The sequence below is a fragment of the Triturus cristatus genome, chromosome 7 (assembly GCF_964204655.1).
Source record: "Triturus cristatus chromosome 7, aTriCri1.1, whole genome shotgun sequence".
NCBI lineage: Eukaryota > Metazoa > Chordata > Amphibia > Caudata > Salamandridae > Triturus > Triturus cristatus.
Genome location: NC_140590.1, coordinates 499,763,707 through 499,907,885, shown reverse-complemented (window position 1 = coordinate 499,907,885; position 144,179 = coordinate 499,763,707).

Here is a 144,179-nt window from a genome sequence, read left to right as displayed (position 1 = left end):
CCCCTGCTGGGGTACGGGTGATATTAAACGATAATCACCCAATGCCAGATCGGATGTGTGTGGTTGCGGAGGATACTGTATTAGCTTCCCTCCCTCATTCTTTGTGGGCTACTTCAGATACTGATGTGGGACAGATGGTGATTCCGACTGTCCATATTAGTGTCCAGGAGGGTGCGGTGTTACCGCGCCTCCCTCAGTATCGCATTTCCCAGGAGGGGGAGGAGGCACTCATACAGATTGTGCAGGATTTGATTAAGGTGGGGGTAGTGGAAGAAGTTCCCTATAATGTTTGCAGCAGTTCTATCTTACCCATTTTGAAGAAAGATACGGATACCAGGGTTTATCGGTTTATCATTGATTTAAGGGAAGTGAACAAGATTGTGATACCCCAGTATCCAGTGGTTTCTGATATCACGACGTTACTTACTTTGGTCCCGCCAACGGCGACCATGTTTTCAGTTATTGATTTGAAAAATGCCTCTTTTCGATCCCTATCCACCCTGATAGCCGATACCTTTTCGGTTTTACTCTGAATAATAGGTCTTATAGATTTTGTAGAGCCCCTCAGGGCTACACAGAAAGCCCTAGCATTTACAGTCAAGCATTGAAAAGACAATTGGATTCCTTTGTTCTGCCCGAGGGTGTCGCCCTTATACAATATGTCGATGACATCTTGTTGGCGGCCGACACCCCGGAGTTGTGTGAAAAGTGTACGTTATCCTTGCTTTCCTTTTTGGCATCTCACAATCACAAAGTGTCGAGGAAGAAATTGCAATTCTGTAGACCAAAGGTGACTTATTTGGGTCACCTTTTGTCTAAGGAGGGGCGTGCACTCACACCAGATCGTATTCAAGCAATTTTGGACACGCCAGTACCTTCCACACAGAAGGACGTGCGTGCATTTTTGGGTCTTGCTTCTTTTTGTAGGCAATGGATATTGGGGTTTTCACACATAGCTAAACCATTGTTAGCCCTTTTGACAAAAGACACACCAATCCCTCTTCCCTGGTCAAATGAGTGTGAAATTGCTTTTCAGCAATTACGGCAAGCCCTTTGTTCAGCACCAGTGTTAGGTACCCCTGATTATACGAAGCCCTTTTCACTGTATGTACATGAGAAAGATGGATGTGCATTATCAGTTTTAGTGCAGATGCACGGCGACAAGCAGCGCCCTTGTGCATATTTTTCGGCTGTACTTGATCCTGTTGCCCGAGCATTGCCTGGTTGTTTTCGCTCGGTTGCGGCGACAGCTGTGTCAATACGCCAAAGCGAGGGAATTGTGTTATCTCACAAACTGTTGGTATTAGTTCCCCATGCTGTTGATGCCCTGCTTAATCAGACAAAGACGCAACATTTGACCAGTGCCCGTTTAACGGGATATGAGTTGACGCTTTTGGCTCCTCATATTACGTTAAAGAGATGTGCAACGTTAAATCCGGCCACATTGTTGCCGTTCCCGGAAACTCAGTCTGAAGCACGAAAAGCACATGATTGTATTCTTGTGACTGAGGAACAGACAAAGGGTCGTATTGATCTCCAGGATACGCCCTTTACGGATGTAGATGGAGAACTGTGGGTGGACGGATCATGCCTGAAGCTACCAGATGGTACGACTTCAGCAGCATATGCAATTACCACATTACAAACAATAGCGGAGACAGCGCGCATACCGCAGAAATCAGCTCAAGCAGCGGAACTGATAGCATTAACACGAGCATGTGAGCTCAGTGCAGGATTGTGTGTGAATGTTTATACAGATAGCCGCTATGCCTTCGAAGTAGCGCACGATTTTGGCCTACTCTGGAAGGAGAGAGGGTTTTTAACGTCACATGGAGCACAGATAATGTACGGGGAGTAAGTTCACAACCTTTTGACTGCATTAACATATCCAAAGAAGATTGCTATAATTAAATGTAGTGCCCATAAGAAAGTGGTTGATAAAGTTGGAGAAGGAAATGCTTTAGCAGACCGGGTGGCACGAGAGACTGCGATGCAGCCTGGTGCTACTGCAATGTATGTTGTGAAGTCACAGGCAGAAAGATGGCACGATGCTAGGAGAGAAGTGCTGGAAATACAGAGGACCGCTTCCGATAAGGATGGGAGCAATGGTCCAATGATGGAGAGTTGGATGATGAAGGGTGTTGGAGAAGTAAGCAGATGGATAAATGGAAGTTACCCACAGCGTTTGTACAACCTATGGTTCAGATGGCACATGGACTAGCGCATGTCGGAGCTTCCGCAATTGTTAAATTACTCACACGAGTTTGGGAGCATCCGGAGATTGCTAGTACGGCAAAGAGGGTAGTGCAGACTTGCATGATTTGCCTGAGGTATAACCCAGGAAAGGGTACACGAACTCCAGCAGGAGGATTTGCGACACCTACTGCACCCTTTGAGGTTTTGCAGATGGATTACATTCAGCTTGAGCGCTGTAACAATCTGAAGTATGTTCTAGTAGTGGTTTGTGCCTTCAGCAAATGGGTTGAGGCATACCCTACGAAAGACAATACTGCAATGACTACAGCCAGGATGCTATTGAAGGAGTTCTTCCCTCGATATGGTGTTTGCAGATTGTTGTGGAGTGATAACGGACCTCATTTTATAGCTGACGTTATCAAGTATGTCCTGAAAGGCCTAGGCATTACCCAGAAGTTTCATGCAGTATTTCACCCTCAGTCTGCGGGATTGGTTGAGAAATATAATGGTACTTTGAAGCTTAAGATCGCTAAAATCCAAGCTTCGACTTCTTTGACTTGGCCAGACGCTTTACCGTTGGCATTATTGTCAATTAGATCGATACCGCATTCTCGGACCGGTCTCACACCCTACGAGATTGTATTCGGACGCCCAATGAATATTTGGGGTCTACCAAAACCGAAGTCACTGTATGATGTACCTTGTGTAATGATGAATGATTATCTGGCACAGTTAACGGATAATTTGGTTTCTATTCATCAACAGGTTCGAGAAGCGCTCCCTGATCGGTCCACAGGTGAAGGTCATAATCTCCGACCTGGAGATCAGGTTATGCTCAAGGTCTTCGAAAGGACGAATTGTCTGGAGCCGAGATGGGTTGGTCCTGAGCAAGTCTTGCTCGCGACGAGGACAGCTGTGCAGGTTTCTAATCGGAAGAACTGGATCCACTCCTTGCACTGTCGCAAAGTGCCGCCTGGATTGGTGGAGCCTGCTGTGTTGACTGACCATCGAGAAATCCTGACTGCGGAGAAAGGCCGTGCTGTGGAACCGAACGACACTGAGGAGCTCTTCCCGGACCAAGCGATTCCTGAAGGAAGAAGATATCACCTCAGACCAAGGAAGTGATTGCTGTATCCACAGTTGTCAGAACGGCCCTTAGGTTAGTGAAACGGAGAGCCAATGTGGCAATGGGGGGGGATCAGCCCTGCATTAGTGTAGTGACACCCGTCTTGGCCCGCTGGTGAAGAAATCAATGGCTGCCTAAGGGGAAGAGTTCTGACAACCTTTTAGTTTCAGGAAGATATTGACTCTTTTATTATAAGATGGAAAAGAAGAAGATTCTTTGTGTGACAAGCTTTATTATCATTGTAGCTATTGTTGGTATAACCACATGGTTTGTTGAAGACGTGACTCCTGCCCGTGAGTTGCTTGTTTTGACCACTCCAGTGCCTGAGGAGCACTACTTTTATACTCTTCCGTATCAAGAATTGAAGCATCGTCAGTCTTATTTGAATAACACTTTCATCCAGATGTTGCATCATACCCATGTTGCTACAAATGCTACGAACTGTTGGATATGTGGCATGATGCCAGCTCATCAGAAGAAAGGAGGAACGCCGTTCATACCTCTTCCTTTTTCTCATAATGGCTCTTGTAGAGCATGGTACACTTTGCTTTTTGCCACACGGAAACCTACAGTGGGACGATTACTTTTCAGACTTAATAGGGAATGTCATCAAGATAAAGATGGTTATCCACAAGCGAATGGGATGATATGGGAATGGGAAGAGTATCGACCAGACAATGAATCGATCCCCTACATTTTCACGAACACTAGAGACACTGTAGGGAAAGAACAATTCGTGATTCAAGTGGCACAAGCTCAAGCGGACCTGTGTGTCCAGAGTGTGGGTTATATTCCTGTTGGTGTTAGTGACTGTATCATCGTCCTGAATATTGATGGGTTGAATAACAGTACTTTCTTAGCTTCCCATAACATATACTTTGTATGTGGGAATAAGGGTTATTATCGTTTGCCAGCCGGCTGGTCCGGAGTATGTTATGTAGCATTCCTATTACCTCCTGTATTCTTGGCACCTGCATCTTATCATAAAGATTTGAAGTTGTTGAATAATGTGACTGTAAATAGGTATAAACGTACTCTATCTATTGATGATGTTGATCAAACTGATACTAGCTTACAGCAGTATATTGATTTTAACTTAGGATTGTTTTTCTTTGTTGGAGCTGCCCTAAATAGTAGGAAGGTTCGAAGATTGACAAGAGTTGTAGAGGCTGTGACAAATCAAACCGCTGCTGCTCTTGGGAATCTTACGGAAGAATTACAAATTACTAGAATTGTTGCATTACAGAATCGTATGGTATTAGATGTTATGTTAGCTGACCGAGGTGGAGCATGTAAAATTATCGGAAGTAGTTGTTGTGTGTTTATTCCTGACCACACGCCATCAGTTTATAATGCTATCAATAAATTGCATAAAATCGCAGCTGAAATCCATACAGAAAATGGCACTTGGACATTTTCTGGATGGTTTTGGGCATTGATCACTACATGGGGGTGGAAGGTTTTGACTGGTCTCTGCATTATTGTAGCAATTCTGTTTTCTTGTTGCATTTGTGTCCAATGTGGTCCTTTACTCTGTTCTCTATGTGTGTCATTTTGTATTCCTGATAAGAAAGCTATTTCCAATATCACCTATCAGAAACATTTAACTAAAGAGGTGGAAGAGATGATGAAAATTGACATATATGATGACTATCCTAATAAGCCGGATGTCTTCAGTAAATGCTGAAAGGGTCGTCTGTTGAAAATTGAAACAGCGATATGATTAAGCATTCACTAAAGACATGAATTCCCCTTCCTTGGACCAAGTTTCTCTTTCTCATGTTGACTAATGTCTGGACTCCATTTTGTATTGTCGTGTCTCCACGTGCTCAGCACGAGAAGAGTCCTATCTTCGTGTCAGTTGCTCTCATAATCTGCCTAGTAACAGTCTATAAATAGCTCCTTTGTCCGTCTGGCGCATGCCCAGACTTGACCACATCTGTTATCAGTTAGTCCTTGCTTCACCATGTTTTCGCGGGCTTAGGAGTGCGCTAACTCCGCCCACATATTGATTCTGTATCGAAAATGTCCATAAAAGGTAATACTCTTCGCTTCATGTTGTATCCACCCACTTATGAGCCCCTCTGTTGTGTATAAAAGGGGACTGTGTACGCAAGTTCTTTGTGCTACTCTATGCAATACTGAAGAGTGTTGTATAGGTTGTAGGACCACCCTTAAGGGTTAATAAACTTTGTCTTTGTATTGTGCAGTTTCCGTGCCAACTTCCTTCTAGCTTTTGTTACAGGAGAGCGAACCCTTGTATTCTGCGGGCCTAGCTGGGGCCTGTATTCATCACGAAGGCAAGTGTGGCATCACATATTCACAGGGTGGTGTTACAGTGCATATGGGCTAGAGAGTGTCATAGCATACGCACTAGCTGGTGGAATACAACACAGAGGTGTGTGGCACTCGGCGGGCACTGGTGGGTTTAACACAGCATTGGGCTCAGCCAGGAGCATGCTGTGACTCTCAAGTGAGGTTTGTCTCCTTTCCAGAGAGTAAAATAAAAAGTATTACACATCCGGCGGTGGATGTGTGTTTTATTAACCGTGAGGGGAGTTTCTTGCATAGTTTGGTCGAATTTTTGTCGAATCCCCTTTGAATGGCTTGCTGTGCATGTGTATTAAATGTGCCCATCAATAGCTACCCATGTTTGCATAAATTAACGACAAGGGTGTCTACTTGGAGAGTACCCACCGGCGGGGGCGCCAGGATTAGGCACGATAGGGCGTCAGACACGTCAGAGCTTCACTAGCGGTGTAAATACGTTCCACATGGATTCATTGTATGCATAGTCGCCTTTTTATGAATATCACGCAAATCGTCATGGTGATAGGTACATACGGTTTGTCCAGCATGTCCTAGGTGTTTCTATAAATATATATTTTTTTAAAATAATAAAAAACAAAGGCCAGCCCCGGGGGATGGGGTCCCTGGGGCCATAAGTGGCCTGAGGAGGGGGGCATTGCAGCCCCCCTCCTAAAGAATGAAAAAAAAAAAGGCCATGACCCGGGGGTTGGGGTCCCCGGGGCCGATTATTAAGGCCTTGGGAGAGGGGCCATGCGGCCCCCTTCCAAATTAATTTTTTTCAACAAAAAAAATGAGGGTGCAGGCCCTGGGGGATGGAGTCCCTAGGGCCAATAAATTAGAAAAAGAAGGGGGGCCACACAGCCCTCCTTCTTAAAAAAATAAAATAAATAAAAGACCGGCATCGCACCGGAGGCCACGCCCCCTCCTTGCAGCACTCTGCAAATGCGCCCCCTGGAATTGGGGAATTAATTCCCCTTCAATACTGAGGGTACCTGAGGGCCAACTAGTCCAACAGGTATCTCCAGTATGTGCCAGGGAGCTGCGTTGCAGACAGGTGTCCTGAGGCCACGCCCCTTTTTACACCTCGATGCAGCGCATCTCTGTGGCGCTTACTGGAGGTACCTAGTGGGCTAGTTTGACCATAGGGACCCTTAGGATTCAAGGGGACTTAATCTCTCAACTTAGAACGGCCACAGGGTGCGTTTACACAGTGGTGAAGGGAGGGGACGGGGCCTGAGGTGACGTGTGCAAACACGCCCTGTGGCGCGTTTTAAGTTGGGGAGATAATTCCCTTTCAATCCTGAGGGACCCTGGGGGCCAACTAGCCCACCTGGTGCTTCCAGTAAGCGCCACTGCTCTGCGTTGCAGAGAGGTGGTGCAGGCCCTGCCCCTTTTTACACCTCTCTGCAATGGCGCTTACTGGATGTACCTAGTGGACTATTTTGCCCCTAGGGACCCTCAGGATTCAAGGGGACTTATTCTCCCAACTTAAAATGGCCACAGGGCGTGTTTACACAGTGGGGAAGGGAGGGTACGGGGCCTGAGGTGACGTGTGCAAACACGCCCTATGGCGCATTTTAAGTTGGGGAAATAATTCCCCTTCAGTCCTGAGGGCCCCTGGGGCCTCACTAGCCCACCAGGTGCTTTCAGTAAGCGCCACTGAGCTGCGTTGCAGAGAGGTGTTCCAGGCCGTGCCACTTTTACACCTCCTGCAACGCAGCTCTGTGGCGCTTACTGGAGGTACCAAGTAGACTAGTTGGACCCTAGCGACCCTCAGGATTCAAATGAACTTAATCTCCCAACTAAAAACGGCCACACGGCGTGTTTATACAGTGGTGAAGGGAGGGGACGGGGCCTGAGTTAACGTGTGCAAACACGCCCTGTGGCGTGTTTTAAGTTGGGGAAATAATTCCCCTTCAATCCTGAGGGACCCTGGGGGCCAACTAGCCCACCAGGTGCTTCCAGTAAGCGCCACTGCGCTGCGTTGCAGAGAGGTGGTCTAGGCCGTGCCCCTTTTTACATCTCTCTGCAACGCAGCTCTGTGGCGCTTACTGGAGGTACCTAGTGGTCTAGTTGGACCCTAGGGACCCTCAGGATTCAAGGGGACTCCCAACTTAAAACAGCCACAGGGCGTGTTTACACAGTGGGGAAGGAAGGGGGCGGGGCCTAAGGTAACGTGTGCAAACACGCCCTGTGGTGCTTTTTAAGAGGTAGTTTTTTTATCCCTTGCCCTATTATATACAAGGGGCTTACAGAGGAGGTCATGCTAATCACAGGGGGACCCCAACGCTAAGTGTTCCCTAGTGTATGTAGGTGTTTTCACTGTATTCTAAGTGTCTTTTAACATAGCACTGGCTCTAGGACTGGTTAGTCAGACTCAGTTACCACCAGTATCCGTCTTAAAAAGTTGAGGGTACAGGATGATTTTGCAACAAGGCTTCTTTCTGCTCTTCTGTTTGTTCTTTCAGCACGTTATCCTTCTTCTTGCACTTTTCTTCGTCTTTGAGGACTTCTGTTGCTTCTTTCTGCATTTCTTTTTTTTCTTTCTGTGCGTTTTTTCTTCTTTCTTCACATGTCCTATCTATATAGGCATAGTTAGAAATTAGCATTTAAAAAACCTTACAAATTCACTGAAAAAAACATAGATTTCAGGGGCGTTATAGTTAGCTGGACTTTTCACTCGTACAAAACCATTGAAATTCCCCCGTTATAGTTAGTTCAGCTAACTATAACTCGCGCGCCCGCAATGCACTGCTGATGACGTCACATATTACATCGCTCATGACATGTGTGTGTGACATCACTCATGACATCACTGATGACATCTCAAATGACATCACTGATGACATCACTGATGACATCATCCTTGTGATAGAGTGGCAGACCTCCTCTCCCCCTAATATAACCTTTGATACACACATTCAAAAATAGAAACTAAAATTTTCAAAACAATGGACATACCAATACCAGTTACAACAACCTATTCAGTAATTCTAAGATCCACATACACATCCACTCATTCATCAACAGTCCTATACAGTCACTCATACATGTACTCACTCATCATATGTACTCATACACCTATACATCCTGTTACACAACGCCACTCATCCATAGAGTTACTCACACACATAGTCACTCATGCTAATAAAGAATCAAACATCCATTTATTTGCATATACAGTTATACACACACCACCACACTTACTTTTACAGAAACTTACACATACTTTGTCTTTTAAACAATCACTTATAGAAACACATACTTATTCATACAGGAACTCTTCCAATCTCTCACTCTCACATATACTCACTTATATACACCAATAGCCAGATATACTAGTTTAAAACATATGTAGTTACTCATAAAGACACTATTGAGACAGTCATTCACTCACTAACACACCCATGCACACACTCATCCACCCATAAAGTCCTGCACACATGCTGTCTTCAACACATACAAACAGTGAGTCACTCATTCATGCACCTATGCACTACGTAATACCCCCCACCGAACCATACAGACACTCAGACACTCATACTGATACTCAAAAAAACAACTAATAACCTATATAGACACTCATGTAGCTACTCACCAACCCATGCAGCCACTTATACACAAAGTGAGAGACTGATACAGATATTTACATATTTAAACATTACTCACTAAGCCATGTATTCACTAAGATACACTTAATCAGTCAGTTATACAATCAATTTTTCAAAAACAAATCATCCATTTAGACACTATATACCCATTTATTCTTCCATCGACCTTGAGATATACATATATCAAACATATGTAATTTTCAGAAAAGCACACATTCACTGGATGATGTCATCAGTGATATCATTTGAGATGTCATCAGTGATGTCATGAATGATGTCACTGACCATGTCACGAGTGAGGTCATGCTAATTGTTAGAAAAGGTAGACGGACCGGGAGGGTCGGCCGGGGTCAGGAGGAGAGGTCTCCGGGGAGAGCCGTCTCCAGCGATCGTACAGACAAGTAACTTCCCCCCCACAGACAGATATCACACACGGATAAGGTTCAGTGATCTTTATCGACACTTATTTAAGGTACGGTAAAATGGTACAAGGAGGTCTGGACTCAGGGGTCCCCTCGATTAGAGTCTCGTAAGGTAGGGAAGGGGGTAGCGGGACAGTCTATTTACCAATCAGGTAATTCGGATGAGATGGTGATGAGCTCACAATCCTCGAGCTTGGTGGTTAGGTGGTATGGGCCGCGGCAGCGCCAGCAGGTCCCGGTGCGGATGGTCGATACAACGGGCCGCGGCAGCGCCAGCAGGTCCCAGGAAGATGAAGGTTGCAGAGGGCCGCGGCAGCGCCAGCAGGTCCCGGTGAGGATGGTCGGTACAACGGGCCGCGGCAGCGCCAGCAGGTCCCAGGAAGATGAAGGTTGCAGAGGGCCGCGGCAGCGCCAGCAGGTCCCGGTGAGGATGGTCGGTACAACGGGCCGCGGCAGCGCCAGCAGGTCCCAGGAAGATGAAGGTTGCAGAAGGCCGCGGCAGCGCCAGCAGGCAGGACGATGGTTCGCAAGAGCGGGCTACGGCAGCGCCAGTAGACCGTCAGGGTTGAGTTCACTCGGTGTCTCTCGACTCCAGGATACAACTGCCTTCCTGCTCCGGAGCTGTCTTAGTTATAGGGCTGGTGCCCTTTGATGTCCGGACCCTCGCACTTGGAGGTCGGAGGGTCCGGGATGAAGGTGTCCAGACACCCAGCAGGGGGTGGAGCCAGCGCCTGGGGGCTGCTGGAGGCGATCGGCACCTGGCGGGGGAAGAGCTCTTGACGCTTCGTTCTCCCATTGACCTGCCAAGTGGTCCGCTCACCTCCTGGGTGGATGGTGGTGCCGGGATGTCGGGGCCGGCCAGGCCCGGGGTTAGGGTCGAGGGGAGGCCACGCGGCCGCGTGGTGCAGGGCCCAAGATGGCGGCTTGACCTGGCCGGGGAAGCCGGTGGGGCTGGACCCCGTGATGAGTAGGGGTCCGAGGGCAGAGGGTCCGTCGGGAGACGGAGTACAGGGGCTTGTCACGGGGGTATGCTGGGCGGGCCGGAGCTCGGGCCCTGTCGTGCGGGGGGGGAGCCAGCCCTCTGTGTGGCCTGTCCAACATGCGTCCCCCCCAGCTGAAGGCGGGGAGAGTCACCCATCTCCTTGGGGACTCTCTTCGTCGAGGCGGAAAAAGCGGGACAGGCCGTCCGCGTTGGCGTGGTCTTGGCCTGGCCGGTGCTCCACAGTGAAGTCCATTCCCTGCAGGGAAATGGACCAGCGCAAGAGTTTTGGGTTCTCCCCCCGCATCTGCATCAGCCATTGCAGGGGTCGATGGTCGGTTTGTACCCGGAAGTGGGTACCGAAGAGATAGGGCCGGAGCTTTTTGAGGGCCCACACTACTGCAAATGCCTCCCTCTCGATTGTGCTCCAACGCTGTTCTCGGGCCAGGAGACGTCGACTGATGAAGGCCACCGGCTGGTCATGACCTTCGGGGTTCAGCTGAGAGAGGACGGCCCCGATGCCGTGGTCGGAGGCGTCGGTCTGTACTACAAATTCCCGACTGTAATCGGGGGCCTGGAGCACCGGGGCGGTGCACAGGGCGGCCTTCAGCTCTTCGAAGGCCGCTTGACAATCAGGAGTCCAGTGGACCCGCTTCGGTTGATTCTTGGATGTGAGTCCCGTGAGGGGCCCCACGATGCTGCCGTAGTCCTTCACGAACCGCCGGTAGTAGCCGGTGAGCCCTAAGAAGGCTCGGACCTCGGTCTGGGTGACGGGGGGCTGCCAGGACTGGATGGCAGCAATCTTAAGTTGTAGTGGGGCCACCAGCCCGCTTCCCACTTGGTGCCCCAGGTAGGTCACAGACCCTTGGCCAATTTGGCACTTGCCGGCTTTAATGGTGAGGCCGGCCCGCTGGAGGGCTTGGAGGACCTCTTGGAGGTGACGGAGGTGGTCGGACCAGTGGCGGCTGTATACAGCGATATCGTCCAGGTAGGCAGCGCTGAATTCTTCGAGCCCTGCCAAGACCTGGTTCACAAGACGTTGGAATGTGGCGGGGGCATTCTTCATGCCAAAGGGCATGACCTTAAATTGATAGTGGCCATCGGGGGTGGAGAAGGCTGACCGTTCCTGAGCCCTGGGTGTGAGGCCGATCTGCCAGTAGCCCGCCGTCAGGTCGAAGATACTAAGGTAGCGGGCGGCCCCCAGCCGGTCGATCAGCTCGTCTGCTCGGGGGATGGGATGAGCGTCGGTCCGGGTGACAGCGTTCAAGCCCCGGTAGTCGACGCAGAATCTCAGTTCAGGGGCGGTGCCGGGGGCAGCGGCCTTGGGAACTAATACAACTGGACTGGCCCAGGGACTGTCCGAGGGCTCGATGACCCCGATCGTGAGCATCTTGGCCACTTCCTCCTGTATGCAGGTCCGTACCCGATCTGGTACGCGGTAGGCCCGGTGCCGGACAGGGGGACTGTCCCCGGTGTCTACGTCGTGCAAACACCAAGGGGTGACCCCGGGGGTGAGTGAGAACAGGGCAGCGAACTGCAGCAGGAGGTCCCGGCAGTCCTGGCGTTGCTCCGAAGTGAGGGCGTCGGAGAGCCGGACCCCATCCACGGAGCCGTCCTTCTCCTGAGTCTTTAAGAGATCCGGGAGGGGCTCGGAGTCTTCTTCTGTACCACTGTCGGTCGCCATCAGGAGGCTTAGTTCGGAGCGCACAAAGTGTGGTTTGAGCCGGTTGGTGTGGAGGACCCGCAGGGGGTTCCGGGTGGACCCCATGTCGACGAGGTAAGTGACGGGGCTTTTACGCTCGACCACTTTGAAGGGCCCCGTCCACTTGTCTTGCAGGGCACATGGTTCGGTGGGGGACATCACCCATACTTGCTGCCCAGGCTCGAACTCAACGGAGGAGGCATTGTGATCATACCACCTTTTCATGTCCTCCTGACTGGCCTCGAGGTTCGCCTTGGCCATCTCCCTGAAGCGCCGGGTCTGGTTTCGTAGGGCCAGGAGGTATTTGAAGACGTCTGGAGGGGTCGTTAGGGGGGCCAACTCCCAGCCCTCCTTCACGAGGCTGAGGGGCCCTCGCACAGGGTGTCCGTATAGGAGTTCAAAGGGGCTAAAGCCGAGGGACTTCTGGGGTACTTCTCGGTAGGCGAAGAGGAGGCACGGGAGTAGTACATCCCACTGGCGACGGAGAGGCTCTTCCAATCCCCCAATCATCCCTTTGAGAGTGCGGTTGAACCGCTCCACTAGTCCGTTTCCTTGGGGGTGATAGGGGGTCGTGAATCTGTATGTGACCCCGCATTGTTGCCAGAGGGACTTCATGTACTTCGATATGAAGTTCGTACCTCGGTCGCTGACGACTTCTCGGGGGAAGCCTACCCGGGAGAAGATCCCCATCAGGGCCCGGCCAACCACTGGAGCGGTCACGGTCCGTAGGGGCACCGCCTCGGGATAGCGGGTGGCATGGTCCACTAGTACCAAGATGAACCTGTGTCCTTGTGCCGTGCGAGGGTCCAGCGGCCCCACAATGTCTATCCCCACCCTCTCGAACGGGGTGGTGACCACCGGGAAGGGTTGTAGAGGAGCCTTAAGCTTCCGGCCACTCTTCCCGCTTGCTTGGCATGTGGGGCACGATCGGCAGTGGTTCAGGACGTCATTCCTCATTTTTGGCCAGAAAAAGTGGGTCACCAGTCGACTGTACGTTTTATCTTGGCCCAGGTGCCCAGCCAGGGGGACATCGTGGGCTAGGTTGAGTAGAAAGTCTCGGAAGCGGAGCGGTACCACCAGAACTCGACTGGCCCCCAGCTCGGCGATTCTTTGCTCGCTGTAGAGCAGGTCGTTATCCCAGTAGACCCAGTGGGTTCCGGTGGTGTCCCCGGCGGCTTGGGTGCTGGCTTGTTGGCGAAGCCCCTCGAGGGAGGGACAGGTCTTTTGCTCCTGGCGGAACTGTTCTTGGGTGGGCCCCCCTTCTTGCCGCCACTGAGCCAGATCCGGAAGGTCCTGGGGTTGCGCGTTTTCTTCGGGGGCCGGGTCTGGGAGGTCGGCCTCGCCGTTGTCCTCTACAGGGGCAACCGGGGGCGGAGGTGCCGGCCATTCGGTTTCTTCTGATCGGGGGGCGGCCCGGCCGGCCATGGATCGGGTGGTTATGCAGGCCCAGTCCGGGAGGCCCAGCATCCCCAAGTGCTCTCTTCTCTCGACGGTGGCCCACGGGGAACTCTCGAGGTCATTCCCCAGGAGGCAGTCCACGGGGGCATCGTCCCGGACCGTCACTTTCAGTAGGCCGGAGACCCCTCCCCATTCAAACGGGACGCAGGCCATCTTGCACATGCTTTCAGAGTTATCTGCCGAGCGGACGGGGCAGAGAATGTTCGGCAAGATCTGCTCGGGCTTCACCAGGTGACAGCGGACGGCCGTCACGCTGGCGCCGGTGTCGCGCAAGGCCTCAGCTCTCTGTCCATTAATGGTCACCCACTGACCGTATTTCCTGGTGTTGGCGGGTAGGGGAGCCCGCGGAACCATGTCTCTTCCCCCTAAGCATGCCAGGACCATGGCGGCCGGTTCCCACCCTTGCTGGTCCGGCTCACACTCCTCGGGACCCTCCAACGACTGCTCCTCCCCCAGGGCAGCGGCAGCTACCTGGCGGGGTTTGGGCGTTTGGTTCAGCGGGCAGTTCGGATCGTTGGCGTAGTGGCCTAGTCGCTGGCATCTGTGGCACGTGACGTTGGCTCGGTACCCAGGCCGCAATGGGGGGTTGCCCCGGCCGGTCGGCGGCGGGGTGCTGGCCACGGTTGTTGCTGGCAAGGCGTCTCTCCCCCGCCCCTGGCCTCCTCCTCCTCCCCGAGGACGGTGCTGGCCTTGGTTGCTTCTGTTCTGGTCGTGTGGCCCTTTCCGGCCCACTCGGGTGCTCTCCCACCGGTCAGCTTCGGCGGCGAGCTGCCGGGGGTCAGTCAGCTTACTGTCGAGTAGATGCTGCCGGAGCTCGACGAAGCAGTTGTTTGACAGGTGTTCCCATACCATGAGGTTGAAGAGCTGTTCGTAGGTGGTGACCTGACTTCCCTTGATCCAACCCTCGAAGGCCCGGCTGAAATAGTTCACGTATTCCACCCAAGTGGTACCTGGGATCCGGGTGCAATCCCTGAACCTCTGGCGGTACATCTCGGGCGTGAGGCCGTAGCGGGTGAGGAGGGCAGCCTTCATGTGGTCGTAGGACGACATTTGGTGATCGGGGAGCTGCAGCAGGGCATCGCGACCCTCGTTGATAAATCTCCCCCAAAGTCCGGCTCCCCAATCACTCCGGTCGATCCGGTGGGAGGTCATTGCGAACTCATAGGCCTTAAACCATTGTTGTATGTCGTCTTCTCGGACATACTCGCGGACCACATCCTTGGGGATGTGAACTTTTTTCTCCGTTGGTCCCGGGGTGTGGGGTCTTTCAGGCACCCCCAAGTCCTTATGTTGTTTGCGCAGTTCTATCTCTGCCAATTGGCGCTCGTGCTCGAGCGTTATCTTTTTCTCTTCCAGCTCTCTCTGTCTCTGTTTTTCTTCTCGCTCCTCTCGAATCCGCATCTGCTCGAGGTTGAGTTTCTGTTCAGCTAACTTGAGCTCCCCATCCATCTTGAGTCGTGCCATCTCTAATTCGTGCAGTCTGACTCTGTCTCTTTCTCGTATCTCCTCCGGTGATAGGCCCGTTCCCCGTTCCTCGGGAGTCGTGGCGTTCCCCTCTGGTGTGACGCTGTTTTGGTCGGAGGGTCTTGCGACCCCCGTTTCTGTCCACGACTCAAGGGCGTGCTTTAGGTCATCCTTGGTACTCAGGCCAGTGGTAGCAATGCCAAGTTCTATGCAAAATTGTCTCAGTTCGCGGTGGTTGTACTCCTCTAGTTTCTCCATTTGGAACTTCTCGGTGGAGCTGCTATCTTTGGTCGACATCGTGCTTTGTCGTGGGGTGAGCTACTCTCTGTACGATTACGCGTTGATTCGGATCGCGCCGCTGGCCACCAATGTTAGAAAAGGTAGACGGACCGGGAGGGTCGGCCGGGGTCAGGAGGAGAGGTCTCCGGGGAGAGCCGTCTCCAGCGATCGTACAGACAAGTAACTTCCCCCCCACAGACAGATATCACACACGGATAAGGTTCAGTGATCTTTATCGACACTTATTTAAGGTACGGTAAAATGGTACAAGGAGGTCTGGACTCAGGGGTCCCCTCGATTAGAGTCTCGTAAGGTAGGGAAGGGGGTAGCGGGACAGTCTATTTACCAATCAGGTAATTCGGATGAGATGGTGATGAGCTCACAATCCTCGAGCTTGGTGGTTAGGTGGTATGGGCCGCGGCAGCGCCAGCAGGTCCCGGTGCGGATGGTCGATACAACGGGCCGCGGCAGCGCCAGCAGGTCCCAGGAAGATGAAGGTTGCAGAGGGCCGCGGCAGCGCCAGCAGGTCCCGGTGAGGATGGTCGGTACAACGGGCCGCGGCAGCGCCAGCAGGTCCCAGGAAGATGAAGGTTGCAGAGGGCCGCGGCAGCGCCAGCAGGTCCCGGTGAGGATGGTCGGTACAACGGGCCGCGGCAGCGCCAGCAGGTCCCAGGAAGATGAAGGTTGCAGAAGGCCGCGGCAGCGCCAGCAGGCAGGACGATGGTTCGCAAGAGCGGGCTACGGCAGCGCCAGTAGACCGTCAGGGTTGAGTTCACTCGGTGTCTCTCGACTCCAGGATACAACTGCCTTCCTGCTCCGGAGCTGTCTTAGTTATAGGGCTGGTGCCCTTTGATGTCCGGACCCTCGCACTTGGAGGTCGGAGGGTCCGGGATGAAGGTGTCCAGACACCCAGCAGGGGGTGGAGCCAGCGCCTGGGGGCTGCTGGAGGCGATCGGCACCTGGCGGGGGAAGAGCTCTTGACGCTTCGTTCTCCCATTGACCTGCCAAGTGGTCCGCTCACCTCCTGGGTGGATGGTGGTGCCGGGATGTCGGGGCCGGCCAGGCCCGGGGTTAGGGTCGAGGGGAGGCCACGCGGCCGCGTGGTGCAGGGCCCAAGATGGCGGCTTGACCTGGCCGGGGAAGCCGGTGGGGCTGGACCCCGTGATGAGTAGGGGTCCGAGGGCAGAGGGTCCGTCGGGAGACGGAGTACAGGGGCTTGTCACGGGGGTATGCTGGGCGGGCCGGAGCTCGGGCCCTGTCGTGCGGGGGGGGAGCCAGCCCTCTGTGTGGCCTGTCCAACACTAATCACAGGGGGACCCCAACGCATAGTGTTCCCTAGTATATGTAGGTGTTTTCACTGTATTCTAAGTGTCTTTTAACATAGCACTGGCTCTAGGACTGGTTAGTCAGACTCAGTTACCACCAATATCCGTCTGAAAAAGTTGAGGGTACAGGATGATTTTGCAACAAGGCTTCTTTCTGCTCTTCTGTTTGTTCGTTCTGACCGTTATCCTTCTTCCTGCACTTTTCTTCGTCTTTGAGGACTTCTGTTGCTTCATTCTGCATTTCTTATTTTTCTCTCTGTGCGTTTTTTCTTCTTTCTTCACATGTCCTATCTCTATAGGCATAGTTAGAAATTAGCATTTAAAAAACCTTAAAAATTCACTGAAAAAAACATAGATTTCAGGGGCGTTATAGTTAGCTGGACTTTTCACTCGTACAAAACCATTGAAAATCCCCCGTTATAGTTAGTTCAGCTAACTATAACTCACTCGCCCGCAATGCACTGCTGATGACGTCACATATTACATCACTCATGACATGGTCAGTGACATCACTCATGACATCACTGATGACATCTCAAATGACATCACTGATGACATCACTGATGACATCATCCTTGTGATAGAGTGGCAGACCTCCTCTCCCCCTAATATAACCTTTGATACACACATTCAAAAATAGAAACTAAAATTTTCAAAACAATGGACATACCAATACCAGTTTCAACAACCTATTCAGTAATTCTAAGATCCACATACACATCCACTCATTCACCAACAGTCCTATACAGTCACTCATACATGTACTCACTCATCATATGTACTCATACACCTATACATCCTGTTACACAACGCCACTCATCCATAGAGTTACTCACACACATAGTCACTCATGCTAATAAAGAATCAAACATCCATTTATTTGCATATACAGTTATACACACACCACCACACCTACTTTTACAGAAACTTACACATACTTTGTCTTTTAAACAATCACTTATAGAAACACATACTTATTCATACAGGAACTCTTCCAATCTCTCACTCTCACATATACTCACTTATATACACCAATAGTCAGATATACTAGTTTAAAACATATGTAGTTACTCATAAAGACACTATTGAGACAGTCATTCACTCACTAACACACCCATTCACACACTCATCCACCCATAAAGTCCTGCACACATGCTGTCTTCAACACATACAAACAGTGAGTCACTCATTCATGCACCTATGCACTACGTAATACCCCCCACCGAACCATACAGACACTCAGACACTCATACTGATACTCAAAAAAACAACTAATAACCTATATAGACACTCATGTAGCTACTCACCAACCCATGCAGCCACTTATACACAAAGTGAGAGACTGATACAGATATTTACATATTTAAACATTACTCACTAAGCCATGTATTCACTAAGATACACTTAATCAGTCAGTTATACAATCAATTTTTCAAAAACAAATCATCCATTTAGACACTATATACCCATTTATTCTTCCATCGACCTTGAGATATACATATATCAAACATATGTAATTTTCAGAAAAGCACACATTCACTGGATGATGTCATCAGTGATATCATTTGAGATGTCATCAGTGATGTCATGAATGATGTCACTGACCATGTCACGAGTGAGGTCATGCTAATCACAGGGGGACCCCAACGCATAGTGTTCCCTAGTATATGTAGGTGTTTTCACTGTATTCTAAGTGTCTTTTAACATAGCACTGGCTCTAGGACTGGTTAGTCAGACTCAGTTACCACCAATATCCGTCTGAAAAAGTTGAGGGTACAGGATGATTTTGCAACAAGGCTTCTTTCTGCTCTTCTGTTTGTTCGTTCTGACCGTTATCCTTCTTCCTGCACTTTTCTTCATCTTTGAGGACTTCTGTTGCTTCTTTCTGCATTTCTTATTTTTCTTTCTGTGCGTTTTTTCTTCTTTCTTCACATGTCCTATCTCTATAGGCATAGTTAGAAATTAGCATTTAAAAAACCTTAAAAATTCACTGAAAAAAACATAGATTTCAGGGGCGTTATAGTTAGCTGGACTTTTCACTCGTACAAAACCATTGAAAATCCCCCGTTATAGTTAGTTCAGCTAACTATAACTCACTCGCCCGCAATGCACTGCTGATGACGTCACATATTACATCACTCATGACATGGTCAGTGACATCACTCATGACATCACTGATGACATCTCAAATGACATCACTGATGACATCACTGATGACATCATCCTTGTGATAGAGTGGCAGACCTCCTCTCCCCCTAATATAACCTTTGATACACACATTCAAAAATAGAAACTAAAATTTTCAAAACAATGGACATACCAATACCAGTTTCAACAACCTATTCAGTAATTCTAAGATCCACATACACATCCACTCATTCAACAACAGTCCTATACAGTCACTCATACATGTACTCACTCATCATATGTACTCATACACCTATACATCCTGTTACACAACGCCACTCATCCATAGAGTTACTCACACACATAGTCACTCATGCTAATAAAGAATCAAACATCCATTTATTTGCATATACAGTTATACACACACCACCACACTTACTTTTACAGAAACTTACACATACTTTGTCTTTTAAACAATCACTTATAGAAACACATACTTATTCATACAGTAACTCTTCCAATCTCTCACTCTCACATATACTCACTTATATACACCAATAGCCAGATATACTAGTTTAAAACATATGTAGTTACTCATAAAGACACTATTGAGACAGTCATTCACTCACTAACACACCCATGCACACACTCATCCACCCATAAAGTCCTGCACACATGCTGTCTTCAACACATACAAACAGTGAGTCACTCATTCATGCACCTATGCACTACGTAATACCCCCCACCGAACCATACAGACACTCAGACACTCATACTGATACTCAAAAAAACAACTAATAACCTATATAGACACTCATGTAGCTACTCACCAACCCATGCAGCCACTTATACACAAAGTGAGAGACTGATACAGATATTTACATATTTAAACATTACTCACTAAGCCATGTATTCACTAAGATACACTTAATCAGTCAGTTATACAATCAATTTTTCAAAAACAAATCATCCATTTAGACACTATATACCCATTTATTCTTCCATCGACCTTGAGATATACATATATCAAACATATGTAATTTTCAGAAAAGCACACATTCACTGGATGATGTCATCAGTGATATCATTTGAGATGTCATCAGTGATGTCATGAATGATGTCACTGACCATGTCACGAGTGAGGTCATGCTAATCACAGGGGGACCCCAACGCATAGTGTTCCCTAGTATATGTAGGTGTTTTCACTGTATTCTAAGTGTCTTTTAACATAGCACTGGCTCTAGGACTGGTTAGTCAGACTCAGTTACCACCAATATCCGTCTGAAAAAGTTGAGGGTACAGGATGATTTTGCAACAAGGCTTCTTTCTGCTCTTCTGTTTGTTCGTTCTGACCGTTATCCTTCTTCCTGCACTTTTCTTCGTCTTTGAGGACTTCTGTTGCTTCATTCTGCATTTCTTATTTTTCTCTCTATGTGTTTTTTCTTCTTTCTTCACATGTCCTATCTCTATAGGCATAGTTAGAAATTAGCTTTTAGAAAACTTAAAAATTCACTGAAAAAAACATAGATTTCAGGGGCGTTATAGTTAGCTGGACTTTTCACTCGTACAAAACCATTGAAAATCCCCCGTTATAGTTAGTTCAGCTAACTATAACTCACTCGCCCGCAATGCACTGCTGATGACGTCACATATTACATCACTCATGACATGGTCAGTGACATCACTCATGACATCACTGATGACATCTCAAATGACATCACTGATGACATCACTGATGACATCATCCTTGTGATAGAGTGGCAGACCTCCTCTCCCCCTAATATAACCTTTGATACACACATTCAAAAATAGAAACTAAAATTTTCAAAACAATGGACATACCAATACCAGTTTCAACAACCTATTCAGTAATTCTAAGATCCACATACACATCCACTCATTCACCAACAGTCCTATACAGTCACTCATACATGTACTCACTCATCATATGTACTCATACACCTATACATCCTGTTACACAACGCCACTCATCCATAGAGTTACTCACACACATAGTCACTCATGCTAATAAAGAATCAAACATCCATTTATTTGCATATACAGTTATACACACACCACCACACTTACTTTTACAGAAACTTACACATACTTTGTCTTTTAAACAATCACTTATAGAAACACATACTTATTCATACAGGAACTCTTCCAATCTCTCACTCTCACATATACTCACTTATATACACCAATAGTCAGATATACTAGTTTAAAACATATGTAGTTACTCATAAAGACACTATTGAGACAGTCATTCACTCACTAACACACCCATTCACACACTCATCCACCCATAAAGTCCTGCACACATGCTGTCTTCAACACATACAAACAGTGAGTCACTCATTCATGCACCTATGCACTACGTAATACCCCCCACCGAACCATACAGACACTCAGACACTCATACTGATACTCAAAAAAACAACTAATAACCTATATAGACACTCATGTAGCTACTCACCAACCCATGCAGCCACTTATACACAAAGTGAGAGACTGATACAGATATTTACATATTTAAACATTACTCACTAAGCCATGTATTCACTAAGATACACTTAATCAGTCAGTTATACAATCAATTTTTCAAAAACAAATCATCCATTTAGACACTATATACCCATTTATTCTTCCATCGACCTTGAGATATACATATATCAAACATATGTAATTTTCAGAAAAGCACACATTCACTGGATGATGTCATCAGTGATATCATTTGAGATGTCATCAGTGATGTCATGAATGATGTCACTGACCATGTCACGAGTGAGGTCATGCTAATCACAGGGGGACCCCAACGCATAGTGTTCCCTAGTATATGTAGGTGTTTTCACTGTATTCTAAGTGTCTTTTAACATAGCACTGGCTCTAGGACTGGTTAGTCAGACTCAGTTACCACCAATATCCGTCTGAAAAAGTTGAGGGTACAGGATGATTTTGCAACAAGGCTTCTTTCTGCTCTTCTGTTTGTTCGTTCTGACCGTTATCCTTCTTCCTGCACTTTTCTTCATCTTTGAGGACTTCTGTTGCTTCTTTCTGCATTTCTTATTTTTCTTTCTGTGCGTTTTTTCTTCTTTCTTCACATGTCCTATCTCTATAGGCATAGTTAGAAATTAGCATTTAAAAAACCTTAAAAATTCACTGAAAAAAACATAGATTTCAGGGGCGTTATAGTTAGCTGGACTTTTCACTCGTACAAAACCATTGAAAATCCCCCGTTATAGTTAGTTCAGCTAACTATAACTCACGCGCCCGCAATGCACTGCTGATGACGTCACATATTACATCACTCATGACATGGTCAGTGACATCACTCATGACATCACTGATGACATCTCAAATGACATCACTGATGACATCACTGATGACATCATCCTTGTGATAGAGTGGCAGACCTCCTCTCCCCCTAATATAACCTTTGATACACACATTCAAAAATAGAAACTAAAATTTTCAAAACAATGGACATACCAATACCAGTTTCAACAACCTATTCAGTAATTCTAAGATCCACATACACATCCACTCATTCAACAACAGTCCTATACAGTCACTCATACATGTACTCACTCATCATATGTACTCATACACCTATACATCCTGTTACACAACGCCACTCATCCATAGAGTTACTCACACACATAGTCACTCATGCTAATAAAGAATCAAACATCCATTTATTTGCATATACAGTTATACACACACCACCACACTTACTTCTACAGAAACTTACACATACTTAGTCTATTAAACAATCACTTATAGAAACACATACTTATTCATACAGGAACTCTTCCAATCTCTCACTCTCACATATACTCACTTACATACACCAATAGTAAGATATACTAGTTTAAAACATATGTAGTTACTCATAAAGACACTATTGAGACAGTCATTCACTCACTAACACACTCATGCACACACTCATCCACCCATACAGTCCTGCACACATGCTGTCTTCAACACATACAAACAGTGAGTCACTCATTCATGCACCTATGCATTACGTAATTCCCCCAGAGAACCATACAGACACTCAGACACTCATACTGATACTCAAAAAAACAACTAATAACCTATATAGACACTCATGTAGCTACTCACCAACCCATGCAGCCACTTATACACAAAGTGAGAGACTGATACAGATATTTACATATTTAAACATTACTCACTAAGCCATGTATTCACTAAGATACACTTAATCAGTCAGTTATACAATCAATTTTTCAAAAACAAATCATCCATTTAGACACTATATACCCATGTATTCTTCCATCGACCTTGAGATATACATATATAAAACATATGTAATTTTCAGAAAAGCACACATTCACTGGATGATGTCATCAGTGATGTCATTTGAGATGTCATCAGTGATGTCATGAATGATGTCACTGACCATGTCACGAGTGATGTAATATGTAACGTCATCAGCAGTGCATTGCGGGTGCGCGAGTTATAGTTAGCAGAACTAACTATAACGGGGGAATTTCAATGGTTTTGTACGAGTGAAAAGTCCAGCTAACTATAACGCCCCTGTAACCTATGGTTCTTTCAGTGAATTTTTAAGGATTTTTAAATGCTAATTCCTAACTATAACGTGCCTGAAACCTATCGTTTTTTCAGTGAATATATATATAAATAGAATGTTGCGGATTTCCTATGGAAAATAGGTCCTAACTATAACTACCTACTGGAGACCGCCAGTAGGTAATACGTGTATATATATATATATATATATATATATATATATACATATATATATACATATATTATCTACTGGCGGTCGCCAGTAGATAGTTATAGTTAGGACCGAGTTTCCATAGGAAATCTCAAAATTCTATTTTGAATAACTTTGGCGCCGATTGACGAATCCTCGCGAAATTTTCAAAACTAATGGGGCGCTCCGCTCCTACCCTGAAAGTCTCGGGGTGATTCGTCAAGCGGGGGCCGAGAAAAAGGGGGGTCCCAAAACGCGTTTTCACCATGGATTTTTCCATAGGGACTTTAGTCGCAGCTACAGCCCGAACGGCTGAACAGAATTACGTGAAATTTGGCAGAGAGGTAGCCATAAGGTCCATGAAGTGCCTTTTGCAGGTTTGGTGTAAATCTGCTCAGTATTTCCAGAGAAAATAGCATTTAAATCAATATATATATCTGTACGCGCGCAGCGTGCGCGCTGGGTGCGCGCACCTTGCCGTGCGCGAGCGCAATTCTGATTGGTTGTTAGATCTTAGTAAACATTCGAATCGGTCGAAACCAGGAAGTGTCGGCCGCCATTTTGTCTCTCGCACTCTGAGGGGGTGAAAAACAAATGTGGAGAACGTGAAATGGGGGCAGGGTGGACAGTTCCTGACCCCCTAGCCGTGGTCAGGGGGTCCGAGAAGGACCCCCAAGGGCAAACATTTTTTTTATTTTTTTTTCGAAAAATTGCCGAGTGCGCGCACCATGCGCGCACCACCCAAACCGAAAAAATTCTGCGAAGTTCGCGCAGCGTGCGCGCACTCCATGATTTTTCAAAAAAAAAAAAAATGTATTTGGCCCTTGAGGGCGAAGCGCTCCGTGCCCACTGCGCGAGCACGGCACTAACTGCGAAAAGTGGGCGCGAGGTGCGCAAAGGGCACCGCAAGCCCACCGTGTGCGCACGGCATGAACTGCGTAAAGTGGGCGCACGGTGCGCGAAGCGCACCGAGCGCACGCCGAGAAAAAGTTTTGTTTAAAAAAATATATTAATAAATACATAACTTACCATTTAAAAAACCGTACAAATTCACTGAAAAAACCATAGGTTTCACACATGTTATAGTTAGGAATTAGCATTTAAAAAACCTTGCAAATTCACTTAAAAAACCATAGGTTTCACACATGTTATAGTTAGCTGGGCATTTCCCTCGTAAAAAACCAATGAAATTCCCCGTTATATTTAGTGCAGGCAACTATAACTCACGCGACCGCAATCCGCTGCTGATGACATCAGATATTACATCACTGATGACATATGTGTCTTTCTGAAAAAAAAAAAATGAAATCTATGTATAGCTAAAGATGAATGGAAGAAGACATGGGTAAATAAGTGTCTAAATACAGTGATGTAATATCTGACGTCATCAGCAGCGGATTGCGGTTGCGTGAGTTATAGTTGCCTGCACTAACTATAACGGGGAATTTCATTGGTTTTTTACGAGGGAAATGCCCAGCTAACTATAACATGTGTGAAACCTATGGTTTTTTAAGTGAATATATATATATATATATATACATACATATATAAATATATATATATACATATATATATATAGATAGATAGATATATAGATATATAGATATATATATGCATATATTACCTACTGGCTGTCGACAGTAGGTAGCTATAGTTAGAATGTATTTTCCATAGGAAAAGCGTTTTTTCATTTGCCAATATCTTTGGCACCGTTTGACAAATCTTCACGAAATGTTCAAAGCTAATGGGGCGCTCCGGTCAGCTCCTGTCTCGTAAGTTTCGGGGTGATTCGTCAAAAGGGGGTCCCAAAACACATTTTCTCATTGTTAATTTCCATAGGAACTTTAGACACGGCTACAGCCCGAACTGCTGAACGGAATTACCCCAATTGTTTTAAATGGTATAAATCCGTTCAATAGTTGCTGAGAAATTAACAAAATAAAAATATCGATATCTGAGCATCGTGGAGGGTTCGGGAACCCTCTCGAGCACGAGCTCAATTCTTATCGACTGCCAACACTCCAAACCAAGCAGTGTTGGTAGCCATCTTGTGACTCGGTAACCGAGTCAGAAGAAAACAGTGCAAAAAAAGGTGAAAAACAAGAGAAGGGGGTAGGGTAGAAACACCCTGGCCCCCTGAAGTTACTGACCAAGTCATGAGTGATGTAATATGTGAAGTCATCAGCAGTGCATTGCAGGGGGTGCTAGTTATAGTTAGCTCAACTAACTGGTTTTGTACGAATGAAATGCCCAACTAACTATAACGTCCCTGAAACCTGTGTTTTTTTCAGTGAATTTCAAAGGTTTTTCATATGCTAATTATTAACTGTAACGTCTCTAAAACCTATGGTTTTTTCAGTGAATTTCTAAGGTTTTTTAAATGTTAATTTCTAACTATAATGTAGTAGTCGTGTTTGCAGAGTGGTGCAAAAAGTAGGCTGGGCCACAGAGCAGCACTCAGGAATTCCACTGCGTAGGACTTACAGGAGATACAAGGAGGGCTTCTTGTCCCCCAAAGTCCCTCAAGAGTAAAGTTGACTTCATCCCCCAACCTGCAGTGTGCCAGGAGGCGCATTTGCAGAGTGGTGGAGAAAGGGAAGCATGGCCTCCAAAGACCCCTTAGCAATACCACTGTGTGGGACTTACTGGAAGTAACAGGAGGGGTAGATGGCCCCTAAGGACGTCCTTGGGGGCCAACTACCCCTCCTATTATCTCCAGTAAGTTCCACACAGCAGCATTGGTAAGTTCACATAGCAGGCCATGCCCCCTTTGCACACCACTCTGCAAATGCACTCCCTGGCATGCTCTTGGATGGGGATTGAAGTCCCCTTCGCTGCTAGGGGTCCTTACAGGCCAACTAGCCTACCTGTTACCTTCAGTAAGCTCCAGATAGTGGGAGTGCTGAGATGTGGACACAGGCCACGCGCCCTTTTTCCACCACTCGGCAAGCGGGCCTCCTGGTGCACTGCTGCTCAGGGGATGAAGTCCACTTTAGTCCTCAGGACACAAGAGACCTCATCACCCCACCAGAGCAGTGTAAAAAGGGGCGTGGCCTCAGACAACCTCTCAGCAATCCCAATGTGTGGGGCTTACTGGAGGTACCTGGTGGACTAGTTGGCCCCCAGGGACCCTCAGGATTCAAGGGGGCCTAATCCTCCAACTTAGAACACACCAGAGGCACGTTTGCTGATTGGTGCAGGGAGTGGGCAAGGCCTCTGGCGAAATGCCGGCTTTTCTTTTTTTTTTAGAAGGGGGCTGTGTGACCCCCCTTCTCTTAATATATATATCTATATATATATCTCTATCTATCTATCTATCTATCTATCTATCTATCTATCTATCTATCTATCTATCTATCTATCTATCTATCTATCTATCTATCTATCTATCTATCTATCTATCTATCTATCTATCTATCTATCTATCTATCTATCTATCTATCTATCTATCTATCTATCTATCTATCTATCTATATATATATATATATATATATATATATATATATATATATATCGTTATAGTTAGGACCAAGTTTCCATAGGAAGAGCATTTTTTTGTTTTGCTTATAACTTTGGCGTCGTTTGATGAATCTTCCTGAAATCTTCCAAACTAACTCTTTAATCATATCAGCTCCTATGTTGAAAGTTTGGGGGTGATTTGTCAAGGGGGGGCTGAGAATAAAGGGGGGTCTCAAACCATGTTTTCTCCATGTTAATTTCCATAGAAAACTTTAGACAAGGCTACAGGTCGAACGGGTGAACGGAATTACCCCAAATTTGGCAGATAGAAGGGTCTTGGTCTAGAAAGCACACTTTTGTTTATTTGGTGTAAATCCATTCAGTAGTTTTTGAGAAATATCGAAATTTACAGATATCGATATTTGGGAATTCTGCCATCTGATTGGCTGAGGCGTTACGAGCACGAGCTTGCTGCTTATTGGTTGGGAGCGCTACGAGCGGTTGCAACTAGGAAGTGTTGGCCGCCATTTTGTGATTCTGTTGAAGCGAGTAAGGAGAAAAAGGGCGAAAAAAGTAGGAAAGAGGAGGGTAGGAGCACTGTAACCTCTGTGGGGTGTTTAGGGTGTGCTATAGAGGGGGTGCGAAGCAAACTACTCATACCTACCGGTCTGAAAGTGCTGGGTACAGAAATTAAGTGAGGTATTGGGTAGAGTCTGATGCTGCTAAGGTGAGCTGCTGCGGGAGTCGGGATGGAAGCGTGAGCCTAAACTTTGTCTCTTATGGTTTGAAGTCATGTGCCCTGGCCGCTGCAACACACCAGTGGAAGTAGTGTCAGCATGTGTTTATACCTACTAGGACGAACTACTGACGCCTACTGGTTGAAAGTCCTGGGGTACGGAAAATATGTGAGGTATTGTCTAGAGTCTCATGGTGCTAAGCTGAGGTGCTGCCGGAGTCGGGGATGAAAGCGTGAGCCCAAACTGTGTGTCATATGCTGTGAAGTCATGTGCTCTGGCTGCTGTGCCACATCTGTCAAGTAGTGTCAGCATGTAGTTATATCTACTCAGAGGAACTTTTGTTTCGAACATTGTAACTTGTGCATGGTGCTTAGGGGGTGTTATACAGGGAGTGCAAATGTAAATTTGCGTGTATCAAATCAATACGGTATTTGTAAAGCGCAAACTACTCACCCCTATGGGTCTGAAGGCCCTCGAGGCCAGCGTGGAAATTAAGTGAGCTAATAAGTGAGCTATTGCCTAGAGTCACATGGTGCTGAGCTGAGGTGTCCAAAGGTGTCCTTCATAAGCATTTCCAAACCTACCCCAGTCAATGTGCCTAGGTCATTTCCACCACAATGCACAATCATGAGGTCAGGGTGTGTAAGATGCAAAGATGTTTTAACCAAAGGTAGCAATTGGTGCCACTTCAATCTTCAATGTGCAAACCATTTAATGTCCACATTTTGTAAACTTAGGTCTAAGTCAATACGTCTATTTTCTGCATACCTCTTGCACCAGAAAATATAGCTAAGTCCTACGATCCACACTAGCATTTTGAAGGTATGGCTGGAAGGTATGGAAAGATGTCTGAAGCTCATGCAGTTCCTTGGTAGAATAAGAGATATGTTTAAAGATGGGGAACTACTTTTTTTGCCATACAAAACGATACGTGATTGGGAGATGAAAAGCATTCTTTTTTAAAAGTAGGGTGCACATTCGTTTTGTGGAAAAGCATCTTTGTGATTGGTTAAGAAAAAGCAGTTTCAATTTGGAGTACATATCATAGGATAAAATTTGCTCAACTCAACCACACCTGCTACTTGCATTTGGAAGGCACAGTTCGAACTTAAAACAATCGTGAACTTTTAACCTGCACGTGCCCTTAAATGTTCGAGAAAATGTTGCAAAAAAATATTCTTAAGTTTAAAAAAAATGATGAACTTTTAACCTGTACGTGTTGTAGAATGTTCTAGAAAGTGTGTTGATAGAATACATTGCACTTCTGACTTCTATGTGTTGTTGAATATTTAAAAAACGGTTTATATGGAAAATTAAAACGAAACCAATAGAGAGAAGATTTGAAACCTAAAAGTATCAAGGAACTATTCTAATTTGTTCTTTACATGTATTTATGTGTGGAGCAACAAAATGATAGACACAACAGCACCAGGAAGAGGAAGAAGCAGGGAGTGGGGGACGGGGGGAGGTGGGCAGAATGGCACACATGCACAATTAAGTACAGCACAAGTATAGACAAACAATGGCCAAAATGAAACACACCAACAAGGAGCACAAGTCACACAACCCGCCAACATCACACCACTGAACGAGCATAGAAGTGAAAACCATGCTGCATTCATACAGGATGTGTACAAAGGCCGTTGTTGGGGTTGTGGGATGTCTGCGACCGTGGTCATCATGGATGAGATGCCCAGCACGTGGCACATGGGCGAGTTCAATGTGTGTTACGTTGCCAAATAGCTGCTCCTCCCTCCCACGAGCCCGCACACTTTTGTACGGTGCGCCGTTGTATCTCGTGCACTCATATGGCACACCATTCTAATGCCTATTCGTGCATGTCCTGCTACATTCCAACTACACCATCACAGTGCCGTTTGGAGGTGGTGCATGCCACTTTACAACATCGACTGCTGCGGCCCTTGTGGCAGGGCACACCAGAGCACAGAGACACACTTCCTGCACTTCCTGTACAGGGACAACATGTCTGAGACACCCCGTTCCCCTTGCCGGATAGGCACACCCCTGCGCTGACCTGTGTACCCCAGACCAGCACATGCCAGTTGTGCATGCAGGAGGATGCGTGTGTAGCTACTTGTCCAGGCTCACTGCCAACGCTGCGGTGACAGCACACTGTGATGTTGTAGGGCTCGTGCCTATCATGCTAAGACAATTACCACAGGGACACACTTGCTCAGATGTGGGTTTGGGGTGCGTTGGTGGTCCTGGAGTTGTTGCGATGACTCTTGTGGCCCTCATGGGTTTCCCTGTAAAATGCTCATTGACTCTATGGCACCTGTGTGTGTTCTGGTATAATTCTTGGCTATGTTCCCTTTCATGGTGCCGGTAGTCGTCCTGCTTAACACCAGCAGAAAGCAGGTGTAAAATCCCCGGTGCTAACGTTGCTTATCGCTGGAATTTGTTTCGCATTGCAGTTGGTCTGAAAGTTGTGATGTGATTTTTTTCGTGTGCAGAACAATATACAAACTGAGCAGTGTATCCCGTCAAGATCCAGCACCTGACGCACTATTCCCAATCAATATAAATACAATGAATAAATTGTATATAAATTAATTGATTTTGTGTGTACACTGTTAGTGCAGCCACTACCTCAGTGCAATGCAATACAGGTTTTTAGTATTTAGAATAAATCACAAAGGTGCACCTCATGTCTTTTTGCACGGGAACGGCTAGTCGGCATTTCAGTATCAGCACTTTAATGGAAGTAAAGTTGAGATAAATCTAACACACTATTCAGAAGTTGGTGCCAACTGCAGACATCACCAGTATTCCCGCGATAAGGGCCCCAAAATTTAACACCATGGTGGACTCCATCAAATAACAGTAATAAGAACAAGAAAGAGTCACACAGCAGTTAAGGGAACAACCAAAAACGTTATTAGTTTTTTTTTCAAACTTTACTTTTTTATAAACATATATATGTAAACAATAAACTATTTTCAAACTTTCTTTTTTTATTAACATATATATATATGAACGATACACTAATAAACAAAATTTATCAAAAATATTACAAAACAACAAGGCGGAACACTTCTGTGGGGAACATGGATGTCGACGACAGAGCCTGGAAAATAAAGCACAAAATAAGGATGTGTGTAATGGGCATATCAAAGGAGAGAGACACAGAGAAACAGAGAAGGAAAAAAAAGCCAGAGAGAAAAAGAGAGGGAAGGAAAGAAAGGGAGTGAGAAAGGGAGAAGGAAGAGAGAGAGTTAGAGAGATAGAAGGAAAAGAAGGAAGAGAGAGAGAGAGAGAAAGAGAGACACTGCCGCCCCTGTACATCCATGAGCAAATAATTACCTGGTGCCACCGGAGTGTGCAGCAGTGGACATTCCACGTGCCCGTCAAAACTCTGCACATCCCAGATATGTCGCTGAGTGCTGTGTCATGAATGGCAGAGAACACATCAGATTCTCAGCGGATCTCACAGATGTTGCTGAGTCCCGAGTCATGAATGGTGGAGACGACATCATCTTCTCCACAGCCCGGCAGATCTCACACGTCGCTGAGTCCTGAGTCATCAATGGCAGAGACCACATCAGCTTTTCCGCAGCCTGGCAGATCTCACACATGTCGCTGAGTCCTGAGTCATCAATGGCAGAGATCACATCAGCTTTTGGGGCCGCTAAGCCTGTGGAACTCAAGTGCGTGCCACATGGTGGTAGGCCCCTGATGGCCATATGAGCTTCGGGTGGCACTAACCCTGTGCATCTGAAGTTTGCGCCAAGGGGGTAGTAGGTCCCTGATGGCTATACAAATCAGGGTGCAACTAACCTTCTGCGCAACTTTTCAAAGACTCTTTATGGTTGAGACACGTGGAGCGTCCTCCATCTAGTCAGCACTGGCAATAAAGGATGTGACGTTGTCGATCTATTATATTTGCGTTGTAACATGGCTTGTGACGCATGTGCCGGATGGGTGTGGTGTGTGTGCAAACCTGTGCTCAGGGAGCGGCCGTGAGATGTTGAGAACTAGACCACTGACCTGCACACCAACAGCGAGTATGCCTGCGACAGGTAGCTATGTGGGGCCAACGTCGGAACGAAATCGGAGTGGCGTGGTGTACGACGGAACAGGGCAGGGATAGCTACAATGACGTGGACTGCTCATAGTACTGCGTCTGTGAATCGAGCGGATGGGGCACAGCTGTCCCTCTGCAAGCCTGGGTGCGAACTGTTCATAACTCATACTACATAAGCATTGAAAAAACATTTTGTCATTCAGTCCATCAGCTGGCATTTGTCCGAGGCATTTGTGAAAACATATCGGAGTTCTTTCTGTGATAGATACCCCTTTGATGCTCTACCCACATCAGCAGGTATCGCACCCTCTTCCCACATGACCATCATACCCCCAACAACCTTCTTGGGCCTGGAAGTGTCCCTGTGCGGTTGGACAAAGAAGAATCTTAGTCATGTATAGATTTACATATAAAAAAAATATTTAAAGAAAAGAACAACAAATAAGACTGAAGGGAGTCTGATGCTGTGGTCGCTGCCACAAAGTTGGGGTCACTGCCATTTAGGACTCAGTACACAGTTTCACATGTGGAATTGGCTTGTTTTAAAGAGGGTTAGTGGGACTACTTGTCACCGGCCTTGCATATCGAAATATGCCTCACTGATCGAACGGAGTGTGGTGCTGTGGTCGGTGCCACGGTCTTGGGGTCACTGCCATTCAGGACTCAGGACACAGTTACACATGTGGGATCGGCTTGTGTTAAAGAGGGTTAGTGGCACCAGAAGCATTGAGGCTGTATGGGTCTGTGATGATTCTTGGTGTGGACGAGCCACACTGGGAGCAATGTGTCTTGGCTACTGGACTGCGTCATGTGGAATCAGGACTCTATCTGAATTGTGAGGCCTGCTGACCGTAGTGTAGGCCAGAGGTAGCGGTGAGCAAGGGCCCACAGCCACGTGCATACGTTGGTGGCCCCACCGGCCTGCGTAGTGCAGGTTCAGTGGGACCACGTGTCGCCGGCCTTCCATATGCAAATACCCCTCTCTAATCGAAGGGAGTGTGGTGCTGTGGTCGCTGTCACGAAGTTTGAGTCACTGACCTTCAGGACTCAGGACACAGTTACACATGTGGGATCGGCTTGTGTTGAACAGGATTAGTGGCACCACGTGCTGTTGGCCTTGCATATGGAAATATGCCTCACTGATCAGAAGGATTTTGGTGCTGTGGTCGCTGCCATGGACTTGGGGTGACTGCCATTCAGGACTCAGGACAGAGTTACACATGTGGGATCGGCTTGTGTTAAAGGGGTTAGTGGGACTACGTGTCGCCGGCATTGCATATGGAAAAATGCCTCACTGATCAGAGGGAGTCTGGTGCTGTGGTCGCTGCCATGGACTTGAGGTGACTGCTATTCAGGACTCAGGACACAGTTACACATGTGGGATCGGCTAGTGTTAAAGGGGTTAGTGGCACTACGTGTCGCCAGCCTTGCATATGGAAATATGTCTAACTGATCAAAGAGAATATGCTGCTGTGGTCGCTGCCACGGACCTGGGGTCACTGACATTCAGGACTCAGGACACAGTTACACATGTGGGATCGGCTTGTGTTAAAGAGGGTTAGTGGGACTACGTGTCGCCGGCCTTGCATATCAAAATATGCCTCACTGATCGAAGGGAGTCTGGTGCTGTGGTTGCTGCCATGGACTTGGGGTCACTGCCATTCAGGACTCAGGAGACAGTTACACATGTGGGATCGGCTTGTGTTGGACAGTGTTAGTTGGCACCACGTGTCCAAAATTCAAATTCCGAGGGCTGCTGCCCGCAGTGTAGACTGCTGAGTTTTTATTTGTACTTGAAAATGAATTTGGTGATTGTACTAAAGCTATAACTGATACAAAACATGTTCAAGAAGAAAGGTTACTAAAAGGATATTATGTAGATTTGAGGCCTGTAATAGTTACTTGCCTAGTGGACTCTGTAGTTAATGAATGAAGAAATAATTTTCATTGTGAGCCCTACCTAGTGCAGTGTAGGCGTATGGTGAAAAGATGAAATAAGTATAGAATACACTGACGAAGTGTTGTATTTTCTGAGTACAATCTTGTTGTTAGAAATTAGCATTTAGTACAATGACCAAATTAATCTTCAAATGCAAACTAACATGGAATAGCAGTCTACACTGCAGGCAGTACAGCTCGCAATTCAATTTTTAAATGGTAATTTCTAACAAGATTGTACTCAGAAAATACAACACTTCGTCAGTGTATTCTACACTTATTTCATCTTAGTGTAGAGTGCTATTCCATGTTAGTTTGCATTTGAAGATTAATTTGGTCATTGTAGTACAGCTATAACTGATATAAAAAAAAAGTTCTTGAAGCAAGGATACTAAAAGTATAATATGTAGGAGTGTGATAGTTTCTTGCCTACTGGAGTCTGTAGTTGCATATGGAAATACCCCTCACTGATCAAAGGGAGTGTGGTGCTGTGGTCACTGCCACGGACTTGGGGTGACTGCTATTCAGGACTCAGGACACAGTTACACATGTGGGATCGGCTTGTGTTGAACAGAGTTATTGGCACCACGTGTTGCCGGCGTTGCATATGGAAATATGCCTAACTAATCAGAGGGAGTATGCTGCTGTGGTCGCTGCCATGGACTTGGGGTCACTGCCATTCAGGACTCAGGACACAGTTCCACATGTGGGATTGTTCAGCTTGTGTTGAACAGAGTTATTGGCACCATGTGTCCCCGCCGTTGCATATGGAAATATTCCTCACTGATCGAAGGGACTCTGGTGCTGTGGTTGTCTCACGGAGTTGGGGTCACTGCCATTCAGGACTCAGGACACAGTTCCACATGTGGGATTGTTCGGCTTGTGTTGAACAGAGTTATTGGCACCACCTGTCGCCACCATTGCATATGGAAATATGCCTCACTGATCGAAGGGACTCTGGTGCTGTGGTTGTCTCACGGAGTTGGGGTCACTGCCATTCAGGACTCAGGACACAGTTCCACATGTGGGATTGTTCGGCTTGTGTTGAACAGAGTTATTGGCACCACCTGTCGCCACCATTGCATATGGAAATATGCCTCACTGATCGAAGGGAGTCTGGTGCTGTGGTTGTCTCACGGAGTTGGGGTCACTGCCATTCAGGACTCAGGACACAGTTCAACACATGGGATTGTTCGGCTTGTGTTGAACAGGGTTAGTGGCACCACGTGTCGCCGCCATTGCATATGGAAATATGCCTCACTGATCGAAGGGAGTCTGGTGCTGTGGTTGTCTCACGGAGTTGGGGTCACTGCCATTCAGAACTCAGGACACAGTTCCCCATGTGGGATCAGCTTGTGTTAAAGACGATTAGTGCCACCATTTGTCGCTGGTCTTCCATAGTGTAGGCCAGAGGTAGCGGTGAGCAAAGGCCCACAGGCAGGTGACGTTGACTTGAGCTGCACAGATTGGGAGCATTTGGTCTTCTTAACCCATTATAGTCTCTTACACAATTTGCTTCATTACTAATCTTGAATTTTGAACCGTGTAACCCCAGTGTAGGGCAAAGGTAGTGGTCAGGATGGGCGCACAGCTATGTGGCATTGAGTTGAGCTGCACAGTTAGTGGCACCTGGAGTACTCAGCTTGTGTGCACTCTGCAAAGATACGTGGTCCCGGCGGGCCGTACTGGGAGCAATGGATTTTGTTTAATGAATTCTGCCTTGATGAGGCCACGTGGCGATGACTTATGGTGCAGTGAGCTAATAGCACCTGAAGCACACAGCGTGTACGCACCCTGCGATGATGCGTGGTCTGGGTGGGCCGCACTGGGAGCAATGTGTCTTGCAAACGGGACTGCGACATCTGCAATTGCGCCCCCGCAATGCACTGCTGATGACGTCACATATTACATCATTCATGACATGGTCAGTGGCATCACTGATGACATCACTGATGACATCTCAAATGACATCACTGATGACATCATCCACATCAAAATCTGATGCACCTCATCAAACCCTAATATAACACTTGATACACCTTCTCCAAAATACAGACTATAATTTTCGAAACCATGAACACACTAACACCAGTTAGTACATATCCACTCACTAATTTGTAGGTCTACACACACATCCATTCATTCACCCATACACTCACTCATACATACAGTCAGCCATCAATACAGCATTATAATATCCAGTCACATATCTATACAGACACTCACACACCGCTTCTCATTCATAGAATTATTCACACACCTAGTCAGTAATGGAAATAATCAATCACACTTTCATTTACTCACCTGTACAGTTGTGCACATACCATGTCACGTATTTAAACATATACTAACACATGCTTACACTCTAATACAATAACTAATACAAGCACACACTGATCCATACAGGCACTCTCACAATCACTCACTCTCACATATAGTCATTTATACAGTCCAACACTCATACATACTGCCTTTCACATATGGAGTTACTCACACATGTACCACTGAGACATCCATTCACTCACCAAGACACTCATACACACACTCACCCAGCCATATAGACCTTCACAGATACAGACTTGAACACATATACCCAGTGACTTATCCACTCACACATCTATGCACACAGTCATACCCCCACACAGACACTCAGGCACCCATACAGGTACTCAGACAAGTAATCAATAGCTCATATAGGGCCATATGTAGGAAGCCAAATTGCAATCGCAAATGCTGAAATTCGCCGAATTTCGCTGTTTGCGATCGCAATTTGGGCAGTGTGCTATGTAGTACACAAAAACCCACACGCAAAATAAGGAATCGCAAAATTTGTGATTCCTTATTTTGCTAATGCATTTTAGGAATCCCAAATTGCGATTCCTTAAATGCAATGTAGGAAGCACCCAAGTTGTGCAATTTTGGCTTAAGGAATCGCATATTACCACCAACCTCAGGTTGGTGGTAATTTGCGATTTCTTTGAAAAATGCACTTTTTTGCATTTTTCAAAGTGCCATGTGGCGCACATACATGCCCTTAGCGCATGTATGTGTGCTACATGTGCACACATGTTTATTTCAGGGGTGCAAAAGGGTGTCCTATTGACACCGGTGCAACCTTGAAATTGCATTCTCAATTTGCGATTCTCTAATTGAGAATCGCAAATTGAGAATGTCTTCCTATTCATTCCTATGGGCCTTCTAGCCCATAGGAATTAATGGCAAGGTATTCCTTATTTGCGAATCTCAATTTGGGATTCGCAAATAAGGAATTTGGACGTTTTTTTAAATGCTAATTTATTTATGTATTATTATTTTTTTCTTTGGGTTTTTCACCGTGCGCGCACGGTGCGTGCACCCCCGCGATTTAAAACACAAAAAAAAAAAAAAATGTCAGCCTTCGGGGTCCTTCAGGGACCCCCTAACAAAGGCTAGGGGGTCAGGAACTCTCTACCCTGCCCCCTTTTCACGTTCGCCACCTTCCTTTTTCACTCTCGCACTGAAAACAAACAAAATGGCGGCCGACACTTCCTGATTTCGACCGATTCGAACGTTGACTAACATGTAACAACCAATCAGAATTACGCTCGCGCACGTTAGGGTGCTCGCACGGTGCGCGCACAGTGCGAGCACCCTGCACGCGTATAGATATTGATATGCTTTTAAATGCTATTTTCTCAGGAAATACTGAACAGATTTACACCAGACCTGCAAAAGGGACTTCCTTGACCTTATGGCTACCTCTCTGCCAAATTTCAAGTAATTCTGTTCAGCCGTTCGGGCTGTAGCTGCGTCTAAAGGTCCTATGGAAAAATGCATGGGGAAAACGTGTTTTGGGACCCCCCTTTTTTCTCGGCCCCCGCTTGACGAATCACCCCGAGACTTTCAGGGTAGGAGCTGAACGGAGCGCCCCATTAGTTTTGAAAATTTCGCGAGGATTCGTCAACCGGCGCCAAAGTTATTCAAAATAGAATTTTGAGATTTCCTATGGAAACACGGTCCTAACTATAACTATCTAATATATATATATATATATATATTATATATATATATATATATATATATATATATATATATATATATATATATATATTTATATATATATATATATATATATATAGTGAACAGGGGAAGAAATATGCATCCCTACTCAAAAAATTGAACAATGATCATCAGATTATTGTCACAACATCAGACAAGGGCGGCAATATTGTTATTTGGCCACAGAAACAATATATTGCTGAAGCTCAGAAACAACTGAGCGTTCCTCAGTGCTATGCCAAATCTAGTTTAAAACACAACAATATTGCCAAAGATCAACTCAGAAAAATCCTTTTTAAATGGAAAAGAGAAGGGATGATTTCAACGCAAGAATACCAATTTCTTCATGTAGAAAATCCAGTCCTACCAAAACTATATTTAATACCAAAGGTGCACAAAGAAATATTTCCAGTTCCAGGACATCCCATTATTTCAGCCATACAAAGTGTTGCGGAACATATCACTGAATATATTGATTATTTCTTACAGGACCTAGTAACAAGTTTGCCAACCTATATTAAAGACACTGGTGACTTTTTAAGAAAGATCAGAAATATTCCCCAGGCTGAAGATTTGATATTTATCACTCTTGATATCGAATCATTGTACACTAGTATAGAACATCATACTGGGTTAAAAGCATTAGAATATTTCTTAGGAACCAGATCAGTACATTGGTATAGTCTTAACAAAATGATTGTGGAATTGGTTACCTGGTGCTTAAACAAAAATTATTTTATGTGTGGCAATGAAATATATCTTCAAATGAGAGTAGTGACGATGCGGGTCTGCTTCTCTCCCAGCTACGCGTGTTTACACGTGGGCTGGTGGGAGGAGCAGGTCCTCAGGCGCACACGCCATGTGGCTTTCTCAGGCCAAGTGCTAAAATGGATGTGATACATTGACGACGTTTTTGTTTTATGGAAGGGTGACGAAAGCAGTTCCAAGAAATTCATCAGAGAAATCAATATCAATCATGAAAATTTAAAGTTTACATCGACCATCAGTAAACAAGAAGTAGATTTCCTAGATGTAAAGGTCTTCTTTCAGGAGGGACAAATAGTTATCAAACTCCATAGAAAAAGCACTGCTGGAAACACTATATTACACGCCAGCAGTGCTCACCCTAAACATGTCATCAATAATATCCCCTACGGTGAATTACTAAGACTTAAACGCATATGCAGTACAGAGGTCGATTTAGCCAATTGTACCTCACAAGCATTAGAAAGATTCAAACAAAGAGGGTACAAAGATGTTATTTTAAATCAAGCACTTAACAAAATGCAGGCTAGGTCGAGAGAATCTCTATTAATAAATGACAAAATTACGAATACTGATACAGTGACAGGCAACCCAGATTCGGCTCCGAGGTTTATAACTATCAATAACCGCAAAGAAAGGAAGATAAGGTCGATTATAACACACAGTTGGCCTATTTTATTACCAAGATGCAGTTCTAGCTCCCCGACTACCCAATACTCCAACCATTACATACAGGAAGGGACCTTCCATGAAAACTCAAATCAGTAGAAGTTTTCCAGAACTAAGTAAAAAACAAATGTGGCTGCAGTCCCGGCCGGGATTCGTCAAATGTTCCAGCTGCAGGGCTTGCAGTTTTGGAACTAACACCACCCAATATACCACCCCATTCAGTCCAGAAATGGTTAACATCAAGGGGTCCTACAATTGTAAAACCGAGTATGCCATCTATGTCCTGACATGCATCTGTGGCCTACGATATGTCGGCAGCACTAAGCTACAGGTGCATGTCAGAATCCTCCAGCATCTCCGGGCAATCGTTAATAGCGATAGCTCGTACCCAGTGGCCAGACATTTTAGGTCTGTGCATAACAATGATTTGCAGTGCCTCAAATATTTTGTAATCTCATCAATTCCAAAACCACAAAGAGGAGGAAACAGAGACAAAATGCTGAGAAGGATGGAATCAAAAATAATCCTAGAACTAGATAGCAAATTCCCTAATGGACTCAATACTCCGGAGGACTTATATCACTTTTTATAATAGACAGTTTCAGGAAAGCAGGAATTAACAGATCTGCACATTTTATAATAAGGCATCCTCCCTGCCGCACTTTTTATCTTACTTCTCTTTATTTTTATTGTCTTTTCTACTGTAGAATAATTTTTACAAACATTAGACTTTTTTGTTATATCAAATTAAGCCCACTTTTAGGGAAAAAAATAGGGTCTATATTCTTTCGTTCTTACAAAAGAGATGAAATAATATGCTTGCAAATTAATTTTACTTACGAATTAGGGCACTTTCAATCATTCAGCATGCAGGCTGTATACAGATATTGTGATTCCAACCATTATGATATAGTTAATATGGAGTATAGCCAACATCAGCGCAATTTGCACAATCCAAAATACCTTTGTTTACATAATTTATTTGCGTTATGTTGCACATGTATATGTTTACTTATTGCGTATTTTGCACATTGTTGAAAAAATATTTTTATTTGTGAATTTTGCACTAGAAAAAGTGGGGAAAAAAAGTTATTTTTGCACATAGTTATAAATACATATGAATAGGTTGTAGGTTTCTCACAATAATAGTGGGAAAGGAACGTAAAGACAACAGTATCATAATATCGATATGATTGATGGTTTAAACAACTGATGCTCATCTACAAGAGAATACTGCATCGATGCCGATAAAAAAGTACACATGTTTTCTCTAAAAAATAAGGCAAACACAAAATCTCCTTAAACATCACAGGTCAGATGATTTATGACTAGGTAGAAGAAAGACTTACCCTATGCAAATCTAAAAAAGTGGTTCATAGTGTGTTGTCTATGTTTAGTATCCCGTGTTTGTATATATAAATAAAAAAAAGAGTCATGGCCGAAAACCAACAATCTGTGAGCAAGGGCATCCGCCCGAAACACGTCAGATTTTGCAGCTCGAAGAATAAAATAATCGTGCCTAAGGATTTTGGGACTCATGTTGTCTTATGTTCGCCGAGAGGAAGTACTAAGACAGCCTGCTTTTCGTTGATATATATATGTATATATTTATTAGGTGTGGGCGGGATTTGCGAAATTCACTTTTGCAAACTATCGTGAAAATGTAAAAAATCTTCGCAAACACGCGGAAATATCGCGAAGACGCAGAAGTTTTTTTCCCGCCCGTTCGCGGTATTTTCGGTGTGATCGCGGCTCGCCAACTTACCCAAGCGGTTGCTCACGGGCGTGGCCATCTTGTTTTCACTTGTCCTGCCCGCCCGCGATGCTTACTTCCTGTTCCTGGTCGCGCAATGCATGCTTGCGCCCGTTCGCGGTACGTATTTCCTGTTCGGGAACGCTTTTACTTGTTCGCGAGGCTTTTTGCGTGCTCGGGGAGAAAATATCACGCGAACTTGCGCACGCGGTCGCAATGGGCATGGCCATCTTGTTTTTCACTCTATTGTATGGTTCTGGGGCCTGATTTTCAATCCTCCCTGTATCTTTCCAATCCTTTGTTTCAAGCCACTTTTTTTTAATCTTTTTTATTTATTATCTCTCTAACTATTTTCCTGCTTCTATATTTTTGGTTTTTGTCTACTTTTTTCGTGTTTTTAGCTGCTTTTTCACTGTTTTTCTATTGCCTGCTATTTATTTCCTTTACTTACTTTTTTAATTTTATTACCTTTTCTTTCCCGCCCCGTCTCTCTATCCCCAGAACAATGTCAAAGAGTAGGGCTCGCCGCAGCCAGAGCCGCGACCACCTTCCTTATGGAAGGCGGCGCCCACAAGGGGTGCAGGCACGGGCCTTATTTGGGGAGGTGGAGTTGGCTGCACTTATCTTCTTTGTGCAGCGCCACCTCCCCTCAACCCTGGCAGCAGGTGGCAGGCCTGGGTCCGGGTACGGGCTTCGGGAGTGTCGACAGCAGTGGGGGAAGGTGCGCCGGGCAGTGTTGCACTGCTCTGGGGTCCGGCGCACCCAGGCGCAGTTGACGCACCGGTGGTCCGAAATCCTGGACCGTGAGCAGGACCTGCTGGACCTGCTAGGAGTGGAGGTCCCGGGACTTGGTGAGTAACTATTTAATTATTACTACTTTGTGTCTGTTCTTCTGCTCTGTGTAATATATTGCGAGTATCTTTTTTTCTTCCAACCAGCTAGAATGTTGCTGCTTACATTCCAGGTTAATTACATTTAAAAGTCTTCTGTGATAGTTATGACACAGGTACTCCTCTGCGCTACTACTAATCGTACTTGTTTACAACTTTGTGTTTGCGCTCGCTTAGCGTGATTATATAAGAGTTTATTTTAGAGAAATTAAGTTACGTAATGCTATAGTGACTCTAGTCCTTACTTTGTCCTGTCACTAAGAGATAGGGGCGGATTGATACTTAGGTTTAGTTACTTTGTATGAGTTTGTAATTTTTTAGTGGTATGTGTGATGCCCCCTCAGTTACGTCACATGCTGCTAGTACGCCAGTCTTTATCAGAACTTTTTCTAGTTTGTTCAATGAGTGGTGGTAATAGGCTTAGCACTAGCAGAACATCAGCATCAATCAATCAACCCAAAATTTGGTGTATACAAAAAATGTAGTCATGTGTCCTCCATTTGACCATATGCATTGTTGAGGACTAAAAGAAGTGGAAATGCATACTTAATGTACAATTGGCACGCCTGGAATAGGTGGGCTAGGTTGGGTGGCATGGTACGTCGTACTTAGGCTTAGTTAGTATTCTGGAATCAGAATGGAAGACTGGATTACTGTTGATAAAAAGTAAGTATTCGATCCACGAATCCCCCGTTACTACTTGTTGACCAGATGAGATCGGTCAATTTAGTTATTGCAATTGTTGTTTACATAAGTGTTTTTTGACCGTTCTTTAAAAATATTTTATTTGTTTGACACCATCCATCAATGTTTGTCTCTTTCTTATATCTTTCCTGTTCAGTACCCAGGGGCAGGCAGACAGGGAGTGGGACACAGTCGGCGGGAGAACACCACCAGGAGGACACCAACGAGGGCTCCTCTGCTGGCCCTAGTAAGTCTTCTTGTTTTTAATAATAATTCTTATTCCATAACTTTTACTGCACCATATTTTTCCCGAACTATTGTTTCAGTTTCCCAATGCTATATTTTACCAACAATTATCCTTCGATCTGTACTGTTTCGAAAATCTTGTTATCCCTGCCTCTGCTATGATGACTCTCTGTACTACTACTACTATCAGTCTGTCTGTACTGTAGTAGGTAAGCTTGCCCAGTTGGAAACTCTTAATTTGAAAGGTTGTAAATAAAACTCAGATTCACCAGTAGCTCTACCCATTGAGTCCAGTCCTTTGGGTCGTCCTCTTGTACTACTTCTAGTCTTATTGATCTTGAGTCTTTGTTAATCTTGAGGCTTTGACAATTCACACCAACAAATGCCCAACCAGATTTATTACTATTTTGTTATGATAGGACATACTACTACTGTTGTAGGGATTTTGCACATACAGACCTTTGCACAAGAAAATAGGATGTTGGTGATGGTAGGTTGGACCTTCCTCACACACCTCAATCAGAAATTCAGAACCCACCACAATCCCCTGCCCGACTAGTTATAGTAGTGTCTTGTCATAACTATTAGCTCTCCGAACCCTCCCCCCAAGATACCCAACAAGTAGACAACCCAGAACATAACACACCCAACCTCTCATTTGTGTAAGCAATGCACACGCACACCCTTCCTTTAATTTGCTCACTTGTGTAAGTCCACACCAAATACCACCAAATCTATGTAAGTTCAAAATGTTTATTTTGAATTGACAAGCTCTGTTTGTTGTTCTATTATAATGCAGCACCAACAGGAAAATCAATAACTTTAAAACAATAAACATTGTTACACTTACTTACAGTTGGGAATTAAATCATCATAACTGAACAGTGGTGGAAGCACCACCATCCCCTAGGAATTTAGTTTATATACATTTATAAATGAAGATCTCTGAGTGAAGGGACCCCTCACCTTAGAAGATCCTAGTACTGGTAGTTGTTGCATCATAAGCGCTGCAAAGCTCTGGTTCGTAGAAGGGAATCTTCCGTCTGTAATGCGAAAAATGAAATGGTGCGCGTTAGGATATTGCAAGCATTTCTCAGCCGTGCCAAAAAGTGTAGCATTTATGGATAAGCAATATGGGCTAACAGCACACCAGTACTTCATAAAAAAGTGGCTTGTTAATGTTATGGTTGACTGCTTGTATGCAGCGCGTAGACAGTAGCAGTGTGAGGTCATGTGGGCTCAAAGGTGTCTTATACAGCAAGCTGCAAGGTAATGCCACATGTGCAAAAATAAAAGACACAAAGGTAAAATGGTTGCATGGCTCGGGCTAACTAAGCAAAGGCTAGAATGGCCCTAGGGGGGACCATATATAAATACTAGTGTCTACTCTACTACTACCTGATTTGTACTAGTGATGTATGTTATATACTATTAACTAATTTTTCAATCTTGCTACTGACCAATAGGGGGAGGTGTATATGACGCCTAAAAAATGTGTAATGTTTTCTAGACGCACTACCGACCATGACCACCATTGCCGGGGCCAGCGAAGGCGACGCGGAGGGAGAGGATGCGGCAGTTGCCGATACCGATGGAGCGGTAGGGGGAGTGCCAGCACCAGTGGCGGGCGGTGGTAAGTTAGATTCATAATCCTTAACTATTGTTGACATTACACTCACGGCAAGGGTGTACTGTATGTATACTGTATTGTTGAGACTTAGGGCCCCATTAGGATGGCGGGCAGATTGCCCCCGCCGGGCCGGCGGTAGTCACCGCCGACCCCGCAGGGGCAAACCTCCCACCATTCCTGTAGAAAAGACCCTTCACCATATTACAATGGTGGGGGGGTCCGCGGCGGATAGAAACCATCCGCCGATTTTCCGCACAGTCGACATGTCGACCGGGCGGAAAAGGGTTCAATATGGTGGCGGTGTCTGAACACACCGCCAGCCATATAATCTGCATTTTGGAATGCCTTTTCCGTGGCGGAGTATGCTTGGGGTGCCCGTTGCGGGCCCCCATGGAGGGTACCTGTGCTATGGTACCCCCATGCCTTTCAAAGCACAACGTGGCAGGCTCCGCGCGGGGCCTGTCATGTTGTGCTTGGAAAAGCACAACATGTATTTTTAGCATTGCGGCGGGCGGTGCTTTCGGCACCGCCCACCACAATGTTAAAAATGCGGGATGCGCCCGCCACTGTGGCGGGCGCATCCTAATTTTTCCCCACGGAAACCCCACCCTTATGGCGGGCGGTCCCTTTTTAGCTGAGGATGGTGGGCGGACAAAGTCTGCCCGCCATCCGATGTCCTAAGTAAGTAAGAGTTGTTGTGAACGTTTGAAGAGTGAAGACACCCTTTAATTGGCATAGGGGCGGGAGTATTGAGTAACCAATGGCCTCGTCTATCTGATTTCAACTCCGCTTTGAAAGTTTTATGGAGAAGACTAAAAGTCAGATCAGATCACCTGGTGTTCAACTAAAAAGTGAAAGACGGGTGGAAGGAAGAAGGACGGGCGAGATTTAATAAATGTTATGTACTGTGCTTTATAGTGCTACCATGCCACTATGTGCATAATTAACTTGTCTTACTGTTTTTCTAAGAGTATATTTTACAATTGTCTTGTTTTTTTGTTTTTGATATACAGCTACTCCTTCCAAAGTTGATCGGAAGGAGTTGGCCGGCAAGGTACGGCGCCGCAAGCTGGAGGAAATCCAGCAGGAATATCGGTGGCTGGTGGTCTTGGCAGAGGAGGAGGAGGAGACTGCAGCACTTGAAGCCTCCTCCAGTGCCCCGGGCCCCAGCCACCGCCCTCCAGCGGTACGGCACCACCGTCTGGCGGCTGCCCGCCACCGCAATACCATCTCTGGTGTCCCCCCACTGTGGCTGCAACTGCCGCCCTCTCAGGCGCCACGTCGCCCGTCTAGAGGAGCAGATGCGTGTCATCCTGCAATCCCGCCCCACATCTTAGTCCTTGTCTCCTGCCCCTTTTTTAATTCTTGTTTGGGTGGGTGGGAATTAGGCGTTGGGGTTTTGGACATTTGGACTTTCTTACGGACATTGTTTGGGGTTAGGGAGGGGGGTGGGTCAGCTTTTGTGTTTTTTTTTACATAGTTTATTTTTTTTAGGGTACATTAAATCTATATGTCTATGTTACATGCAATGTTATTAATGTTTTGTAGGTGGGGTTACTGTTTTACATCACACTGTTTGCTTGCTGGTGCAGGTCCGCCCATAGCCAGTGTTTCATTTAAATATTTGGCTGACTGTGTAAGACACAAACAGATAGATGCGACACCCCTCACTAATTGAGTTGTCCTACTAGTACTTTCAGTCTCTCTTCTAGTCTATGCATTCTTTATCTGGACTCAAAGGGGTGTGTGAATTCATTGAAAACATGTCCATTATTAACTATGCCTTCCCCAAACTTCTCTTACCTTTGCTTGATGTTTAACTTAGGCACAGCGATGGCTGCATGGTGAAGATGGTTTCTTTTTTCTAACATACCATGATTGGGGTGGTGGTGGTAGTATAGTAGTAGTAGTAGACACTGGCAGGGCAGCAGCATTTGCAAAAAAAGAAAATGAGACAGTCAGTTGCCTTTGAGAGATTGTTCGAGGAGTAGTAGAATGAAGTACAGTACAGAACTTACCGAGCAACAATAATATGCTAAAGTATTTTACAACAAAACATAATGGTGGTGGGGATAGCCTACTAGACAGAGTTACAAACTATAGTTGTGTCGAGTCACTTGACTAGGCCTACAGCGTAACAGTTAGTGCTGTGTATGAGGAATGACAACAAATCCAATCAATGCCGGCAATTAATGCTGAGGTATATGTTCCTTTGTTAAATAAAAATCACCTCTAATATATACTGCTCATGGGTAGGCAAGCAGGAGAAGATCATTGCTCTGCCTTGAAATTGAAGTACTGTTGCTCTCGCCACATCCGCCCCAGCAAGCGTGTGATTAAGTATTGGTGTACATTTAATTTAGTCACACCTCGACAATAAGTCACACAGCCCGGGGGAAGAGGGTTAGGGTTAGGGTTTGTTGAATGGATGGGAAGGGGGTTTGGGGAAAGGTTTGACAGTGAAAAACAGTACGCATGGACAAACAAACGACAATCTTTGAAGACTATCATATCCATATCAATATGTTAAGGGAGAAAAAGGAAATGCATGCATGATGATGATTGATAAGGAGACCCGGATTACATACACTTCTTGTTCTGTTGTTCCGGGCTTAATACTTTTACAGATAGCAAATAGAATTTTTAAATATTGGTAGGGATGAATCATAAACAGAGAGCAAACTTAGTGATAATAACAACAACAAGAAGAACACACTGTTGTAAAGATTGTAGACAAAAAAATGAATCAAATTATTTTAAAGAAGATGACAGTTGATACTAAAACTGTGTTATCCTGGTCAAAAATGTGGACTGGATTTGCATCTCGGCATTCCTCTTGGTCCTCTCGTCCATCAATCTTGGGTGTCGCCACTCGCCACTGCCCGGCTGGAAAAAAATGTAGATTTATTGGTAAGGTAAGTGTGCATTGTAATGTTTTCCCAAGTATAGGGCAAGGCCCGGCCTGTAATTGTAGATGGAAAAACAAAGGGGATATTGAGAAACAAAGTTGAAACAAATGCACAAGTTATGGTGTAGTGCAACCAGAACACTTTCCCTACTCTAGTCTGTTTCCAGCATTGACCTTCAACAACGACAGGACAGAGCAGGCCCACAGTGACAGGCCTGACGGCACGTTGCTTAGCACATCCTCCGTTTAGAGTATTTTTTTTTTTTAAAGAGTTGGACAAAGGCCAAGCACATATCCATTCTAAACATAGCATTTTACAATTTAAGTTAGTAAATCAATGCACCGCAGTCATCCCACCGCTACACTCGACTCCAATTCAACACAGACATTTGGGTCTGCTGTGGTTGTTGTTGTGATTCACAAGTCTGTAACCGGAACGACAGACACACAAATAAAGGGAAAGAAAAGGGAGGAAGACAGTAAGTGCAAGTCTAATTGTCAGGGAAGTATAGCTCATCCTCAAACTCTGGGGGTTCAGCCAGTAGTAGGTAATCATGTGACACACTACTTCCGTCACCTGAGCCGCTGTCCTCATCTTCCTCCCTTGCTTCATGTATTGTGTAATTCGGTGGTATGAAGTGCTGATTCATTTTGATCATTGTTAACCTCTCCACGTTTTTGGGCGAGAGACTGGTCCTTCGCACTGTTACAATGGAACCATCAGCACTGAAAACATGTTCGCAAGAGACACTGAGCAGTGGCCATTCAGACCTTTTCTTATACCAATACTGCAATGGGTTTTGATCAATGTACACCTCTGTTGGGTCGTCCAGATAGGCCTGGACCATCCGCTCAATGTTCAAGGGTGCTGCTGCTAAGCTTTCGGGCTCTTTTCTCTGTGCATCAGCACTGTGCTTATTAATGCCAAACTGTACATACCAATCGTCTAACGATTCTACTGGGCCTAATGATCCAGTTATTGTTGCTGTTGTCGATAGTGATGGTGAGTGTTGTGATCCAAACGCACTGCCCTCAGCCTTCGAAGTTGCACTTGATGCTGCATGCCCTGCTGCAGTACTTCTTGTGGGTTGATCTTGCGGGCTTTTAATTAGCAGCCGTTCATTTTCCAACTTACTCGCTGCCTAAGCTATCCAAGTTTTGTAGCGGGCAACATCAATCTCTGAAAAAGGAAAGAATGTCTTCAGTCCAAATTTTGCCCGTGGATACAGAATTGTGCCAGAAATGAAATGTTCTTGTGACAAAATTTTATTTTCTATCCTTGTATTTTCAGCTAAGTGACGGGCTAAGCTCTCCACCAAGTCATAGGCTCCCTTTTTTGTCCTCCACACCTTTGTATGATTCAGACACCTTCTTCAGCTGATGCTCTAGCATTTGCAATAATGGGCTAGCTTGGCCCATTGTACAGTCCTCCTTGCTGACTTCACGTGTGAAGACCTCAAAAGGACGAAGCATCTCAGTCAGGCATTTAATTAGGCCCCATTGCTCCATCTGAAGGGTCATGCCTTTCACAGTAGCATCCCCTCTTTGCATGACATATTCATTGAGTGGCCTGCACTGCTCAAACAGACGATCAAGCATGTAATACGTTGAGTTCCAACGTGTTGCCACCTCCTGGATGAGTGCTTTGACTGGCATCTTATAATCACGTTGAATGATCCTCAGCTGCTTCTGAGCTTTAAAAGAATGGCTGAAATGAGTGCATATTCTTCGGCAGATGACCAGTAAGTTGCTAACTATGGGTTCTTTTTTCAGAAAGTCTTGAACTATAATGTTTATACGGTGCGCCAAACACGGAACCCTGAAATAGGAACCAAGATCCATGGCCTTAAGTACATTACTACCATTGTCTGTGGCAACACAACCAATACTAAGCCCTCTTGGGCGCAGCCATTCAAAAACCTTGCTGCGAAACTCTTGCAAAATGTTTACAGCAGTATAAGATTTCTCCATGGCGAACATGGCTACAGTTGCATGTTTCCAAGTACCTTTAAAAATCACAGCTGTGTTAACAGCACCTCGTTCAGATAGCTTATCTCTAACCCCCACAAAAGAGACCCAGGGCCCGATTCACAGAACTAACTTAAGACAAAATCCTAAACTTACTACCATTTTGGTATTCACAGAAGGCACTTACTCATTTCGGTATTCACAAAAGTTAGGAGTCCTAACTTTAGGACTCCTAAATGCCTTCTGTGAATACCGAAAGTCTTAAAATTAGGATTTTTCTCAGTTTAGTAGTAGTATAGTTAGGACTCCTAACTTTAGGACTCCTAAATGCCTTCTGTGAATACCGAAAGTCTTAAAATTAGGATTTTTCTCAATTTAGTAGTCCTAAACTTAGGACTCCTAACTTTAGGACTCCTAAATGCCTTCTGTGAATACCGAAAGTCTTAAAATTAGGATTTTTCTCAGTTTAGTAGTAGTATAGTTAGGACTCCTAAATTTAGGACTTCTAAATTCTTTCTGTGAATACCGAAAGTCTTAAAATTAGGATTTTTCTCAATTTAGTAGTCCTAAATTTAGGACTCCTAAATGCCTTCTGTGAATACCGAAAGCCTTAAAATTAGGATTTTTCTCAGTTTAGTAGTTGTAAAGTTAGGAGTCCTAACCTTAGGACTCCTAAACTGAGAAAAATCCTAATTTTAAGGCTTTCGGTATTCACAGAAGGCATTTAGGAGTCCTAAAGTTAGGAGTCCTAAATTTAGGACTACTAAATTGAGAAAAATCCTAATTTTAAGACTTTCGGTATTCACAGAAGGCATTTAGGAGTCCTAAAGTTAGGAGTCCTAACTATACTACTACTAAACTGAGAAAAATCCTAATTTTAAGACTTTCGGTATTCACAGAAGGCATTTAGGAGTCCTAAAGTTAGGACTCCTAACTTCTGTGAATACCGAAATGAGTAAGTGCCTTCTGTGAATACCAAAATGAGTAAGTGCCTTCTGTGAATACCAAAATGGTAGTAAGTTTAGGATTTTGTCTTAAGTTAGTTCTGTGAATCGGGCCCCCAGTGTGCAGTGATGCACATGTAATCTGTGGCTTGGGAACTGGTCCACATGTCTGTTGTCAGGTGGATATTGTGAACAGCACTCTGCTGGAAAGCTTGTCCAACCAATTCCAGCACATCATGATGTAGTGCCAGAACAGCAATTCTTGTGAAATAGGACCGGCTGGGAACCTTCCATTTAGGGCAGATGGCTGACACAAATTCAAGGAAACCCACCCCTTCCACAAATGAAAAAGGGAGAAGGTCCAGCGCTGACATTTTAGCCAGCTTCGCATTGTACAACCGTGCCATTGGGTGGTTGCATTGGAACTGCCCCTCCAACCTAAGCATGCTCTCAATGGTAGGCTGAATTACTTTCCTTTGTGGTGCTGTTGTTTTCATTAACCCACTTAGGCTCAACAACGCAGTTTGTCTCATTGCGGTACTCGGTCCCCTTGGTGTCTCAGCCTGACTCTGAGTATGGCTCTTACTGCGATGCCACTCAGATGTTACTGAGGAGGATGTGGGCGGTACCACTACACTACTGGGGACAAGGCTCGAAATGCCTCCCTCTTCTTCACCTTCCACCGCAATAATATCGTCCCCTGATTGTTCCTGAGCAACTTCAATGGGTTGAGTTTTTCTACTTTCTTTTAAATGAAGTAGGTGATTCTCCCACACGATAGTGTGGTGTATTCTGAGATGACTTGCTTGGCCTCCGGTACCATAGTTTGTACCAAGCTTACCCCGCCAAAAACCTTGTCGACAAATTGAGCATATAGCAACGTTCTCCTCCTTGGTGCTAACAGAAAAGAAGTCCCAAACTGGGGAGGAGAACTTTCTGGCACTGCTGAATGTGCCAGTTTCAATACCAGATGAACTGGAGGGTGTGATTGGAATGTGACTCTGTGCAGCTACACTGTGACTTTTACTACCACTACCTACTGAGATGGTTGAGCTAGATGTAGGTCCCTGCCGGGCCTTGGAAAATATGGCAGCTGGAGGTAGTGGTGGTATAACCTGTGTTGGTGATATCCGTGCTACATCCCGCTCAGTAGCAGCCTTTCTGGATAGGGTGAGAATGTTGGTCTCCAATCCCTTTGGGGCGGGAGTGATGTGCGTGATGACTGGCTCGTCTTCATCAACATCACCCCCCTCTTCTACATCTGCCTCCATAACTCTAAGTTTTTCTGGGACCTTCCTTTTCAGAAGCATTGTCTTGTGGCGTCCATCACTCTCAGACTGAGCTGGTGGCTGCCAAGTGGCATCACGATCATCAGAAGCGGGGCTTGAAGAAGAAGATGATGGACTAAGCCTCCTTTTCCTTGCTGGTGGTCTGGAAGACAATAGATCTTCCGAAACAGTGGTTTGTTCCACTTTGTCTGCAGGAAGCTCGATTTCCTGAAATGCCCCTACGTCAGGAGCAACAACTACTATGGTGGGCTGTTGTTGCGGCTGCTGCTGTTCTTGTTGCCGCTGCTGCTGTTCTTTTTGCGGCTGCTGCTGTTCTTTGTGCGGCTGCTGCTGTTCTTGTTGCGGCTGCACACTTATCTGCTGAGTTTCCACCTGCGTTGATTGTGTACTACTTTGCGATAATGACATTTCAACATCGCTGCTCGTTAGTAGACTGGCTACCTCTGCGACACTCAAGGGCTTGGCCTAGGTTGGTTGGGTTGGACCGCTGGTGCTGAGGTGCTGCTCCCAGCTTGGCTCCCGGACAACGCTGCTGCTGGCCTAACTTTTTTGGTGCCAAAAAAAACATTGGCCAGCACACCAGTCGTGGTTAATGGCACTTCCTTTTTCTGTTCCTTCTTCTCACGGGCAACTTTCTTGGTACTGGACCTGGTACATTTCTTTGGGGCCATCTTCTTCAGATGTCAGGCAGGACGCAGATGCACAACAAGTTCTGGTCACACGTGGCCGTGATGCGTAGCAGGACTTCTGTCTGGCTGGTAGCACAACGGGTGGTGATGATGACGCCTCCTCCTCTGGCTTTTTGTGCACTTAAAAGCAAATAATCCAGGAGAAGAACATCAGTGAAATGTTGCATTTGTTGTTGTGGTTCAGTTACTTACTACTGTACTAGTGCAAACAAAAGATATAGGGCCTGATTCACAGAACTAACTTAAGACAAAATCCTAAACTTACTACTTTTGGTATTCACAGAAGTTAGGATTTTGTCTTAAGTTTGTCTTAAGACAAACTTAAGACAGACTTAAGACAGACTTAAGACAGCCTTAAGACAGACTTAAGAAAGACTTAAGTTAGGATTTTGTCTTAAGTTTGTCTTAAGTTTGTCTTAAGTCTCTCTTAAGTCTGTCTTAAGTCTGTCTTAAGTTTGTCTTATGTTTGTCTTAAGTCTGTCTTAAGTCTGTCTTAAGTTTGTCTTAAGACAAACTTAAGACAAAATCCTAACTTCTGTGAATACCAAAAGTAGTAAGTTTAGAATTTTGTCTTAAGTTAGTTCTGTGAATCGGCCCCATAGTCTAGCCATTTCTGAGACTTTGTCAACAAGGGCTATGTTATACTACTGTGTACACACACTACACTCTCAGGAAGGATAGGAAAGATAATAAGAACCACCAGAATAAAAATGAAATGGAAGTGGGGTGGACCCTAGTTGCCATTAAATTATTTGAGTATATCATCATTCATGGAGCTGCTGCTGGCAAAGGGGGTGGATGGGTGGAAGCAGTAAGCCAAAAGGAAAACCATGTAGGCCTATATGGCTAAAGCAGGACACTAATAACTCCCAACACAAAAAAAGGCCACCAGCCACATGGACACTCACAAATCACAAACAAGCAGAGGGCCTGGGAAACACCAGGAGCTGACAAAAGGCCTATAAAAACCAGGCAAAGGATGCATGCTAAAGCACACTGCTCTGCCTTTTTAATGCAACAAAATGCAAATGCGAAAATTCACAGGCCCCAAAAAGGTCTGCAGGGTGCATGCATTGCACACCAACACACACCAGACACACACTACAAAGGCATGTCTTTAAGACAACCAACATCAGAAAACCCACCCCCAAAAAACACACTTGCCAACTCAATCCAATGCCATCCATGCCCTAAATGATGTCTAAATTCAACAGACCACACAGAAACACTTGATTAATAAACCTGTGGCTACCTGCTCTGATCCTACTGGATGAAAGCAGGCCTGTTGGCATACAAAGCCAGACAAGCTTGCAGGCCTAGGCTTCAAAATGGCCACCAGCCACATGGCCAGGCCCAACAACATCAGAAACCCACCCCAAAAAAACACACTTCCCAACTCAATCCAATGCCATCCATGCCCTAAATGATGTCTAAATTCAACAGACCACACAGAAACACTTGATTAATACAGCTGTGGCTACTTGATCTGAGCCTACTAGTTGAAAGCAGGCCTGTTGACAGACAACAAGGCCAGACAACAAGCTTGCAGGCCTAAGCTTCAAAATGGCCACCACCCACATGGCCAGGCCCAACAACATCAGAAAGCCCACCCCAAAAAAACACACTTCCCAACTCAATCCAATGCCACCCATGCCCTAAATGATGTCTAAATTCAACAGACCACACAGAAACACTTGATTAATAAAGCTGTGGCTACCTGCTCTGATCCTACTGGATGAAAGCAGGCCTGTTGGCAGGCAAGGCCAGACAAGCTTGCAGGCCTAGGCTTCAAAATGGCCACCAGCCACATGGCCAGGCCCAACAACATCAGAAAGCCCACCCCAAAAAAACACACTTCCCAACTCAATCCAATGCCATCCATGCCCTAAATGACGTCTAAATTCAACAGACCACACAGAAACACTTGATTAATAAAGTTGTGGCTACCTGCTCTGATCCTACTGGATAAAAGCAGGCCTGTTGGCAGACAAGGCCAGACAAGCTTGTTGACCTAGGCTTCAAAATGGTCACCAGCCACATGGCCAGGCCCAACAACATCAGAAAGCCCATCCCAAAAAAACACACTTCCCAACTCAATCCAATGCCATCTATGCCCTAAATGATGTCTAAATTCAACAGACCACACAGAAACACTTGATTAATAAAGCTATGGCTACCTGCTCTGATCCTACTGGATGAAAGCAGGCCTGTTGGCAGACAAGGCCAGACAAGCTTGCAGGCCTAGGCTTCTAAATGGCCACCAGCCACAAGGCCAGGCCCAACAACAGAAAGCCCACCCCAAAAAAGCACATTTCCCAACTCAATCCAATGCCATCCAGGCCCTAAATGATGCTTGAAAATGAAATACATTAAAAAAACACCAAAGGAACAGTTGCTTCATCATGCACACACCCATGAGGCCATGTCTAGCTCGGGCCTACTTCTGACTACTACTACCCACAACATTTTTTAAAAAAGGAATGATAATTACCAAAAATAAATTGTAATTACAACAACTGCAATTCCCCCAATCAAACGGACACAACAACCACTTACTTGTAAAATATCCAATTAAAAAATCCTCAAATCCAATTGCAATGATGCAGCAGACAAAAAGAGTGATCTTTCGAGCTCAAAATCCAAAGGCAGAATGAGCAGGAGATGGACAAAGCACTGAGAGGAGCCTGCTGGACAGGAACAGGAAGTTGGAGATTCTGTGGCACTTCCTCCCTCTCCCCACCTTTTTAAAAAAGGACTCCTTGCACAAAAAAGGACAGCCAAATGTCAATCTGAGGTGTTGTTTTCATCCAAATCATCATTTGCAGAAGGTTTCATGCTGCTAGAGCTGATATTCTTCTCCAAATTGAAAATTTTACATATTTGAGTTCTCGAGCTTCACATTACTTCCGCTGGATGTCGATGGCGTGTCTAAAATGACTTGATCGCGTTCTCTCGCTCCCTGTCGCGTTGGATATGATGTGTTCGGGGTCTCTTGCTCCTTTTCGCGTTCGATATGACATGCCCGCGTCCTAACGCACTCGCTCGCGGTGGAGAATGACGTGTTCGAGATCTCAATCATCTCATACTCTCGCTGTGCATGATCGCGGGAAGAAAGACGTGATCGCGCGACGAATGACGTGATCGCGCGACAAATGGCGTTAATGCAGGCACGAACTTTCAAGAGTCAGCGCAAATGGCTACCAACAATCCAACATCTCGGGGAGAACGCGAACGGATCGGGAAAACTTGCCGGCGAACGCAGGGATTCAGGTAAGGCGATCGCGTGCATGCGAGAATGTAATTTTTTACAGCGTGAGCAAGAAAAGAATTTCCGGTAAGATGCGGATTGCGGACATTTTGACATTTTCGCGCTCTCCGCGGAAAGCGAAAATGTCAAATCATCGCAATTTCCACGAGCGGAACGGAATTTTCGCCTATGCCTAATATATATATATATGTATATATATATATATATATATATATATTCTGCTCCAAGGTTGTCCACCTGTAAGTAGCACTGGACCAGCAGCTTGATTTATGTGTAGGTATGGATGGGGATCCGCTTGTAGGAGCCGCTCCGTAGTGGATTTGCCTGACGCGTTTCGAAGCTCCATATGCTTCTCTTCAGAGGCTTTAACGGAAACGGTGTGCACAACCGCTAACCCACTTCGCCATTTATGACACACCCACCAATGGGAGGCTCAAATGAGACTGTGCATTATGGGAAGTGTGGTGCGGAAAGCACATAATCAAGTCCTGCATGGACCCTGCAAGTGGGCCCGTCCTCGATCCTATATACGGCTGCTGTTCCACTTTCGTAGCCCCCAAGGTTTCCGGGGTGGTGCATACTCCGCGGCTGGACGGCCGCGTATTATATTCTGCTCCAAGGTTGTCCACCTGTAAGTAGCACTCGACCAGCAGCTTGATTTATGTGTAGGTATGGACGGGGATCCGCTTGTAGGAGCCGCTCCGTAGTGGATTTGCCTGACGCGTTTCGAAGCTCCATATGCTTCTCTTCAGAGGCTTTAACGGAAACGGTGTGCACAACCGCTAACCCACTTCGCCATTTAAAATATGACACACCCACCAATGGGAGGCTCAAATGAGACTGTGCATTATGGGAAGTGTGGTGCGGAAAGCACATAATCAAGTCCTGTATGGACCCTGCAAGTGGGCCCGTCCTCGATCCTATATACGGCTGCTGTTCCACTTTCGTGGCCCCCAAGGTTTCCGGGGTGGTGCATACTCCGCGGCTGGACGTCCGCGTATTATATTCTGCTCCAAGGTTGTCCACCTGTAAGTAGCACTCGACCAGCAGCTTGATTTATGTGTAGGTATGGACGGGGATCCACTTGTAGGAGCCGCTCCGTAGTGGATTTGCCTGACGCGTTTCGAAGCTCCATATGCTTCTCTTCAGAGGCTTTAACGGAAACGGTGTGCTCAACCGCTAACCCACTTCGCCATTTAAAATATGACACACCCACCAATGGGAGGCTCAAATGAGACTGTGCATTATGGGAAGTGTGGTGCGGAAAGCACATAATCAAGTCCTGTATGGACCCTGCAAGTGGGCCCGTCCTCGATCCTATATACGGCTGCTGTTCCACTTTCGTGGCCCCCAAGGTTTCTGGGGTGGTGCATACTCCGCGGCTGGACGGCCGCGTAGTATATTCTGCTCCAAGGTTGTCCACCTGTAAGTAGCACTCGACCAGCAGCTTGATTTATGTGTAGGTATGGACGGGGATCCGCTTGTAGGAGCCGCTCCGTAGTGGATTTGCCTGACGCGTTTCGAAGCTCCATATGCTTCTCTTCAGAGGCTTTAACGGAAACGGTGTGCACAACCGCTAACCCACTTCGCCATTTAAAATATGACACACCCACCAATGGGAGGCTCAAATGAGACTGTGCATTATGGGAAGTGTGGTGCGGAAAGCACATAATCAAGTCCTGTATGGAGCCTGCAAGTGGGCCCGTCCTCGATCCTATATACGGCTGCTGTTCCACTTTCGTGGCCCCCAAGGTTTCTGGGGTGGTGCATACTCCGCGGCTGGACGGCCGCGTATTTTATTCTGCTCCAAGGTTGTCCACCTGTAAGTAGCACTCGACCAGCAGCTTGATTTATGTGTAGGTATGGACGGGGATCCGCTTGTAGGAGCCGCTCCGTAGTGGATTTGCCTGACGCGTTTCGAAGCTCCATATGCTTCTCTTCAGAGGCTTTAACGGAAACGGTGTGCACAACCGCTAACCCACTTCGCCATTTAAAATATGACACACCCACCAATGGGAGGCTCAAATGAGACTGTGCATTATGGGAAGTGTGGTGCGGAAAGCACATAATCAAGTCCTGTATGGACCCTGCAAGTGGGCCCGTCCTCGATCCTATATACGGCTGCTGTTCCACTTTCGTGGCCCCCAAGGTTTCCGGGGTGGTGCATACTCCGCGGCTGGACGGCCGCGTATTATATTCTGCTCCAAGGTTGTATACCTGTAAGTAGCACTCGACCAGCAGCTTGATTTATGTGTAGGTATGGACGGGGATCTGCTTGTAGGAGCCGCACCGTAGTGGATTTGCCTGACGCGTTTCGAAGCTCCATATGCTTCTCTTCAGAGGCTTTAACTGAAACGGTGTGCACAACCGCTAACCCACTTCGCCATTTAAAATATGACACACCCACCAATGGGAGGCTCAAATGAGACTGTGCATTATGGGAAGTGTGGTGCGGAAAGCACATAATCAAGTCCTGTATGGACCCTGCAAGTGGGCCCGTCCTCGATCCTATATACGGCTGCTGTTCCACTTTCGTGGCCCCCAAGGTTTCTGGGGTGGTGCATACTCCGCGGCTGGATGGCCGCGTATTATATTCTGCTCCAAGGTTGTCCACCTGTAAGTAGCACTCGACCAGCAGCTTGATTTATGTGTAGGTATGGACGGGGATCCGCTTGTAGGAGCCGCTCCGTAGTGGATTTGCCTGACGCGTTTCGAAGCTCCATATGCTTCTCTTCAGAGGCTTTAACTGAAACGGTGTGCACAACCGCTAACCCACTTCGCCATTTAAAATATGACACACCCACCAATGGGAGGCTCAAATGAGACTGTGCATTATGGGAAGTGTGGTGCGGAAAGCACATAATCAAGTCCTGTATGGACCCTGCAAGTGGGCCCGTCCTCGATCCTATATACGGCTGCAGTTCCACTTTCGTGGCCCCCAAGGTTTCCGGGGTGGTGCATACTCCGCGGCTGGATGGCCGCGTATTATATTCTGCTCCAAGGTTGTCCACACCGTTTCCGTTAAAGCCTCTGAAGAGAAGCATATGGAGCTTCGAAACGCGTCAGGCAAATCCACTACGGAGCGGCTCCTACAAGCGGATCCCCGTCCATACCTACACATAAATCAAGCTGCTGGTCGAGTGCTACTTACAGGTGGACAACCTTGGAGCAGAATATAATACGCGGCCGTCCAGCCGCGGAGTATGCACCACCCCGGAAACCTTGGGGGCCACAAAAGTGGAACAGTAGCCGTATATAGGATCGAGGACGGGCCCACTTGCAGGGTCCATAAAAGACTTGATTATGTGCTTTCCGCACCACACTTCCCATAATGCATAGTCTCATTTGAGCCTCCCATTGGTGGGTGTGTCATATTTTAAATGGCAAAGTGGGTTAGCGGTTGTGCACACCGTTTCCGTTAAAGCCTCTGAAGAGAAGCATATGGAGCTTCGAAACGCGTCAAGCAAATCCACTACGGAGCGGCTCCTACAAGCGGATCCCCGTCCATACCTACACATAAATCAAGCTGCTGGTCGAGTGCTACTTACAGGTGGACAACCTTGGAGCAGAATATAATACGCGGCCGTCCAGCCGCGGAGTATACACCACCCCGGAAACCTTGGGGGCCACGAAAGTGGAACAGCAGCCGTATATAGGATCGAGGACGGGCCCACTTGCAGGGTCCATACAGGACTTGATTATGTGCTTTCCGCACCACACTTCCCATAATGCACAGTCTCATTTGAGCCTCCCATTGGTGGGTGTGTCATATTTTAAATGGCGAAGTGGGTTAGCGGTTGTGCACACCGTTTCCGTCAAAGCCTCTGAAGAGAAGCATATGGAGCTTCGAAACGCGTCAGGCAAATCCACTACGGAGCGGCTCCTACAAGCGGATCCCCGTCCATACCTACACATAAATCAAGCTGCTGGTCGAGTGCTACTTACAGGTGGACAACCTTGGAGCAGAATATATATATATATATATATATACATATATTACCTACTGGCGGTCGCCAGTAGGTAGTTATAGTTAGGACCTAGTTACTATAGGAAAATGGCAACATTGTATTCGCAATAACTTTGGACCAATTGATGAATCTTCGTGAAATTTTCTAAACTAATTTTTTGTTGAGATCAGCTCCTATGTTGAAAGTTTGGGGGTGATTCATCAAAGGGGGGCCGAGAAAAAAGGGGGATCCCCAAACGTGTTTTTTCAATGTTAATTTCCATAGGAAATTTTAGACAAGGCTACAGGTCGAACGGGTGAATGGAATTACCTCAAATTTGGCAGGGAGAAGGGTCTTGGTCTAGAAAGCACGCTTTTGTTTATTTGGTGTAAATCCGTTAATTAGTTTTTGAAAAATATCAAAATTTACAGATATGAATATTTGGGAATTCTGCCATCCGATTGGCTGAGGCATTACGAGCACGAGCTTGCTGCTGATTGGCTGCAAGTGCTAAGTGCGTTTGCAACTAGGAAGTGTTGGTCGCCATTTTGTGATTCCGTTAAAGTGAGTAAGGGGGAAAAAGGGTGAAAAATGTGAGAAAGAGGAGGGTAGGAGCACTGTAACCTTTGTGGGGTGTTTAGGGTGTGCTATAGAGGGGGTGCGAAGTGAACTAATCATACCTACCGGTGTGAAAGTTCTAGGCTATGAAAATTAAGTGAGGTATTGGCTGGTGTGTGATGTTTCTAAGGTGAGCTTTTGAGTGACTCGAGGATTAAAGCGTGAGCCCACACTGTGTCTTATGCTGTGAAGTCATGTGCCCTGGCCGCTGCAGTACAGTTGTGGAATTAGTGTCAGCATGTGTTTATACCTACTAGGATGAACTACTGACCCGTAGTGGTGTGAAAGTCCTGGGTACGGAAAATATGTGAGGTATTGTCTAGAGTCTCATGGAAGGAGGAAGTGTTGGCCGCCATTTTGTTATTCCGTTGAAGCGAGTAAGGGGAAAAAAGGGTGAAAAAAGTGCGAAATAGGAGGGTAGGAGCCCTGTAAACTCTGTGGGGTGTTTAGGGTGTGCTATAGAGGGGGTGTGAAGTGAACTAATCATACCTACCAGTGTGAAAGTGCTAGACTACGAAAATTAAGTGAGGTATTGCCTAGAGTGTGATAATGCTAAGGTGAGGTGGTGCGGGACTCGGGGATTAGAGCGTGAGTCTAAATTGTGTGTCTTATGCTGTGAAGTCATGTGCCGTGGCCGCTGCAGTGCAGCTGCGGAAGTAGTGTTAGCATATGTCTATAACTACTAGGACAAACTACTGACCCGTACTGGGCTGAAAGTTCTGGGGTATGGAAAATTTGTGAGGTGGTGTGTAGAGTCTCATGCTGCTAAGCTGAGCTGCTGCTGGACTCAGGGATTAAAGCGTGAGCCCAAATTGTGTGTCATATGCAGTGAAGTTATGTGCTCTGGCCGCTGTGCCACATCTGTGCAAGTAGTGTCAGCATGTAGTTATAGCTACTTGGAGGAACTTTTGTTTTGAACATTGTAACTTGTGTATGGTGCTTAGGGGGTGTTATATAGGGAGTGCGAAGGTAAATTTGTGTGTATGAAATGAATTTGGTATTTGGAAAGTGGATAGCACTGACTCCTTCCTATGGGTCTGATGGCGCTGGGGGCGTAAGGTGAGGTGCTGCTGGAGTTGGGAATAAAGCTGATGAACTACTGACCCCTATTGTGAACTTTCAACATGCACATGCCGTTAAATGTTCGATAAAATGTTGCAAAAGTATATTGTTAGGTTTAAAAAAAATGATTATCTTTTAACCTGCAGGTGTCGTAGAAGGTTCCAGAAAGTGTGGTGATAAAATACGTTGAACTTGTGACATGTATGTGGCGCGGAATAATAAGTAGCTTTTCGGAAGGAAAATTCAAAATTAACCAATGGAGGTAAGTTTTGGAATGTCGTTGAAGGAGTGAAGTATTCTGATTTGTTCTTTACATGTATTTATGTGTGGAGCGACAGAGAAATTGTGCCATTCCTGGTTTCATTCTTGATGAAGTCGGAGCTTTACATGTACTACTTGAGATAGAGAGAATTGCATGCGGATGTCATTTGAAATCTGGATAACAACTACAAAGGTGAGTTAGAAATGAACAAGGTGTGTTATGTGTTTTATAGTACTGATTAAGTATTTGAGGTGATGTTTTAAATTTTGAAAGTATTTTTTATTTCAAAGAAATATAGTGTTAGTAAAGTGTGGTGTTTGATATTGGTTATGAAATATGCATAAAATTTGAGCTGTTGTTATGTAAGTATTTTATATATGTTTAGGAATTTTTCAAAGAGAAGAAGTGTAGTTTGTCATCTTTAGAGGACTGTATTGTTTTGAAAATGAGGTACAGCAATAATTTGAGTTTGTAATGTATTTGGGGAGATAAAGAAAATGTTGCACGTTTACAACTGATAATTTTTGTGGAAATAGTGGGGTGGGGATGGTGGTAGGAGACGTATGTGTTATTAAGTTAAAAGTGATAAAACGAAATGCAGAAATGTTATGTGGGCAGGTTGTGGTCTTATTTTTGACACTGAGAGATAGGTTTGAATGTAAGTCAGGGTAGGTTGTTGTACAGTGGGGCTGTGTACAGTGTTTGGAGATTACATGGAGAGGAGATGGAGATAGGAAAAGTGATACGTTCCTTTTATATGTACGCATAGTTTGAATCATGTGATCCTAAGTTGAGATAAATATGAATATGGTTTCTGGTTTTCATTTGGGTATAGTGAATAGTTTTTGTAGTGAATATTAAAAAGGTAGATATAATAAAATATATGGTAGTAAACATATTAATTATTGTCTGTTCTTACGGAATAGAAGTAGTTGGGGAGTGCTTCTTTAGAAGAGATGTTTTATAAATGTGTGAGAGATAAAAAAAATGTAAATGTGCGGTATATTTTCTGTATGACTTTGTTGACATTAGAGAACTACATGTGATTATAAGTGATACTACTAGTCAGGCTGTGTCGCTGAGGCGGATATATGTAGGTGTTGAAGTGGTTCGTGTTTTACTGATGGTGAGCTTCACTATCCCTTTTGAGACACTCGTCAATTTATTCATTCAATTTAATATCTTTCATACAGATACAGTAAAGGGACTGTATATCAAAAGTTTGGGAATTAGAACTTTGTGTACTCTTCCCATGCCCTGCTGTACACTCTACCGAGTGTTTAAACGACTTTCATAACATATAGATGTCTAGCTAGTAAAGATGGTATAGTTCGACTGGGCCCATTTATAAACCATGCTATGGGATGGTTTATGTGTTACCCGCCAATTTGCATATTTGAATACTTTTTGCTGATAAATGTTCCGGCAGACACCTATTAAAATTAATGTTGTATATGGGTATAGTGGCGCTACTGGCAATGGTGGGGGTTTCTGTTTGATTTCGTACGGTTAAGCAAGGGCGGGGGTGGGTGTGGGGGAGGTGGTTATGCTGCTGATTGAAACACAGAATATAGTAACGTGCAGATGTCGAGCTACTAAAGGAGATCTGGTACCACTGGGAGCACTTATAAAGCGCCCTATGGCATGGGTCATGATTTAGTCGCAAATTTGCATGTTTTAATGTGTTTTGCTGATGAGCGTTTCGGGAGACATCTGTTGAAATTAAGCCTCTGTTTGGCAATAGTGGCACTTCTACGTTTGCTGTGGCTCTTTCTTTTATTGCGTAAAGTTAAGCAAGGGCGGGTGTTGAGGACGGGTGGTGTAGTGGTACTGTGACTCAATATAAACTGTCTTATGGTATGGTGTATGTTTGAGTTGCAAAATTGCAGGTTTTAATAGGTTTTGCTGATGAGGGTTCCGGCAGACACCTGTTGACATTAAGTCTTTGTATGGCTATAGTGGCGGTAACAGGAGTGCTGGGGCTCGTTGATTGATGTTGTAAGGTTAAGCAAGGGATGGGTGGGGGTGGCGCGTATGTTGCTGATTATAAGACGGATATTTGTAATGTGGACATGTGTAGTTACTAAAGGTAATGTAGTTTCACTGGGCCCATTTATAAACAGTGCTATGGGATGGTTTAGTTATACCCGCCAATTTGCATGTTTGAATAGTTTTTGCTGATAAGTGTTCCGGTAGACACATGTTAAAATTAAGCCTGTGTATGTGTATAGTGGCGCTACTAGGAATGGTGGGGGTTGCTGTTTGATTTCGTACAGTTAAGGAAGGGCAGGGGTGGGTATGTTTCTGATTAAAACACAGACTTTAGTAACATGCAGATGTGGAGCTACTAAATGTGATTTAGCACCACTGTGAGCACTTATAAAGCACCCTATGGCATGGTATATGTTTTACCCACAAATTTGTATGTTTTAATACGGTTTGCTGATGAGCTTTTCAGGAGTCATCTGCTGAAGTTAAGGCTGTATATGGCTATAGTGGTGCTTCTACTTTTGCTTGGGCTCTTTCTTTTATTGCGTAAAGTTAGGCAAGGGAGGGTGTTGATGTGGTGTAGGGGTACTGTGACTATTTATAAACCGTCTTATGGTATGGTGCATGTTTGAGTTGCAAAATTGTAAGTTTTAATAGTTTTTGCTGATGGGCGTTCTGGCAGACACCTGTTGACATTAAGTCTAGCTATGGCTATAGTGGCAGTAACAGGAGTGCAGGGGCTCGTTGTTTGATTTCGTAAGGTTAAGCATGGGTATGTGTGGGGGTGGGGGATGTGCGTATGTTGCTGATTATAAGACGGACATTTGTAACGTGGGCGTGTGTAGTTAGTAAAGGTAATGTAGTTTGAGTGGGCTTATTTATTAACCGTGCTATGGTATTGTTTATGTTTTTCCCGCGAATTCGCATGTTTGAATACTTTTTGTTGATAAGTGTTCTGGCACACACCTGTTAAAATTAAGCCTGTGTATGGGTATAGTGGCGCTACTAGGAATGGTGGGGGAGGTGGGTATGTTTCTGATTAAAACACAGACTTTAGTAATGTGCAGATGTTGAGCTACTGAAGGTGATGTAGTACCACTGGGAGCACTTATAATGTGCCATATGGCATGGTATATGTTTTACCCGCAAATTTGTATGTTTTAATATGCTTTGCTCATGAGCGTTCCGGTAGACGGTTGTTGAAATTAATTTCTTGTATTGGTATAGTGTGTTTACTAGGTTTGGTGTGGCTCTTTCTTTAATTTTGTTAAGTTAAGGAAGGATGGGGAAGAGGGTGGTGCAGTGGCAGTGTGCCCATTTATGAATCGGTTTATGGTATGGTATATGTTTTTCTGGCAAATTCCCATGTTTTAATACATTCTGGTGATGAGTGTTCCAGCAGACAGGTACATAAATGACACAACATTTCTGTGGATATGACATCTTCGTGCTGATAGGCACTCTTGTACTGTGGTAGAAGGCTGATAACCTTGATGGAAAATTATGAAACTTGGTGACATTGTAGATTTTAATGGAAGGCTACACTGTTTGTTTGTTACTATGATGTAGTTAGGGTTCTAAGTGGGAGAAAAAAAGTGGGGGTGCTCTAAAAGGGGGGGCAAAGCTCTTAAAGGGGTGTGAGCTATGCAAGTTGGGGCGTGGTCTAAATCAAGATAAGTATCATTGTGTGCTTTAGAAAATCCTCTCCAATTATCGTAGGTTCGGAAAAAAACATTGTTTAAAGGATTTCCCTTTCTTCTACAACATGGGTAACCTAGCGTGATGTCTCCAGTTCTCAGTAGTGAGCAAAATAAGCATGCGTACATCGATGTGCATGCTGTCACTGCAGTGTAATATTAGAAAAAAAAAATTGACTATCTTTGAAAGGGCCGAAAATAGAGCCTGGAAGAGAGTAAGGGTGGGCAACAATTTCCGTTCCGCTTGCTGAAATTGCAAAATTGTGACATTTTCGCGTTCCGTGCTGAACGCGAAAATGTCGAAACGTCCGTGATCCGCGGCGGAAATCGGAAATATACAGGGCAGGATTCATTCTGGCACGATGCTCCTGTCATTAAACCTCAACAGGAAGTACTTACAGATTTAAATAAAGAAGGTGCCCGAGTTGAAGATCAAATTCAGTAACGCATTAATCAGCACAAAAGATTCGTGAGCACGGTGGAGGCTAGGCAGGTGTGCTTTCTCCCCATATCTACCATCAACAATGTGCAGTAATCCTTGATGGAGGTCTGCGCATCCATGAGTTTCTCGAGCGCAATCCCCGTGTAGTTCCTGACACCAGGAGGTTCTGTCTCCTCATCTGCTGCTCTGGTCGGTCTCTGACCCTTTCTAAACAAGAGGCATGTGAACTGCATAGAAGCCCCGCCGTTTGGCCCCAGCCCACACACCAGCAGTGTGCAACGTCTTCCCGCCCTTTCCCCACTATGATGGACAGCTCACTCGAGGGACCCCAGCGCCCATCGGCGTGGTGGCATAAGTTACAGACACAAATGGTCGCTGGAGACAACTCTTCTGGCCCTTTACGCAGCTGTAGTGTAGGAAAAGCACTATGCATTTACCCAACGAGGTAGCACTTACTGATTAGCCAGTAGAAAGTACTCCAGTTGCGTAGAGGTATTGCACAAAACGGTGGCATCTTCTTGAATGAATATGCAGGGCAGGATTCCTTCTGGCACGATGCTCCTGTCACATAAATTAAACCTCAACAGGAAGCACTTACAGATATAAATAAAGCAGATGTCCGAGTTGAAGGTCAAATTCAGTAACGCATTAACCAGCGCAAAATCTCTGTGAGCATGCAAAAATTCGCGTGTTCGTAGAGATTTTTTGCCGTTTCGCGAAATTTTGCGAAAGGCAATTTCACAAATTCCGCCCACCCTTAGTAGAGAGTCGTTTGAAGTCTGCCTGAAAATAAGTGCCGGTCCCCAGACTCGGCCCAATTAAAGCTCAGTATCCATGCATCCTAAGCACTGCGCCATTCAACCATCTTTTAATTGATGCATATATTCCTACTTATATATATACATAAATCTGTTTGTCCGCTTATCTTAAGCATCTATGAGCGCACTCGCCTATAGTAAGCACTGTGCCATTCATGCAGCGATACACCTATATATGCATAGATATATCTGTCCCAGTATCAATCCTAAGCATTTATCAGCTCACCCGTCTATTGTAAGTACTGGTTTTTGCATTCATTCATCCTTCCATCCATCCATACATTGATACATTGATCTATGTATCTATCCATTGATGCATCTGGCCATGCATCCACTCGCCCTTTATTCAACTATACGTTCTTATTTGCGTGCATCATCTGCCCCCGATCTTAAATACGACGTATTATACTCATCCAGCTACCCTCTTAAGGCGTTGAAAAGGCTTGTGAAAAGCATTGGCAGGCAGATTTTTTAATAAAGAATAACAAAGCTTTGAGTTACTCTTTGTGAAGCATACTTCAACACCCTTCTATGGTGGTGTTTTAACCAAAGGTACATCTAGCGAAAGAAATGTAAAGGAGCTTTTAAGTGTAATACGTTAATTTAGAAACATAACGTTTTGTTGAGTTGTTTAGAGGTACACGGTTTTAAAGTGGCAGTGACTGACAGATACTGAATATCTGTACTTCTTATATTTGAGAAAGTATACCAGAGAGCTAATTTGGGGTGGTGAGAACCTTGAGTTCTATATTTCCATGTGAAGTACAGTATAGGAATATAAAAGTAATTGGAAAGTTTTTATGTTCATATTAAAGAGGGGGTGTGAGAACTTAGTGAGGCAGGCAAAGTGTGTGTTTTCGTAGCACTAAAACAAGACTGTGTGTAAGGTGAGAGCAGGTTCGTGCTGGAGTTGCCTTGTTGTGGTCGTTTGCAGAGGCGCAACCAGAGTAAAATTTCGGGGGAGCCTAATTCTTTCAGCAATAGGCAGAGTGGGCATGTAGGGGTTGTAAAAAGGGGTGAAAAAGAACAGAGTCTCCGTTACAAAAAAATAATGTTTTGAAGACCTGTAAAGTACTTGCATGCTGCTCTGTGTGTGCACCCGGGAAGCTGTGTCAGAGAGTCCGGGGCAATGGGCGTTGCGCGCCTGGTGGTCTGTCTGCTAATCACCCCAGAATGATGTTGCTGGTGTGTTGCAAAAAGAGGAGGGACAGACTAAGAGAAAATGGCTTTCTTTAAAGAATTTCCCTTCTACAATGCGAGTCACTTGGCATGATGTCTGCACTTCTAAGTAGTGAGCAATGTGTATGCTCTCACAGTGTCACTGCAGTGCAATAAAGAAAAAAAAACAGATTATGTTTGTGAGGTCGGAAAATAGAGCCCTATCAAGACCCGTTTCGAGGCACCCAAAAATAAAGTGCTGGTGGTCACATCCCCACAGACACCCCCTCCAGTTAAAGCCCTGGGTGCAGTATTATGTTTGCAAAGTTGTTGATAAAATTGTTAGGTAATAATGGAAATTTTTATGTGTGCTGTTTGGTTGATAATATCATTCTAAGTACATAGATTAAACATTTTTTAAAATACTATTTATAAAGTTGTGTGCCGTGGGTTGCAGAGAAAGTGGTGTGGGGTGGTGGGGTGTGGCGGAGAGGTGCAAAGTATGAGGTAGTGCAGTTATATATATATTGTAAAGGAGTATGTAAATAATTAAATAAATACTTGCTGTATGTTCTATGGCACTACTTGTCATCCTAGTGCTCATCTGTCGTGCTCCATCACGTTGCAGCACTGGGTCTGGAAGTTGTTAGTGGAATTTTTGCAATTGTATGTTATTATTTTAACATAGTGAAGAAATGTGAAAAATAATTGAATCTATTTTTTGTTTTTCAGAATATTATTTCATTTGGATTGAAATTTGGAAATGCCTAGAAGAAGTGAAAAAAAAAGAAAAGAGAAGAAAAATATATATATGACGAAAAGGAAAGATCTTGAAGTAGAAAAAAATGCGACTAGTAGAGAAACTGTTTGTTTGAGTAAAAGCAACAGACAATTTTTGAAAAAAATATTACGAACATTAAGGGCCTCATGTAGGAAGCCAAATACCGGTCGGTAACGGCCGAAATTCGGTGAATATCCCGTTACCGACCGGTATTTAGGCATTTGCGATGTAGGTGGCAGATTTTCTGGATTCGGTATTTACCGATTCAGAAATTAAGAAATCGGTAAAATACCGATTCGGTAAATACCGAATCCAGAAATGCTATGTAGGGGGCACTCAAGTGAGTGTATCATTGGTGTCTGGATTCGTTATTTACCACCAACTACTTGTTGATGGTAAATGACGAATACCTTCCAAAAAGCATTTTTGTGCTATTTGAAAAGTGCAATGTGGCAGACATACATGCATGTATGTGCGCCACATGTGCACACATGCAGGAATCAGGGGTGCAACAGGGTGTCAATGTGACACCCTGCCACCCATGATAATGCCTCCCCTATTACCGATTCGGTATTTACGGAATCGGTATTGGTAACTGGCTTCCCATTCTTTCCTATGGGCCTCCAGGCCCATAGGAATGAATGGGAAGGGATGCATTATTACCGATTCGGTAAATACCAATTCTTAAATACCGATATTTACCGAATAGGTAATAATTACCGATTGGTTACCTACATTACATTTACCGATTCATAAATACCGAATCGGTAAAATTCGGTATTTATGAATCGGTAAATGTGATGCTACCTACATATGGCCCTTAATGAGAAAAACATCACACAAAGCAAAGAGAAGAATTTTTCCAAGTAAGGTGAAGCAGAGTTCAATTTCAAATACGAGGAAAAGGAAAGATGATAAAGAAATAGTATCTGGTACTCGGAGACAAAAACAATTTCAAGAAATTCATCAGAGACTTTTTCGATCTAGAGTGATTCAGAACTTATTGAAAACATGCTGCAAATATAAAAGAAGAATGTTCCAATTCAAAGAGAAGCAGCGTATTAAAAGTATAGTGGATACTGCTTTCAATTTGAAATAGAAGTTGTTTATTTTGATTTTAAAGAGAATGAAAGTATTGGATAAAATAGTCAAAGTATTGAAAGACAAAAGTAGAAAAAAAAGACTTGTGAATAGAAGCAACTTTTGTAAAATCTGTAGTGGACATTGGAGACATACTTCTAGTACTGAGGCTTTTTTTAATGATGAAAGTTACTACCAGGAAAATAGTTTATCATTTGCAGTTGATACTGGAGGTCGTTGCTACGAAGTTCAGGATGGTGTTCCTCTTCCAAAGGAGGAAATGGTTGGTAAAAGTGCAGAAGAGTTAATAGCTGAAGAAGTGCAAGGGAAACGTCCACGAGCTCCTGTGTATAAGTGGAGCTGTAGTAGCATTTGTAGTATTCGACAACAATCCATTGATATAATGCAAAATTTGCTACGAGAATATACTCAGAAAAGTATAAAACAGAAGATTAAGTTGTTACAAGGACTAGATCCATGTAATGTAAGAAAATATACTGAGAAGTATGGGCATTCTCTGGCTTGTCTTTCAAGAAAAGTTTGTAAAAGTGTTTTTCATCATTTGAGGATGTTAGCAGTCACCATTCAGAAATGCGGAACTTTGTAACGAAACTGTACTATGTAAAAAGTCCTGCATTAAGTTTAGGTTAACTGAATGGAAGTCTTTTATATGGTTCTTTATCAGATGTTCAAAAAAAGTGTGATGATATTGAAATGCGATATTTTGCTTCAGAAGAGCAGTTCATAGAAAGTGAAAGTTTGACAATTACAGATGTTGGAGGAGATGAGAAAGTGATTAGCACTGATCAGTTTGAAGAAGAAATTGGAAAGTTTAATGTAGTGTGCTCTGAAATACCAAACTATGTTTGTGTTTGTTGTCGACGTACTCATTATAAAAGTCAAAGTAGGAATGTTGATTTGTATTTGAAAAGTGAAAAGGAGAACAATGGTAAGTGGGAAGAATTTGCAACTTACTTGTTGGTGGAAGGTTGATTTGAGTTAGGTAGTGATCAACGTATATGTAAATATTGTTACAACAAATTAGAAGAGAAAAAAATGCCTGCTAGAGCAGTACATAATAACTTAGAGTTAGTAGCTATTCCGGAGGAACTGGCAAAATTGAATACATATGAGTCGGTTCTAATTCAATCTGTTCATCCTTTTCAAACTATAATTCGGATGGAGCCTAAAACAGGTAAACTGCCACCAACAGATTTGCAAAGAGGGATGAAAGGAAGAGTGGTGTACTTACCTTTGGATTTTAAGAAAAACATTGAAACTATTGCTGGAGAGAAAGAGGTAGATGAGGCAGTAGTTATTTTAGTTAATGGTGTACCCACAAAGAGTCGGAAAATATGGCAAGAATTTGTGGATGTTAATAAAGTTGAAACGGCTACCTAATATCTTATGGAGAACAATATTTATTACAAAAATGTAAATGTGGATGAACAGGTAATACGTTTAGAAGATGATTTTGAAATTTCAAGTGGTCAAATAGAGAAAGTGGACAAGTCAAGGACTGAAGAGATTTATGAACATTATATAATATGTCCTTTGCATTCAAAAGAAGTGATAGGAAGTAGCATTGAGTTATTTCAAATGAAAAAAGCAGAGGGAACTCCAATGAGGGTATGGGAGAAAAGCTTGGAAGCTCGTTGTTTTCCACAGTTGTTTCCTACTGGAGAAGGTGTACGATATGATGACCGACCTGTACGGATTCCAGCTTCAGAATATTGGTCAACAAGATTATGTTCTGAAGATCCTAGATTTCGACAGTGCATTCCATACATATTTCACCTTTTGTTTGAAAGTGATCTGTCTTCTCTCTCATATGCAGTGAATCATACACTTAATACTGGAATTCATGAATCACTTCTTTCTGCGAAAGAATTTGTGGAGAAAGTTCAAGAAACAGATGAAAATTTAGAAGCACAGTTACTCAATTTGATGGCATGTCAACGTGGAACAAATGAGTATTGGTATCGTCGTCATGGAGAACTCAAGTGTATGTTACGGAACTTAGTTACACCAACATGGTTTGTCACACTTAGCTGTGCAGAGTATGCATGGAAAGATTTGATTGAGTTTTTAAGAGAAGCGAATTCTAATATAAAAAAATTGAAATAAAGACTCCTGGTGAACTGTGTTCATTGGATCCTGTAAATGTGCGCAGATATTTTAATCATAAGTTTCAAGGTATGATGTCTTTAATCTGTAATAAAAAGAATCCACCTCTTGGAGAAGTTACCGATTTATTTTGGAGAAAGGAGTATCAAGCAAGAGGTGCACCTCATATACATATGCCACTATGGGTCAAGGATGCACCTAAATTTGGAACTGATTCTGATGAAACAGTATTGTCTTTCATCGAACAGTATGTGACATGTGAGATTCCAAGAGAAGGAGGAGATAGAAGCTTGAGACAGCAAGTTTTACGTTTCCAAAGTCACCGTTGTGAAAAGTATTGCCAAAGAAAATACAAGTCTAAAGGAAAATTTTACACCAAATGTCGGTTTGGTTTTCCCCATCCAGTCATTTGTAAAGGAAGAGTAAATTCTTTTTTTTCTTCGGTGAGACACACAATAACTCGGAAATCTCCAAAGAATACCTACAACTTAAAAAGAACAGAAGTGTCAAAGTATATCAATGACTACAATCCAGTAATTTTAAAAATGTGGAATGCGAACATGGAAATCCAGTATGTTGCGGAACTCAATTGCTGTTGCACGTTATGTTACATCGTACATAACAAAATCTGAAAAAACAGAGATGAAACAAATGTGGGAAGAAATTGCACAAGAGAATAGTCTTAGCAACAATAGTGCAGCTTTAGTTTGATAATGCTTTCCCACCGAGAAACTATGGTTGAAAGGCAGAAAGAAAATCAACAGAAAAGAAAAGATGTAAAGAAGCAGAAAATACAAACAAGTGATGATGTTGCTGGATACCAATTAGAAAATGCTTCTGGTGTCAACTGTTATGGTAATGTCATTCTAAATATTATATTTTATCTTGAAGATGTTTGTGATGAAATTATGGAAAGTCAGGAAAAAACTTGATGTTCTGCACTCTACACTTTATTTTAAGAATTGAGAACTGATAGAAGTAAAATCCATTCTGCTTCTGGATTCGCCAACTGTTGGATACATGTACTGGATCTTTAACAACGTTCAGTGCTAATATACATCAAGATGCACAAGAATTTCTGATGGTTATGCTTGGAGTACTAGAAGATGAAGGAATTCAGATTGAGAGTTTATTTGGACTCAGTTACAAAAGGGGACCTAAATGTGAACAGTGTTTGTTAACTTCAAGCACTATGGTTGACAGAGAATGATTTCTATATTTGATAATATCTGACTGAAAATATGTACCATTTTCCAAATTACTAAAAGAAGCAGATCACGAGATGATCTGTTTTCATTATAAATCAACAATGCTATCTACATTATGCCTACAAAGATATGGAAAATATTTGATTATAATGCTACAACGCTCTAGACCAAATGGAAGAGAAGTGGAAACCAAAATAAAAAAATGTGTTGCTAGTAAAGTATCTATTTCTGGAAGAACTTTTGCAACAGTTGCTATTGTTTTCCATGCTGAAGTACTACCACAAGTGGACATTATACAGTTTATTTAAAGTGTAATAATGGTTGGAGTTATTGCAACGATTCACACTTGGAAATGAAACCAAGATTACCTTATGAATTACCCAACTCATACTTGATATTTCTGAAACAAAGATACACCATTCGGCTTTGTGGGAAGGTGTTAAGAGGCTTTAACCCCTTCAGCGCGGCGCGGATTTCTGCGCCACGCTGAAGGTTCTGAGCGCGGGCGGGGCCATGACGGAATGGTTCCGTCATAAGCACAGCCCAACCGACGTGCATGACGGAACCGTTCCGTCAAGCGCGTCGAAGGGGTTAAGTAATTCATACTGGATGCTTTCAAAGCTAAATTTTTGATACATTATTTGGTGTATTGGGAAAATGTTCACAGGAACTACGAAGATTGGAAATAGTATTGGATGTGTTAATTGTGTTGATTTTGTTTTATATTTGTGAGAATTAGAGATTTGTTTTTTTAACAATCTAGTTGATTGTTTTTTTTCCCCTGCTGTTTATGATGCAACTACTGTGACATCACTGTGAATAGTGAAGTTAAGTAGTAGCAAAAAAGGGAGAAAAATTGTTTTCTGAATGTTAAATTATTTTGTATTATTTAAAAACTCACTGTAATTTGTAAGGGTGGCCGTAATGTGCGTAAGGGACCTACGCGGAGAGGCACGGAGATGGAACCAATCTCCGCACTCTCCGCATAGTTCCCTTACGCACATCCTGCCTCCCGCCCGCAGTATTAAATACATCAAAAAATAAATGTTTAAACAACCTTACCTGATCGGCGGCGTCCCTGGGCTTCAAACCTCTTCCAGCGCGTCTTCTTCTGAGAACTGCGCATGCGCGGGAGCGTAGTGAGCACGGGACCCACGTCTGGGCATACCATTCCCACATAGGGCGAACAGCAAAACACACAAGATGATGGACGGAATGTTGCACATTGGCAAAACATTCACCCCGAGTCACAGATCTGGGTTAAATCCATCGTTATTTTGCTCACCACGCCACCCCAGTTCAGACATGGCCATATGCAAATCAGTCTCGACCCTGTGCCTCATGGGAACAGTCCAGCCCGAACTGCCAAGCCATGTCTTCCCTGGACCAGAATCGAGCATCCTAGGACCGGTTTCGGGGTTTCACCCCTCTTCAGCCAGGATAGCTTGACTCCAGTGGCGTAGTGATATATTAGAGTACACTAAGACAGTGTGAGGGAAAAGCCTCATTAATTCAGCAAAGGTATCCTTCATTTGGGATTCCAGTCCTACTCCAGTTAATGTGCCTAGATCATTGCCACCACAGTGCACAATCATGAGTAAGGTTACAGGATGCTATAGTTAGGAATTAGTATTTAAAAGACCTTAGAAAATCACTGACAAAAAATAGGTTACAGGGCTGTTATAGTTAAGAAATAGAATTTAAAAAGCCTTAGAAATTTACTGAAAAAAACAAAGGTTAGAGGGACCTTACAGTTAGGCTCAGATTTCGCATGCACAAAACGAGAGAAATTCAGCTGTTATAGTTAGCTGATGTAACTATAACTCGCAGCCCCGCAATGCACTGTTTATGACCTCACATATTACATCACTGACATTATCACTGATGACATCTAAAATTACATCACTGATGACATCATCCACAGCATCTCTGATGCACCCACTCACACTCCCAAAGACCCTTTCATACACCCACTCCAACTTCTACCCTAGCATTCTCAAAACCATTGACACACCCATACCAGAACTTTCACACCCACGCACTGATTAATAGGTTTACACAAACATACACTCAGTTACCCATACAGCCACTGATACACCAACTTACTCACTAATACAACTACTTATATCTCCACTTACACAGGCACTCACAGTCACTCATAGAGCTACTCATACACCTATACACTCACCTATAGAGTTAATCACACAGCCATTTACTCACCTATAGAGGTTTACACACACCCACTCATTTATTCATATAGATACTAACATATACTCACTCACCTGAACAATCACTGGCACAACCACACTCTCACCCATATGGCCTCTCTTGCAATCACACAGTCACAAATCCTATCAAGTGCATATGTGTGTATACACATACACATACATATATACATATATTCCGTGAAAACAACAAAGTTTACATGGACGTTATAGTTAGGCTCAGATTTCACATGCACAAAACCAGAGAAATTCAGCAGTTACAGTTAGCTGAGCTATCTGTCACTCACTTATCTGTTTAAAGAATGTTTGTGATATATGTATATTTTGTAATGAATTGATCCTTGAATTTTTGCCTATTTTAATAGTCCTTGCTGCTATGTATTTACCACTGAATTACAAGAAATGATGATGACCCAAGCACCAATGTAATATATAATAGTATTTTTATTATTTCCACTAATCACGTGACATTGTGTATGTTCAAGGTGTTTAAAAGCGATGATGGACTGTGGTCTTGTCATGTGATCAAGCCCACTGGATGGGCGAAATGCGTCATCTGCCATGCTGAGCGTCAGCTAATAAAGAAGAAAATTTGCACTTACCTGGTGTCCGTGTCCGCATTTCGATTTGCAGCAGTCGTGGGAATTTTGGTGAAACACATCATCACTTCAGGAACAGGCTGTGCCTGAGATCACGGACCTCCTCCTCCTTGCGGGTCATCCAGTTTCCAGCCTATCATGTTGTGTTTCATTCCGGAAGGAATGTGCACTGGTGACCCCCTGCATCAGGAAGTGTAATGGCGAGCAGACTGAGCAGATCTAGCTGGAGGAACTAGGAGATGGTTATCGGAGGATTGACGATTCCTGGCATAAACCAGCTGGTAAGCCATTGCCGTTGGAATACATGGCCTTTGCAGGCAGGGAGGTGTGTAGACAATCCGACAATTGACCAGACAAGGGGGTTGAAAATGAAGGACAGTTATCGGGGCTACGCATAACTGCCAACGGATCTCCCTTGTATAAATCAGGCCAATTACGGACTATTGATTATTCACTCATTTAGCAAATAGCTATATCCAGCTCTAAGCATGGCTGATGAGACTATTAGAGAGCGGGAAGCGTCGGCCGCAGAACTATTTACTAACCTGCCAGCAGTCCAAGACAATGGACACAACAGAATGGCCACCATTAACCCACCGGAAGGTGAAGCTCGGACATTACTCAAGAAATTGGAAAAAACTGATGAAGTCAGAAATGACCAAGTGGTGGGAACAAAAATCACTTGAGAACTATGTGGAGGTGAATAGGGTACCACGTGGATTGCAGACACTGCTGGCCCCAAATTTTGAGAACCCCAATCCTGAGATGTTGATGGAATGGGCCAGCAGTAATTTAGAAGCATCCATGTGTATGGTCCAAATATTGATTAAATACGCTAGAATTGACCCGGAAACTATTCTAGAGGAAATACAGACTACTAATGATGAATTGGCGAAACTGGAGTTAAAAGATTTGATTACTAAAACTAGAAGTGCAATCGAGATACGTTTAAAAAACAAGAAGAAATAATAAAATTGAGTAAAGCGTACAAATACGCACGGGACAAACAAGATTACGAGACCGGACATATTTTTACATTTGCGAAGAAGTATGATGTCTTGAAAAAGAAACAAACACCTTCAGGCATGTCAAGCAGGGCGCAAGGAGCCACAAGTCAAGAGCCAGACTCTGAATCCTTGTCAGAATCCAATTCAACCGTCTGTGAGATTGGCTCGGATGGTAGTGGAATGAACAGGCATGAAGGGAGAGAAGACATTGGTGCCCTCACTCCGGGGGAGGAACTGGATTTTGTACTGCGGGCGCTGCGCCAGATGCTAATACCACGGAAGCCCGCACCAAATCCACAGCAAGACACAATAAGAGACGGAAAGCCAGACGGAAAGCCCGGCAATGCTAGAAACGGGCAGCATTGAAAGAAAAAATGAAATAGGAAGTAAAGTCCCAGGCGAATACAGTGGTGAACCTATCATCTGTCCAACTAAATGAAGCGGAAACCCAATTACTGGCACTGGGTTTATCTTTTTGTCCGGAAAGCAGCTTGAACTATATACAATCTAGAGTGGATATTTATAAGTTCATCCACAAAATGAAGCTAAGAAAGTATTTTGCCATAAAAAATTCCAAAAAATCTGTGGAAACTCCAGTGAATATCGATACTGCCAGTTCTGACTCAGTCTCTTACCTACTAATATTGGACATTCCCACATTGCGCACTTTAGGTGACTCATCCAATACCAATCAGGAGATGCACTTGGGTCAACCCAGGAGTTGATTAAGGAAATGGGTGTGGACATGTCCAGCAAGGTTGAATCCCCTTTTAAACCAAAGTCAACCTTTGTTCCTGTTATGCCACGAGATGCAATAGATACCTATCAGGACATTGTCATCGAATAAGTAAAAAGGCTTCTCCTAGCAATTAAAGGGCGAAAAGGTGGCACTAATTTCAAGTTCAAAAAGTACCAGGATATGATTAAAAAATTGCAGGAACACAGCGAAGGTATAATCAGACAATCAGATAAAGGGGGTAACATAGTCTTGTGGCCAGGAAAGACTATTTGATTGAAGCGGACAAACACCGAAAAGACACTCAATGTTACAAAAAATCTAACTTTCAACAATTATCGACACTGAACGCCCTGTGCCTCAAACATCTATACAAATGGAAACAAGACAATTTAATCACCAATGATGAATTCAACTATTTACAGACAGAGTTTCCAGTCATTCCCATAATTTATTTCACACCTAAAATACATAAAAAGATTGCACCGGTACCAGCAAGACCCATAATCAATGCAAGAGGAGGAATCCTGGAGAGAATTTTGGAATATGTGGATTTTCATCTTCAAGAGTTGGTTGTCGCTCTGCCATCTTATATAAAAGACACCAATCATTTCTTGGAGAAATTAAGAGACATTCCTGTTCAGAGGAGTACATTTTGGTATCTTTGGACATTTGTGCATTATACACTAGCATCAATCACACAAATGGTATTAATGCAGTGCAATTCTTTTTGGGAAGTAGGCCTATGGAACTCTATCAGCACGGAAAAATGATTTTAGACATGATATTCTTTTGTCTCCACAACAATTATTTTCTATTCGACAAAGATTTATATCATCAAATTAGAGGAGTCGCCATGGGAGCCTGCTTCTCCCCCAGCTAAGCGTGTTTACACGTGGGCTGGTGGGAGGAGCAGGTTTTCAAGGTTAAATTCAGGGACATTTGGGATGAACGCATCATTGGTTGGATGCATTTCATTGACGCTATATTTTTTATATGGAAGGGAACTGAGGAAATGGCCGAGGCTTTTATCAATACTTTGAACATCAATGATCCTAATCTCCAATTCACTGCCATAGTCGATAAGATATCTATTGATTTCCTGGACGTGCATGTTTATATAGAAAACAATCAAATAGAGACAACTCTGCACAGGAAAAGTACGGCTGGGAACTCGACGCTTCATGCATCCTACTCATTTGATAGGAAGTATCCCCTATGTGGAATTCTTAAGGCTACGCAGAATCTGTAGCACAGAAATAGCGTTTTAGAAATGTATTAATGAAAGCAGGCTCAGATTCCTAGCAAGGGGTTACAACAACGTGAGTCCCGTGCTCTCCATGCCACTGGAAGCAAGCTATCCTGGCTGAGGAGGGGTGAAACCCCAAAACCGGTCCTAGGATGCTTGTTTCCAGACCAGGGAGGACCTGGCTTGGCAGTTCCGGCTGGACTGTTTCCATGAGGCACAGGGTCAAGACTGATTTGCATATGGCTGGGTTCAAACTGGAATGGCATGGTGAGCAAAAAAATGATGGATTTAGGCCCAGATCTCTGTACTGGGGTGAATGTATGACATTGTTCTGCATTCTGTCCATCAATTGTTGTTTTTGCATTTGTCACCCTGAGTGGGACGGGTATGCTCAGACGTGAGTCCCGTGCTCTCCATGCCACTGGAAGCAAGCTATCCTGGCTGAAGAGGGGTGAAACCCCGAAACCGGTCCCAGGATGCTTGTTTCCAGTCCAGGGAGGACCTGGCTTGGCAGTTCGGGCTGGACTGTTCCCATGAGGCACAGGGTCAAGACTGATTTGCATATGGCTGGGTTCAAACTGGAATGGCATGGTGAGCAAAAAAACGATGGATTTAGGCCCAGATCTCTGTACTGGGGTGAATGTATGACATTGTTCTGCATTCTGTCCATCAATTGTTGTTTTTGCATTACAACAACAAGACCATTGATGCAGCCTTGGCCAAGGTTAAAACAAAGTTGCGGGAGGATCTTTTGAGCACAATAAAGATCCCATTAAATAGAACAAATACCATCCACTCCAATATTGATGAAGAAAATACCAAAATAAGATTTATAACTACATATAGCAGTCAACATAAGAAAATTAGGACCCTAATCAACAAGCATTGGCCTATTGTCCAAACTGACATGATATTGAATCAATTATTCCCAACCCCTCCAGCATTGACTTTCAGAAAGTCCAAATCAATGCACAATGCCCTTGTCGAGCCCAGCCCAGAGTTGATCACCAATGCAACCCAGCTGAGCTCTATGTGGCTAGCACCTCGCAATGGATTAATCAAGTGCAGTACTTGCAGAGCGTGCAAATTTGGGGCCAACACATCTCAATATACAACTGTGTTTTGCCCACTTCTAACAAACTGAGAGCCAGATATAATTGTCGCACTGAGTTTGCTGTCTACGTATTGAGCTGCATGTGCGGGCTTCAATACGTACGCAGCACCAAACTGCAGATTCATGTGCGTATTCTGCAGCATCTCAGAGCCATTGTCAACTCTGACATGACCTACCCAGTGGCCAGACATTTCAAGACAGTACATCACAACAAAGTAGATGATTTGAAATATTTTGTCATAGCTGCAGTTCCACCAATGAGAAGGGGTGGGAACAGAGAGAGAATCTTAAGACAGTTGGAGGCCAAATTTATATTAGAATTAGACACTCGTACACAAAATGGACTTAATAATGGGAAAGAACTGTATAATTATTTTGTGTTTTTTACAAACTTTTACAGATATTTATGATTATTTATGGATATTTAAGGAACAAACACAGTATGGTTTTTTTAAATACCATTTTTTAATACCATATTTAACATCTTTTAACATATTTTTAAATATCCCCAATTGAGATCCAGTGTCATAACTACAAGGTGTTTTATCACTTTGATTCAGGTCCCGCATAGTAAGTCGTGAGAACTTACTGCATTAGTATTGCAATATGGCTGCTCACTCAGTTATACGTCCGACCTAGCCAGTGATACAGTGTGGTTAGGGTTATTGATTGTACACTGCATCTCTTAAGAAGCCATCTGACAGTAACACACGGCCAAATAAGCGACCGCCCGCTTTCTCTTAACATCTATATTTATATTTAATTGTATGTACTTGTTTTTTGCACAGTTCACTTTAAATGCACTTTAAAGCACTTTATAGATTCACCTTGGGTGTTATCGCAACATAAGCAACAGCTATGAATTAATTTCAATATGGGACTATTCATTTAATATATTGAGAATGAACTTGTTTACATCTTCATGGTTGAACCAAAAAAAAGATGGAATCTCATAGAATCAGACGGTCAAACTTAGATTTTTGGAATGTCATCAGAAATTGTTGATGCGTTTTTTTTCTAGTATATGGATATATGTTCATATATCAAATAATGGATATCTCAGATGTCAGATAGACAGAACCTGAGAACTAGGTCAAATTATAAAATGGCATCTTTTGAGATATGGTTTAAGAACATATCAAAAATTGGGATTCATGTCACTTAGGATATATCCCACAACCACGCATAACTGTCTGGACATAATCAAACGTTTTTCCATGTAAATTGATTGCAACTCTTGGATATGTATTCAAACTAGAAATCCACAGCATCCCAAAATTTGGAATTGCACTTTGCACTTTATATTTTTAATGGATTGATCCTTGACTTATTGCTTATTTTAATAGTCCTTGCTACTATGTATTTACCACTGAATTACAAGAAATTATGATGACCCAAACACCAACGTAATATATAATAGTATTTTTATTATTTCCACTATTCACGTGACGTTGTGTATGTTCAAGGTGTTTAAAAGCGATGATGGACTGTGGTCTTGTCATGTGATCAAGCCCACTGGAAGCACGAAACTCGTCATCTGCCATGCTGAGCGTCAGCTAATAAAGAAGAAAATTTGAACTTACCTGGTGTCTGTGTCCTGCTTTTCGACTTGCAGCAGTCATCGGAATTTTGGTGAAACATATATATATATGTATATATATATATATATTACCTACTGGCGGTCGCCAGTAGGTAGTTATAGTTAGGACCCTGTTTCCATAGGAAATCCGCAACATTCTATTTGGAATAACTTTGGCGCCGGTCGACGAATCCTCGCGAAATTTTCAAAATAGGTGGGGCGCTACGCTCCGCTCCTACCCTGAAAGTCTCGGGGGGATTCGTCAAGCAGGGGCCGAGAAAAAAGGGGGGTCCCAAAACGCGTTTTCCCCATGCATTTTTCCATAGGACCTTTAGACACAGCTACAGCCCAAACGGCTGAACAGAATTACTTGAAATTTGGCAGAGAGGTAGCCATAAGGTCAAGGAAGTGCCTTTTGCAGGTCTGGTGTAAATCTGTTCAGTATTTCCTGATAAAATAGCATTTAAAAGCATATATATATGTGGGCGGAGCCTAACCACACATCTCATCCTGAGATCTGATTGGCTGTCAGCACTTCATCCAAGAAGTGTTGGCAGCCATCTTGGGACCAATATACATGATAGCACCTCATTAAAAAGCATTGCAGTTAATAGAAGGTTTTAAGACTTTAGTTACATTATAAATCATTTGTTGATGGTACCATACTCATTTTAGGAATTGTGGTATGTTCTAAGGTGATTTCACCATGTGAAAAAGCCTTCTGCTGGGATTTCATGATTGAGAGAAAAATATTTTCTCATGCTTTTACCACAGAGGTTTGGAAGGTGATCTATAGGCTAAACTGAGAGCTTATTTTCAGTAAATTCACATTATCTTTCTCAGTCATGTGAGAATGAAGTCTGACATTCTCAGTAAAACATGTACATCCAACAAGGGGCAGAGACTGTCAGTTGATTCCTTTGTGTTCTACTGCAGCTTCCCAGAGTGTTCCAAAGAACTACTAGAGCGCTAACAGTCCTACTTATGATAAACGTATGGCACATCTGAAGCCATCTTGCTTGGATTAAAGTGGTAACTCTTAAAACATTTAATTTAAAAAGGAACAAAATGAGGGGGTTCATTTTTCCATAAAAAGTATGATTAGTGCTGCAGAAAGAAAAATTAGGGCACATTTTGAGTGACTTCTCAAATCCTCTTCTATTTCATTAAAAAATTCTGACATGCAGACTGAAACATGCACTTTCAATACCAGCAGCAGTTTTCCCTGGTGAGCAGTAGCTTTACTACAGTGATCTAATGAGCAAAAAGAGTGCTAACATTCTGAATTTATGGCAAATGTGTGACACATCTGAATGCCTTCTTGATGGAATCAAAGTAAAAAACTGAAAGTATTTCCTACTGAGGAGACTGCAGTAAATGAGGAAATTAGGAAATTTCATAACAAATAAGTCTCCCAAGATGGCCACCAGAGACAAAAGAGCCCAAATGTAGCCCAAATATCACCCAGATGTAGCCCAAGTATAGCCCAATGACAGAATGTCCCAGAATGTTCTTAAAAACAACTAGAGCGCTTACTGTCTTCATTATGACAAAAGTATGGCACACCTGAAGCCATCTTGATTGGAATAAACTGGTAAAACTTAAAACATTTAATTTAAAAAGGAACACAATGAGGAGGTTCATTTTGCCATAGAAATTATGATTAATGCTGAAGAAAGAAAATGAGGGCACATTTTGAGTGACTTCTCAAATCCTCTTCTATTTCATTAAAAAATTCTGACATGCAGACTGAAACATGCACTTTTAATACCAGGAGCAGACTTCCATGGTGCAGTAGTTTTACTACAGTGATCTAATGAGCAACTAGAGTGCTAACATTCAGAATTTATGGCAAATGTGTGACATATCTGAATACCTTCATGATGGAATCAAAGTAAAAAACTGAAAGCATTTCCTACTGAGGAGACTGCAGTACATGAGGAAATTAGGAAACTTCATAACAAATAAATCTCCCAAGATGGCCACCGGAGACAAAAGAGCCCAAATGTAGCCCAAAATCACCCAGATGTAGCCCAAATATAGCCCAATGACAGAAGTGTGCAAAACACTTATTATTTTGTGTTTTTGCAGTGTTATATAGTGCAGACTTGTCAGGTATTGGAGTGCTTTACATGAGCATTGGTTACATCACACAAGAACAAATTCATTTTGGTTGTAGACATGGGGAGACTAAGTGATTTGACCAGAATCACAGAATGTCGAGCTGAAGCAGAAACTTCAACCTGGTTCCCCAGTTGCAAAGTCTGCAGTTCTGGAAGTAACACCACATCCTCTCCGCTAAGTGCAACATTTAATCAAGTGGTCAACTGGATAAAAAAACATAAAGATAACAAATAATTTAAAAGTGCTTTGTCGCTATTTGAAAACTCAGAAAATATGTCCTTATTTTAGTCTTTTAGAGCACTAACCATAATTTTGATGCCAATAAGACCCTCTCATATATGTAATTTCTAAAGGAAATGCTCTAGGTATTACAGTTTTGATTACATCAAGATGATGTCAGGCGTTTCACACTTTTGTAATAAATATAGAATGTTAGCAATCTAGTTGTTCATTAGGATACTGTTGAGAGGCAGAGGCCAGGGGCACGGACTCTGAAAATTGAAGGCAGGTAGGAGGGTGCAAAGGCAACAATTTAACCACACTGAGCAGGCAGGAAGGGCCGTGGAAGCACAACAGACTATGGAGGGCAGTGGTAAGGGGGGCAGGGGCAACAAACCAACAATACAGGACTTGCAAGAGAGGCTGTTGGAGGGAAGATCTATTACGGGTCAAGGAAGCTAGGGGCGGTCCCCAGATCCCCGGGAGCCACCACAGAACTGAGCAGGAGAGTGAGTCAGGGACAAAAGGGGCACCTTAATTTGAGCCGGGGTGCCTAGGAACGCTTGCTCCAAAAATGAAGAAAACAGACATATGAGACATGGAATTGGAGGCAGAATACAATGGCAGTTTAATGAGAAGATGCAACTTCAAAGAAACCGCAGAATAGAGACATAAAGTACAAAATACAGAATCCAGATAATCATACAGCTGTCATAATATTCTCTGTATCTCAATTAATGTACTGACAGAGAGAGAGAGAAAACACATCTATAAATGCATCATGAGAAACAAGTTACACCAAGGAAAATGTTACCTAGGAACACTCACGTTTACTCTTAGAGCAAGCATTCCTGCAATTACAATACAAAATCTTTTAAATGCAAAAGTAAAGAGAACAATGGTTAAACATAACATGACATTTCATATAGGTAAAATAGAATAAGATACTTCAAGCAAAGCAGAGCAAGACATTTTAAGCAAAGGAAGACAAGAGCTCCCAGCTCTTGGGGAAAACCTGCACTGCCTGTTAACCTACATACAGACGGCGAGGTAGTCTGTCGATATCTGTGGGTGCTCCCTTTTTATATCATTTTGTGGGCTCCTTTGCACGCTACATCTACCTACGTATGCTACCCAAAAGCTTCGTCTGCAGATTTTACCAGACATTTCGTCATTTACCCACTTAATGCTGACAATGGACTGGGTGAAAAGGTCAGTCTCTCAGGCCAATCGCTTATCGTAAGTTCCATAGAGCAAGCAGAAAATAATGGGTATTGTACGGGAATTCAATATATTCATGTATAAAATCTCCTCAGTTCTCCTAACTTGACGCTCTGCGGTTGCCACTTCCTTAAAAGCGGGAAACCTGCCCAGGAAGCAAGTACCAGTCCAGGATGCAGCCTACTGTATGTCGACAGCTTCAGGGGGATGTTGAACTTTGATACCGAGCACGGAGCACTCGGGTAGGGTGGGGGCTACTAGTTTGGATCAGAAGGCCTCGCAGACCTGCCTTCAGACTGCTATACACTAAAATTGCAGAGCTATGGTCAATTTAACAAAGAGGCCTACATATTGAACAGAAGGGCCTACACAGGGGTTTTATGCTGGCTGAGTGGGTAAGGATGTCTCAGGATAATTATATAGCAACACAGGACCCGCTGGTCAATTTAATACGGCCTACAAATGCAGCTGGCAGGGCAAGGACAAGGGTCTCATACTTCAGGTGTGGACAGAACGGGCCAGGGCCCCCTGTGATTCAAAATCTACCCTCCTTCAAGGCTGTGGCAATGTAATAGACCATTGTGGGCAGAAGGAAGAGGCAATGGTAGTACAACCATACATGCCAACAGACCCGATTCAGCCAGGAAACGTCCAATGTTTTTAAGCTCAAATGGGCTTTATTTGATCTGTCTCCTGTCTACAATATCCTCTTTTTCAATGTAACTCAAAGGGGAAAATCAATACCCCAGTTTTTTTTCAAAATCTCCCTCTTACCAAGTTCAAAATGTTCGCAAGTATGGTACATTGGATCATGGAAGGAAATGGGATAGGGACATGACTTGGATAACAGAGGACAGGAGGGACATGGAGAGGTGCACCAAACTGACCCTGCAGGGCAGGCATCAGGGTTTGCAGCAGCACAATACACCACACAGGGCATGCAGGACGGGAGTGCAGCACAACAATCCATAGAAAGCAAGAGGGAGGGGACAGGACCATGCACATGGACAACAGAGAACAGAGGGGCAAGAGGCAATGGTAGCTAGCTGACCATAATGGACAGACAGGAGAGAAAGCTGCAGCATAACAGACCATAAAGGGCAGGAGGGACGGATCAGGGGCATTACAATGGAACAGACAAGCCAGGAGGGAGGGAGTAGGGCTGGGGGCAAGGGGGCAGGGCAGGAGCAGCAAGATAGCCATGGAGGTCAGGCAGGATGGGCACTAGAAGCAAGACACACCATGAAGAGCAACAGTGAGACTGTGATGGCATACACACAGACCATGGAGGGAAGGTGGGAGGGGGTCAGGGGCAGCTAACTGACCACACAGGGAAGGTGGGAGGGGGCATGGCAGCACAGAAGACCATGCATGGCAAGTGGGAGGGTTAGTGGCAGCACAATGGCTATGATGGGCAAGAAGGAGGGTGGAGGGGCATGCACAAAGGACCATGGAGGATAGAAGGGAGGGTCAGGACCTGGGCACAGACAAGAAAGTTCAGGGGAAGGGACCTCACAACAGACCACACGGGGCAGGCAGGAGGAGCAGTTGCAGCACAACAGACCAGGGAGGGCAGAAGGGTGTGGCAGTACAATGGACCATGTAGGACAGGAGGAAGAGGATAGGGGCATGGCATGTGGACAGGCAGGGTGGAGGTGGCAGGGACAGGTTACAGTCATCTGACAATGCTAGGCAGGTGGGAGGGGAGTGGCAGCTCAACAGAACACTCAGAGTAGATAGGAGTGGCAGGTCCATGGGACATGGTGGGCAAAAAGGATGGAGCAGGGGCATGCACAAAGACATCGGAGGGCAGGGGGAAGGAGAATAGGGGCAGCAAGCTAAGCACAGAGTTTAAGCAGGAGGTCAATGATGGGGCATAAAATTGGGCAATGGAGGGCAGGAGGAGTGGACTGGTACATCATACTAAATTGAGGGCAGTGGCAGCACATCAGACCATGCATGGCAGGAGGGAGGAGGCTAGTCCATGGATTCACACAACAGAGGATAGGGAGGAAGGGGATGGGGCAGCAAGCTAACTGTTCAGAGAAGGCGGGTATTAGGAACTTTATTGTTTTTAAAACATCGTGTCTGTGCGAACTACTTAAAATATGAACAAGTATGCAGCAAAATCTCACTTTTATTCAGGAAGAAGAGGACGTTTGTGACTGTGACTCCGGGCTCACTTGGCAGAAACACCCCCTGACCCTCCACCCCCTATCGCAAAATGTAATGCCCGTGAAAAGGGTAGGTGAACACAGTGTTATATAGAACATAGTCCTGAGAGCACGATTGAAAATGAAAACTAGATATAGTGTATGGTATAAACTATGCACCAAAAAGTGTGATATAAGATGAACCGGGCGTGAAATATAATATGCAATACATTGTGCGCAATGACAGATTCATTGGAGAGCGCGAGATAGCACAGGCACTAGCGCGTGCTATGCGATATGCGCCTTGGAGTGTAATATGCACAGGGCAGTGTTGTGTAACCTAACTAGTCTCTAAAGTTGTAATATAAAATATGTGCTGGGGAGTGTAACGTTGCATATGCACTGTGACAAAGATATGGATCCCAGATTGTAATATGTATGGCATAGCACTGTGCGTTATAACATAGGCATCGAGAAAGGCACGTTAGATGGGGCAATATGTGGCATGACATATTCACGGGGTGGTGTTACAGTGCACATGGGCTAGAGAGTGTCATAGCATATGCACTAGCTAGTGGAATACAACACAGAGGTGTGTGGCACTCGGCAGGCAATGGTGGGTGTAACACAGCATTGGGCTCTGTCAGGAGCACGCTGTGACTCTCAAGTGATGTTCGTCCCCTTTCCAGAGAGTAAAATAAAAAGTATTACACATCCGGCAGTGGATGTGTGTTTTATTAACCGTGAGGGGGGTTTCTTGCATAGTTTTGGTCGAATTTTTGTCGAATCCCCTTTGAATGGCTTGGTGTGCATGTGTATTAAATGTGCCCGTCAATAGCTACCCATGTTTGTATAAATAAACGACAAGGGAGTCTACCAGGATTAGGCACGGTAGGGCATCAGACATGTCAGAGCTTCACTAGTGGTGTAAATACATTCCACGTGGATTCATTGCATGCATAGTCGCCTTTTAATGAATATCACGCAAATCGTCATGGTGATAGGTACGTACGGTTTGTCCAGCATGTCCTAGGTGTGTCTATAAATATATATTTTTTAAAAATAATAAAAAACAGTGGCCGGCCCTGGGGATTGGGGTCAAAAATATATAATTAGGAGACTGGCCCTGGGGGATGGGGTCATCAGGGCCAATAAATTAGAATAAGAAGGGGAACCAAACAGCCCCCCTTCTTAAAAAACTAAAATAAATAAAAGACTGGCATCGTGCCGGAGGCCATGCCCCCTCCGTGCAGCACTCTGCAAACGCGCCCCCAACAGGCATCTCCAGTATGCGCCAGGGAGCTGCGCTGCAGCCAGGTGTTCTGAGGCCAAGCCCCTTTTTACACCTCTCTGCAACGCAGCTCTGTGGCGCTTACTGGAGGTACCTAGTGGTCTAGTTTGACCCTAGGGACCCTTAGGATTCAGGGGGACTTAATCTCTCAACTTAGAACAGCCACAGGGCGCGTTTACACAGTGGTGAAGGGAGGGGACGGGGCCTGAGGTGACGTGTGCAAACACGCACTATGGCACGTTTTAAATTGGGGATATAATTTCCCTTCAATACTGAGGGCCCCTGGGGGCTAACTAGCCCACCAAGTGCTTCCAGTAAGCGCCACTGAGCTGCATTGCAGAGAGGTGGTCAGGCCGTGCCACTTTTTACACCTCTCTGCAACGCAGCTCTGTGGCACTTACTGGAGGTACCTAGTGGGCTAGTTGGACCCTAGGGACCCTCAGGATTCAAATGAACTTAATCTCCCAACTAAAAATGGACACAGGGCGTGTTTACACAGTGGTGAAGGGAGGGGACGGGGCCTGAGTTAACGTGTGCAAAAACGCCCTGTGGCCTGTTTTAAGAGGTAGTTTTAATCCCCATGCCCTATTATACACTAGGGGCTTACAGAGGAGGTCATGCTAATCACAGGGGGACCCCAACGCATAATGTTCCCTAGTGTATGTAGGTGTTTTCACTGTGTTCTAAGTGTCTTTTAACATAGCACTGGCTCTAGGACTGGTTAGTCAGACTCAGTTACCACCAGTATCCGTCTGAAAAAGTTGAGGGTACAGGATGATTTTGCAACAAGGCTTCTTTCTGCTCTTCTTTTTGTTCTTTCTGCACGTTATCCTTCTTCCTGCACTTATCTTGGTATTTGAGGACTTCTGTTGCTTCTTTCTGCACTTCTTTTGTTTCTTTCTGTGCATTTTTTCTTCTTTCTTCACATGTCCTATCTCTGTAGGCATAGTTAGAAATTAGCATTTAAAAAACCTTTGAAATTCACAGAAAAAACCATAGGTTTCAGGCACGTTATAGTTAGGAATTAGCATTTAAAAAACCTCAGAAATTCACTGAAAAAACCATAGGTTTCAGGGGTGTTATAGTTAGCTGGACTTTTCACTTGTACAAAACCATTGAAATTCCCACGTTATAGTTAGTTCAGCTAACTATAACTCGCGCGCCCGCAATGCACTGCTGATGACGTCACATATTACATGACTCATGACATGGTCAGTGACATCACTCATGACATCACTGATGACATCTCAAATGACATCACTGATGACATCATCCTTGTGATAGAGTGGCAGACCTCCTCTCACTCTAATATAACCTTTGATACACACATTCAAAAATAGAGACTAAAATTTTCAAAACAATGGACATACCAATACCAGTTACAACAACCTCTTCAGTAATTCTAAGATCCACATACACATCCACTCATTCACCAACAGTCCTATACAGTCACTCATACATGTACTCACTCATCATATGTACTCATACACCTATACATCCTGTTACACAATGCCACTCATCCATAGAGTTACTCACACACATAGTCACTCATGCTAATAAAGAATCAAACATACATTTACTTGCATATACAGTTATACACACACCACCATACTTACTTCTACGGAAACTTACACATACTTAGTCTTTTAAACAATCACTTATAGAAACACATACTTATTCATACAGGAACTCTTTCAATCTCTCACTCTCACATATACTCACATATATACACCAATAGTCACATATACTAGTTTAAAACATATGTAGTTACTCATAAAGACACTATTGAGACAGTCATTCACTCACTAACATACCCATACACACACTCATCCACCCATACAGTCCTGCACACATGCTGTGTTCAACACATACAAACAGTGAGTCACTCATTCATGCACCTATGCACTACGTAATACCCCCCACCGAACCATGCAGACACTCAGACTGATACTCAAAAAACCAACTAATAACCTATATAGACACCCATGTAGCTACTCACCAACCCATGCAGCCACTTATACACAAAGTGAGAGACTGATACAGATATTTACATATTTAAACATTACTCACTAAGCCATGTATTCACTATGATACACTTAATCAGTCAGTTACACAATCAATTTTTCAAAAACAAATCATCCATTTAGACACTTATATACCCATTTATTCTTCCATCGACCTTGAGATATACATATATAAAACATATTTAATTTTCAGAAAAACACACATTCACTGGATGATGTCATCATTGATGTCATCAGTGATGTCATTTGAGATGTCATCAGTGATGTCATGAGTGATGTCACTGACCATGTCATGAGTGATGTAATATGTGACGTCATCAGCAGTGCATTGCGGGCGCGCGAGTTATAGTTAGCTGAACTAACTATAACGTGGGAATTTCAATGGTTTTGTACAAGTGAAAAGTCCAGCTAACTATAACACCCCTGAAACCTATGGTTTTTTCAGTGAATTTTTAAGGTTTTTTAAATGCTAATTATATATACATATATATATATATGTATATATATAAATATACATGTATCTCACAAACATTCTCTAAACAGAAAAAGGAGACACGCCAGTGCTCAAAATCCAGTAGACTTGACAGAGCTTAACAAGCAAAATGTGTTGCAGTGCAATCGTGGGAATCTATGTATTCAGTATGGCACAGCTGGTGTGTGAACAAGGCAGAGTGTATCAGTTGAAATGTGTCTATGCAGGTCTGGAGTCATTTGCACCTTAAACTCTTTGAGCACTGCACAGGAGTCTGCACTTGGTCTGTTTTGACGCCAATACTACAGAACCTGAATACATTGTAAGGAGTGGGCTGACTCTGTTTTGCAGACCCCCCTCATGTGAGAGCAACGGTGTTCAGCCACAGGGTTTTTAGCCAAATGAAGGCAGATGAAGATATGTGTATGTGTGTATTAGGTTTAATATCTAAAATATATATACCGTTAAACAATCTATTATTTTTAAATGTAATAATAAACTTACTTTAAACTTAATTTAAAAAGAAAGTTAAACTCTCGCAATATTTTACATAAATATAATATAACTTTTAATAAAATTTAAAACAGGCTAAATGCAAATATAAAGGTTGCTATGAGTGAGACTTTTTTTAAATTGTTTAATAAATAATATTTTGAATTTAAATATTGTGAAATGATCAATTAATCAAGTTAATGTGTAATGTGTTGCAAGATTTTATGTTATTAGTTTTATCGCAAAAGTAAATGATTTAATTTATTTAGCATTTATATTTTACATTAAAATATGTTTAATTGATTTTGAAGAATAACAAACTTTAATAATTGTATGTATACTTTCATCTTCCCCTGTGTATGAGAAGCTACAAGCGGCTACTTTACATTAGTACATTTACTCTTAGATGTCTCCACCCACTGTAAGCAATGGGTAGAAGACAAAAACATTCTATCAGACTTACAGTTCGGGTTCAGGGAGGGCTTTGGAACCGTCGAACAAGCCCTAAATCTAAGCCTGTTAATTTCAAAATATACCCATGCAAAACCTAGTTCCATCTATATGGTTTATGTGGACCTGTCCTCCGCATTCGACTGCGTCTCGCACGCAAGGCTCTGGTCACTGTTGAGAGAAATGGGGGTAGATCCCCCGCTTTTGGACTTTCTGAGAGAGCTATACAGTGAAGCCACGGCGAGAGTGAGGTATGGGACACAAGGAGAACTGACATCGCCCTTTAGGGTAGAGCGGGGTGTGAGACAAGGCTGCGTTCTTGCCCCCTTCCTCTTCTCTCTGTACACCAACGGCCTAGAAAAATCTATGCTGAGAGGAGGGAGAGACCTTCCAAGAGCAAAAGGTCGCCCGATCCCCGCTCTGCTCTATGCGGACGATGCAGTTATCCTAGCACGTACCCCCATTGAACTGCAGAAATCTCTATCAAAATATGCAGACTTCATGGGTGCCCTGGACCTCCATATAAATGTTAAAAAAACTTTTGTTATGGTAGTTGGCGGGTCAAGAAAAACAACAAAGCCCATCTTCTTAAAGGAACAAAGAATCGAAAAGACCTCACAGTACCCTTACCTAGGCATTATGATCGACGACGCCCTGAATTGGAAAGCGGCAGTTGAGGCCAGGAGACATCTTTTTAAACGAGCAATTATGGCATTGATGAAATTCTCCAACAAACTGGGCAAAAGACCATCGGTAGAATTGTTACAGATCTATGTTGCAAAATGTCAAGCCACTGCTCTATATGGCGCAGGGCTCTGAGGACATGTACCCACCGGCCCCGTCCAAAAAGAGGAGAACATCTTCATGAGGTTCCTTTTATCAACTCCAAGAGGCACTTCCATCTATGCCTCACACATAGAACTTGGAATCCCACATATCGAAGACTTAATAAAAATCCAACCTATTTTGCTCTGGAGGCGAGTATGGGTATCAGAAAAAAATAGTCTGACTAAAACCATCTTACGCGACACTATGGATCTGGACCATGCTCACAAAATAGCCTGGCTCTCCTACGTAAGAGACTTTTTCTGCGATTTGGGCCTAGAAAAATACTATCAAATGCCGGAAAAAGTGAAGGAAATATCCAAAAGGGAATTGAAACTAGCAGCTTTGAGTCACCTGGAATCCCTTAGACTGACAACAGTGATCGCGAAAAAATCAGCCACTCATGCAATAATGACACAGCAGTCTCTGAAGATCCAGCTATATTTGACCATGGAGCTTACAACTTATGAAAAGATGCTCCTAACAAGGTTCAGAATGAATCTTTTTTTCAGACTAGTTACATTCCCGGAAAAAAACAACTGGAAAACCCAGATGGAACCATGTCCATGTGACGATCTTTCACAACAGTCTAACCTGCATACACTACTGTTTTGCAAATTCTTTCATCCCCATCGAAAAATTTGGTTATTTCCTTTATTAAAGAAATGGGGCTATAGACAATGTCGTCCAGCTATGCTGGCTCTTCAAACTTTGGACTCTGAATATACAGTGTATCATGTATTGAATTTTTTAAAGTGTATTATGAGGCACAGAAAAAACTTGTAAAATAGTGAAATCATTTTTTACCTAACTTTTTACATGTTCTTTTTTTAACTGTTTTTCCAAACTTATTTTTCTTAACAAATTTTATTGCGAACACCTGTTTGTCATGATATCTTTTATGGTTTTATAATGTCAAAACCGAATAAAGATTATTATTATTATTATTATATGTTTAATTGATTTTGAAGAATAACAAACTTTAATAATTGTATGTATACTTTCATCTTCCCCTGTGTATGAGAAGCTACAAGCGGCTACTTTACATTAGTACATTTACTCTTAGATGTCTCCACCCACTGTAAGGGGGGGAGACATATAAGTCTGGAATCCGGTGTAAATCTGAAATTGTTTAGTACAAAAATGTAGCTTCACAGTTAGTGAAAGAGTAAATGCACATATGCATGAATCTACATGTGTAAATTTACCTTCCTAAAGAGTGCCCCATGTTTTTATTTTCTCTACAAAGAAAACATTAGGAACTTTAGACCTGATTCCCAAAGGGCCTCCTCACTCGTGGCATAGGCCCTGCAGTCATGGGGGAGTCTCTGCATTTGGGGCGGATTCTCCACAATGAGGATTCTCATAGTGAATATTCTACCTGTTTGTGGACTCTCCACGCCTGAGGGGCGTCTACCACTAGCCCGGAGGCCATGTGTGAATTCGGCCCACTGTCTTTTGCTCTTTCAAAACAGCAATTCTGACTGAAAAAAATTGAATATAAAATTTATGGCTATATGTATGACTGGGACTTAACACACCACTTTGTTGGTACATTTAAAGCACAAATATTTTCTCTTTGCCAGATGTATTAATGTGATACAAAGTTGTTCACATACATTTTCAGAAATCCTGCATCACTCATTTTCACGTCTCCAACTATTTTGCGGTTTATAACTATAGGATGGCCCACATTTCTTCTTTATTTTTGCTGTGAGGACTGGCCAAGGAATCGACCTAGGTCTGGTGCCTTTGTAGTGAAAGAGACATTTTTGTGGAATCATTCGTTGTCATCTCGTAGAGGCTGAGAGATATGGATACCTTCCTTTACCCATTATGCTGAGAATGCTTTATATTATTATATCTCTCCAGGATTTTCTTTTTCTAAATATATGATCATCCGTTTTCAGTGCTTCGTTCTTTGGAACGCTGCTATTCTGTACTTTTTGCCAGCTCCTTTGACAGAGATATATTTATATTGGGATCCATCGCCAACCGAGTCATTGGTGACCTTTGCCAGGCTTGCACCTCCCTCCATTGGACCTCGCTGTTTTACGCTTGTCATCCTGAAGAAGGTTGACCTAAATCTGAGGTCGATACCGAAACACAAGTCAGCGCTCTTGTCAAGAACAGTTAGACCAGGACCACTATTACAATTGATCCCTATTGGGCATAGGAAACCTGGGCCATCCCTTAGTAATAAACCACAAAGTATTTAGAGACATCTACACTATATGTGATTTGCCTATTTTTTTCCCTTCTTATCAACTGACAACGATTGTGCAATTGAGTTTATTTAAAAATGATTTATTTGAATGATTGAAGTCTGGGTTGTCTGTATGCTTGATTGGAATATTTGCGAGTTGTGCGTGAGGGATTCTTTTTTAGGGGGCTTCTTGGCTTTCTGAGAATCACGGCATTTTAGATGTGTATGTTATAGTATCCATCTTCTTTCTGTTGTTAATATATTTTTCATAATACTGTTTTGTAATGTATTATTTTTGTCTAAGCTATGACATAATATGTAAACAATAAATAGGAAATTGACAAGAATACATTTTGTATAAAAGAAATGCATTCCTGTGTTACAATAATAACTATATAGGATTGGTTCCTACTGTGGTGGGGAGGCCATAATGCAACATTTTACGTTTATTGATGTATGATCATTACATTAGAATAGTACGTATTCACCAGGCAGGAATGCCTTTTGTGTAGTGTATCTTTCACCTGGGCCTGATGGTGTGTCTGTTCTCAGGGGCTCTCTTCTCTTTGTTATTGCCCAGGGAGTAGACATTTGCACACTGCAGATTTGTGTACGTTTCGGTCCAAATTCTGCACCCTCAATGAATTTACTTATGAGCTCTAAAGGATTTTGGCCCACTCTTTGAAGAAATTCTGAAAGGAAGAATTTTTACTAGTATTCTCATCAAGTAGCATGGTGGGTATGAAGTAAAGAAAATGTGACACGTTCATTATCTCTATAGGTATTAGGTCACCTCAGCCAAAACTAAAATATTGTCCAGTCCTCATTAAACAGTGAACTAACTACATGACTAAAGAGGTTAATCTTTCAAAGCCAGCTGCTGTTCGCCATTGCTACCTTATTTCTAACAAGGGGACTGACGGCGGGGCGCCCGTTGTGGTATGTTCGATCCCCACTACGGGAATCTCATAAAATGCAATTTTTGTTTCTGTTTATATGGTTTCTTCATGGATTTTTAAAGCGGTCTTTGAGCTTGTACTGGGGCCTGATTCGGCATAGAACAGCTGTCTGTTTACCAGTGACCGTGAGCGCCCCTGGATGAACCTAACAACAGGTTTAGTGCAAAGTTCCCGTATAGGCACTGGATTAACACTGAATAATGCCCGAGATCAGAGGTCACTTGTGGCACCAGTGATTTAATTAACTTTCTAAATAGAAACGGTACATTTTTCAAAAAAGAGTCTTCAAACCAAGCCCTTCCTTTCTGATACAGAGAATTGAAAAGGATTTCCAGGAATCGTTCTAATCTGCTCCCCTGACGAGCTCCGACGATGTTCGCCATCAAAGGAAAGCTGAAGCAATTCTTTTCTTTAAGACAAAAACGGAATTCAAACAGGCTCTATTGTGCGGGAAGACCGTCTTTGATGTCCTTCTCATTTGACGAAGAGGGCGGACACGGTGGGTTCGTCACAAGGTTGCGAGCTTTCGGAGCCCTTTCTTTCTTGTCAAAAATAATTTCTGTCTCCAGATGAAAGTGTCAGAAAATGGATATGCAGCAGAGATTTTTAGCTCCCTAAAACAAAATTTCAGAAAAACACATGAGAGGACGAATGCTGCTGTGACTCACAGCCTCAACATGCTCAGAAAATAAACTACTTAGTGCACACCCCCAGGTCACGTAGGTGAGGTAGAGTGTGGAATCGTAGCTCTAACCCTTACAGTTTCCTTTTCTACGGTAAGATATAGGATCAAGCATTAGCCACGGTATAGAGTGGAGCTCGCTCTCTATGGTATAAAACCACAAAATGGCTGACTAACAGATCCCACGGTAAACCTAACAAGCATTGGAATAGCCAATAGGTCTTGCCTTTGGGGCCTTATAAGTGTTTAGGCAGAGCTATTGACTTTGCCAATGTGTTTAAACTGTGCTGTAGAGAAGTGTGGCTGCTGTGCAGCATGCTGAAAAGTTGTGATAAAAAAGTACTAGATCCCCACCGAAACCAGGAAGACGGTCACCCAAGCCCTCGTCACCAGCCGACTGGACTACGGGAACACCCTTTACGCTGGAACCACAGCCAGACTCCTGAAAAGACTCCAGCGCATACAGAACGCCTCTGCACGACTCATCCTAGACATCCCGCGTTACAGCCACATCCCTGCCCACCTGAGAGACCTGCACTGGCTACCCGTCAGCAAGAGGATCACGTTCAGACTCCTCACCCACGCACACAAGGCTCTCCACGACCAGGGCCCAAAATACCTCAACAGCCGCCTCACATTCTACACACCCACCCGCCAGCTCCGATCGGCCAATCTCGCCCTCGCCACCGTCCCACGTATCCGCAGAGCCACCGCCGGAGGAAGATCCTTCTCCTACCTGGCGGCCAGGACATGGAACTCTCTCCCCACCCACCTACGGCTGACCCAGGACCATCTCTCCTTCAGGAAACAACTCAAGACCGGGCTGTTTGAGCAGTAGCGGCTCCCCCTCCCCCCAGCGCCGATATATGTCAACATATGTCTTACTGGCAACAAAGGTTTGGCAGCAGACAGGCCAACCACTCCCTCCCAGTGCCCTTATCCATCGTAGCCACCCACCACCCAGGACCTGCCTCACACTTACTCCAACAGAGGCAGACACCAGGAAACACAGGCATATAGGCTCACTGGCAGTCGAGGGCAGCAGCACGGGGCAGGGGGGTTGCAATCTCTACTGTCGTTGACACCACTCCACTCTTTCCTCACTGTAGCGACATTGGTGCTGACCAGGATAACTTGGATTAGTCTAAGCCGCTAGAAATCATTCGGGCCACATCCCAATCCATCTTTTTTCACCCACTATGCCATCCCAGTTCAGACCCGGCCGCATGAAAATCAGCCCTTGGTCTGCCACAATGTGCACTGTCCAGCCTGAACTGCCAGGCCCTTCGTTGACCCACGACACAAGCAACCCAGGACCCATATCGCAATTATGAGGGCTCATTAGCCACGTACAGGTTGGCTCCAGTGAAAGTGTGCATGGGGCCGACATCTGGGCACACCCACCCCCCCTTAGGGTAACAAAAACAAGGGGATGGATGGAATGCTTGAATTACTCACTGTGCGGCTGTAAATAAACTATACCCGACTGAAAGGCCCCACATGGGGGAACATTAGGGGATGGGTGGGTCTAGAGTACCATAGCTGTACTACAGGAAGTAACGCATTCCTTGCGCCCATCAATAAAAGTGATTCTTTTTTAAACCTACTATTACACTCCACTCAAGCACTACTAACGCAAAAGCTCACTGAAGTGCTGTAAAACGCTAGAAAATGACTAAAAGCAGGTCACTGCTTGGAGCCCAAAGCCACACCAAGGCCATCGGCTTCCCAGAGACATCAGTAAAACGAGAAAAACAGAAACTGCCAAATCCATCGGCTTCCGCAAAGCATATTTTACAATACTTTTATTTCCGTTCGACCACCCTTCCCTGCCCTTGAATCCTGCTGCATCGCCACACCGTGCTACCACGAGCCTGCACACCACACACCATACATCAGTGTTACCACAGCCCTCATTTGAAACGGCCCGACAGACTCCCCTCCGAGCTCACTTACAAACCACTAATAGACGGCAACGAGCATTTTATTCACCAGTTCCTTTTATGGACTCCCACAAAGCTAATTTTCCCTCCATGCCTGACCCTACTCGATCAAGCCTCAGCCCGCAGGCCGGTGCTGGAAGGGGTCGCCGTGCGTCTAATAAGCGCCTAATTCACTCTAGGCGCGTAGGACGCTGTCCACCCGCACCGCGCCCCAGGCACAACACAGAATGCTTCCTGCTGCACGTATTTTCACCAACACTCTGCATGGTATTTTATGCAAACAAATGAAAGCACGCTGCCACGGGCGGGCAAATGCGGCCCCCAGGGGAAGTGAGGTCGGCAGACCAGTCTTCCCCTGGGGTATTCGCGCGGGATCAGGACAGGGTGATGTAGGAGGTTATGGGGTGGGTTTCTAGGCAGGGTCAAAGAGTGGGGTCGTAGGCGAGTTTAAAAGGGGACAGGGGAGGAAGTTCTGCCTCTTCCTGTCCCCAGCGCCTTAGGGAGGGTTAGGAAGTTTTAAGTTGGGAGGCTAGTTAGGCCTGGTCTGTTGGCGGGGTGCGGGTTCTTAGAGTTGGCGTTTCAAGCTGCCGTGGGTGACGGGACCTGCGGAAGCAGGAGCAGCGATATGGCGGATTCGGACGCTGCAGCAGTGCGCGCCGCGCTCCTGGTGATCGGCTGGGCTGGGAGGTCCGACCTCCTGCGGCCCGGCGTGCTCGACCAGGCGTGGGTCGGTATGACCCGAACGCCTAGGTCGGCCTCTGCTGGGGTGGCGGCGGCGGTGGTGGCGTGCCTGGAGGAGCCGCCACCGCTGAGAGCAGGTACGTCTGCGAGGGGGCGGGGGCGCAGGCCAGTGGACGCGGGCAAGCGCTGGGGACGGCGCCTGAGCCTCCCCGTGCGCGGCGGTGACTTTGAGGAGGTTTTCCAGGCGGTGGAGGGGGCGGAGGAAGGGGGGCAGTTGGCTCGAGGAGCACGCTAGCGCTAATGGCAGCAGGCCCTCAAGGGGCAAATTCTCAGGCGTCGGGGGCAGAGGCCATGGGTCAGCAAGGGGGATGTGGCCCCCCCAGGGCAGCAGCTGTTCCGGCCGAGGAATCAGAGGAGGGGGGGAGAGCGAGGATGAGGGCCTGGTGGGGGAGGAGTTTGGGTTGGAGCTCTCGGGGCGTGACTCTGTGGGGGCGAGGAGGGGGGCTGGGGGGACCAACCTGTGGATCTGTCGAAGGGGGCAGCAGGTGGGGGCAGTGCCAGGGCTTCCAAGGGTAAAGGTCCAGCGAAGGTGCTTAAGGTTGAGGTGCCACTGAAAGGGGGTCCCCCGGCGGGGGGCAGGCTGAGCGATAAGGCAGTAGGGGCGGGGGGCTGTCGGACAGGTGGAAGCACTTGACGTTGGAGGAGCGCATACGCGACCAGAGGCGGATCATTGAGGAGACTGAGAGTAGGTGGCGGGCGCTGTGTGCGGCGAGAGAGCTGGGCGCGGGGGGATCTGCGCCGGGGTTACCGGCGTGGATACCGGAGGGGGCACCGGGTCTGGCCAGGGTAGGGGGCAAGCTAGGGTACGAGGCCATTGGGTGTGGGTGGATGAGGTAGGGACTGCCTTGACGATGCAGAGACCTGAGGGGCGCTGGGGCCCCCTCAGGGGTAGACGGCCTGGGGGGGGTGTAAGCCAGCGGAGGAAGCTGGTAGAGGCAAGGGTGGGCCGGCGGGGCGCAAGACGGCCTCCAAACGCCAGGGCAAAGCAGCAGGGGGGTCCGCAACGGCCTGCCCTCCATCAAGGGAGTGGGCATTGTCAGCGCCGGATTGCGATTTTGTGCCTGGTGTGAAAGGGAAGGGTGCTGAGAGAGTGGTGTGTGAAGTGCGGAAAGTGCTTGTACCGGATGTGGATGAGGAACAACTGGACTATGAGTCGGACAGTGATGAGTTGGAGGAGGGTGAGTTGCGAGAGGTGTGTGAGGGACGGGGGAAGGTAGCAATGGAGCAGGTTGGTGGTTTGCAGGCGCAAAAGGCCGGCAGTGGTGGGTCCCGGAAGGAGACGAAGAAGACGGCGGTGTCTGGCGGCCAGGCGGTGCCGACGACGCATACAGGTGAGGGGGCCTGGTGGGATGCGTGGGAGCATAAGGGCAAAGATGGCTGGATGAAGGCCTGCCAGTCGGTGGGTGTTGGGGATGGTTCTGTGAGGAAGGTGGGAGCGACGGGCAAGGGAACAGAGATGGCGAAAGGCGGGAAACAGTTGGTGGGGACGGGTGTTCAAACTGATAAGCCAGGTGATTTGGAGGGGAAGGAGGAATCTGGGGAGAAGCATCGGAAAAAGTTGCCGTACATGGGCTTGGCTATGCCGCTGGGGTCCCATCTGTCTGCAAAAACGAGGGCTAGGATTTGGAATCACGAATACGTGGATGTTTTTAAGCTCCTGCATCGGGAGATTCAGGCTAAGGAGGGTTCGAAGGAGGAGGAATGGGAGTTAACGTGGCGGCCAAGAGTGCCGGTGAATATGGAAAATTGGATGTCGGCGTTTTTGATTTATGCAAGTATATACTGCGAGAAGCACCGAGACAGGGCCATAGCGCTGTTGAAATACATGGATATTATTCGCAAAGCCCAGATGCATTTCGGTGGCTTTGCATGACTTAGTTACGACGAGGAGTTCAGGGCTCAGATCAGCGTGAATCCTGATAAGCCGTGGGGGGAGGTAGATCAGGAGTCAATGGATGTCTTCCACGCAGTCATCAGCATCTATGCACACGGCCAGTGGGCTTCCGGTGTCGTATCTGCCTTTTCAGCCACGTCCCGCCCAGTCTGGGGCGGGGGGTGGGGACATAGTGGGTCAGGAGGAATGGGAGGGCAGTCCTTTCCCGCAGGAACTACAGGTCAGTCGCCAAAACCCGGGGGGGGTAACACAGGGGCCTGCTGGAATTTCAATAAAGGTTTCTGCACACGGCACCCCTGCAAATTCAAGCACGAGGGCTCCAAATGCGGTGGTCGCCACCCGGTCACTCAATGTTTCACGTTGGCCACTCCCTCTGAGCAGTGGCACATTACCAAAGGGAAAGGACAGGCTGGACCAAAGGGCTCCTACGCCGGTTGATATAGTGGCCATGGGGCCACGGCTCGCCCGATACCCTGATAGGGAGGCGGCGTTAAAAACCCATTGGGGTTTTGCAGAAGGGTTTCGGGTAGGGTGTCAGGGTCCCCGGGAGAGACGTTGGGCAGAAAATTTGAGATCGGCGAAGGAAATGCCAGGGGTGGTGGAAGCGAAACTGAGGAAGGAGGTGCTGGAGGGTAGGGTTGCGGGCCCGTTTGATCCATGGCCAATGCCGGATTTGATTGTCTCCCCGCTGGGGGTGGTGCCCAAAAAAGAACAAGGGGAGTTCAGATTGATTCATCACTTGTCTTGGCCGGAGGGGGCGCTGGTGAACGATTTCAGCGCGGTGGAGGACTCCAAGGTGCTGTATACGTCGCTGGACGATGCGATAGGGTTGGTGCGGGCCTGCGGTCGGGGGACGGAGATGGCTAAGTGTGACATCAAATCAGCCTTTCGCCTCCTTCCTATTCATCCAGCGGATTTCTCCTTGTTGGGAATGCAATTCGGAGGGGCAATCTTTGTGGACAAGGTCCTGCCCATGGGCTGTGCGGTTTCATGTGCTCTATTCGAGACTTTCAGCTCTTTCCTCCAATGGGCCTTTACGGCCCGGAGTGGGCACCGGCTGGTGTCGCACTACCTGGACGATTTTCTGTTTGTGGGGAAAGGTCAGTCGGGGGATTGTGAGATGGCTCTGTGGCAGTTTCAGCGACTGGCCCAGGAGTTTGGGGTCCCTTTGGCGCCGGAGAAGACAGCGGGGCCCAGTTGTTGTTTGACATTCGCACTCATGTACAGGGACTTAATGATAATATACCTTGGTTAAGCATAAACAAATGACAACTATTATGCACCAACTGAGCACTTACTATACCATGGCAGAAAGACGAACCTTCCCATCGAGATGAAATGTACCGGAACTATCCTTTGAAATCATGACCAAGGATACAACCTACCTATCGGAACGATATAGCAAATCTGAGAGTAATCCCATATTATTACAGTACCCCTCACTACTTTATCAAAGAATTCAACTACATCTCCGTTGAGAACTGTAGTACCCCTTACAAAAATGAATCTGACTACATCTTCATAGAGAAATGTAACGTTCAGCTTGACAAAATTATAATAAGATTCGAGACATGTACTGCGACAACCGTAACTTTATTGAAACAGCAGATGAACAATAAGAAGATGCCGACTCGAGCAATCGCCCGATATACTGCCTTTTCTCTTTGTTGTGAAGTAACATATTCTTTTAGTATAATTTTTACTTTATAACAACTTTAATCACCGTAAATACGAAGAAAAACCAGAATCTGGCGCAAATTGATTTTGTTCCTCCCCCCGTTCCCTGTTTACCCATGTGACGACCCTGCCCCTTTAAAAATGCTGACCCGGTGCTAGCAGTAGACATACCGGGGAAAGAGAGGCAGCGGCAGAACCAGTCGACAACACCCATGCGCAAGGTAGCGGCCGAGGCAGACACGAGCAGACCATCGAAGGAACGTAATGTATACAATTTACTTAAAATTCTTTCCTTTTCCCTCCCCCTTTTCCCAAGAGCGGGGTTTAGCCTCCTGCCCCCGAAGGTTTTCCTCGACTTGAGAAAACAAGGTATATTTTTTCATTCTACACATCACTGTGACCAACTAAAACTAGCATGCCTTAAAAAGTCTGCGCGCGCTCACGGCCTTTGAAAATCAGCATATATGTCCTGCTTTGGGCGTTGAACACTATTTTCCTGAATAATCGTTCTGACAATCATGTGAACACCTTGTGATGTTATCACCTTAATGACACTGGCAGCGTAACATAACATTCATGTTATCTCCTTGCACAATTCTAAATTCGTATACTGAGTATTGGCAGTTTCACGAAACACGGCGTTCAGTGATCTGTAACAAACACAGCTCTACGTCTTTATAGGATAGGTGGCTCACCATTCCGCTCTTAGCTTTTCTGTGCACCTTTTGTTATGTATGACATTGATGCTATGTGTTTGACAGCCTAACAGTGTGCACCGCGTTCCCAAGTCCAACGGGAACTGTTTCTCGTTTAAAAAAAACGGCGAATAGTCTATGTGTTTGTGTTTTCTGTCCTCCTGCAAATCCCTTCTGGAATATAAAAAGAGGGTAATTTTTGCCATTAACAAATGCCAATTTCTGCCTATTTATCGATTGGCATTATATTTCAATTAAAGTATTGTCATTTTAAAGTTGCAAAACAACGGCTGATGCTCTAAATTTTGAACTTAGTAACAGCATGTATTTTGACTGATCCTAGTCTTTATACCTTTTCTTCCCACCACCTCCTAACAGGTTCAAAGTGAACAAACTCGTGTTGGTTGGACGATTCACTCCACCCTCCTCAAAGGAGTCCTATGAATATTTAGATTCCTCCACTATTACACTAGGTCCTGAAGAAAGCCCACCTGACCCTTAGGTGCGCAAGATAGGGCTGAAACATGTCGACCATTTTTTTGAATATTTTCACTTAGTGCAACAGACCCTAAAGTGTCTGACCCCGCACGTAAATCATTTTTAATCAAACCCGAACCAAGTTCTATTAAAAGTATTGACTGGTTTTACGAGTTTTTTAACATACACTCACTGGGATGTCTCTATCACACACTTTTTATGATCACTACTGAAAAAACCAGAGGCAAGAACCTCCGGGTGGAGGAAGCACACAGTAACCCAATGATGATGCTGTCACGTTGTTAAGCAAAGCGGATAATCGAACATACCGCTACAATACCACCTTGCGATAAAACGTGCATGAGGGTTTCTTAACAGTTTATTAACTGTTGATGCTAACTTTGGTTCTTTCAGGACCAGTGATCCACTCTCTTTTGATATCTGGGATCGAGTTGGACTCGGAGGCATGGTCTGCGCGGTTGCCGGAGCAGAAGGTGGCGGAGATGCAGGAGTGTTTGCTGCAGGTCATGGGGGAACGGCGGATTGCCTTGCGGACAGTTCAGCGGCTGCTGGGTCTGCTGAATTTTGCTTGTCGGGTGGTGAGGGCCGGGAAGACCTTTTGCCGGCGCTTGGGCATGGCGATGTCTGGGGCAGTACTTCCCCACCACAGAGTCTGGATTTCGATGGGTGTTCGGGCAGACTTGAGAATTTGGCATTACTTTCTGACCGATTTCAACGGTGTGTCCTTGGATTTCCTGGATGACGACATGGTATGGCAGGTGCAGATTTTCTCTGATGCGGCTGGAGCAAAAGGTTTTGGTGTTTTCTGGGACGGGAGGTGGTGTGCTGAACAGTGGCCCGAGAGCTGGTTGCGACAGGGTAGGAGTATTGCATTTCTGGAGTTCTTCCCCTTGCTGGTCACGCTAGAGGTATGGAGCAGGGAGTTTCAGAACAGGACTGTCCTGTTTCATGTGGACAACAGGACGGTAGTGGACTTGGTGAACCACCAGAAAGCTAGGGACCTGCGAGTGCTGCGCCTGCTGCAAAGTTTTATGCTGCTATGTCTGCGATTCAATGTGCTGTTCCACGCACGACATGTGCCAGGCGCTAGCAATGACATTGCTGATGCATTGTCTCGTTCGCAGTGGCAGCGTTTCCGGAGCCTGGCACTGGGAGCAGAGGCTTGCAAGACCAAGGTGCCGGAGGGTATCTGGACCTGGGGGGAGGGAGGGTAGTGGGTCTGGTAGAAAAATCTATAGCTGATTCCACGAGGCGTTCCTACCGTTTGGCATGGTCAGAGTTTGGTGCATTTTTGGGGTGGACCAGTGGGAATTGGCGCATGTCCCGTGAGAGTTGTGAGCAAGGCGTGGTGCGTTTTGTGTTGGAGTGTGTGGAGAGAGGTTTGTCGCCAGTCACGATTGCAGGAAAATTGGCAGGGATTTCATTTTACAGCATGTTGTATCTGGGGTTTGACCCGGCCAGGAGCGAGTTGCTGAGCAGGATGTGGAAGGGCTGGGGTAGGGAGAGAGGGCAAGTTGGGGGGGCGGGGTTGAGGGAGGCTATAACGTTTGAGTTGTTGGTTGAATTGATGGCCCAGTTGCCGCAGTGTTGTTATAATGGTTCCGAAGTGGCGTTGTTTCGCTTATGCATGATTTGGATGTTTTTTGGGGCCTTTCGGGTGTCGGAACTGCTGGGGGCTAGAGGGGCAGCTGGCAGACATTTTGAGGACGTGAGATTGGATGGGCTTCGTTTGGGGATTTGGTTGGGGCGGTCCAAGACAGACCAGAGGGGAAGGGGTACATGGGTGTGGTTGTGCAAGAGTGGGTGGACGGGGGCCTGCCCTGTTCAGGAATGGAAGTTTTTCTGTCAGCAGGCGCCAGTGACAGCGGGGGAATTTTTTTGCCATGCATCACGTAGGCGGGTGACGGATTTTCAACTGTTGGCTGTGCTGCGAATGGCGTTGAAGCGAGTGGGCAGGGACCCAGCCCGGTACGGGACGCATTCCTTTCGGATCGGCGCAGCGATGGCGGCGGCACGGCTGGGGTGGTCCTGGGATAGGATCCGGTGGATTGGGAGGCGGAGGTCGCGTTGCTGTGAGCGGTATGTGCGCAAGTGACTGCTGCGCGGGCGAGGCGCAAGTTCATTGGGGCGTAGGGGATGGTTTCGTTGGTACTAATCTCTGTTTCTTTCGTAGGTTGTGTCAGGGGCCCTGGTGCCAAGATGGTTACCTGGATTGTTGGACATTCTTTTGTGCACTGGGCAGCAAAATTCGCAGACAGGCAGGTGTACGGTCGTAACCTGGGCCTGCGGAGCAGCCATCATGAGGTACACTGGTGGGGCAAGAGTGGAATGCGCTGGGGAGCCTTGCTGCCCTGGCTGACCAAGAAAGTGTCACAGAGGGTTTGTCCGGACATGCTTGTCATCCACCTGGGAGAAAATGACTTGGTAAGGCAATCTGGGGTGTCGCTTCTACACTTAATTCAGCGGGACTTGGAAGCAATGCGAAGTAATCTGGCTGGCGCCTGTATTGTTTGGACTGAGTTTGTGCCGCGCCGGATATGGCGTGGGGCGTTGAAGCCAGCAGCTGTGGAAAGAGCTCGTAGGAAACTGAATAGGGCCATGAGAGTTTTTTGCAGCCACAATGGGATCAAAGTTATTGCTCACACGGGTCTCCGGCTTGAGGAGCCCCTTCTGTTCCGCTATGACGGCGTGCACCTTTCGTACATGGGAAATGCATACTATATGATGGAGATGAGGGATGTCATCAGTAAATTGTGGAATGAGTCTATTTGGTGTTGACGGGTGTGAGGATGAAAGGTGCACTTGGGGGTGTGTGGGGCAGGTAACCACCCTCCAGGGGTTTCCTGGGTGGCGGTACTTGGGAGGGGGGGAGTCCATGACGGGCACACTCACCCTTCCGAGGAGGGGGATATAGGTGCAAGGTGGGGGTGCATCAGGCAGGAGTGCGATGGCTGGAAATAATGGAGGTGATTGAAAAGGGAATTGAGGAAGCGAATGGGATAAGTGAAGAGGTTGCTGGGTGATGTGAGAAGGAGTAATTGGAGTGTGGGAGTGAATGGAGGAATGAGAGGCATGAAGTTGGGATTGTTGGGGGGTTTGATGTTTATGGTATTGTTGTACAACCCTGTCCTAATAAATGGCCTTTTACGCTAAATCAATCAGCGTGGAGTGATTATTGCGCAATATCACGTTCTCCTAGCTGGGATAAACAACAACCGTTCACTTCCGATTTACACAAGCGATGCCTGGATCAGTGAACTATTTCAAAGGAGCGAGGCAGAGACAGGCCTTCTCTGCTCAACACTCCCCAGCCTAGTCATATCTGTGCCACCAGTTTAAAACAACGTCCTACGTCCATAGCGCCCCCACCCCACTCGCTAACAGTGTAAGCAGGGGCAGGGCAATCGACGCTCTTCGTTTCGAAAACACTCAACCGGTGGTTGAGGACTTCTTTGACCGGAAATGCTCACAAACACCACTGCTTAAAGGTTAGCACCGTGGAGCTGTGGGGTGAGGGAAGAAGGGAACGTGGGAGGGGAAAGAGCAATGGGGGGCAGGGGGGGGGGTTGAGAATCCTGCCTGGGTGGACGGGTGCAGAGATGGGCAGACAGGTGCGTTTTTACTCGTCGTCATTTTGGGATATTGTTAAAAGTTGAGGGTAAGTTAGTTGTCTGGTCCCTCCCTTGTTTTACATCACCAAAGAGGAGGGAATGAGGACCAAGATGGCACAATGCACAGACCAGGAGGGGAAATGTGTTCTTTGCAGGGGATAAACAATAAACATGAGAAGCGTGTTCAGCCTGAAACAGACTAACACGAGGTGAGAAATACACGAGGAACACAATTTAACCGAGAGCAATCACAAAATTGAATACAGCACGTAAGCTCGTTAGAGAGCAATGCCCTGCTGCTGACAGGCTGCTAAGCCTGCACAGCTATATCCGACCGGGACCCTCCAATAAGTGTCTTTTGTAGATCTGATCAGATCTCAAAGGAGTCTCGCATGCCAGAGTTTGATCACTACATAACTCCCCTACAGCTGGCCTCAATTCTTACAGCGCCTCGTGCTCCGAAACAAGTACTGAATTGTTAGAACTTTATTTAGCATGCTTCAGGAGGGTAGACAGCCCGTTACTACCATGTTATGTAATCCCGGGAAATAGAATCTCAGCTGGAGAGGGGCGTACAGAAGAGCAGAGGCCTACAAAGAGAACACTTCTATATCAAACGTGCCGCCGCCATTCAAAACACACTTAAAAGTGTGTCACACCCTGGTTAGAAAAGCCATCAGTCTCCTGCCGACGTCGGGTGTGTGCAGGTATACCCCAGGTACCCATACCAGAGCTTCCACGTGTGACAGCTGAGCCTGGACACACCGACGCGGCCTGTAGCCCAGCCGCAACACCCCCACAAGTGCGGCCCTCGGCAGTGCTGGCCCGAGCCCCATCGCACAGCAGCAGCATGGGAAGCGGGGCCCCGGGGATTAGAGGCAGCAGCTCAGAGCGGCCAGGTGGCAGCCAGCCAGCACTGTGCCAATCGCAGCCTTGTGCCCGGCTGAATCCAGCCCCCAGGGACTGTCTGCGACCCGCTGGAGGTGAGGGGGAGGCCTGCATCTGAACAGCGAAGGATCGCGCACTGCCAAGCCCTGCACTTCTAAGGAGGCGATCGGCAGATTCAGCCCCACAGGGCCTGCCTTGTACAGCGAAGGATCACGTAGTGCAAAACCTTGCACTGCTAAGGCTGCGCCCGGCTGGATTCGGCCCCCAGGGCCCGCCTGCAGCCCCACGGGATGGGGGGGCGCTGCCTCTGCACAACGAAGGATCGCCCAGTGTGCTGGCTTGCGCTGCGGAGGTGCTGCCCTGCGGATTCAGCCTCCGGGGCGTGCCTGCAGCCCCACTGTGTGATGGGGGTCACTTGCAACACCACAAGAGCTGTGCCTGGTCTCACTGAAGCTCTGGACCTCAAAACCGACTCGATTGCTAAAGGTCTTTTTCCTGCAGCGCATGTGTGCTGCATAGGCGAGACCTAAAAAGGATTCAGTTACTAGTGTAAGGAAAATAATTGACCCTCCTCTATAGGCCTAAAAGGTAATCACATTTCTATAGGTCCTTAATAGCTCTTTTTTGAATTTCTTTATTTTAAATTAAAAGGCTCATGCTTCCTCACAGAGGTGCTCAGAAGCTAAAACTGCAAGGTAGGAATGTTCGCCAGATCTCCTTTTTGAGCTTATTTTTGCATTTGAGGGGGGTTATTATAAAATTTAGGGGCCGATTTCGATGTCGATCGATCTGGACCTGGGACCGACCAGCGGTATAAAACAAGCAATTAGGTTGTGACCGAACACTGTTTGGTTGACTCCTACTCTTTACAATGCTAGCATGCATTCCAACCAAAATATATGCTCTCATTGCAAAGAGCTGAGGTGCAGTTCATCCCTGCACACCATGGCAGACACCTCAAGGTGCCTGTCACCGGGTGCAGGGATCAACGGGGGATACCAAAGGTTATGTTATCTGATTTGTAGAGCGCATGGCTACCCCATCGACGGGTCCTCTCAGCGCTCGATACGCAGATCCCAATCGACGAAAGGAAGCGAAGCAGAGGATTATTCAGGGAAGAGCCAGGTCTTAACTGCACTCCTGAAAACCCCATGAGCCTGTATGCTCTGATAGTGCATGGGAGAGCATTACAAAGTGAGGAAGCTAAAACCCCGAACGACCGACTTTCTGCCTGTGTCCTTCTGACATGGGAACACGTGACAGATGTTGTTTAGAGGAGCAGAGGGCGCGTTCTGGTACATAGGAGATGAGAAAATTGGCTAAAATGAGAAGGGCTTGGGGCATGGAAAATTCTATGAGAGATACACAAGGACTTAAATTGAATTCTCCTTTCTACGTGAAGCCAGTGCAACGTACGTATGAATTTGGAGGTAGGGAAAGATTTCTGGAGGACAAAGAGGGTACGTGCCGCAGGGTACTGCACCCTCTGAAGACAATTGATGCCCACTACACCCAGGTACAGAGAATTGCAATAATCCAGTCCAGAAAGGCCAGTAGACTGGATAATGGTTTGTAATTGGTGTGTTTGGCATCGAAAAACCCAAGCAGTGGCTTCGGTCTGCGTAGCAGTCCGAAACAGCTGCCAGCCACTGATTTTGTCTGTGCCTGAAAAGTAAGTGCACAGTCTAACCAAACGCCCAGGTGTTTTACGGTTTCCATCGGGGTAGGAGGAGCTCCCAACGCGACAGGACACCATTGATCACTCCAAAGATGCGTGTCCCTTCCTATAAGAAAATTCTTGGATTTGCTTGCATTCAACTGAAGACAGTTGGCTGGCATGCAATTCACGATGGCCATCGTGTCATTTCGAATCCTTTAAATGTGTTGGGCAGAGGTTGTGGATTTAGAGATCACAAGCTGAGTATCATCTGTGTTTGAGACCATGGAGAGGCCCCTGCTTTTTGCAACTCCTGCCAGGGGTTGAACGTAGATATTAAATAATGTTGGGCTCGGGGCTGAGCCCTGTGGAACCCTGTCATGCGTGAGCTGCATCTGTGAGAGATGAGGATGTGAGATCACTTTGAAGGATCTGCCTGATAGAAAGGGTTCAAACCAGTTGAGAGCAGTGTCACCTAAGCCAATCTCTTGTAAACGTTGCACTAGGATATTATGAGATACAGTGTTGAAAGTGGCGCTAAGGTCAAGAAGAATCAAGGCTGAGGTATGGTACTCATCTAATGAACTCTGGAAATTTTCAGTCGCTGCCAGCAGAGCTGATTCACTGCTGTAGCCGGGTCTAAAACCATTCTGTGCAGGGTCCAGAATATTGTTGGATTCTATAAATTTGGTCAGAATGGAGTTGATGTGAGACTCGGCGACTTTAGCCACAAAAGGAAGTAGTGAGATCGGGTGGAAGCTTTCGGGTTTGGAGGCACCCAAGGTAGGCATTTTTAGCAAAGGAATGACCTTAGCATGCTTCCATGAGGCAGGCACGACTGCACATGCCAGGGACAAGTTTATCAGTTCACAGAGTGTGGGTAGGAGTTGGGTTAGGAATTGTAGAAGCTGACTGGTTTTGAATGGATCAGCTGGGAATCCCGATTTAATTTTATTGCAGACAGTCCTTAAAGTTTCACAGGATAGCACCAGGAAGGAGGATAGAAGAGTGCCCGAGCAGCTAGTGTGATCAATACGCCCTTTAACATAAATAGCGGACAGGAAAGATTTATAAATGTCTTCAACTATTTTAATAAAAAAAGTGACTGACCAAGGCCTCACATTGAGAGTTAGAGATAATGGTGAGTGCCCTTGCTGAAGGGGTATTTCTAATATCATTAAGCAAAGAGAAGATACTTTTGTCCGGATTATTACTATTTTTGATTTTTTCTGCAAAATATTCACTGCATGATTTCTGTATAGCTTTATGCTAGGCCTTGATGGCTGAGCGATATTGTGTCTTGAGAGCCTGTTCTGCTCGATTTTCCCGGCCTTCTTGTGAGGCACAATAATGGAATGTGACTTCAGTCTCTTATCATTCAAGTCTAAGGGTTAGAGTAGTGAATGGAGCCTATTTACTAGGCACTTCGACATGATTCTGTGCTCTTTCCCCATAGATCAGGGCTTGCACACATAGCCTAGGGGATAGATTCGTTAGTATTAGGGATAACCTGTCCTGTAGTGAGGGTATTTCATGGAGCCGTGCTGAATTCAGGCCTGGTAGGCCTCAAACGGGAGAGACTCCATCTTTCTTTCTGCTCCGGCAGCTTGGGATGCTTCTAGGTCAAATGTAATGTTTTAGTTATGAGGTGTTATTCGCTTGGAGAGAACCGGTTCAGGCCGGCCCTTATCGAAGGATTGTATTTTTCTTCATGCCGAAGACACTACATCAGGCCGGCCGGCTGGGAACGTGTCCTTGGTACGGGGAGGTACAAGAATTTGGTGGGCGGCAGGTTACAGGCCGGAATTTTCCATGAGGAAACGCACCTCTCTATTAGTGAAAGTCTGAGGCAGTTACATGTTCAGTCCGTAGGCGGCATCTAGCCGTTAGCAGAAAAGCTACTACTTATTCCAGGGAAGACAGACACCATCTTGAAGGTGGAGAAGAACCGAGAGACAGATGCTTTCCTAGCAGAATAGCCAGAGAGGAGAGAGTAGCCGATAAGGAAGAGGTCCCAGTGACTTGGAGAAGGGTGATTCCAGGCGAGCCGAGGCACAGACGAGAAGGGAACCTAGATGACCACTGAGTGCAGGCTACATACTACTAAGGTGATGTCGACCCTTTCTTATTAGAGTGTACAACTTAATCTTTCACTTTTCTTTGCAGGTTATGTGTTATATCGTAATGTTATGTGATTGTGTATGTAATGAGTAATAAAGTATCCAGTTTGTAGTGAACCAACATGTGCTGCGTGTTCTTGTATAAGAGGGTAGCCTATTCTTCTAGTCAGCTGCGGCTACATGAACAGATGTTAACCCTGATCAGGTAAGTGGTAACTGAATAAGGGAAAGAGGAGCCCCTCGAACCTGAGAACAGGCTATGCTCGAACTGGCAATCCTTGTGTGATCTGATGAATAGTGAGACTGATTCCCTTTTTGTATGTTATGGTGATCATAGGATGAACTGTCGTATGAGACTGCCGTCTAGGTAGAGAGGTCTGGATTCGTATAGGATCGCGAGGCCGCCACTTGTGATACTGTCGTATGGGCAGAGAGGTCTGGATTCGTAGGGGATCGCGAGGCCGCCGATTGTGCTGAGACTGCCGTCTAGGTAGAGAGGTCTGGGTTCGTATGGGACCGCGAGGCCGCCACTTGTGATACTGTCGTATGGGCAGAGAGGTCTGGATCCGTATGGGATCGCGAGGCCGCCGATTGTGCTGAGACTGCCGTCTGGGTAGAGAGGTCTGGGTTCGTATGGGACCGCGAGGCCGCCACTTGTGATACTGTCGTATGGGCAGAGAGGTCTGGATCCGGATGGGATCGCGAGGCCGCCACTTGTGATACTGTCGTATGGGCAGAGAGGTCTGGGTTCGTATGGGACCGCGAGGCCGCCACTTGTGATACTGTCGTATGGGCAGAGAGGTCTGGATCCGGATGGGATCGCGAGGCCGCCACTTGTGATACTGTCGTATGGGCAGAGAGGTCTGGGTTCGTATGGGACCGCGAGGCCGCCACTTGTGATACTGTCGTATGGGCAGAGAGGTCTGGATCCGTATGGGATCGCGAGGCCGCCGATTGTGCTGAGACTGCCGTCTGGGTAGAGAGGTCTGGGTTCGTATGGGACCGCGAGGCCGCCACTTGTGATACTGTTGTATGGGCAGAGAGGTCTGGATCCGGATGGGATCGCGAGGCCGCCACTTGTGATACTGTCGTATGGGCAGAGGGGTCTGGGTTCGTATGGGACCGCGAGGCCGCCACTTGTGATACTGTCGTATGGGCAGAGAGGTCTGGATCCGTATGGGATCGCGAGGCCGCCGATTGTAAGAGGTCTTGGTATGTATAGTAGGAATCCCCTGTCCTTAGGTGGTAGATATATGTGGTTGCAGGATTGTAAATAGGTTCTAGGGAGGGGGTAACGTTCTGGCTGGGTTAGTGAGGCTCTGATGAGCGGGTTCCGAAAACCCAAGCAGAACAGAGCCAGATCATATTTGCATCTCCAAGCATGTTCTAGAGCTTTGCATTTTTGTCTCATCTGGGTTAGGGTCTCATTAAACCAATGACTTGTGTAAGTTCTGTGACAAGGCGTAAGTTTAGCAGGGATATGTTTATAGGGAAAATGTGTGAGCCATTCATGGACGTGGCTGTCGGCTGCTTCAACGTCACCAGACAGCGTGGGCGTTTGAAAACGTAGAGTGTCTGAGAGGAGATTGGCATTTAATTTATGTCAAGGGCGTTTTAAGATGACCTTAGGGTGAGTGCGTGGTGGCGGATTTTCACTGAGGAGTGCCATGGAAATGAGAAAGTGGTCTGTCCAGGCCATAGAAAGAGGGGGAAAGAACTTTAAGGGAACGTATGTTAGAAAACACTGGATCTAGAAGGTGGCCGGCAGAGTGTGTTGAGCTGGGGGCATATTGTAGTAGTTGACAGGCTGGAAGGTCCACCAGAAAATTGGTGATATCACCATCTTGGTGGTCCTCAAGGTGGAGGTTGAAATCCCCCACAATATTAAAATTAGCGGATTTAGTTGCTAGGATGGTAATGGAATTGGTAAGCGATTCCCTAAACTTTTTGGAAGGTCCATAAGAGTGATAGATAGCAGTCCTGTCAGAGAAAAATTGTGGTTTAGAGAGCTTTTAAAGAGTCCGCCTTCACAATCTGTGATCAACTCATTAGTAAGACTACAGGCATAGTTGGTTTTACAGGTTTTATAGTTGCCCCCTTGAATGCCACATGCACCCATGGGGGCCCCGCGGGGGGCCCCCAAAGTTTGATTCCAACAGCCTTTCTGTGTCCTAAAGTCCAGCACAGAAAGGCTGTAGGAATCTGACATCGCAATCCCTCGGGCGGAAAGAGCCGCCCTTAGGATTACTGGCCCCTTTCCGAATGGCAGACCGTCTCTCGGAGCCTGTCAAAAGCCATTCAGAAAGCCCATTCCGATTCCTTTCGGACCGACCACATCATAACGGGTCGGCAACCGCATTGAAATCGGCCCATTAGTAAGAAGAGGAGATGAGTTTCTTTAGTATGCCACAATACATAAACTTTTAAAGGCATTGGCAAATTGGGCAATTGCCCAGGGCCCCCAATTATAAAGGGGAATCCTAGTAACGTGGGTGGGAAAGTCTAAATTCTTGCTGTAATTACATTGCTCATAAAAAATAGATTATTTTTCTAATTTGTCAGCTGAGGTTGTTCAACAGAAACGTAGGGTTGATTTCCTGAGTGTTTGTGCTGGGGCAAAGTCATGTAAAGTGATGCAAAGAAGTGCAAACTCTTACAAGGCACTTACATATCAGCACAAACATCTTTTACACTAGAAGTAGGTGTACTTTTCTCAGTATAAATAGCATTTTGCACTGCATTGCACCACTTTAGAACAAAGAGAGCATTCCTTGGATGTAACGTGGGTGGATTAGAACAAAGGCCCATATTTTTCACCTCAAAGCCCAATCTACTTTGCTACATAGACCAGGCTTTTCATCAGTAAATAATGCCTTGTTGAAGAAGGTGTGGAGAAATGTTTTCATACTATGTGCGCAATGTTTCAGAATTTGCCTAGGTATAGGTGTTTGTGCTGCAAGTTTATGCTTCCAGTGCAAATCTTATGCTACACAGCACACTCTCATCTCACACCATGGTGCAAATGTTGTGCTCTAGGTAAGGGGTAGTGATCAGCAGCAGGCCATTTTTCAGTTTTGTATGCACCACGCTTGCACTGTGCTTGCAAAATCTCTTTTAAAGAAACTAAAATCTTAAAAGAGGCATACAGCTTGCCCATCATGTACCATTTGTTGACTTGCTTGTCACTTGAATTTTCTTGCTTTTTATTGGCTATTGCATTTTATTTCCTGTATGTTTCTGGTTTCTTTTAGCCTCATCTCGTGTGTTTGTCATTTCTTTGTAACATGGACCAAGTGCCTCTTCCTTTTGAAGTCTTCATCCACTTCCTTCCATGATGGAGTGACTTTATAAACCAGGTCTTTTGGCTACTCTACCGATATATCCGGGCCCATACTGCTTGCCAAAAAACACAACCCAGCTCAATCCTCTGTGGCTGTGTAAAAAATCACATACACCGACATATACGTCCAACTTCACGCATATAAAAATAAAATAAAATTTTGAGCCCGACGTGATAAGAGAGCCCCTCATACTGATTGACTACTATCTTCTTAATACTGTACATCTCAAACCCTGGTCAGTCTCCAATCAACCACAGCGGACTAATACCGATTTAACCATTTTAACCAGTGAGCCCGACTTAGTAAGCAAGCCCTACAGGATGCGCCATAAAAAATGAACCCCTTCACCCAAAAATCGTCCTCCCTCACTGCGGCGTCTTATATTACACTAGCTCACTTACAGGATTCCCAACATTGAGACACCAGTAACAAACTAATTATCCAACATCCTCCCTTACTACAGCTTAATATTAGGGACACACTCACTCACTGAATTCTCGAAATTAGAATCTGCTTTTGAAAGACCCGCCATGTCTCACACAGTTTAAGTAGGAACTGTGTGTGTGTCACACACTACGTGGAATTGCTCCAGAGGAAAAGGGCAAATTTACATATTCTCCCTATGTCACAGACTCGTCATCACAACCACTCTTCCATACGTTCATTCATTGGTGGGGCCCATAACACCAACACGCACTCCTTTCACTCGAATCTGTACACAGGAGAAAAAGCGCTGGACATATGGGTACCTTATTACCTATCAGGATTAAACTTCTTTACATTATAAATATTATATACATCTGCACCTATGGAGTTATGGAATCCTGACCTTAACATCAAGGTACTCCACCACTTGTTCGACGGACCAATTAGTTGGACTGGTTAATGCTGATTTAAAACCAGCTAAAACACAATTAAAGCCTAGGAAATATTTGTTTAAATTCCAGTACTCGGTTAAAGAATCACAAACATAGGGGCACGTTATCAAGAAACGGCGTTAAAATTAGGGCCGATTTAGAGGCAGAAAACCGCCGCTAAAGCGGCGATAATGGGCTTGATAATATGCCCTTGAGAATTCCCCTGGAAACCCATGTTCTGGTGTCAACATGGGCTTCTATTGGAATTCTCGGCGGCATATTATCAAGCTAAAGCGGCGATAATTTTAACGCCGTGCTTGATAATATGCCCCTCATTTCTAATTAATCCAAATTTTGTTGATCTAATATTAGTTGCTCTGCATTAGCATTTAGGCACTACAGAATATAACATAATTTGATTTATTTCAAGAAGACCTCCAATATTTAGAACATAAGCATAGATTTCGCATTGCATTATATTTACCAAAATCTCGAAATTGGCGACCCTCCTATCACATAGAGGATTATTCAAGTCTCTGTGACAATCTCCAGGATAAACTGTCCAACCCACAGCAATAATCAAACCATCAGATGGAATCACTCTCTCGAATTTAAAGACACCCATGGTAAACTATGGAAATCTTCATCAGCTCAACGTAGACCCAACGCCATAGACGATCATCCCAGTGAACCACCCCCAAGGGTCTTTATACTCTTTTCCCGCTTATTTCAGATCAATATGCAACAATTTTAGGAGAAGGAACTGTTCGGATTGGTCAGCCCAATTCAATTTGCAATTTCTTACATTTTTTACATGTCCTACGGTTTTCCATGAGACTTGGCATTGCAAAGTATAAAATGTGTCCTGTATCCTTCGGTTCACAGACGAAAGTTCCGAAATAAAACAAGCCATTGTCCCCTTGGTAGTTCACACCATTCATCGCTTGGCAACCCTCCATGCTTCTATCCTTGACAAGGGACATGTCGGTACAGGAGCTAAGGTCACTTGGAGATCTCCAGAGCCATCCGATTCTGCGCAGTAGTCATTGCGCTCACATGATGGCGGCTTTGTAGGGACTCCATCTTAGGTACCGCGGCCTAGTAGGCCTGAATGCCAACTTAAGCAAAAACAAACATAACAGTAAGTAAAATATAGAAATGGAGATTCTAATGTTTACACCCACACTAATCCCAATGTATATTGATATTTTCCTAGCTTATAGCAACATTTAAAGCAATAATATTCACCATTTTGTATTTCTGAAAGCACAAACCATCACAAAAGCAACATGAATCTGTATTTCACCACAATCTACAGTTAGTTTGCATACCACAGTTAATTAATTTAGTTGTTCTGCCATTCAATTAGCATTTTAGTCCCACTTGTATCTTGTGTTTATCAAGGTTTAAGGGTTGGTTAGTTGTCTCACTTCAAACTAATTAGTACGACTTAATGCTTAGAATGATTACGTAATTAATTTCATGCAAATAGAGGAGATATACAAAATTTTGTTTTACCTGCTCCATCAATCCCCCCTTTGGTGATTTTTAACATCACCACTAATCACAAAAAAAAATCTAATTTTTCTATGGAAATGGTTACTCAGTTGCCTTGCATTTGTTAGGTTACATCATAGTGTTTCCCATATAATTCTCCCTAGTTTTCATGTACATGTTTTCTTTCAATTCTTCTAGTTCTATATCTTCTACCTCTCTTCCTCTTATTTCCTTCTCTTTTCTTTTCTTAATTTCTCTTTTTATCTTATTTTGTAATTTTCTTGTTTTTATACACACACAGCCTAGTCTCAATAATAACACTAATACAATCACAAAGGTCAGAGGTATCAGTATTTTACCAACAAAAGAGCTACCTAATTTTGTTAATAAACTCTTAATAGTAGAAAAACTTTTACCCAGTTTCTCCCAAACACTTTCAATCTCCAGTGGATCAATTTCTTCATGCAAATCAGTTGTATTCTTAATGTATTTCTTTAAGTTTTGACTTTCGTCAGGAATGTAAGTACAACAATGTTGCACTTTCAGCATTCCACAGACTCCTCCCTCTTTTGCCAATATAATCTCAAGAAGAAGTCAATTTTGCATAATCATAGCTGTCATAGCAATCCTTTCGGTATTTACCATCAGGAACCCTCCAGCTGTGCTGGTTGATAAACGATCCACTATTATCAAGCTAAAGCGGCGATAATTTTAACGCCGTGCCCCTCATTTCTTATTAATCCAAATTTTGTTGATCTAATATTAGTTGCTCTGCATTAGCATTTAGGCACTACAGAATATAACATAATTTGATTTATTTCAAGATGACATCAAATCTTTAGAACATAAGCATAGATTTTGCATTGCATTATATTTACCAAAATCTCGAAATTGGCGACCCTCCTATCATATCGAGGATTATTCAAGTCTCTGTGACAATCTCCAGGATAAACTGTCTAACCCACAGCAATAATCAAACCATCACATGGAATCACTCTCTCGAATTTAAAGACACCCATGGTAAACTATGGAAATCTTCATCAGCTCAACGTAGACCCAACGCCATAGACGATCATTCCAGTGAACCACCCCCCTAGGTCAGACAAGGGTCTTTATACTCTTTTCCCGCTTATTTCAGATCAATATGCAACAATTTTAGGAGAAGGAACTGTTCGGATTGGTCAGTCCAATTCAATTTGCAATTTCTTACATTTTTTACATGTCCCACGGTTTTCCATGAGACTTGGCATAGCAAAGTATAAAATGTGTCCTGTATCCTTCGGTTCACAGACGAAAGTTCCGAAATAAAACAAGCCATTGTCCCCTTGGTAGTTCACACCGTTCATCGCTTGGCAACCCTCCATGCTTCTATCCTTGACAAGGGACATGCCGGTACAGGAGCTAAGGTCACTTGGAGATCTCCAGATCCATCCGATTCTGCGCAGTAGTCATTGCGCTCACATGATGGCGGCTTTGTAGGGACTCCATCTTAGGTACCGCGGCCTAGTAGGCCTGAATGCCAACTTAAGCAAAAACAAACATAACAGTAAGTAAAATATAGAAATGGAGATTCTAATGTTTAAACCCACACTAATCCCAATGTATATTGGTATTTTCCTAGCTTATAGCAACATTTAAAGCAATAATATTCACCATTTTGTATTTCTGAAAGCACAAACCATCACAAAAGCAACATGAATCTCTATTTCACCACAATCTACAGTTAGTTTGCATACCACAGTTAATTAATTTAGATGTTCTGCCATGCAATTAGCATTTTAGTCCCACGTGTATCTTGTGTTTATCAAGGTGTAAGGGTTGGTTAGTTGTCTCACTTCAAACTAATTAGTACGAGTTAATGCTTAGAATGATTACGTAATTAATTTGATGCAAATAGAGGAGGTATACAAAATTTTGTTTTACCTGCTCCATCAATCCCCCCTTTGGTGATTTTTAACATCACCACTAATCACAAAAAAAAATCTAATTTTTCTATGGAAATGGTTACTAAGTTGCCTTGCATTTGTTAGGTTACATCATAGTGTTTTCCATATAATTCTCTCTAGTTTTCATGTACATGTTTTCTTTCAATTCTTCTAGTTCTATATCTTCTACCTCTCTTCCTCTTATTTCCTGCTCTTTTCTTTTCTTAATTTCTCTTTTCATCTTATTTTGTAATTTTCTTGTTTTTATACACACACAGCCTAGTCTCAATAATAACACTAATACAATCACAAAGGTCAGAGGTATCAGTATTTTACCAACAAAAGAGCTACCTAATTTTGTTAATAAACTCTTAATAGTAGAAAAACTTTTACCCAGTTTCTCCCAAACACTTTCAACCTCCAGTGGATCAATTTCTTCATGCAAATCAGTTGTATTCTTAATGTATTTCTTTAAGTTTTGACTTTCGTCAGGAATGTAAGTACAACAATGTTGCACTTTCAGCATTCCACAGACTCCTCCCTCTTTTGCCAATATAATCTCAAGAAGAAGTCAATTTTGCATAATCATAGCTGTCATAGCAATCCTTTCGGTATTTACCATCAGGAACCCTCCAGCTGTGCTGGTTGATAAACGATCCACTATTATCAAGCTAAAGCGGCGATAATTTTAACGCCGTGCCCCTCATTTCTTATTAATCCAAATTTTGTTGATCTAATATTAGTTGCTCTGCATTAGCATTTAGGCACTACAGAATATAACATAATTTGATTTATTTCAAGAAGACATCAAATCTTTAGAACATAAGCATAGATTTTGCATTGCATTATATTTACCAAAATCTCGAAATTGGCGACCCTCCTATCACATCGAGGATTATTCAAGTCTCTGTGACAATCTCCAGGATAAACTGTCCAACCCACAGCAATAATCAAACCATCACATGGAATCACTCTCTCGAATTTAAAGACACCCATGGTAAACTATGGAAATCTTCATCAGCTCAACGTAGACCCAACGCCAAAGACGATCATCCCAGTGAACCACCCCCCTAGGTCAGACAAGGGTCTTTATACTCTTTTCCCGCTTATTTCAGATCAATATGCAACAATTTTAGGAGAAGGAACTGTTCGGATTGGTCAGTCCAATTCAATTTGCAATTTCTTACATTTTTTACATGTCCCACGGTTTTCCATGAGACTTGGCATAGCAAAGTATAAAATGTGTCCTGTATCCTTCGGTTCACAGACGAAAGTTCCGAAATAAAACAAGCCATTGTCCCCTTGGTAGTTCACACCGTTCATCTCTTGGCAACCCTCCATGCTTCTATCCTTGACAAGGGACATGCCGGTACAGGAGCTAAGGTCACTTGGAGATCTCCAGATCCATCCGATTCTGCGCAGTAGTCATTGCGCTCACATGATGGCGGCTTTGTAGGGACTCCATCTTAGGTACCGCGGCCTAGTAGGCCTGAATGCCAACTTAAGCAAAAACAAACATAACAGTAAGTAAAATATAGAAATGGAGATTCTAATGTTTAAACCCACACTAATCCCAATGTATATTGGTATTTTCCTAGCTTATAGCAACATTTAAAGCAATAATATTCACCATTTTGTATTTCTGAAAGCACAAACCATCACAAAAGCAACATGAATCTCTATTTCACCACAATCTACAGTTAGTTTGCATACCACAGTTAATTAATTTAGATGTTCTGCCATGCAATTAGCATTTTAGTCCCACGTGTATCTTGTGTTTATCAAGGTGTAAGGGTTGGTTAGTTGTCTCACTTCAAACTAATTAGTACGAGTTAATGCTTAGAATGATTACGTAATTAATTTGATGCAAATAGAGGAGGTATACAAAATTTTGTTTTACCTGCTCCATCAATCCCCCCTTTGGTGATTTTTTTTTTTTTTTTTTTTTTTTTAAAAACCTTTATTTGTGCATAGTAAAAGAACAAATACGGGCCTACAACCATCAGGCCGGCCACAATACGGTTGAGCACAGAGACAAACAATACATCCCCTGTGCGTCAAGGTCAAGATTAGCAACGATTCAGGATTCATACACTGGAGGGAGCCTTGACACCGGGGGAAGGAGAAGTGAAGGTTAATTTTAAGGTTTTCAAAAAAAAAAAATTTTATCGGGAAAAAAGTCAGTAAAGGATAGAAACAAGGAGATTCGAGTCCGCAAGTCGGCTTCATACACTGGAGAGCAGCAGCATCATTAAAACAGCCATAGAAAATATCATACAGTAAGGCGATGCAATTAGATAACAGGATCATCACAGTAGTAAATACGCACCCCCTAAAAGCCGCCCCCACTCAATCCACCCCACACCCGGACCCCGAATCGAAACAAGTATAGCGCAGAGACATGAAAGAAAGAGGCCCATAGAACTAAAAAAGAAACAGTAAATTACCCCCCCACCCTACACCAATGCGGAGGCTATGGCCTACCCCCCCCTCAGCATAGTGCCTGTCGCCCAATGAACCCGAAATATAGACGAGAGAGAAAGTAGGAATAGAATAAAGAAACTAAGAGAAGAAAGAAGAAAGGAGGCGGGGAGGAGCCCACGTATCCTCAGGAGCGCCCGACACCACCGGCCAACCAAGCCTCCACACACCGAAACCCCACTACACCCAAAGGCGGTCGTGGGAAGACAGCATGTAACACCACGGAAATGAAGGCAGACAGATCGCGACGAGTGCGCACAACATAAGTAGACAATTCCAGTCCCAGTCCAGCCCGGCCGTGAAGCCATGATGATAGAAAGTAATCTAGCCCTGGCCCGATCGCGGGCGTACGATTAGACCCACCCCCTCGTGAATGCCCCGCATCCCGAACAGACAAAGACAATATGGCCACTTGGGAGAAGATGGAGAAGTAGAGTCACAAAATGGCCGCCGATCATCTATTGAGGTCCCCTTGCACACCATATAAAATCCAGACCTGGCTTGTAAAGTACATGAGTTCCACATAAAAGGAGTCGTAGGCCACCGTGAACAGTTCCTCGAGGTCGCCAGGTGTAGTTCAGCTGGAAACTCCTGCGGGCACGGTGAGGCAGGCAACAACAAAGCAGGCGGCAATGACCGGGGAAACAAAGTATCTGCCATTGAGCAGGAGAGCGATTGATCCTGAGCGCCGGGAAAGCCAAATGCAGACACCAGTGTAGCACCGTTATACCCAGTCGTTGCTTCCCCGCAGGAGGACCACAGCACTGGCAGACTCACGTCTTGTTGATCACAAACGGGGCGCTCACGGCCCGCAGCAGACAGTGTAGAGTCGAACCGCTCACTCAGCGTTTGCAAGCCGACACACAATTGCAGACGAAAGTCCCGCAGGGCAGCCAGAACGGAGCCGTATGTCAGCGGAAGCTGCGCCCCCCCAACGGCAGCAATCCGGGACGGCACTGGAGAGCTGGAGTCTGGTAGAGGGAGGGCGAAGCGGGCAGCGGGCGAGACCGGAGCATCACCCCCCCGCAGCGAGCAGGCAATCAGCGCCATGTTTTACCGTTGAACGGTACCGTGGCCAGGGGGGGGATCGTGACAAGGAGGCAATTCCCAACAGGTCTGCGCCGCAACAGGTGAAAGCCAGCAGTCTCTTCCCCTCCCTCAGGCTCTCTTTGCAGCCGACTAGACCATAGAAGAAGGGGGTCTGCAGCCTTCTACAGCGTGATCCACAGAGCGGGGTAGGAGACCCGCCACACCGGGGCTTACCCTCTGGCTCCAGCCCATCAGATGCAGGGTACAGGAGGTGTCCGGGCGTCTCTCTCCCGGCTCTTCTGGCGACCGTGCGTGGCGTGAGGCGGGATCGGGACCTCGGGCTCAGATTTGCACCAGCGGGTCCGGTGACTGCAACGATTCCAGGGGGTCGGCCGAGGCCACGGTAGAGCAAGGGTCCAGGGCGGGGAACAAAGGCACCAAAAACTCCGGCATCCGGGCGGGCTAAGACTTCGGGAAAGCGGCGGCGCGGTCAGCGCGTCGTGGCACGCGTTGCACCTCGAAAATCGGCAAGGATAGGAATCAGGATGATAGTCCGAGGCCAAGGGCCGACGGAGCCGGGCGCTCAAGCGACTGCTCCGGTCGCCATCTTGGCTCCTCCCCCCTTTGGTGATTTTTAACATCACCACTAATCACAAAAAAAAATCTAATTTTTCTATGGAAATGATTACTCAGTTGCCTTGCATTTGTTAGGTTACATCATAGTGTTTCCCATATCATTCTCTCTAGTTTTCATGTACATGTTTTCTTTCAATTCTTCTAGTTCTATATCTTCTACCTCTCTTTCTCTCATTTCCTTCTCTTTTCTTTTCTTAATTTCTCTTTTTATCTTATATTGTAATTTTCTTGTTTTTATACACACACAGCCTAGTCTCAATAATAACACTAATACAATCACAAAGGTCAGAGGTATCAGTATTTTATCAACAAAAGAGCTACCTAATTTTGTTAATAAACTCTTAATAGTAGAAAAACTTTTACCCAGTTTCTTCCAAACACCTTCAACCTCCAGTGGATCAATTTCTTCATGCAAATCAGTTGTATTCTTAATGTATTTCTTTAAGTTTTGACTTTTGTCAGGAATGTAAGTAAAACAATGTTGCACTTTCAGCATTCCACAGACTCCTCCCTCTTTTGCCAATATAATCTCAAGAAGAAGTCAATTTTGCATAATCATAGCTGTCATAGCAATCCTTTCGGTATTTACCATCAGGAACCCTCCAGCTGTGCTGGTTGATAAACGATCCACTATTATCAAGCTAAAGCGGCGATAATTTTAACGCCGTGCCCCTCATTTCTAATTAATCCAAATTTTGTTGATCTAATATTAGTTGCTCTGCATTAGCATTTAGGCACTACAGAATATAACATAATTTGATTTATTTCAAGAAGACATTAAATCTTTAGAACATAAGCATAGATTTTGCATTGCATTATATTTACCAAAATCTCGAAATTGGCGACCCTCCTATCACATAGAGGATTATTCAAGTCTCTGTGACAATCTCCAGGATAAACTGTCCAACCCACAGCAATAATCAAACCATCACATGGAATCACTCTCTCGAATTTAAAGACACCCGTGGTAAACTATGGAAATCTTCATCAGCTCAACGTAGACCCAACGCCATAGACGATCATCCCAGTGAACCACCCCCCTAGGTCAGACAAGGGTCTTTATACTCTTTTCCCGCTTATTTCAGATCAATATGCAACAATTTTAGGAGAAGGAACTGTTCGGATTGGTCAGTCCAATTCAATTTGCAACTTCTTAAATTTTTTACATGTCCCACGGTTTTCCATGAGACTTGGCATAGCAAAGTATAAAATGTGTCCTGTATACTTCGGTTCACAGACGGAAGTTCCGAAATAAAACAAGCCATTGTCCCCTTGGTAGTTCACACTGTTCATCGCTTGGCAACCCTCCATGCTTCTATCCTTGACAAGGGACATGCCGGTACAGGAGCTAAGGTCACTTGGAGATCTCCAGAGCCATCTGATTCTGCGCAGTAGTCATCGCGCTCACATGATGGCGGCTTTGTAGGGACTCCATCTTAGGTACCGCGGCCTAGTAGGCCTGAATGCCAACTTAAGCAAAAACAAACATAACAGTAAGTAAAATATAGAAATGGAGATTCTAATGTTTAAACCCACACTAATCCCAATGTATATTGATATTTTCCTAGCTTATAGCAACATTTAAAGCAATAATATTCACCATTTTGTATTTCTGAAAGCACAAACCATCACAAAAGCAACATGAATCTCTATTTCACCACAATCTACAGTTAGTTTGCATACCACAGTTAATTAATTTAGATGTTCTGCCATGCAATTAGCATTTTAGTCCCACGTGTATCTTGTGTTTATCAAGGTGTAAGGGTTGGTTAGTTGTCTCACTTCAAACTAATTAGTACGAGTTAATGCTTAGAATGATTACGTAATTAATTTGATGCAAATAGAGGAGGTATACAAAATTTTGTTTTACCTGCTCCATCAATCCCCCCTTTGGTGATTTTTAACATCACCACTAATCACAAAAAAAAATCTAATTTTTCTATGGAAATGGTTACTAAGTTGCCTTGCATTTGTTAGGTTACATCATAGTGTTTCCCATATAATTCTCTCTAGTTTTCATGTACATGTTTTCTTTCAATTCTTCTAGTTCTATATCTTCTACCTCTCTTCCTCTTATTTCCTGCTCTTTTCTTTTCTTAATTTCTCTGTTTATCTTATTTTGTAATTTTCTTGTTTTTATACACACACAGCCTAGTCTCAATAATAACACTAATACCATCACAAAGGTCAGAGGTATCAGTATTTTACCAACAAAAGAGCTACCTAATTTTGTTAATAAACTCTTAATAGTAGAAAAACTTTTACCCAGTTTCTCCCAAACACTTTCAACCTCCAGTGGATCAATTTCTTCATGCAAATCAGTTGTATTCTTAATGTATTTCTTTAAGTTTTGACTTTCGTCAGGAATGTAAGTACAACAATGTTGCACTTTCAGCATTCCACAGACTCCTCCCTCTTTTGCCAATATAATCTCAAGAAGAAGTCAATTTTGCATAATCATAGCTGTCATAGCAATCCTTTCGGTATTTACCATCAGGAACCCTCCAGCTGTGCTGGTTGATAAACGATCCACTATTATCAAGCTAAAGCGGCGATAATTTTAACGCCGTGCCCCTCATTTCTTATTAATCCAAATTTTGTTGATCTAATATTAGTTGCTCTGCATTAGCATTTAGGCACTACAGAATATAACATAATTTGATTTATTTCAAGAAGACATCAAATCTTTAGAACATAAGCATAGATTTTGCATTGCATTATATTTACCAAAATCTCGAAATTGGCGACCCTCCTATCACATCGAGGATTATTCAAGTCTCTGTGACAATCTCCAGGATAAACTGTCCAACCCACAGCAATAATCAAACCATCACATGGAATCACTCTCTCGAATTTAAAGACACCCATGGTAAACTATGGAAATCTTCATCAGCTCAACGTAGACCCAACGCCATAGACGATCATCCCAGTGAACCACCCCCCTAGGTCAGACAAGGGTCTTTATACTCTTTTCCCGCTTATTTCAGATCAATATGCAACAATTTTAGGAGAAGGAACTGTTCGGATTGGTCAGTCCAATTCAATTTGCAATTTCTTACATTTTTTACATGTCCCACGGTTTTCCATGAGACTTGGCATAGCAAAGTATAAAATGTGTCCTGTATCCTTCGGTTCACAGACGAAAGTTCCGAAATAAAACAAGCCATTGTCCCCTTGGTAGTTCACACCGTTCATCGCTTGGCAACCCTCCATGCTTCTATCCTTGACAAGGGACATGCCGGTACAGGAGCTAAGGTCACTTGGAGATCTCCAGATCCATCCGATTCTGCGCAGTAGTCATTGCGCTCACATGATGGCGGCTTTGTAGGGACTCCATCTTAGGTACCGCGGCCTAGTAGGCCTGAATGCCAACTTAAGCAAAAACAAACATAACAGTAAGTAAAATATAGAAATGGAGATTCTAATGTTTAAACCCACACTAATCCCAATGTATATTGGTATTTTCCTAGCTTATAGCAACATTTAAAGCAATAATATTCACCATTTTGTATTTCTGAAAGCACAAACCATCACAAAAGCAACATGAATCTCTATTTCACCACAATCTACAGTTAGTTTGCATACCACAGTTAATTAATTTAGATGTTCTGCCATGCAATTAGCATTTTAGTCCCAAGTGTATCTTGTGTTTATCAAGGTGTAAGGGTTGGTTAGTTGTCTCACTTCAAACTAATTAGTACGAGTTAATGCTTAGAATGATTACGTAATTAATTTGATGCAAATAGAGGAGGTATACAAAATTTTGTTTTACCTGCTCCATCAATCCCCCCTTTGGTGATTTTTAACATCACCACTAATCACAAAAAAAAATCTAATTTTTCTATGGAAATGGTTACTCAGTTGCCTTGCATTTGTTAGGTTATATCATAGTGTTTCCCATATCATTCTCTCTAGTTTTCATGTACATGTTTTCTTTCAATTCTTCTAGTTCTATATCTTCTACCTCTCTTCCTCTTATTTCCTTCTCTTTTCTTTTCTTAATTTCTCTTTTTATCTTATTTTGTAATTTTCTTGTTTTTATACACACACAGCCTAGTCTCAATAATAACACTAATACAATCACAAAGGTCAGAGGTATCAGTATTTTACCAACAAAAGAGCTACCTAATTTTGTTAATAAACTCTTAATAGTAGAAAAACTTTTACCCAGTTTCTCCCAAACACTTTCAACCTCCAGTGGATCAATTTCTTCATGCAAATCAGTTGTATTCTTAATGTATTTCTTTAAGTTTTGACTTTCGTCAGGAATGTAAGTACAACAATGTTGCACTTTCAGCATTCCACAGACTCCTCCCTCTTTTGCCAATATAATCTCAAGAAGAAGTCAATTTTGCATAATCATGGCTGTCATAGCAATCCTTTCGGTATTTACCATCAGGAACCCTCCAGCTGTGCTGGTTGATAAACGATCCACTATTATCAAGCTAAAGCGGCGATAATTTTAACGCCGTGCCCCTCATTTCTTATTAATCCAAATTTTGTTGATCTAATATTAGTTGCTCTGCATTAGCATTTAGGCACTACAGAATATAACATAATTTGATTTATTTCAAGAAGACATCAAATCTTTAGAACATAAGCATAGATTTTGCATTGCATTATATTTACCAAAATCTCGAAATTGGCGACCCTCCTATCACATCGAGGATTATTCAAGTCTCTGTGACAATCTCCAGGATAAACTGTCCAACCCACAGCAATAATCAAACCATCACATGGAATCACTCTCTCGAATTTAAAGACACCCATGGTAAACTATGGAAATCTTCATCAGCTCAACGTAGACCCAACGCCATAGACGATCATCCCAGTGAACCACCCCCCTAGGTCAGACAAGGGTCTTTATAGTCTTTTCCCGCTTATTTCAGATCAATATGCAACAATTTTAGGAGAAGGAACTGTTCGGATTGGTCAGTCCAATTCAATTTGCAATTTCTTACATTTTTTACTTGTCCCATGGTTTTCCATGAGACTTGGCATAGCAAAGTATAAAATGTGTCCTGTATCCTTCGGTTCACAGACGAAAGTTCCGAAATAAAACAAGCCATTGTCCCCTTGGTAGTTCACACCGTTCATCGCTTGGCAACCCTCCATGCTTCTATCCTTGACAAGGGACATGCCGGTACAGGAGCTAAGGTCACTTGGAGATCTCCAGATCCATCCGATTCTGCGCAGTAGTCATTGCGCTCACATGATGGCGGCTTTGTAGGGACTCCATCTTAGGTACAGCGGCCTAGTAGGCCTGAATGCCAACTTAAGCAAAAACAAACATAACAGTAAGTAAAATATAGAAATGGAGATTCTAATGTTTAAACCCACACTAATCCCAATGTATATTGGTATTTTCCTAGCTTATAGCAACATTTAAAGCAATAATATTCACCATTTTGTATTTCTGAAAGCACAAACCATCACAAAAGCAACATGAATTTCTATTTCACCACAATCTACAGTTAGTTTGCATACCACAGTTAATTAATTTAGATGTTCTGCCATGCAATTAGCATTTTAGTCCCACGTGTATCTTGTGTTTATCAAGGTGTAAGGGTTGGTTAGTTGTCTCACTTCAAACTAATTAGTACGAGTTAATGCTTAGAATGATTACGTAATTAATTTGATGCAAATAGAGGAGGTGTACAAAATTTTGTTTTACCTGCTCCATCAATCCCCCCTTTGGTGATTTTTAACATCACCACTAATCACAAAAAAAAATCTAATTTTTCTATGGAAATGGTTACTCAGTTGCCTTGCATTTGTTAGGTTACATCATAGTGTTTCCCATATCATTCTCTCTAGTTTTCATGTACATGTTTTCTTTCAATTCTTCTAGTTCTATATCTTCTACCTCTCTTTCTCTTATTTCCTTCTCTTTTCTTTTCTTAATTTCTCTTTTTATCTTATTTTGTAATTTTCTTGTTTTTATACACACACAGCCTAGTCTCAATAATAACACTAATACAATCACAAAGGTCAGAGGTATCAGTATTTTATCAACAAAAGAGCTACCTAATTTTGTTAATAAACTCTTAATAGTAGAAAAACTTTTACCCAGTTTCTCCCAAACACTTTCAACCTCCAGTGGATCAATTTCTTCATGCAAATCAGTTGTATTCTTAATGTATTTCTTTAAGTTTTGACTTTTGTCAGGAATGTAAGTACAACAATGTTGCACTTTCAGCATTCCACAGACTCCTCCCTCTTTTGCCAATATAATCTCAAGAAGAAGTCAATTTTGCATAATCATAGCTGTCATAGCAATCCTTTCGGTATTTACCATCAGGAACCCTCCAGCTGTGCTGGTTGATAAACGATCCACTATTATCAAGCTAAAGCGGCGATAATTTTAACGCCGTGCCCCTCATTTCTTATTAATCCAAATTTTGTTGATCTAATATTAGTTGCTCTGCATTAGCATTTAGGCACTACAGAATATAACATAATTTGATTTATTTCAAGAAGACATTAAATCTTTAGAACATAAGCATAGATTTTGCATTGCATTATATTTACCAAAATCTCGAAATTGGCGACCCTCCTATCACATAGAGGATTATTCAAGTCTCTGTGACAATCTCCAGGATAAACTGTCCAACCCACAGCAATAATCAAACCATCACATGGAATCACTCTCTCGAATTTAAAGACACCCGTGGTAAACTATGGAAATCTTCATCAGCTCAACGTAGACCCAACGCCATAGACGATCATCCCAGTGAACCACCCCCCTAGGTCAGACAAGGGTCTTTATACTCTTTTCCCGCTTATTTCAGATCAATATGCAACAATTTTAGGAGAAGGAACTGTTCGGATTGGTCAGTCCAATTCAATTTGCAATTTCTTAAATTTTTTACATGTCCCACGGTTTTCCATGAGACTTGGCATAGCAAAGTATAAAATGTGTCCTGTATACTTTGGTTCACAGACGGAAGTTCCGAAATAAAACAAGCCATTGTCCCCTTGGTAGTTCACACCGTTCATCGCTTGGCAACCCTCCATGCTTCTATCCTTGACAAGGGACATGCCGGTACAGGAGCTAAGGTCACTTGGAGATCTCCAGAGCCATCTGATTCTGCGCAGTAGTCATCGCGCTCACATGATGGCGGCTTTGTAGGGACTCCATCTTAGGTACCGCGGCCTAGTAGGCCTGAATGCCAACTTAAGCAAAAACAAACATAACAGTAATTAAAATATAGAAATGGAGATTCTAATGTTTAAACCCACACTAATCCCAATGTATATTGGTATTTTCCTAGCTTATAGCAACATTTAAAGCAATAATACTCACCATTTTGTATTTCTGAAAGCACAAACCATCACAAAAGCAACATGAATCTCTATTTCACCACAATCTACAGTTAATTTTCATACCACAGTTAATTAATTTAGTTGTTCTGCCATGCAATTAGCATTTTAGTCCCACGTGTATCTTGTGTTTATCAAGGTGTAAGGGTTGGTTAGTTGTCTCACTTCAAACTAATTAGTACGAGTTAATGCTTAGAATGATTACGTAATTAATTTCATGCAAATAGAGGAGGTATACAAAATTTTGTTTTACCTGCTCCATCAATCCCCCCTTTGGTGATTTTTAACATCACCACTAATCACAAAAAAAATCTAATTTTTCTCTGGACATGGTTACTCAGTTGCCTTGCATTTGTTAGGTTACATCATAGTGTTTCCCATATCATTCTCTCTAGTTTTCATGTACATGTTTTCTTTCAATTCTTCTAGTTCTATATCTTCTACCTCTCTTTCTCTTATTTCCTTCTCTTTTGTTTTCTTATTTTCTCTTTTTATCTTATTTTGTAATTTTCTTGTTTGTATACACACACAGCCTAGTCTCAATAATAACACTAATACAATCACAAAGGTCAGAGGTATCAGTATTTTACCAACAAAAGAGCTACCTAATTTTGTTAATAAACTCTTAATAGTAGAAAACCTTTTACCCAGTTTCTCCCAAACACTTTCAACCTCCAGTGGATCAATTTATTCATGCAAATCAGTTGTATTCTTAATGTATTCCTTTAAGTTTTGACTTTCGTCAGGAATGTAAGTACAACAATGTTGCACTTTCAGCATTCCACAGACTTCTCCCTCTTTTGCCAATATAATGTCAAGAAGAAGTCGATTTTGCATAAACATAGCTGTCATAGCAATCATTTAGATATTTACCATCAGGAACCCTCCAGCTGTGCTGGTTGATAAACGATCCACTACTGTAGACAATTTTCTAATTTTATGGGCATTCAGAGATATTCCAACTGCTGGGATCAGTGCTCCAAAAATATCCCCTACAATTTCTGACCAACTCTTCCTCTTTCTACGTGTTAGTTGCCTACCTATTTTGTGCAAACCATCCTCTCCCCTTTCCACATGAAATATTTTTGGGAAGACCAGGCCTAGGTAGCAGGTTCCATACCAGTAGTCCGGTAACCTATAATAAGCTCCGTTCCCACAGATGTAATATATTCCAGGGAAACCGGATCATTTCCTCCTTTAAATCTCCATCCTCCCATGATTTTATATAAGTCATGGCATTCACTTGCACCTACAAAGTAATTATCATAGACAGTATTACCTCTACTGATGCACAACTTCCCTTTCTGGAGCCAATCTAAAGCCATTGCTGGATTTGTTTCTCCCTTTAAACGATTTTCCTTCCCAACATCCCAAAATGTTGTTTCCATCTTTTCCCCAGACACTTTCCTTTGCATCTTAACTCTCCTTTCCTCAACCATGTTCAAGAACGTTTTCTCTTCTTCTCTCAAACTGCAAGTGAGATTATTCTTAAACACTTCTTCTAAAGTTAACTTCCTTGTTTCCAAGAAAAATTCACCTAAGATTCTACCAGGAATCACCTTGTTTAGTTCAGGAAATACAGGTATTTGTGAGAAAACATTATCAACATCAGTGTAATAGTATTCTAATTTCCCAGTTCTATAAAACAAACTAGCTAAAACACTACAAGTTATCCCATATGTCAAAGGAAGATGATGATAAGTGACACCTTCGGATACAGATACAGGTAACTGCATGCAAACATAGCAGTCCCTAACCTCCATGGTTTTTACATACTCGTACAGTAACTTTGAAAAAACATTATTAGAAAAATCACTTATGGACTTACCTTTATGAAATTCTGTTCTATCTACCAGTTTCGTAACATGACTGTCATCAATCTTTCCCTTGTTAGTCCTATTCTCGGAGTGTTTTTCTATATCTTCAAATGTTTTTCTAAATGAAATTATTATTGCCAATATGGTCCAGACAAGCATAAGTAATCCTGTACAACAAAAACACATTTTACACCATTTTCTGAGAAACCCACATGTAGGTTTTCTGCCTTCTCTGTTTGCCATTTCGGTAATGATCAGTGTCTTTTGACTTAGCCTATTTTCATCAACAATTTTCCTTCGTCTAAACCTAAGGCTCTTATTGCCTACTTAGTTCTTTTCTGGTCATGTGTCTTATCCGGAGTTTTAATTCCATGAGATTTTCTTTGGTATTTCAATCCATGCATGAATCGTCTTTGTCTTTAGGTTCACGATCTTTGTTCAGAACTTCCTGATCAACCGTTTCTTCTCTGAGGTCAGACAAGATAACTCTCAGGATTTCCGAATCTTGTCTTCATCAACCACTCCCTGCACAGTCACTCCTAGACTTTCTTTTGCTATCCGCTTCCTGTTGTATATCAGGAAGTGCCACATATGTCCATTCCGGTGACTTGTACTTCTGGTTCGGTTTCTATATCCTCTTTGCTCCTTGCAAGCGTTTCTGATCAGTGTCTTCTGATTTTTCCTGACTAGATACTTCATTCACTTGTTCAGCATTAGAAGATTTTACTCTCGTTAATCGGTATCTCAATCTTTTAACTTTGTTGGGCCAAATTTCTTCTTTTGACAGCCTCTTTCATTTTGCTCCTTTCCCTTCTCGCTTCGTTTTCCAAGCACTTTTCCTTAAAGTTCTTCCTCCTTTATCTTCTTCTTCACCCTCTTCAGATTCTGTATAGGTCTGGCTTTTACTGTCTTTGGATTTTATTCTCAGGACTTCAGGTTCACTATCTGCATCTGTCCCTCCTCGTGTTTCTTCCATGCAATCTTCCTGCTGACTAACTGGCCCTTCTTCTACCTGAGTGTGTGTTGTCCCTGCACCTCCTCGGGGGTCTTCCGCAATAATATTACCCTCCCTCTCTGTATCTAATTCCTCACCTTCTATTTCTATGATTTTGGGCAGAATTTCTCTTATACTTTTACTCGGTACTTCTTTACCAAACATTTCTTGTTCAATTTCTCCAGTATTCTCATTTATTCTTTCTTGTATTCCCACTTGTTCTGTCTCTGATTCAGAGCAGGTATCAGAAATTTCAAGTCGTCTCCTTAGCGGTATATTCTCCTGCCCCACAATTTGGCTCAAATCCACTCCTCCTGCTCTTGGGGTTTGTCTTGTTCTTGTTTCTTCTGATTCTGATTCAGAACTGGTATCTGACACTTCCAGATGCTCTTCTTCAGGCCCATTTTCAGGACCAGGGACTCAAAGAGTTTGACTGGCATGAATCCAATTCTTTACCTTTGCACACTCCACAGCAGTCATTGTGGTCAGAATCACTTGACGTGGTTTCCCCCAGCGTGGAACCAAACAATTTCTCCTTCTGTGTACTTTGATACGTACCCAATCTCCAGGACTCAAGTCATGAGCTGGCTTCTTTTCGAGAGTGGTCGCATCTGGTCCAACCTGATGAAACACAGAATGAACTGTATTAGCCAACACCTTGCAATAATCCAAGACGAAGTCATCAGATATAGGCAGTAGTTTGTTGACAGGAATAAAAACATGTCTCATTGCGCTACCCATGAAAATTTCATGGAAGCTCAGACCAGTGCTCCTATCAGGAATTGACCTAATAGTCATAAGCACAAGAGGCAAGACATCTGGCCATTTTAGACCTGTGGCCAAACACATTTTTCCCAATCTGTTCTTTATGGTGCCATTTACCTGCTCAACCACTCCAGAAGCTTCTGGTCAGTAAGCACAATGCAGTTTTTGTTGTACATGCAATGCTTCACAAATCAATTTTATAATTTCGTTTTAGAAATGCGTTCCTCTACCTGATTTAATCGTCACTGGGAAACCAAACCTTGGAATGAACTCTCTCAGTAGGAGTTTTGCTACAGTAACTCCATCATTCCTTCTAGTCGGGTAAGCCTCCACCCAACGTGAAAACAGACAAACAATTACCAGTACATATCTTAGCCTGTTACATGGGGGCATTTCAATGAAATCAAGCTGCATTCGAGTGAAAGGACCTCCCTCCGGTCCTATGGTTCCCAAGCTCACCACTGTTTTTCTTCCTGGATTATATTGCTGGCATATAAGACATCTCTGACAAAGGCTCTCAGCTATAAGTCGAAACTTTGCATTATACCAGGTCTGTTTGAAGAGTCTGATCATGGCATCCCTACCTATTTGAGCCTGCCCATGGTACATCCGTGCCATGGTAGAGATCATGCTATCAGGCATCACTGGTCTTCCATCTCGATAAACCCAGACTCTGTCTACCTCTCGTGGTGCACACCCTGATTTTATCCACTGTTTCTTTTCCTCTTCTCCTGCCTCTTCCTGCAACTGCCTCACCTCATCCCATGTATTCAGAGTGTTAGTAAAAAGCAAGGGACATGACTCAATTTCCCTCTCCCGATTACAATTTAAAGAGTTCTGATTTTGCGCACAATATTGTGCTATGTCATTGGCAAATTAATTTCCTGCTGACACATAGTCAGTTCCTTTGGTATGCGCTGCGCATCTTATAACTGCAAGTTGTTTAGGCAGCTGTATCGCCTCAAATAATTTTCCAATCATCTCTAAATTTCTGATTGGAGTTCCACTCGACGTCAAGGAACCTCTTTGGGACCAAATCTGCCCAAAATCATGCACCACTCCAAACCCATACTGACTGTCAGTAACCACAGTGACTCGCAGATTCTTTCCTAACTTGCATGCTCTACTCAGTGCAAACAACTCAGCAACTTGAGCAGATCTTACTCCTCTCAAACAGGATGCTTCCAACACAGCCACTACAGTACATACAGCATATGCAGCACTCAAAATCCCTTCTTCAGTTCTCAGACATGACCCATCCACAAACATCACATAATCACTCTCTTTCAGGGGCACCTCTTTTATGTCCAGACGCGTCTTGTTGCTAAAATCAAGCACTTCCAAACAGTCGTGATCAACATCATCCTTCATCTCTGCATTCACAGCATCAGGTAGTAAGGTTGATGGGTTAACATTAGTGCATCTTACAAGACTCACATTTGTAGCACCCAAAATGACTAGGCCTGGGCAAAAATTTCGTTCCGTTCGCGGAAATTGCGATAATTTGACATTTTTGCGTTCCGCGGAGAGCGCGAAAATGTCAAAAATTCCGGTTTCCGCAGCTTGGCGATAATTTGTTTCTTGCTCGCGCTGTAAAATAATACATTCTCGCGCGCGCGCGATCGCCTTACCTGAATCCCTGCGTTCGCCGACAAGTTTTCTTGATCCGGTCGCGTTCTCCATGAGATGTTGTATTGTTTTTAGCCATTTACGCTGTCTCGCGACAGTTCACGACCGCAGTGACGTCATGCGTCGCGCGATCACGTCTTTCTTCTCGCGATCATGCACCGCGAGAACAACTCAAAACAAGATGGCCGCGCCCGCAAGCAACCACATGGGTAAGTTGGTGACCCGCAACCATGCAGAAAATCTCGCGAACATGCCGGAAAAAAACTTCCGCATCTTCGCGATATTTCTGCTTGTTTGCGATAATTTTAAACATTCTCGCGATAATTTGCGAAGGTTAATTCCGCAAATTCCGCCCACCCCTAAAAATGACCTTTTCATATTTGGTCAGACGACTATGCGTCATAAATTGCATTTTGCTCCTTGTCAAAAGGATTGCCACATCATGAGGCACAAACACTCTCACAGGATATCCCACTACAATTCCTTCACACTGTTCCAAACTTTTACACGTGGCTGCCACAGCTTTCCAACAACCAGGCAAAGCTACAGCTACGGGATCTAACACAGCCGAAAAATAGGCAATCGGCCGTCTCAATCTTCCATGCCTTTGTACCAACGCAGAAAGTGCACATCCATCTCTCTCACTGCAATAGAGCTCGAATTCATTTTCGTAATCAGGCATTCCAAGAGCTGGTGCTTCACACAAGCTGTCTCTCAATTGTCTAAAAGCCTTCATCTCTTCTCTATTGAGTTCGAGGGGATCTTTCACATCACTTTTTGTTAAGCGTACCAATGGTTTTGCAATCAGCGAAAAGTTGCTGATCCACTGGCGACAATATCCTACCATCCCAAGAAACATTCTGACTTCTCTTTGCGTCATTGGTGCTCTAATTTCTTTTCTAATTCTGCCCACAGTCACCTTTCTCAGACCCTTTTCAATCTTATAACTAAGTAGTGTCCTCTTTTTGAAAAAACTGTAATTTCGATGGGGATACTTTGAGTCTTCCATCAGCCAAATGATTTAACAGTGCAACTGTGTCCACCACACATGCCTCTCGTGTCTTCGATGCCACCAATAGGTCATCGATGTATTGCACGAGCACTGAAATTTCAGGCATTTTTAAATCTTCCAGGAACTTGTTTAGAATCTGATTAAATATTGATGGACTTTCTGTATACCCTTGAGGGATACGGCACCATGCCAAAACACGCTTGCCGAACCGAAACGCAAAAATTTGTTGGCTGTCAGGGTGCAAAGGGATAGAAAAGAAAGCATGACACAAGTTAATGACTGTGTACAATTCTGCATCATGGGGAATCTGATATAGGATTACCGAAGGGTTCGGTACAATATGACAACATGGAACAACGATTTTATTCACTTTTCTCAAATCCTGTACTATCCTAAAAGTCCCATTCCGTTTTTTCAAACACATGATCAGAGAATTACATGGACTACTCATTATTTCTCTCAGAATTCCTTGGTCAATCATTTTGTCAATGACAGGCGTTACTCCAGCAATTATCTCTGGTGTCAGTTTATACTGAGGAATATTCGGGTAATTTACTCCTTCTTTTACAATTATTTTCACAGGAACTACTCTTTTTATCAATCCAATATCCTCTCCTGTGAAATGCCATACTTCAGATTTTACGGTTTTCTTCAACTCTTGAGGAAATCCTTCTGGATCAAATACAACAAATGCCTCGGGGATTTCAGGTTCTAAGTTTGCCATGGTCATTCTATACAATACATCTTCGTCAGGAGTTTCAAAAGCAATGCCATCAGGGGAACAGAAAATAGTGCAATTCATCTTGCACAACAAGTCTCTCCCCAACAGATTTACGGGGCTAGTGTCACACATGACAAATCGATGCCTGTCGGTGAATTTCCCTATTTTAACCTTAACAGGATCCGTAAGATACGTTTTTATCTGTTTTTTTGAGACTTCAACTACTTGGATTGTTTCACCAGAGAGAGGAAGATTTTTACCGTCAGCTGATCTAACAGTTGAACGAGTAGCATCAGTATCTACTAGCAAACTGATGTTCTCTTCATTCACCTTTCCATCCACAAAAGGTCCTGTCTGGTCTACCAAGTACGCACTCCTCTTCCTCTCCTAGGCACCATTAATAACTCTCTTCTGACTCACTCTCATCGCATTGCAGCTAATAGTGCGTTACAGCACTAGTGCGCGGTAGCTTTGTTACCTGTTCCTCGGTGTAGAAATCTGTCTCATTACTGTATCTCTGAGGATGTACGTGCTGTGGAAAAGGTGGCTTTGGCACCTGACACTGTTGGGTAACAACCTGCTGCTGTCGCGGCGGTTGGCAACTCACCTCATTCTGCACCTGTGGATTCAATGATGAATTATCACCATTAGCCCTCGGTGGCAATTTACACTCGGATTTCCAATGCCCTAATTTTCCGCAGTTATGACATGGTCACTTCTTTTTAGCTTCTTCTATGCTGACCTGTCCTTTTCCCTTTCCAATGTTAGGCTTTTGTTTAACTTGGCCCATGCCATTAGCTTGTTCAATCAACTGGGCTTCTTGTCGTTCAGCTACCTTAACCTGTGCCCACATTGCTTTTTTTTTTAGTTTACGTTGTTTAGCTTCAATTTCATCACTAAAAATTTTTGCATGTCGTAATACCTTATCTATCTTTTTATTCTGCCAATCTACTGTATATTGTTTGATCATTTCACTAACCTCAGGTTTTAAACCATAAACAAATCTATACACAAAATGACCCAGATCCCTTTTGTTTAATTTCTCATCTACACTATATTGTTTAAAAGCTAGCAACTACCTTTCATAGTATGCATGAACAGATTCTTTAGCCTCTTGGTGAGTTCTGTCAATTTTTACCCAGTCAGTTTCCTTTGGAGGTACTTTTTTTTCAAAAAGGTAATTACCTGATCATATTTTTTCATTACCGCCAGATCAGGGGCTTCCGTCTTAGGATTCCTAGGATACTCTTGCGTTGGCCAATGTATTGTAATTTTACATTCTGCCCATAAATCTGCAGGTACAATTATATCAAAAAGACCGTTCAGATCTATCCACATCACCTTTGAAAGTTTGACAAACCTTTCTACCTGTCGGTACCATTCAACTGGTTTTTCTCTTAACCTTGGGAAATCATTGGTAAACAACAAAATATCCTGTCTAGTCCAAGGGACATGCACATACCCTCCTCCTGGGATTTCCCTCTTGGGACATTTGGTTATCACTGGCTCCTTTTCTCTCACCGGAAATGCTGAAAAAGCCTTATCTGTAGTTTCCTCTCTCTTTTCGGAACCATCTACTTTTCCACCGATCCACATCTCCCCATTTCCCCAGCAAGGCAATCAGTTCTTTAATTTGGGTCAACCTTCCTGTCGTATTCAAGTTCTCAATATCCTTTTCAGAAAAATCTGCTTTATATGGTTTTTGTAATGACCGTATTTTCTCAACATCAATTCCCATTTCACTAGCTGTCTCTTCTAATTTTTCGTGCAAAGTTCTCGCTCTCCAAGTTATACTTTTGCAGAGGAACATTAGCTCCTCATCCTGATACGCTTTTAACTTTTCAGTTGGAATGGTTCCTACGATTAATTCTTCTAACGTTATCTTTAATTTTGCTACATCTAAGGGTTGTGGTTCTGTATCTTTCCTCTGTAGACTTCTTAACCAATCACTTAATTCCTCAGATGTGGGTCCTAAAGTGGTTGTCTCAATTCTTCTTTTCTCCGTTATTCTCTCTGGGGTTTCAGTCGCAGATTCTGTTGTCATAAGTGTCTTACTTGCTGGACTTTGATTTACAGTTACATTTTTAGTAGTACTCACACCTGATGTTCCTGAAATATTTTTCCATTCATTCCCTCCGGAACCGCTTCTTTCTGTCTCCTTTTGCCTACTACAATTTTAAGGAACTGTTAAACAATGCTCAATATCTTTCTGTTTATCAAAGACAGGCATCACCGGCCCTATAGTTACAGGTACGGTCACCGCTTCCATATTTTTAGTTAACTCTATAATTTTCTCAGTTAATTCCAGTGTAGTTCTACCTAATTCAGCTGAATTTTCATTCCCCGTTCTAACGGGTTGCGGCATTTCAGAATCTTTAAATGGATAAATGTTTCCCAAATTAGGTGGCGTTGCTCAAAGTCTTTATTTATCATGGTTTCTTTTACCGGTGCACTCAGTGTCAGAAACGTAGTATTCAGTTGATACGGCGGAGGATTTTTATAAAACATGTCCTCCAGCACTTCATCTTCTGATTCACTCACTCTGGGCCCGATTCACAGAATTAACTTAAGACTAAATCCTAAACGTACTACTTTGTCGTATTCACAGAATGCACTTACTACTTTTGGCATTCACAGACTGCACTTACTACTTTTGGTATTCACAGAATGGATTTACGACTACTAACTTTACGTCCGCACTCGGGCCGGAAATTCCGGCCCGGAGGCGGAGCTTCCGGCCCGGAGGCGGGGCTTCCGTCCCGGAGGCGGAGCTTCCGGCCCGGAGGTGGGGATTCCGGCCAGTGGCGGAGATTTAGCCATGGCCGAAATCTCCACCTCCGGGCCGGAAGCTCCGCCTCAGGGCCGGAAACTGCGCCTCCGGCCCGGAAGCCCCGCCTCCGGGCCAGAAGCTCCGCCTCCGGGCCGGAATTTCCGGCCCGAGTGCGGACGTAAAGTTAGTAGTCGTAAATCCATTCTGTGAATACCAAAAGTAGTAAGTGCAGTCTGTGAATGCCAAAAGTAGTAAGTGCATTCTGTGAATACGACAAAGTAGTAAGTTTAGGATTTTGTCTTAAGTTAATTCTGTGAATCGGGCCCTCTGTATCTATAACCTTCTATCCGCATGTTATTTCTCTTTTCTGTACATTTCCTGCCACTCGTCTCTTCAGCATTTCTCAGAGGAAACATACCATCAGTCATATTCGCATTCCGCCATCTTCTCATTCTGTCATCATGACTTTCTTGACCACAATGTCTACCAAACATGTAATTATACCTTCTTCCACTCCGATGCCTTTCCCTTTCATACATCTCTTCTTCCCACTCCATCAAAGCCTCAAACTGAGTAGGTCTGGGTTTCGGTTCTAACCTCATCAATCTTTCTTTCAAATTTCCTAATACAGCCAAACTAAACAAACCATTTTCTGGAAATGCTAGTACTCCATCATCTTTGGTATACTTTGCCCAATTCTCTAACCAGATACATGTATGGTACCCATATTTTGCTACCATAAAAGATGCAGGCAATTTCGGTGGAGGAAGTATCTGACCTTCCCTAGTCACAATTGGCTTATCCTTCTTAAATAGGTTTTTAATTTTCCCAAACCATGATTTTTTCTCTTTCTCAGGTGGATCGCAGTACATCATCTTTAATTTTCGGGAGGGTAGTTCTTAAACACTTGGCTTTCTAAATTCCCTTCATGGCTTTTCCATAATAAAGGACACATGGTTGGCGTACCCAACAAGGCCGCCATATTGGAGTGAATAATAAATTTAGTGATGCCCCTTGCAGAACCGGGTCGATTTCACATGTAATTAGTTTCTAATAGGGGCATAAATCTCCTTTTCAAAATCCCTTAATAAAAAAGGATTTTACAATGCAAACTTACTGTGAAGTGGTCACACACCAGAGTAATACACTTATCGAAAGGTGAAAGAGGTCGCATGGGCAAATAAATCAAACAGGTTTTATAATGCAAAATTGCTGTGAGGTAATTACACATCAAAGAGAGGCACTTATTGAATAGTAAAAGAGGTTGCATGTTCAAAGATCATATCATATATATTCCTCTTGTTTAATAGCCCTAATATGGAGTGAACAAGGGATAGTGTAATCAAGAACAAGCATTTGCAATGCAATCAGTCTCGCCTTTGGGACCTTATATGTATTTAGCTATGCAGCACATTAGCCTGGGTGCTGAAACATCTACTTTTCTTTAACATGGAGGGAAAGTGAGCATGAAACTGCGTGGCATGCCAGGTATGGAAACACATGGAGAGAAGTATTGCCTTTCAGTGGGAAATGGTATAGTACAAAGCTCTGTTTTGGTGGTCATATCACTGAAAATACAAGATTTGAAAAAAATATTATTGTCTACGCGTGCTTGTGGAAGGCAATTTCTACGGACTGGAATCTAGAGAATGCTAAAGTGATTCTGGTATTTTACTGACCTCTGCTGGTCGTTTTCTATCAAGAAAGTTACATAGAGGCAGTTGACAGAAAAAGAAAAAAAAAGAAAGTCCCTCAGCAGAAAGCAATTCTGGTATTTTACTGACCTCTGCTGGTTGTTTTCTATCAAGACAGGTAAATAGAGACAGTTGAACAGAAAAAAAAGTCCCCAAGCCGAATCAGACAAGTCGTACGGCTGATCTCCAGAGCCCACAAAATACATACACATATAAGAATATACTAAAGTATATACAAGAGGTCTTGAATGCTCGACCTAACAAGGGCCCATAACCAACCGAGAAAAGACATGGGACACAATCCCTACAAGAAAGTCAAACTGTGCCAAAAAAATAAACACAAATACTATGTACATATGAAAATCAACAACTTTAGACAGCATCTGACCCAAAACATGACACAGATGGTGGCCATGAAACATATCGGGTCTTGGACGGTCACAAATAATGCCTCCAGACATACGTCTTATATTCATATATGGCAATGATGGCCGTGCATCCAAGGGACAGGAGTGCAGTGAGATAATAGGTATTCCAGCCCATGTACCGCCATGTTTGTATTCATCACTCTAAAAAGTAGTGGAGTTCATTATCGGTATTATCGCCAGAGGTAATTGTTCTTAAGCGACCAATCCATTTTGCCTCTAACTATCTCAGCACCAGCTCCCTGTTTCCACCTCTTTTGCTGACAATGATGTGGTCGATCCCATGAAACGAAAAGTTAGGATCCCCAGGGGGACAATTCTAAAAATGTTCACTCATAGGGTATCTGACATCACAAGGTAATATGGCCCTGCTGTGTTCTTGTATTCGGTATTTAAGACAAAGCACTGTGCTTCCCACATATATTAGTCCGCATTTGCAGCCCAGTACATATACCACAAGTAGTGTTACAATTAATAAAATGCCTGATGTTATGTTGTTGGGATGTATTATACCTGAAATCCTTAATCTCGTCTTTTCCATAGGGACAGATGTTACAAAGATTACTTGTAGAAAAGCCATCAGGTTTGGGTGGTAACCATGTTCCTGTTTTTTGAGTCGTTGTGATGGAACTGGGACAGAGCGTGATCCTAAGGGTCGATCCTCGTCTGTATGTTACAGCTGGACTTTTGGTCAAGGAATCTTGTAAACCAGGGATACCCAAGAGTAAATGCCAATTTTTCTTGAGGATTTTAAAAATTCTATTGCTATAGGTGAAATATTTAGTAACAAATCCTAATTTCCCCTTCTGTACCTCACCTTCCCTGCTAAGTTGATTGTACAGCAAACTGACCTTCCTTTCTACATGCCGCATTCTAGAGTGAGCTTTATTTAACACCCAGTGTCATATCCCCTTTTGAGGAACTGCTTTTTATTGTCTAGAATATTTACCCAACATGTATCCTCCTTACTACAGTTTCTTCTTATGCGTATTATATCCCAATATGGGATGTTCTTTATTATTGATCATGCATGCGCACTCGAGACATGTCAGACCCC